The sequence below is a fragment of the Clytia hemisphaerica genome, unplaced genomic scaffold (assembly GCF_902728285.1).
Source record: "Clytia hemisphaerica strain Z4C2 unplaced genomic scaffold, Clytia hemisphaerica genome assembly, whole genome shotgun sequence".
Classification (NCBI taxonomy): domain Eukaryota; kingdom Metazoa; phylum Cnidaria; class Hydrozoa; order Leptothecata; family Clytiidae; genus Clytia; species Clytia hemisphaerica.
Window position 1 is genome coordinate 1,244,267 of NW_027104433.1, and position 132,743 is coordinate 1,377,009.

General features: G+C 35.1%; 7 protein-coding genes across 7 annotated transcripts; 5 read left to right on the forward strand and 2 right to left on the reverse strand.

Moving 5' to 3' along the window:
* Window positions 1–4,884: 4,884 nt before the first annotated feature.
* Window positions 4,885–6,774, forward strand: LOC136820668 (kelch domain-containing protein 2-like). The gene is made up of 2 exons (XM_067076866.1): window positions 4,885–5,160; window positions 5,735–6,774. Exons 1-2 carry the CDS (start codon window positions 4,956–4,958, stop codon window positions 6,757–6,759), a joined length of 1,230 nt encoding a protein of 409 aa, XP_066932967.1. The 5' UTR covers window positions 4,885–4,955; the 3' UTR covers window positions 6,760–6,774.
* Window positions 6,775–8,389: 1,615 nt separating this feature from the next.
* LOC136820612 (uncharacterized) lies at window positions 8,390–33,584 on the forward strand. The gene is made up of 24 exons (XM_067076804.1): window positions 8,390–8,555; window positions 10,299–10,380; window positions 10,912–11,122; window positions 11,509–11,572; window positions 11,970–12,155; window positions 14,232–14,393; window positions 16,526–16,702; window positions 17,411–17,482; window positions 18,132–18,191; window positions 18,986–19,054; window positions 24,508–24,558; window positions 24,948–24,989; window positions 25,694–25,864; window positions 26,157–26,223; window positions 26,683–26,740; window positions 27,015–27,150; window positions 27,903–27,983; window positions 28,469–28,619; window positions 29,178–29,219; window positions 29,505–29,598; window positions 30,385–30,531; window positions 32,350–32,534; window positions 32,964–33,025; window positions 33,368–33,584. The coding sequence occupies exons 1-24, from the start codon at window positions 8,457–8,459 to the stop codon at window positions 33,512–33,514; spliced, it is 2,616 nt and encodes an 871-aa protein (XP_066932905.1). The 5' UTR covers window positions 8,390–8,456; the 3' UTR covers window positions 33,515–33,584.
* A 3,599-nt stretch (window positions 33,585–37,183) lies between these two features.
* Window positions 37,184–57,029, forward strand: LOC136820728 (glutamine--tRNA ligase-like). The gene is made up of 19 exons (XM_067076951.1): window positions 37,184–37,428; window positions 43,462–43,609; window positions 45,091–45,200; window positions 45,387–45,462; window positions 45,942–46,006; window positions 46,411–46,464; window positions 46,823–46,913; window positions 47,156–47,215; window positions 48,071–48,253; window positions 48,879–49,146; window positions 49,849–49,989; window positions 50,366–50,588; window positions 51,257–51,438; window positions 51,839–51,896; window positions 53,227–53,421; window positions 53,982–54,109; window positions 54,614–54,680; window positions 55,921–56,046; window positions 56,581–57,029. Exons 1-19 carry the CDS (start codon window positions 37,210–37,212, stop codon window positions 56,629–56,631), a joined length of 2,445 nt encoding a protein of 814 aa, XP_066933052.1. The 5' UTR covers window positions 37,184–37,209; the 3' UTR covers window positions 56,632–57,029.
* Window positions 57,030–61,730: 4,701 nt separating this feature from the next.
* On the reverse strand, window positions 61,731–62,636 carry LOC136820641 (uncharacterized). The gene has a single exon (XM_067076836.1). The coding sequence runs from the start codon at window positions 62,634–62,636 to the stop codon at window positions 61,731–61,733; it is 906 nt and encodes a 301-aa protein (XP_066932937.1).
* Window positions 62,637–64,888: 2,252 nt separating this feature from the next.
* Window positions 64,889–66,025, forward strand: LOC136820642 (ADP-ribosylhydrolase ARH3-like). The gene has a single exon (XM_067076837.1). The coding sequence runs from the start codon at window positions 64,889–64,891 to the stop codon at window positions 66,023–66,025; it is 1,137 nt and encodes a 378-aa protein (XP_066932938.1).
* A 612-nt stretch (window positions 66,026–66,637) lies between these two features.
* On the forward strand, window positions 66,638–95,419 carry LOC136820713 (endosome/lysosome-associated apoptosis and autophagy regulator family member 2-like). The gene is made up of 32 exons (XM_067076930.1): window positions 66,638–66,750; window positions 67,164–67,284; window positions 67,654–67,855; window positions 68,001–68,079; window positions 68,827–68,895; window positions 69,237–69,341; window positions 69,562–69,697; window positions 70,001–70,067; window positions 70,395–70,474; window positions 70,843–70,928; window positions 72,325–72,505; window positions 72,749–72,856; window positions 73,454–73,644; window positions 74,065–74,132; window positions 74,972–75,067; window positions 75,564–75,644; window positions 76,799–76,863; window positions 77,141–77,213; window positions 79,077–79,175; window positions 79,766–79,892; window positions 80,771–80,856; window positions 81,636–81,697; window positions 87,616–87,682; window positions 87,877–87,949; window positions 88,608–88,663; window positions 89,416–89,497; window positions 90,067–90,107; window positions 90,975–91,056; window positions 91,433–91,509; window positions 92,506–92,614; window positions 94,343–94,408; window positions 95,327–95,419. Exons 1-32 carry the CDS (start codon window positions 66,658–66,660, stop codon window positions 95,411–95,413), a joined length of 3,015 nt encoding a protein of 1,004 aa, XP_066933031.1. The 5' UTR covers window positions 66,638–66,657; the 3' UTR covers window positions 95,414–95,419.
* Window positions 95,420–108,462: 13,043 nt separating this feature from the next.
* Window positions 108,463–112,279, reverse strand: LOC136820662 (uncharacterized). The gene is made up of 4 exons (XM_067076858.1): window positions 111,790–112,279; window positions 111,081–111,106; window positions 110,651–110,792; window positions 108,463–109,975 (listed from the first exon to the last, which is right to left on the reverse strand). The coding sequence occupies exons 1-4, from the start codon at window positions 112,168–112,170 to the stop codon at window positions 109,859–109,861; spliced, it is 666 nt and encodes a 221-aa protein (XP_066932959.1). The 5' UTR covers window positions 112,171–112,279; the 3' UTR covers window positions 108,463–109,858.
* Window positions 112,280–132,743: the final 20,464 nt, after the last annotated feature.

Here is a 132,743-nt window from a genome sequence, read left to right on the forward strand (position 1 = left end):
AAATTACATTATTTGGCATCTTGACATTATAACCATTTTGTTAGATGTTTTGTTTCAAGAGTTTTTCTTGCAATAGTTTATCGTTCAACTTGGAGAGGGGATGTTTGTAAACATAGAAAATTTTTCATAACAGTTATTTGGGGGGGTTGGAATTAGGCAGGGCTGTCGGATTTAGGACCACTCACGGTATTATAACAGAGGCCAAAAAATCATCCAACATGGCTGGGTGACAGAGAAAATTTTCGAATTTTCACCCTTAGTTTTCCACCTTAAACGGTAAATTAAAAAAAAACTTTGCAAGGGTATGAAAAGAGATTTGGTTTTACATGATGAATTACCCCCCATTAAATTCAAAATTACTTTTCTTGGTCCCCTTAAACATGAATCCACCCTCATTTCTGAAATTGGCTTGGAAACGAGTGGAAACAAGAGGAAACGACAGGGAAACTAGGGGAAACTAGGGGAAACGGTTTGAATATAAGAGGTTGAAGAGTCTCTCGCTTGTCAGTTGTCCGATATTTCTGTACCTGTACCCCATTGACCATAGACAAGCAAAAAAAACAAGATTGATCGAGACAAGCTAGGGAAAGGAAATATCACGAACTGTGACCTTGCTTGCTTTATTCTATTCTTTCTTTCCGAATTGGGAAATGTGATTTCTCAAACTAGGGAAATAACATTTCCCAGATTGGGAAATTCAATTTCCCGAACTCTTTAATTTGAGTGTATCCTTTAAACAATTAATTAAATTAGAACATATTTTTCAAATCTTTAAATATGACAATTCAATTATTCAATCAAAAATTTTTAAACTGTCTGAGTTTGGGAAAATTATTTTCAGGTTAGGGAAAATTAATTTGATCAATGTGTAACACAACGCTAAAGGTGAGGCGTCCTGCCAGGGAGGCCTCATTCGTTCGCAATGGACTTGCGTCGCAAGGGCTCAGTGGTTTGGTGAGACGGGTTTGAGGTCATTAAGTTGGCTCTCTAGTGCAGCTCCACTGTTGTGACAAAAGTGCCGGGATACTCAAAGTAGTGCAAGTACGTCAGAACGAATGAGAGCTATCGAACCTATGCTCACAGAATGATCGAATACATTTAATTATTTTACTAGTTTTCTATAAATCAAAAGGAAGAATTTAATTCTTGAATATGGGTAACCCTATGTGGCTTTATTGGGGTTTGCTCTAGAAAAGTACTTTTCAATAATAGGGAAATTTAACATCCCTAGATAGTCAAAAGATCAGGAAATTTCATTTCCATAACAAGGGAGCTGATGCACCTTCCCTAGCTAGGGATTGGTTAGGGAAAAATACAGATTTCCAGATCTGGAAATATACATTTCCATAACCTAGGGAATCCAAAAATTTTTCCTGTGTATAGGACTTGATTTCCACTCGTTTCAATTTTCTTTTTGGACCTACCTCCGGGTACCCCGGTGGAGGTTCTATAAATTAACCCATGTCCGTTTGTCCGTCTGTTACCAGCTTTTCTCAGGATTGGCTCATTATTTTTTTCTGATTTTTTGCACAATGATGCAAAATGGCAATGCCCAGAACATGAAGGAGCCCGATTTTTGAGAAAAAATTTATTTGGGCAAATTTGGGCCGAAAACTGACTAAAAATAGGGTTTTTTGGACTTTGTGCAAAATCCTGTCATTACTTTTTTCTGATTAATTTTGTACAAAGATGGAGGGCAAGATTCTCTAAAGAATGGCTGAAGTGGTTTTTCCCGGAAAATACTTATTCGCCTTAAAAAACAGATTTTTGTATTTTGGGGAAATTCCCTTTAACCAAATAAGAAAATATAGCTTTTCTCAGTTGACTCATAATTTTTTTCTGATTTTTTGCACAATGATGCAAAATGGCAATGCCCTAAATGTGACGGAGCCAGATTTTTAAGGAAAATTTTTTTGGGCAAATTTGGGCCAAAAACAGCTTAAAAGTTTTTTTGGGCCTGAATGGTTTAAGTGATTTCAGGGGGGGGTCATGCAGTTATTATATAAACACTATGACAATTACTACCGTGGTGGTATATAAACCAAAATTTGGGAAAACAGTTACTCCACCAGTGGACTAACTGCAACATGGGTGGTGCCTAAGCCCAAAATTGTCAATTTGGTAGGATATGGTGTACTAAGTGAGCACATTTTTCAATTTTTCACCCAAAATTTTAGGTTTTTAAAAATTCCGGAAGCAAAAAAATTCAAAACTTTTTTTTCAAAAGTCAAAAAAAAATCACAAAATTTTTTCTTCAATCAAGGCATGAAAGATATTTTAACAAACTTGGAAAATGATTGAGATATTTAACTCTTGAACGGTCATTAATAAGACGTACCCAGTAAAATGGTATCAAAAATGAGGAATTCAGTGAAAAAATTGCCAAATTTGGCATTTTTGGGGGTGGTATACACCAATTTTGAGGGTAAAATCAGTTAGTACACTATGGAATAACTGCAAGGGTGGTGGTGTCTGTAGAAAATGTCCAAAATTGCAGTTACTCCACATAGTGTCAAGGAGTAACTGCAAGACCCCCCCCTGGTGATTTTCGTATTTGGGGAAATTCCTTTTTACCATTTTACATTATTCAACACACAAGCTTTATTTTTCCATTCTGAATTTTTGTACAATTATTGTCACTTTTTTCTTATTTTCATCTGATGTTAATCATTAGGTAGGTCCATTCAGCATGTTGCTTGTTTAAGTTTTTTTTTCTTCAATCTTTTTTTTTGCCACAAGCGATTATTCAAGGCTGAGATATAGAAGAACGGGTGTAGGCGTTTGCGCCTGCGTTTGCTGACTGACAGTTTCAGTTTCACTTTCACTACTGAGCGAGCGATTCTTTGTAAGAGAATCGCCAAATAACTTCTTTCAGAATCATTGAACTTCTCGTTTTATACTTTAAAGGCAGAATAATAATTGATTTCCGGGTCAAAGTGACACTTGATCCAATCGTTTGCTTATCTTTTTTGCGTGGTCGTTATTTGAATTTCAGTATTCAATGCTTATAAAATACGGTTGTTACAGGTTGTTAAACTCCTTAAGGGTATTAAACTCTTCACTAGGAGGGAACAGATCATAGATTTGAATTGAACGCGTAACTTCTAATAGCAATTAACATTACATAACGCGTCAATATTCTCAACTTCAGTTGAGCTATAATCTGAGAATGTCTGTATGTATGTATGTCTGTCTGTCTGTCTGTATGTATGTCTGTATGTCTGTATGTCCGTCCGAAAACTTTAGGGCAGGCTGGACACTTCAAAAAAGGTCGGATTTGGCTGAAATTTGGCACACTTGTTCCTTGGGTGAATATCTGGGGGTGTTTTTTTCATTTTTTGAAAATTTTGATTTTTGGGGCCTAGGGACGAGTTTTTCGCCAAAACGAGGCTAAAACTTTGGGGCAGCTTGGACACTTCAAAAAAGGTCGGATTTGGCTGAAATTTGGCACACTTGTGCCTTGGGTGAATATCTGGGGGTGTTTTTTTCATTTTTTGAAAATTTTGATTTTTGGGGCCTGGGGACGAGTTTTTCGCCAAAACGAGGCTAAAACTTTGGGGCAGCCTGGGACACTTCAAAAAAGGTCGGATTTGACTGAAATTTGGCACATTGTTCCTTGGGTGAATATCTGTGGGTTTTTTTTTTTTTTTTCATTTTTTGAAATTTTGATTTTGGGGCCTGGGGACGAGTTTTTCACCAAAACGAGGCTGGCAGCCTGGACACTTCAAAAAAGGTCGGATTTGGCTGAAATTTGGCACACTTGTTCCTTGGGTGAATATCTGGGGGTGTTTTTTTTTTCATTTTTTGAAAATTTTGATTTTTGGGGCCTGGGGACGAGTTTCAGCCAAAACGGACAAAGTATATTTGCTACCTAATACTAAATATTTGAAATGTTACAATTGGGCCTTCTAATAACGGGAAAATCTGAAGTTGAGCCCAGTGCGGTGCGCACGTTCGACTATCTCTTCACTCAAATGGAAATGTGATACAAAATTAAAGTAATGAGAGAATCACAAAAACAAAATCAAGAATTGAAAAATTGGACATCCATTGGAATTCAACTCTGAGCCCCATGCATATGAGACAGACGATTTAACCGCTTGAGCTAACCACGCTTTGGAAGTAGTGAGGGAAAGCGTGAACTGATAAGAAAGAACAAGTAAAGAAAGAAACAAGAAGAAAATTAATTCCCGCTTTGATGTTATTATCGAAACAAAAGGATCAGTCGTGCCGAAATTCCTTTCCACATGTCAGCAATCTAGTTGCTTTAAATATGAAAACTAGATTGTAAGGTATATTCTAAAAAAGAAAAGTTGGTTTTCTAAACAGGGACGTTGTAAGTACGCCAAAATTCAAGTCCCCCCTGAAACCATGAATGGAAAGATGGAATATAGGCTTTAATTAGTAATTCGAGAGACTCTGCAAGAAGTTTTTTGTGGATAAAGAGCCAGCTTGATTTTGTCATTTTCCAAAGTTTCTGTACCCCAGCACTCTCATAATTTTTTGTCATCTTGCCAGATTTGATTGTTTAGGGAACTTTTGGATTGTTATAGGAAGTATGATAGCCCATTCCCCTTTTGCCGTTTTTGATTTTAAAGGGCAAATCAGCATATTTCGCCCAAGACATACGATTGCATTTTACACTGGCTACCTATGGAAAATCTGTTGTAAATGCACATCCCATGCAATTGCAAGAATGTCCCAGGCTGGTTGTTATGCAGTCAGGTTTAACTTAGTATACTTAAACCACAGTATGCACTGCTCTATGCAATTCCAATCTTCTAATCAAATTATGTTAAAATCCAGCAGTTTTAGGAACTTCTTTTAAACATTTAACAATCTTTTTTCAATTGTACTTTTAACTTGAATTGTTATTTTATTTAGGTATCTTAATTTTGAAATGATGTAAACTGAGGAACTTATGATAAAAAGCTATTGCTTTTAGCAGTATAACTATGAGCATTAGCTTAGCCTTCATCAATGGCAATTCTGTCCCAGAGAAACGAAGTGGTCATGTTGCAGTCTTTCATAAAGGTCTATTGATAGTTTTCGGAGGTTATGGGGATAACCGTGATGATGCATCTGATGAATTCTTATACTTCAAATCAATATGGTGTTACAGCGTGGAAGCTTCACAATGGACAAGACATAACTCTAAAGGTAAACACAGGGTTCGAATTATTAATTTTGAGAGCTTTGCAATTTTTCCGAGCGAATTGAGGTAAAAAAAGTTAGCACCGCAGGCAAAATTCTTTTTACTGTTTGCGAAGCATTTTTAGTATTTTGCGATGTTGTTTGGAAGAAAATGCAAAAGTATATTCAATGCATTTCTCAAGAAAAGCGAAGTAAGAGATTGTAGACGAAGCAAACTTTAGTGAGTTGATAAAGCAGTAGATAAACGCATTTTTGTGCTAGGAAATCTTTTTGGGATTCAGAATTTTCATTGGGATTACAGCTATTAAAATTTTAAATCTTTTTTCACTAAACTATGAACGTTGGTTTGTATGTTTATATTTTATTCTTTTTGGAGCATCTTTTTTAATAATCATTCAACTGTCATTTATATTAACAAAATTTCAATTAACTTCCCATTGTAATTCTCACCTTGCTTTAAAAATGAACTTTCTTGACCATTTAATCTGATTTACTGTAATTAAAACTTTCCATTAAATATATCTTCTTATTTTTTATATTTTTTATGATATATAACCCGATTCCCATGAAATATTTTTAGGTACACTTCCGGAGAAGAATACTGGGGCTTGTGCTGCAGTGATTGGGAAAGAACTTTTTTTGTTTGGAGGATATCTACAAAGTAGAGGTCATTCGAACCAGCTAAGTTCTCTTGATTTAACAACATTCACTTGGAAAGACCTTAACGATAGGACAACAGGAGTAACTCCCTCTTCAAGAGATAAGTTTGGTTGTTGGATTGATGGTCAGAATATTATTTATTTTGGTGGGTTTGGGCACCCACCTGAAAATTGGAGTAAGGTGAAGGGTGATTTTTGTTTTGAAGAATTTCCACTTGCATGGTCACATGGCACTGGATGGAATAACCATTTGCATATTTTGGATACTTCGTTACTGATATGGTCTCAACCTAAAGGCTCTGGATCAGTACCATCACCAAGAGCTGCCTTTTCAACCACACAGATTGGAAGAAAATGTTTTTTATTTGGTGGAAGGTTTAAGGAGCACCGTCGCAATGATTTATATGTACTGGATTCTAAGTCATTTCATTGGACACAGTTAGAGCCAATTGGTGACTCACCATCAGGTCGCTCATGGCATGTTATGGAAAATGTGAGTCATAATCACTTGTTTATTTACGGTGGATTTGATAACGAAGGAAATGCACTTAAGGATACTTGGATTTACAATATTTCACAAAACACGTGGTCGGAATTGAAAACAGCATCAAAGAACTTGGATATCTTTGCACCTAGAATGTGGCACACTGCATGCAAAACAGATTCTCCTGGAGAGGTATTGATTTTTGGCGGCTGTATAAATTCAATAGTTGATGTGGTTGATCGAGCTAAGCATACTAATACAGTTTCTGTTTTTCGCTTCTCACCTTTAAGCTTGCGTAGACAATGCTTGGATTTCATTATGTCAAATATTGTGAAATACTCTGGATCTGTGATGGAGCTTCCTCAGTCTTTACGGAGAGATATCAGACATAGAAGCCTAGCTTTAGGTTTGCGATCACCAAATGGTCATGGAAAACTTATAAGTAATTGTCAAATGATGTGAAGTTTTGTAATTGGTTGGTAAAAATTGGTAAATTTGATGTAAATTTTGAGTTACTTAAAAAATTAAAAAATTTGTGTTTCGTTTTTTCATCTGTGCATAGAATTTCAAAAGAATTGATCTTGATTGTTTTTTTGATTGGTCGAGAATCAATGTGTTGTTATTATACACTTCTTTCAATGCGTCATAGTGAAAAGTCTATATACAATTCACAAGAAAACTTTTAAAATGCTGGAAGCAGAAAAAAACATAAAACAGAAGTATGAAGCCACTGTTTTATGAAGAAATGTTTTGCAATCTAAACAGGTGACTTCATCATAAGGCGTTGTTTACACTACTTTAATTTGTTTACAATTTATTTTTTAATCAGAACGCTTGGAAGTAAAAATCTTTCAACTCTTGACCAAAAAATTTTAAAAATTCACAATAAAAAGTATATTTTGTTATTAGTCTCTATTTTCTTTAAAACAGTCCTGTCACACCATATACGTAGATTCTTCAATCATGATAAAAATGTAGTGTAACCACGCCTAATGCTCAACAAAACAGATATCAATAATATACAAGTGGCAAGAATTCTCCAAAAACGTATACAAAAACTCTCCAAAAAATACAGTAAAAGTTACATTGGATACTGTATAGTTCTGTATAGAATTTTTATGAGATATTTATTCAATTTTTTAATTTTTAGTTCCTTTTTTTAAGTACACTCCTCATCAGTAATGTAAAATATGCAATTTATTGTTTATTCATACTCATATTGTAAATAGTCTGTATAAATTTCAAAAATGATAAAAATATGGATCTTCTAGTTCTTCCTTTATGAAATGGAGAAATTTCTTCACTTTAAGATGAATGAACACATTTTTGTAGTTGAAATTTTATGATGGGATTGATTTGAAATCGAAATTTTTGTTATAGTTGACTCTATATTCTAATTTCAATTTTTTTTGAATTAGAGTTTCTCTTAAGAAGACTGAGAACTTTAGATAGAACCGATTGAGCAGAAGTTCGAATTAGCGAGAGTCAACCGAGAATCCAATTCACTTACCGTAAATCACCGATTAAGCGCCCCGCTTGAATTAGCGCCCCCCATTTAGTTAAAATAATTTTATATAAGCGCCCCACTCGAATAAGCGCCCCCTTTGAATAAGCACCCCCCTCCAAGTTAAGTTTAAGCAGATTCCGAATTTGTTGATATACGAATTTCTGAAATAAAAAAATAAGCGCCCCGCTTGAATAAGTGCCCCGCTTGAATAAGCGCCCCTCTCAGAGCCTGAAAAATTAAATAAGCGCCCAGGCGCTTAATCGGTGATTTACGGTATATACCTTAAGGCAACAAATTTTTCGTGGAATTTAATTTCGTGGTTTTTTGACAAATCTGCGAAATTAAATCCCATGAAACAAGAATATTCTCATGATTTAAAAATCAGAATGGGTGTTTTTGGGGCAAAATAAGTCATATTTTAAACATAATTTCCTCTCAATCGCGAAATTAAATTCCTGCGAAAATTTCTTTCCGCAAAAATTTCTACCCTTAAGGTATAAAAAATACAGCATTCATGCCTTGATGTTTAGTTTTCCTTCTTATACTGATTTTTTTCTTATATTTATTTCATTCTCACTAGGAAGAAAAAAAAAAAAAATAAAAATAAAAAAAAAAAAGAAATTTTATACTTCATAAAAAAGAAAACCAACTAATGATGGATGAGAAAGAAAAAACATTATCACCAATGGACAATGGAGATGATCAGAACCAAGTTGTAAGGACGGATTCGTCTTGCCAAAAAGAATTTGAGGTATTGCTATTTAAACATATTGGCACCGGCTCCTATTCAGAAATCAAAAAAGTTGACCTCTTTGAATTTCATCAGAAGTTTGGCTTTAAAGAATTATATGGAGTTGATTCCCCAAATTTTGAAAAATTCTATATAGTTGGAAATCATCAATGTGCAGTATTAAAAGTTCTTCTGTATCAGACGGATTTCCGTCTCAGTGAAGTATATAAAGAGGCTTTCCCATCTCAACATTTTGCTTAATTCACCAACACTTCAAGATTGTATGTTAATTTACTGTGTAAAATCAATTTTCCGCCCCCGCGCGGGGGGGGGGGGTATTGGTACTTAGGCAAATGGAGGGTACGGTATGTGCCGCCCTTAAGGGTACCTTTTTTGGACTTCCAAAGTCCCGCTAAGGGTTGGAAAAATCAGGAAATCTAATTTCAGTCCCACTAAGGGTCGGAAAAATAGAAAAATTTTAACTTTTTACCCCCTGAAAGATCGAAATTTGGTCAAAATTGGTCAAATTTGTCCCGCTAAGGGTCGTGAAATTCCCAAAATTTTCCTTTGTTTTCTCCTTTTTAGTCCCGGTAAGGGTCCAAGGTTCGAAAGTCGGGCGGCACCCCCCGTCAGCTCGCAACCCTAGTACCCCCCCCCTCAGACGAATAACGTTGCTTTGACCACTGATGTTACAGTTTTGTTTAGACATGTCTGTAATCTGGATTTGCTAAAATTTAAGTTATGTGAAGAACTTGCGTAAATTATGACAGGTGTATAATACTTTGACATTATTTCCTTCCATTCCCAATCCTGGTTCTTATAATGACTTTAACAACAAGAGTGTTTTTAGTCCTTCAAATTATTCTTTAGGATTGAAATGTGTTTCGTTGGGCTAACAGCTTAATGACAAATAGAATAACCAGAAGCATTTTTGTTTTTTATTAAAAACTATATATATTCGACCTCACTCACAAGAGGTCATCATCAGAGTAAAAATCTAATACAGAATGAGGATTCTAAAATCAAAATTTACAGAAACAAGCTGATTAAAATGTCATAAAAAATTCATTTAAAAACAATGTGTAAAAATCTAAAATGATACCCATGGGACGCTTAACTGAGAAAACGATGAAACTGAATCGATGGCACAATAAAAAAGAGTAATTAACAAAGGAACTATATGTCTATGTCGTAAAAAGTTGCTAAGTTTTGAATAAATTTTGAACGTTCAATGAAGGTTTTTGCTCAGTGATTAACAAAAGTTCTGTTAATTCTCTAGTGTCATTACGTTTGAAACCTTTCGCAATTACTTTAACGTTGTCCATGGTGATCGGTTCGTGTCCGCTGAGTGCTGAATGTCTGAAAACGGTCGAATTTATGTCTCTGCCACTATGATCTAAGACCCTTTCATAAATTCGTCTTTCAGTTTCCCCAATGTAGGTTTCTCCACAATCCTCTTGGGGGCATAGTACTTTATACACTACATTGTTTTCGTGTAAAGCCGACCTTTTATCTTTAATATTAAACATTGACGATAACTTTGTACTTTTGTATGCAATTTGTGTTTTGACTTGTTGCGTACCGACAACGTTTTTTAAAGTCTTATTTAAGGATTTTACCAGAGTCTCACCTCGTTTTCCTTGGTAAGGCAGATAAAGTTTTTGACGATCATTGGATTCTGAAGCTTTCTCAGTGGAAGCTGTTTGTGGTTGTTGAAGTTTTTCTTCTGTATCGTATATCTTCTTCTGTATATGTATTCTTTAGGACATTCAAGGTCTTTTAGAAGGCTTATCAACTGACATCAAAACAAAGATTGATGAAAAGACTGCTACCATTTCAAGGAAAGGTATCCCCTTCTTTCTAGTGTTTTGCTCTCGTTAGACTGGAGTCGTTTATAATAATACAGTAATACAGTAATATAAGTGTTTATGATTGTATATAATTGTTACGGGATAATTATCAGTTTTTATTAACTATAAAGACTACAGTTTCTCCTTTCTATTATTTGCTTTTTTTCTACTATCATAGTCTAAAATGCTAGACTATACCCTTTTACGCGAAAATAACGAGACACTACTACGAAGTAGTAGTTCGAAAATGGGATGTTCGGTAGTCTTGTATTGCAACTTTAGTATCATTTTTTTCTCGCTTCAAATTTCTTTTCGTAAGATACTGTAGGTTAGCCCCTGCTCTAGCTGTTTCTTTCCAATAGATTTATAGCAACTCATATTAATTTCAAATTTTGATTATTTGGTGCAACAAAATCGTTACATTAACATCAAACTTCGCTTTAATATAAAAGATTATAAAATGATTTGCTCCTCAATAAATTAGTTTTAGTTTTACCTTTTTTAATTAGCTTTTTGTTTTCTTTCAGATGCTTTCAAGCCACCACCGTCAGACAGAAAATCTTCTCTTTTCACGACCAACGAAATAACGTCACTCCTAAGTTCCACTGAACTCCAATTTGATGATGAAACAAACCGAATGTCTGCCACTGATCTTGATTTAACACAGCGGACGATCGAGGCGGAGATACGCGTCCGTCAAATTTATTTGCAAAACCATGATGGGTTGGACGAGAAGGAGTATGTGTCTCATATTTTTATCCCTAATAGTATTAGTTGGTAGACCTCTGATTTCCTTTCACTTTTCTGATAGTACACTCTTTGAGATAAGAGGCAGGGTTTTTTTGTTGCACGGTTGTTCTTATTTTTTGGTAGTTTGAGCCTCGACATTTTTTATTTCTTTGACCGTCTGCCTTTTTTTTTGAATTGAGAATTATTACTTCAATGCTCAAGAATTGTCCTTTTAAAAAATTCTTCTTTTTTTTCGGCGTTTTTGGATTGCATTGCTCTAAAAAAAGAGTGATATTTCGGCTTTCTATTTTGTTCTTTTCCCTTGAATTTGAACGATATAAATGATTTTCTAGAAATAATAAATTGTTGTGATTTTTTTTTCGTTGAAAATTCAGAGTAGAAGAGGTGAAACAAAAACTAGCAATATTGCAACAGAGGATGTACCGATGTATGACCAAAGTAAGACTCTCACTCACTGACTTCTAATTAAACCACCTGCTCTGGACTATGCCATATCCTCCATATCATAGTTTTGAATGTCAAGTATTTGATCGGTTTAGCATCCGGCCAGGGGGGGCGACTGATGTAGGGATTAGGGCTAGTCCAAGTCTTTCAAACTAAATTCTCGGTCCTAATTAATTGCAGGAAGAAAATTATTTAAATATTATATTATATTATAGGCTGCGTAAAACAAATACCTTTGTTTAAAAACTTTTTCAGTGCAAGGAGTTGAGCAGCTTCGTAATATATTCACAACTTCACATGAGATATTTTTACTCAAATATATTTACTCGAATTCCTAGAGATCACCTAAAACCTGTTTCTAAAGCCATGAATTTATGATTCTATTTTCAAGAGAGGACAAGCGATCCAAGAAAGTAAAATACAACTGGAAACACTAGACATTGAACAAAATTCATCAGATGATGAAGGAGGCTATGCTGAAGATGAGCCAAATGTTCCTATGAAAACTGATGGACAAATGGGTAAAGGGAATTTAAGTCCAAAAGAAATAGAAGAAATGAATAACGAACAATTGCAGGTACCTCATATTTCACTCTTTCTCTCTTGATTGCCCCTTTTACTTAACCTTGATTCTTCACCTAATTATTGAACATCAAGCAGAGAGACGTATCGATTACAATTTTTTGTACTAATTCATGATATTCATGACGTAATGTTTTCTACGAAAAGACCCCGGTTTTTGTCAGTAGTGGCAAATTTTATGCAACTTTTGTCTAGTTTAAATTTGCCACTACTGGCTAAAACCAGAGTATTTCCGTAGGAAATATTACGTCATGAATATTATGAATTAAAAAGTCTTTAGTTTAACCTGGTCGCGGATTGAGCCCACGACCTTAAGCACCTTGGCCGAAAACTTTACCTCTGTATTACGGTCTCTGGACTGGCGGAACCATCCAACATCGTTTTGTTGGTATCCCTTTTTTAATGTAATCAAAATAATATCCCCTCCAATGTCTTTTCATTAGTGAAAGGTTTGAAATTTCAGGAGAAAGGGATTGTACAAGGTTTGCTTTATAGTTGGGAGGTTGATTTCCTCAAGAACAGTTGAGCTAGAAACTGAATGTCTGTGAGTGAGTCTTCCTGTCACACAAAAAATATTAGAGCAGCCCGGAGACTGAAAGAATGGTCGAATTTGGCTTGAATTTGACCAACTTGTCCTTGGGTGGATATTTAGGGTTGCTTTTTCATGTTTTGAAAATTTTTGATTTCTAGGCCAGGGAGTAAGTTTTTCGCCGGAACGAGCCTAAAACTTCCGGCGGGCAGCCTCGAAATTTTAAAAAAATGTTCCGGTTTAGCTAAAATTTGGTTCTTTGGGTAAAAATGTGGGGATTTTTTTTTTTTGAAAAGCTTAATTTTTTACGTTGGGACAAGTTTTTGGTCGAAACGAAGCTAAAACTTCTGGCCAGCCTTTCTAAAGGTTTACTAAAGCTCTTGCACTCTATCATTTGAGCATTTACGATCGGGCTTTTGAGTGAGTTGGAAAACTGATCCCAGCGCTTTGTCAACGTTCGACTATATTTTTATAGAGGTTTTTGGCTATAATTCTTTTTTGAAAACTCATCAAACTCGTTACCGTTCAAACAGAAAACTTTTCTCTTCAAACAAATATGATGAAAGTTAAGGAATTGACTTTTTCAATGATTTAGCTCCTTGAGATAAAAATATAAAAATAGAGGTATAGGGTAGGGAACTCCCTTTCGACAGCAGTTCTTCTATTGAAAAAAATATTTGTACATTTGTTTTTTGAAGTGTAATTCTAACTCTAATTTTTAACAAATCTTGAAAAATAATGTTTGAATATCTTTAAAAGTATATGTAATTTCGATTTTTTCGCCTTATTGCTTTTATTTTGTACTGGCTTAAAAATAAAAAGCCTATGATTGTCCAAACGTTATACGTAGAAAGTGCATCTCTACTCTGTATTGCTCAGTTTCTAGCCTGCTATGTTCTATCAAACAAACATCAACTGGATTTCATGAAAAACTGAAAATGACTTTTCGTTTTACTTCTCATGTTTTGCACATGATAGTTTGACAAACTTACTCTAAACCTATTAGTCATTTTTGGCCTCCAACACAAATTGTACAGTATGCAATAAAAGGTGTACAAAAGTTCTTATTATTTTGATGTTATGTTATGTTATGTCCTTATTTTTTTAGGCCTGACATTATGCTGACAACTAGTTTTTCCATTGTCAAATAACTGAACCTAGATTAGCAGGCTTTTTTCTAAAAATCCAGCAAGACTCTGCAAAGTTTGAAGAGTTTGGCTAATTCGTTGTGAAAATTTCAATTTCCTTTCACGCCAAAGATTGGGCCATTCCATTTTATATCCAGGGGTTGGACGAACATTTCCTGGGAGTAATTCGAAGAGAATTTCCAAGGGGTCTAAAAGAGTGTTTTTTTTTTCAGTTCCTCCACCATCACTTTAAGGTATGAAAAGAAAATTTCCAAGATTCTTTTTGCAATTTTTGTCATTTTCCAAAATATTTTCCAAAAATATTTTGTTAATTTTGTTACTTGAAAAGGTTCGTCCACCCCCCCCCCCCTATATGAAAATTTAATAATTTCTTTTCAAATACTTTATTTTATAGAATATCTTGCGCCACAACAGTGTTGATTATAACGAAGAAGAGAGCACACGAGAGAATCTATTGCAATTGGTCAGTGAGCGGTTACTTAGCAACACTTCAACAACGTCTTATCGGTCGTCATGGGAACCACCGGATCAAAGCACTTTGAAATGGAATGACGCTGTAAGCATGGTTTACATTTATATATTTTGTTGTTTACGTTTTTTATAAGAAATTAAATTTTCTTTTGTTTGTATCGATTGAATCAGCAAAGATTTTGTTTTTTCGTCACGAGGCTGCTATTGTATCATTTTTGCCGCTGCTGTTTTTTAACGACATTTGGTGTCTCGTGACGCATCAACCGAATAAAGATGGCGGACTTTCCTGCTTTTGTTAATTCAGTGTAGAAGAAGATCCAGGTTGAAGCAAGACTGGCAGGATAGAATAGAAAGAAGACACCGTGCTGACTAGACAGTCAACTAACCGTCGATTTCCGTCCATAATAGATGAAAGAAAGGTAAAATAAATAGTTGAGTAGGTTAACTCGAGTTTAGTGACGTATTAACATTATGTCAGTTTTTATATACATGAGACTTATGGTTGATTGAGCCCATTGAGTTTCAAGCCGAAGGGCTTGAGGCGAAACTTTAACCCTTCTCAGGCAAGAGAAATCGAAGCCACTTATTTCCCATCCAAAACGCACATAGAACGCGCCGTCATCACGACGACGGATTGTATCTAGCGGTTCCTTTGTTTTGGAGGAGTACATTTTTTGAAATCTAGCGATAGATTTTAGTTTCAATCCGGCGTTTGTGTAAAAACTACGCGCGGGCGTTCTGGATGGGAAATAAGTGGTTTCATTTCCCATCCAAGAGTCTCGCCTCTTCTAATCCTTCGGGCTTGAAACTCAATGATTGAGCCCCCATAAAATCCCAGTTTCTTTGCACTTGCCAGGTCTGTAGATTTAGAACGCTATGGAGTAAAGGCATCCGTTTGTGCTTACAAAAGACTTCAGAATCGAAATGAGGATGTTTGTCTAGATATCAAAGGTTTTTAATTCGACAAATTCTTTTACGAATCATGTGTGTACGTTTTTGTGGTTTTTGCTTAAGAGATGATAAATTTTTAAATTAATTTCTTTTTGGGCTAATTAAGACATTTTTTTGGAAGGAACGAATATGAATGATCTAGTAAGTGAGCAAGATTACAAAGATTTATCGAAGCTGTCTTTCATTTCAACTTTCGATTTAGTTATAAAAAGTATTGGTAACATCGTTATATGTAATTACGAAACCAGTGACTACTTTCACTTTGACACTGGTTATCAGCTTAAAAGTGTTTCCTTTTAAAGCTATACTCCGTTCTGGACTGGATCTGGATGTACAATGTTCTATTGTTAACAAATGTCCTGAAAATATCCTGGAATAACAGTAAATTTTGTCGTCCTAAATACCTAAATTAGAATGAGAGCCTGTCATGAATCTGTCTACGTTTTGAACCATAAAAATAAAAATGTCGAGCTTCAAATCTCTTAATGATTTAATTAAACGAATTCTATTTGTTCAAGAGATTTCTGTACAGTATGTAGCTTAAAAGAAAGATTCAGCTATAGTAATCCATCCAGCCAATATGATAAAAAAAATCATTGAATGTTGTTTAAGAAAAAAATTGAACTCGCTTCATAAGACGTTTCTTTAACTGTCGTTAGTTTCGTATCTGACTCGGGGGGGGGGGCTCTACCTAGGCAAAAATGGGTGCTGGGTGTGTGCGGACGGTTTTTTTCACCCTTCAAAGTCTCTGTAAGGGTCGCAAAAATCAGAAAAATTTAAATCAGTAAGGGTCTAAGGGTCGGTTTTTGGAGGTCCCATCTGCACATACCCCTCATCCGCCAACTCTAGTATTACTCAATATTACCTCTGGAACTATGACGGTATTCAAGAAGGCTACTTGCATCGTTTAGAGCTTTGCTATTTAGACTAAAGTTCAAACGCTTTAATTTTGCCACCCAATAAAGTAAAAGCCCGAAAGGCTAGAAGCGAATCTCTCCCAGGCAAGAAAAAGTAAAGCCATAAGATATACGCTATTTTTGACGGCGGATAGAAATTAGCGGCTTCAAATCCTACGTTCGAGATTTCACTTCATTGGTACCACCATACGGAAACAATTTTCAAGGGAATTAGTGTAATCACGCTGACACTGTTTCCGCAAAAAACAGTGTACATTTAAAGGGAAGGGCTTAGTATTCAGGTCATAGAGTAATTTCAAGTAAGCTCAAATCGTTATTTCTCATATCATTCTCCATTATCTTTCAACAGTCAAAGCTGAGTGAACTTCGTGAACAAGCGTTATCGGACACTTCGGACGAAAGCGAATTACGGACACCCGAACCGGACACTCCACTTGAATCCTATTTCTTGCTCAATCCCTCGGACATGGATAATTATCTACATTATAAAGCTGTCAATCACGAAAAACTCACTGATTGGGACCCAGTAAGTTATGCAATACCTGCCATAATTTTTGAGAAAAACGTACCAATCAGTCTATTCCTCTAAAGAATCTCAGACTCATAATATGACCTGGAAGCCTATAAACCCCACCCAAATTGAAATATTTGATTAAATCTAACAAATAGGCCAAAAGCCACTTTCTCGCCCGAACTTTAAAATGCTAAAAACGAGGAATTAACCAAAATTCTCAATATATTTTGACCGATATTGTATGTCAGCTTGCATAAACGCCATGGCAACGTCCATCTAATATCCATATAACAAGAGATAACGTGAACATTGGGCTGTTCCATTGAATTTCCAAACATGGGGATGGGGCAAACTAAAGTCGGTCTTTTACCCCCTGGAAATGTTCGTCCACCCCCTGTATGGATATAAAATGGAACGAGTCGGTACTAAAATCTCATTCATAAGTATTTACTAAAAAGATTTTCACACCCCACTTCCCATAAAATATTCTGAAATCCCCCATTTGCATTAGTCCCCCCATAAAGGTGAAAATATTCACTTCCCCCTCCAGGACAAAAGTTGATTCCCCCTCCCCATCTACCTGGGGGGAGGATCCCATGTAGATTATCAGAGAAGAAGACTGTTCAATCGGTTTAATTGCTTATACAATAATTCTTTCCTAGCTTTGTTAAACTTTCCCTCTGTATATGTATATCTTTTATATCTTTATCACCTATATAGACGACAGTATTGAAAGAATTATATGGTAAAATAACACAAGGGTCAAGGACTGTTACCAGACTACCTTCAAAGGTACGCAAGTTTTGTTTCCGAACCCTTTTTCCCCCTTTCATTCAAACTTCCTATCTTATAAATGGGGTTTTACTGGAAAAGTTAACTGTCCATAGTGTTGGTAATATTTAATTTTAGACGTAATGGTCCCCTTTGGTCCCGTCTTATTATAATAATCAAAGCCCTCTTTATCCTCCCTTTTTAAAGATGCTAGTCATACCTATCTTCTCGCTGTATATCTGCTCTTAAATGTGTTTATCCCCTGAATATGCCCTCTCTTGTAAATACACCACCCCCTTTGATGAAAAATCATACTCCAGTGATATCCAATACCAGGGCTTAATTATCCTGGAACATCTCCATCCAGAGGCACATAATAGCGAGTTTATGTGGGGCGGTATAAAGCAAAGTTGGCATGTCTCCAAAATCACCGTCCACTTTGCTCGACGGCTGTAAAAACACCAAAATACCGTTGTCTGTTAGGGTCAGCAAAGGCGATATAGAGTCGTACATCAACTATCGACTTTGTTTTGTATCATTTCTGTTACCGTCGTCCTCGATATCGTCCGATACATAAACCCCGCAATAAATTGTCCTGTATACTAACCTATCATCTTCTCTTTGTAGTATCATTGAGTGAGCTTAGCAATTAACAATTTTTTCTTTATAGAGCAAAAAAGTGACATGTATGCAAGGTTACTTGGACAAGCTACCTATGAACCAAACTAAAGTAAGATCAACACAACGTGGGATGTCTTAGCTTGCTCTTTATTATTTACCTGAAGCTGTACACCTATTAACCACTAGCTGAACATTTGGCTTGGGAGGGGACTTTAGTCTTTAAATATCCCTCAACCTCAGTCTTTAGATATCCCTCAACTTCAGTCTTTAAATATCCCTCAACATCAGTCTTTAGATATCCCTCAACTTCAGTCTTTAAATATCCCTCAACCTCAGTCTTTAGATATCCCTCAACCTCAGTCTTTAGATATCCCTCAACTTCAGTCTTTAAATATCCCTCAACCTCAGTCTTTAGATATCCCTCAACATCAGTCTTTAAATATCCCTCAACATCAGTCTTTAGATATCCCTCAACCTCAGTCTTTAGATATCCCTCAACATCAGTCTTTAGATATCCCTCAACCTCAGTCTTTAGATATCCATCAACATCAGTCTTTAAATATCCCTCGACTTTAGTATCCCCAATATTTCTGTATTCTGTGTCTCTAAATTTTGGGAAATTGACCTTTGACCCACAACTCAAATATATACTACAATTATCTTAAAATGAAACATAAAAACCAAGATTGTATGAACCAAAAAAATCAAAACATAAAAAATTTTCTTTCAAAGATATTTCGATCTTTACAGATCTTTACAGACCTTTATTATAAAAATTTCTACAATTACCTTAAATTTTAAGTTGATGAAAGTCATACAAGTTCGCAATCCTATCTAGGAAAGTTCCTTTTAATACTAAAAAAAGGCTCAACGTTTAAACCTTGCTTTTTCTTATGGTTTCAGGTCAGAACTTTTAAAGGATGGAAGCGAAGATTTTTTCAAATTGCGCGTGGAAAATTATATTATTATGAGGTTGGTTAAGTCAAATTAAATTATTTTGCTGTTTAGAACCTGCAGGGTAACTCAGTCGGTAGAGCATTCGCCCTACAATCCAAGGGTTGTGGGTTCGACCCCTGGTCACCGTTAAATGAGCAGTTTAGATTTTGTAATCTAGTCTGGGCGGTAAGTAACTGGAGGCTAGAAATAGATGTGAAAATAAAAAGGGATAGACTCCCTCACTTCCGACTCCCGGCTTCCAACTCTACTGACAGCCACCAGATGAATATACTTAAGCTGGGAGCAAACCAACAAACATTGTTCGTCAAACATCGTGAGGTTTCATGTTTGAAATTGATGTTTGACGGTTTGCGGAGTAAAAAATCGTATCTTTTCAACAAAAAAATCCAAAAATATGTTTGAAACAATGTTTGAACATCCCTAGAAGGAAGACATTGCATTGCTAATCGAACATTGAATATGACTTCGAACGCGTGATTTGAAAAGTAAACAAGACGACTCAGAGTCGAAAATTTCGCATATTGTTCGATTATTCATGGATGAAATAATCATATTAAACGACCGGGAAGTACTGCGGTTGCAGAATGTCAGATCGGAAAAGTGATTCTTAGATTCTTCTAGAGATTTTTTTGACTTTTTCAGAGACTTGGGAACGTCAAAAACAGAACCTTAGGTTCAGCCCATACTTAACACCTAGTTATGCCAGGTTACCACCCATCCTCGTTATAAATAGAGTGCAATAAATAGAACGGGGCTTTTTAGCTTTATTGTCACCTAAAAATGAACGGTCCCAGCGTGGATTAGTTGCGTATTATCTTTGATTGTTTAAAAAAATATTAAGATGTTAGCACCTGGTAGATAAAGCAAAAAAACAACAATACAATATCCAAAATTAAACGAAATCCGATAAAAGAGCTCGAGGTATATATGCTATTTAGATAAATTTGACTGTAAATTCTGTGCCAGGTATATATATTATAGTAAGTGTCACGTCATATCAAGCAAAAAGTCAAATTCCTCATTTTTTTAAATCTTCATTCATTTTTCTTCATAGTATATATCTCAAATTTCAAAAACCTTTTAATCATTTAGATTGTTCATCTCTAATATATCTTTCCAATGGTTTTTAACTATCTACCTTAGCATAACTTGGTGCTGAGAAATTGTTTGAAAAATAAAGTATCCACATACTTTTTTAGATGACAGACTTTAATGACATTAGATACAATACTAACCCAATCAAGCAAAATCAAACACAACCAACTTTGGCAGGCAATTAGTTTTGCTAAAGCCTTGGAAAATAAATATAACAAGAGTTCAGTTTTAGCCATTGTGGGGGTATTTTTGGCAAAATATTGATATTAGATAAGAAAAATACCTTAAAGGAAGAAATTTTGGCGGGAATTTAATTTGGCGGATGGCCGAAAAAGTTTTTTAGAGGGAATTTAATTTGGCGGATGGACGAAAAAACTAAATTTGGCAGGAATTTAATTTGGCGGATGGTGGAAAAAAGAATTTTTGGCGGGAACTTAATTTGGCGGATTCTGGCCAAAACTGCCAAATCCGCCAAATTTTCTTTCTGCCAAAAATTCTTTCTTTAAGGTAACTGTTTTTAAAGCTTGATAGAGCACAAATTTGCTAAATTTGGTGGAAATTAAGTAAATTTTAAGGCCAACTTCAGTATTGCATAAACTTTTTTCCTTAAAACTAAAACTTTGTAATTGCTGTTGTTTGCCTTGGTTCCATATCATTGAGACATGGAATTATACTGACATTATCATTTGAGCAGGTCGATCAACTTTGATTGACTTCCATTTCTCATAAAACAGAGAGACTCGCCCACTTGATACATTTTTTAATCAATGGCCAATCAATTGGTTTTAATGATTTACTCTTAGGTGCCAAATAAACGGGGGGGGGGGGGTTCGAATAAACGGGAGGGTTGGAAAATTTTTTCAAATCAAATAAACGGGGGGGACCTAATTACCGGGGGGGTTGGAAAATGGACTTTTAAAAACCCTAAAAAGGATCAAAATAGACTAAATTTAGGCTTTTTAGAGTAAAACAAGAAACTTTCCTTTTGGGAGCCGGGATTTTTTTCAAAAATTAATAAACGGGGGGGTTGGAAAAAAATCGAAAAATTAACAAGCGGGGGGGCCCGTTTATTTGGCACCTAAGAGTATATATCTTAATGTTAATGTTAATGTATATATTCTTAAAGTCGAAAAATGTGTACAAATCTGTAATAGCTTTAAAGCTAATATAGTTCAACTGCCTATTTTACAAGATGAATCATTCATCATCATCTGCTGATGCCCAATCTTAATTTCATTTGGCTTGTGAGAGGAAGTCCCAGAACAGATAACCTTCACTTGATAAAAACAAACAAAAACGTTGCCAACCAAAAGCTGTCAATATCTAGCCTCGGTAGCAGCGACAATGAGCTGCCAACAAAACATTAGTCTTTTTTAATTGTAAAGTAGCGTTGACTTTTATTAGCCTTCGTTGCTACCTTTTCGTCAACATGAAATAAACTATTACTTACTTACTTACTTAAGGGAAGAAATTTGTGCGTGAAGAAATATTCCCATCAGACATCTACAAACTTCAGCATTAAAATAATGTCAAGAAAATATTATAAATACACACTTTTCCTAACTAAATATTCATCAGTAAAAATAAATCTTCAATTCAGCTTGAATCAATTTTGCTTTTTGATTGGGTTAGACCATCTTGATTCAATGGATCTTTTGCTAGAGGCGCGATGTCATGTTGGATATATAATTAATACTCCAGCACAAATCAGAAAAACTTAACTCCACGTTTCAATGCTTGCGGCAAGGATGACTTTGGTTATTATTATGTGAAACCGTAAATCGAAATCTCAGTCACCTGTGTAGCATTGTGAGTATTCGATTAAGTTCAACAAAACATATCGCGTTCAACAAAGTTCGACTTAAGAAATGTTCGACAAATTTGAAAAAAGTTCGAAAACAAAAAAAGTTTGACAATTCGACAATAAATCTGTTCAACAAATTTGACGAAAATTCTGTTTGAAGAGTTTTTCTCAAATTACTGCTCGATTAAATTCAACAAAGTTTGATTAAGTTACATGTTTTTTTTTATAAGCATAACGCTTATAAGCATATGAAGGCTCAGATTTGCAGAATTCCTAAACATAACATAAGCATATACGTCAGCCTGAAATATTTTTCCAGTTGTCATTTTTATCAGTTTAAAAAGGTTTGGTAGAGGTCAAGTAAAAAAAAAAGACTTTCCACGGTTTCCTACATTCCACTGCTCCCAAAATCTGAACAAATTTTTGCAAAATTTCTGAAATTTCACTAAAAACTTGGCTCGAAGTGAATCATAAGCATGATTCATAAGCATATAATAAGCATAATCTATGCCTGGATGCTTTGAGAACTTAAGCATACACGAGCCTGACCAAGGGGCATACACTTGCTTATAAAAAAAAACATGTATTATTCTGATTAATGTAATCAAAATAATCCAACTATTAAGGTTTTTTTTTAAAAGTTCGATTAAGTTTGATGATTTCTTTAAATCAAATTTAATCTAATTTTTAAGTAGTCCGGTAAAGTTCAAGGACCCAATTTAGTTGAATACTATTCGGACAACTAAGTTTGACAAAGTTTGATTAAAAATAGGGTTCAATTAGTTGTGTTGGATTAATTACATCTAGTATACAATGAAATCGGGTAACTTGCATCAGTAGAGGGAAACTTACATAGCCATCAAATGACTGACCAATCAACAAAGCGGCAAAATTTCAAAACCAATGAACTACGCAGCTCTGCTCGCAGATCTACTCTATCTTTGTATTTTAATGACCAGACAGGTCATTCATTTGAGGGCTATTCATGTTTGCCTCCACACGTGCCTCCACTGACTGATGCAAGTTTATACCCAATATCTCACACGGTAGGACAGCTACAGTATATAACTTTTGTCACTTAGATTGACACCCTGCCAAAAATCCCTCTGTAAAATTCACTAAAATACTTAGTAACTGATAATCTGTCTTACAACTAAATCAACTATCAACACCTATTTCTACCTGTAAAAAAGAAGATCATACTGTACCTTGTGCCTTGTCATGTCTGTGTGGTTGTAGTTGGTGTTGATGTTGAAGGGCAACTCTTTAATTGTAATTCCCATTACTATATTGGTGCATTTACTAACTACACAAACATAAAATACTATGCTAAAAGAAATATTAATATCTTTAAATACTCAAAAAAAAAAGCAAAAACATGATAAAATTACAAACAACCAAATGCAGTTCTTACAGCTTCCTGCAAGCCGCCATTTCTAAAATCGAGTAATATTTACAAATCCTTGGTTACGCCTACCTAATACTTGCGGAGTGAAAAACGTTAGATTTAATCTTAGCGAGTGAGTCCATGCTTAGAATGTTCGAGAATGTTCTAGAAATATGAAAACCACTTTCGTTTTCTAAATTTTATTCCGCACCGCGAAAGACTATCGTAATACTTTCGCTATGCGAAATTAACAAAAGAAAGAAGCCGTTGTAATGCAACAAAATAAATGTTTGAGACAATGTTGGAAAATGCCGCGCAAACCATTCAACGGAAAGTTAAAATTTTTGAAGAACCATGTTTGATGGCTTGCTCCCAGCTTACTTACTAGAACTCTTTTTGGTACCCTTCTTCTTGGAAACTAATGGCAGCAGCTGATATTTAATATGCCATACTTTTAACCCCCGAAGATTTCATAGCACTTGAAACCATGACTAGCTGACAATTTGAAGTAAAACAATATAAAAGATAATCCGAAAATTTTCACCATCATTATCTTAATCAGAAAATAGACAACGAAAGTTTTGATGTTAAAAATTCAAATTTTTTAATTGAATTTTAAATGAATTTTCTGAACATCAAAACTGGTGAGATTTTTCGGATTATCTTTTATATTGTTTCATAGCACTTCTTCTGCGTTCTTACTTAATTAATTTCAAATGGTGTGCTTCAAATCACAAAACGGGCAAGCGCACGGACTTTTATGTACCCTGGGACCAAGCTTTTTATCCGCCATCTTTAATCGCGGAGTTTTTGGAAAAAGTGATACCCTAATGGTTACACTACTCGATGTAAGTAAGTAAGTAAGTAAGTCTGCGACCGCAGTCGGAGGCGAACCGAAGGCTCCTCTTTCGATAGCTATCTTACCCGAACGTAGGGGAGAGCGCCACTCTTTCTCCCTGGATTGCTCCACTTACCCTTGATCCTTGACTGGATATGGGTCAATTTATAATTCAATGAAATGAAATGAAATATTGAGTACCAACACTTTCAAAAACACCGAAGGATCGAGAAACAGTGTCCAGGATTTATTAAGCTCAGTGGGTGAGCCTACGATGGTGGGTATGTATTGATGATCTTAAACCCGAACTTTTAAGATGAATATAATATATATTTTTATTTCAGGATCATAAATCTGAAACTCCGCTTGGAAACATCGACATCCTTGGATCTGAGGTTTGGTGGATTCGTTTTATGTTACTTTTCGTGCATTTTGACCGTTTCATTTCCTTGAGAAAATTGACTGATTTCTGACTAAAAGATTCCCTGAATTTTCCATCAAGTTGTTTTTTCTAGACATTATTGTACCTAAATATTTTTGACAAGATCGGTTAAATATTTGTCAGGCATGATACTATTTACAAGATTTGCCAGAAAGAATAAATGTTTTGAGCTATGTTATTGGGCTATATTTTTAACGTCGCGTAACCTTTTTTAGCAGTTTGGTTCCTCCACCATAAACAGTTTTAAGACAATTCCTTTATGTCCATCTATCCTACCTCTAGCAAGACCTGTTTCTATGTGATCACCTCTTGAAGTGAATATTTTCTTATTTTTCTGTATAGGTGGTTGCTGGAGAAAACAATACTGTCAACATCTCAGCACGAGTAAGTGTTTTATTCGAATAGTTTTCTTAGATCATGTTCCGGTATGATTTTCGTTACGGATCGAGTGTGTTCATATTGTTTTTTGGAACGTTTCGGAGGAAGAAAACGGAGCAGTTCCGTTCCGATGAAAAAAGTGGAGCGAAACCGTTTGGATCTTTTTTTGCTGTACAACGTCTTCTTTTCGACGTTTCGAATTTTGACGTTCACACTTGTATCAAAACCGTTTCGTTTCGTTTCGTTTCGGAACGGAACCGTAACGTTTGAACGTCTTAAGCATGTGTATTGTTTTTATTTATCTTTGCTCTACAGAGAAGGAACAGTAGTTGATAAAATTTGAAGCAGGGTTTATACTGTATAACACAATACTTCGCAATGAGCAGCTTTAAAACTTCGCATCCTATTACTTTGCGTGAGCTTATCTCTAATAGCGAGTTTATGTATTCGAGATAAATCGAAGGAGACGGTATAAAACAAAGTTGACATGTCCCCAAAATTGCCATCCACTTTGCTCAACGACGGTAAAAACACCAAAATATTGTCCTCTGTTTGGGTGAGCAAAGCCGTACATCAACTGTCAACTTTGTTTTGCGTCGACTTCACTTACCGTCGCCCTCGATATCATCTGATACATAAACTCGCTAATGACGATAACATTGCCTACAGCTGTTGATTATCAGAAATGACGAATCTTCTTTTCTCACCAGATGAACGGTGATAAACTTGTAATACGTTGTGGCGGTGAATCGGAGAGAGATGATTGGCTAACCAATTTACAACGCATGTCAGTTATCGATACACCCATACCCGGCTCGTTAGTCAAAGAAGGTCCAACAGCTTTGTTGGCTAGAGAGGGAAGTCTCAAGAAGAAAAAGAATGTAAGATACTATTCAAATCAATACACACATTTTTTATAACCAGATTGCTAAAAGGCTCGATCTCTCAAATTAGTCAATTCTCTTCTCCCGTAGAGTAAAAGCTTTTTAAAATAATCTAACCATGGCAAATGGTAATAACCCTTGGCCCAATAATCATAAATATGTTATGATATCAGGGGTGGTCAAAACGAATTTTAAGAAAAACTAGAATGATACAGCAACCGAAGATTGGATTTGCTTTCCATAACGATGATAGATAGGCAACCGTTGAAGACTTATTCAATTTTTTTAGAACAAAGACGGTACAGTGATTATCGACCTTGGCGCAACAACAATTCGCGCTGGCCTTTCTTCAGATGGTAAGATACTTATAGGTCAATTTTTATACTGGTAAACTACTTTCTATTCATGTTGTTAAACTTTTTCTTTTTGAAAGGTAGTATTTGGCCTTCATTAACAGCTCTGTATCGCTTTCTTCATGTATTCATATCATGCTTTCTAAGCTGGATTTTCCATTACTCGATTGCTAGTCGAAATAAAGTAAAGTATGATAAAAACTCGTTACACGGATAAATGTAATGAAATTTTGTGAATTTCGTGAATTTTTATAGGAATAACGCCCTAATTTAATTTTCAATTAAATACGCCTTGTAAACTCTTACTAAATGCAAGCGGGCCTTAAACTTTAAAGACATCCTACAATCGGTTGTCTTATAACCGCCCTCTACCTGTTCGTAAATTTTTCGATTTTCAACAACCCCCCTCTTTTATTAGGCACCTGAAAGAGGGTTTTAAAAATATTTTATATTACGTTTAAGATGTACCAGTAGTCTCATTTCCAGCAGCGTTTGCTATCAAGAAAGCTGAACAACAAAGGTACGTTGTATTTCAAAGATTATAATATAAATTTATGTTTAGAAAATACTTCTCAAGTTATGAAGCTGTATAATGTTTCAAACAATACGAAATTTCAATCCGATTCAAAATCACTTTATCGCAAATTTTGGACAAAATATTCCCGAAAATAAGTCTTATTTTTCGAACCTAAGAACCCACGAAACCCCCTGGAAATAAAATTTTGGAATTCTGTGTAATTTATTGAAATATAGCTCTTGGTTCATATGGATTTTTTTCTTTTCAACGTGTACAGAACGGGTCGTCGCTTCACAGAATCCGGTTTGCCGGACCCTCATACCTGCAGATGCGGCTTCGAGGCTTTCTATCCAGAAATACGAAAAGATGCGAAAATTATATACCCACTCAAACCGTCCATGAAAATTGATAAGGTACAATTAAACGTTTTAATACTATACATTTGAGTCTCCATAATTCGAACACGCACGAAGAACACAAATTTGTTCGGTTTAAGAAAATTCGAGTTATGGAGTAAGGTTTATAAGGTATTGTTAACTGAAGGACGAGAAGACTTATTCGAGTTAAGGAGGCATTAGTGTTACTAGGCAAGTATTCAACGGCCTTGAAATTTGTACGATCTGAAATTAACACGAATTTTTTTGCTTTTTCAAGGAAACAGCGGCTGGTTTTGATTAAGGGGTTTTTACTAACACGAAATTTTTTCATGTGTAATAAGGTAACAGAGGTTTGACTCTACAGTAAAATCTTCTCGAAAGAGATTCGGGTGTCGCCTGTATCTCGAGAGCGATGTATACATCTACCAACTAAATGCTTAATGGACTAGGTACAAATAAACAAGGTTGGAATGACGGTAAATGTCTTAAATCATTGCACGTGCGTGATCACTGATACAAACTTTTTGACCTCGTTTGACTCTGGGAAACCCGAATCCAAGTTCTTTGCAGAGTTAGGGTTTTTAAAGTATGAGCCATTTCTGGTATTTTGTTTCCCCTGGAAATTCTAAACATATCAAAAAATTTTAAGTGATCTACAAGAGAACAAACGTAAATTCTATTTAGAGCACTTCTGTCCTAGAGTTAATTTTCTCATGGGATCATGGTCACTATTTTCATGATATCACTTATTATTCCCTTCTCTTGTGATTTTTTTACTTTCCTTTTAGTATTCAATCAAAGTGCGATACGTCCCAGGATTTCTGGAGAAAGTCTTTCGAGATTTGGAATTAGATTCTAAGGATAGAGTGGTAAGTATGATATTCCTATTCAAGACCTTCTATAGTGGAGTCTCCCATAACTTGAACCTGAAAATTTGTTCGAATTAAAGGTTTTGTTTTTACATAAGTGTTCCCATTTCATATCAGGACAGTGTCTGCCTATTATTCTGTTATGCTGATAGAAGCAAAAAATGTTTTTCTTCTCTTCTTTCTGACCAATCTTGCTCCACATCCGTGTCAATCCAATGTGAAAAAGCTTTTGAATTGAAATTGTTCGGTAAGCAAACGATATCACTCTTATTAAAAACAAAATCTTTAAGGAAATATTGATTTTCGAGTTAAAGTTTATAAGGCATTGTTAAGGATGAGAAGCTATTTTCGAGTTCAGGAGACATTTAAATTATAGAGGTTCCAGACTCTAATGTACTTATTTAATGACCTTCTATTATGAAATACATTATTCACAAGCCTTTTTCCGCATTTCTTCACTTATAATACTCTAACTTTTTTTACAGGTAGTCATTAGTCATTCTAGACATCTGAGTAACAGAGACAAAGAAATTTTACTCGATTACCTATTCGGACAAATGAACGTGCGCGCTGTGTACATGCAACAACAAGCTCTGTTATCGTTATACTCTTACAGCGTCACTAGCGGCCTCATAGGTGAGACATAAGTTCTGAAAGAAACTTTGAACAAATATTTTTTACTTAAAGATTTCTAGAAGGATTTTAAACTCGGCCATTTTACAGGGTTCCCGGGGAGAGGAGGGCAGGGGAGCTCAGATACCTATTAAAAGGGGGAGATTTTTCAAAAGAAACAAATCAACGACGGGGGTATTGCCAAGAGTTAATTTTATCCTTTTAAATACCAACAAAACACACTAGATATTGACAAAAATTAGAGATCCCTTTTGTTATTTCTGTGATTACGTTGAACTCTACCTAATTCGAACTTCTGTTAGCCGATAGAATTCCTAATCGAATTAGCGAGTGTTATCTGCAATATCTTTTCTCGTGCAATACTCAATATTTTACTCGTTCCGAGATTTTACCGATATTTTACTAAATATTACTGAAAAATCTCGGAACTCGTAAAATATTTCTCGTATTGCACTCGAAGTCATGCGGTAACTAGTACGTATCGCCAGGAAGCTTCTGATTTTCAAAATTAGTACCCACCAATTTGAACTAATACTGAAGCTATTGTTTTATTATTTTCAGTTGATATTGGGGACCATATTGATATTCTACCAGTTATAGACGGTAAGCTCAAAAAGTTATTTTCAAAGCTGACGCATATCGTTGTTCAGTGGACGTTGTCATGACGTTTGACGTTATATTATCGAGGTTAAGTTAATAGGTATAATCACGATGATGAAAGAAAAATGTAACAGGATAGTGAGCTTCAACCAATCAAATGTCGTATTTTGATGTCGTAATTATCTTGGTATACTTAACCTCAGTATTATCGCTTCGTCAAATCCTCGGATACAATGCATATCTAATAATTTTACTGATGATTTCTATTGATAATATTTATTTACGCAGGTTCAGTGATAGAGAAAGGCGTAATGTGTTTACCATACGGTGGTCAACAAGTGACAGAATATCTCGGGAAACTGTTAACCGAATCGGGTTATCGGTAAGATCAACCTACCTTAAAGATGCTTAAATATTTTACGTCAAAATCTCATTCTACCGGACAACTTTATATTGAAAATAAATACCAGACAATAGACATCAATCTTTTAAATGGCATTAGAACATTGAAATTTTCATCATTTTGATTTTGAAAATCAAATCTGATCATCTGATATTTGAAAATTGTTAGGGCTAAGTCCTACCTCTATTTTACATAATTTTTTCGTCGTTCCCTTTTACAATGTTAAGAGTTCTTCTGTCTCAGACGGATTTCCGTCTCAGTGACGTACCTTAGCGGCCCTTTTTACGCCGGCCCTTATTGGCGTTATTTTATTGGCTATTAGCGTAGTAAGGGCCGGTGTAAAAAGGGCCAAATTTTTGCAAATTTTACTTAAAAGTGGCGTTAATTTTTGACCATTTTTCTCTATTTAAAGTATTTTGGGTATATGATTCCAAGATAAAAATTATCCATTGTTTTACTCCATATCTAAAGCTTCGCAAAAATCAGTGGTTTTCAATGGAATTTTTCAACAGTTTACTACTGAAAAATAATATTTCAATATAAATTGAAGCATAAATAGCCATTCTAACAAATAAGGGCCGGCGCTAAGTTAGGGCCGGCGTAAAAAGGGCCGATATAAGGTATATAAGCAGGCTTTTCCGTCTCAACGTTCTTCATAATTCACAAAATTTTCAAGAATATGTGTACTGCTGTGTAAAATCCAATTTTCGTCTCAGACAATTTTTTGCTTTGATCACTGAATAACACCCTTCTATGTTTTTTTAGGTTGTTCACAGATATAGAGAGCTACGTTGTTCGTTACGTAAAAGAACAAGTGGCACAAGTTTCTTTGGATTTCCAAGAAGATATGGCTTCTTCACCTAAAGCTATCGAAGTAGATATCGAAAAATTCAAATTGCCAGACGATAGAAAGTAAGTGAAGGTGTTAAGGCCGGTCTCCACTTGCGCGTGCTTCAATCGCACTTTTTGGACCTACCCCGGTTGAGGTCCTATAAATTAACCTGTGTTTGTTCGTCCGTTCGTTCGTCCGTCCCTTCGTCTGTTACCAACTTTTCTCAGGATTGAATCATAGGAATCTTTTCATTTTTGGTACAAAGACGTGCAAAATGGTGGTGGCCAAGATGTGACGGAGCCCGATTTTCGAAAAAAAAAATTTTTGGGCAAATTTGGGCCAAAAAACGGCTAAAAAACGGGTTTTTTAAACTTCGTGAAAAATTGGATCATTAATTTTTTCTGATTTTTTGCATGAAAGTAGGGTACCATCATAGGTAAAAGATGGCTCAAGCAGATATTTGCAAAAAAAATTTTGTTGGCTCAAAAAACGCATGTTTATCTATAAGAATCACTATTAATAAGCATACATCAATGTTCTTAGTCAAATTACTCAATTTTTTGATGAGATAGATGATTTTTTTGCTCATTAGGGCTTACTTTTAAAGAATATGTGTGTTTAGACAGGAAATTTTGGTTGCTTGGCGTGTTTTTATAAAATAACTGGCCAAATTCGATATCTTTTTATAAGCACATTATCAATTACTTAGGTATTAGCTTTTCTCGAAATTGGCTCTTTCATTCTTTATGATTTTTTGCACAAAGATGCATAACTATTAACCCTCGAATGTGACGGAGCTCGATTTTTGGAAAACAATTCGGGGTAAATTTCAGCCAAAAAACAGCCAAAAAAAGGCTTTTTTGGACTTTGTGAAATACTGGATCATTGTTTTTCTGATTTTTTGCATGAAAGTAGGTAAAAGATGGCTCAAGCAGGTTTTTGTAAAAAAAGGATCATTCAGCTCAAAAAACGCATCTTTATCTATAATAACGACTATTAATAAGCATACATCAATGTTCTTAGCCAAATTACTCAATTTTTTGATGAGATAGATGTTTTTTTTTGGCTCATGAAGTCTTTAATATGAAAGAATATTTCAAGAACATGAAATTTTGGTTTCTAAAAATTTTTTTTGAGCGCGCGCTACACTTTTATGACGTAATCTTTTTTCCAAGCAAAAGGATTGAAGCCAAAAAGTGCGATCGCAGCGCGCGCAAGTGGAGACCGGCCTTTACAATGAAGTGAATACAGTCGCTCTCATGTTGTCTTCTGACCAGCCACCAGAACCGTTGGAAAACAAACGGATCCGGTGAGACTCGAACTCACAACCATGCCATTCGCGGGCATTTGCTCTACCATTGAGCTACGGGTCGATGTGGAACCCGAGGACTCAATTGCCACTCGCTAGAGCTGGGGACAGAGACAGTGAATTGGGAGAAATCCATCTCCACAGTGAAGTGTTCTTTATTTATTTTTTTTCCCTTTTACGGGTTTTTAGGCTTCTGAAAGAGTACTGTTGTAGTCTAAAATTTTAAAAAGAGAATTTTTAGAGAAATTACACCATAAGTGTAATGATGGATTTCACGCAAGCACTTTTCTTTTCTTTCTTGACTTTTTTAAATGCTTTGTTTTTTGTCGACACAAAACATCGTTTTTGAATCGATTCGATTAGTTGTTTCGTTAAGTTCCCAAGCTTCCAAGTTCTTTTTAGGATTATTCAATTTACAAATTCGCTTACTGTACTGCGCATTGAGTGCACTCTTTTTTATGATACCACGTAGAAACCATGACAGACTAACTAGAGTAATTCCCTTGAGAGTGGTTTCCACCATGGTAGGAAAACAGTACACACTTGAAGCGAATTGATTCCACTAAAAATACCTCTCCTTCTTTTTTAGAATGATAAAAGTTGGGAACATTAAATACCGCTGCACAGAGGGATTATTTAACACTGGGTTATACGGTAAAGACGACCTGCCTCTTCACGTAATGGTAGAAAGAGCCATTAAAGCATGTGAAATTGACCATCGAAGAATGTTTTGTAAAAATGTCTATTTAGCTGGTGGAACGTCGCTAATAAACGGTATTTATAATATTTAAATCGATATTGAGCAAGTCATATTTTTCATTTCAGCCATATTTGGAGGTACTTTCGTCAGGGGGTTTTGCCCGAAAAAACCCCTCTAAAATTCATCGAGCTTGTGTTATTCTGGGGGGTTTCAACAAGGAGAAAAACATCTTTTTCTGAAAAAAAAAACAATTTAGAGCAAACAACACAGAGGTGGAGTCATATTGTCATAGAACTATTTTGACATTTTAGGTTTTTGAACATAACTTTTGGACCAATGAAGCAAAATTAAAAAGTAATACACCAAATCTAAAGTTAGGCTTTCCTCTGAATGATTCCGAAACAATCTTTGATAAATCTTTCTGATACTGCCTACAATATCAAATCAAAGAGGGTAACTTATTTGTGGCACACCCGGTAGAACTTTTTGCTTTTGATTCACAGGGTTATCTTCGAGGTTAGAAGAAGAAATTAGAACAGCTTTTCCTGATACAGTCCAAGTAAAGGTTTGTTAAAATTATTTTTTTCAGTTTTCTTTGAGTGAAAAAAATATTTTGTTTGTCATCATTTATTCATTCAATTGTCAAAAAACGGATCAATTCTATCTATTGCACATGTTTGCATCAAGGTATTTTACATTTGAGCAATGCTTACTGCAGCGGTAAAGAAGTGATAAAGCTCTAGAATAACGTCTCGTTCTCTCATCAGATGAGTTACGATTCCCATGAAGGAATCTTAACTCCTCCAGAAAGAGTTATAGTCCAATCCATAAAAATAGAATCTTTCTTATACGTGTTACCGTCTTCTAAAACATTCTTAAATTTTTTTTAAACATTTATCTAAATCAGGTGACTGGAGGAGAAGACAGATTAAATGCAGCATACAAAGGAGCTATTGTTATGACGGGCCTTTCGAATTTCCAAGAACTGTTGATTAACAAAGAAGAATGGTCTAATGACCAATCAGAAGGATTATTCAAACGTTGGTCTACTTAACTAAAACAGTGGCTACATAACTTCAAAAATGAAAATTTCATTCTACAGTTATATTATTGGAAGACTAAAGTTGCCGAAAATTCTTAGCTTTGGTTTATTGTCATGGCAATTTGACAATTTACTTCAATGACCAATCGGAAGGATTATTCCGAAACGTTGGTCTACTTAACTTAAACAGTGGCTACATATATAACTTCAAAAATGAAAATTTCATTCTACAGTTATATTATTGGAAGACTAAAGTTGCCGAAAATTCTTAGCTTTGGTTTATTGTCATGGCAATTTGACAATTTACTTCAATGACCAATCGGAAGGATTATTCCGAAACGTTGGTCTACTTAACTTAAACAGTGGCTACATATATAACTTCAAAAATGAAAATTTCCCTCTACAGTTATATTATTGGAAGACTAAAGTTGCCGAAAATTCTTAGCTTTGGTTTATTGTCATGGCAATTTGACAATTTACTTCAATGACCAATCGGAAGGATTATTCCGAAACGTTGGTCTACTTAACTTAAACAGTGGCTACATATATAACTTCAAAAATGAAAATTTCCCTCTACAGTTATATTATTGGAAGACTAAAGTTGCCGAAAATTCTTAGCTTTGGTTTATTGTCATGGCAATTTGACAATTTACTTCAATGACCAATCGGAAGGATTATTCCGAAACGTTGGTCTACTTAACTTAAACAGTGGCTACATATATAACTTCAAAAATGAAAATTTCCCTCTACAGTTATATTATTGGAAGACTACTCTGTACCAGAGTGTATCTCACGTTTATCGCTACGTAGTACGTTCTACGGAAATAAATTTTGAAATTAGTCGTAGATATCGGGTCTGTGTACAGACAATTGGAAAAATAAAGTTGCCGAAAACTCTAAGCTTTGGTTTATTGTCATGACAATTTGATAATAATCACTTCAAACGACCATTTTTAATTATACCCTTCAAAGGGTGAAGCTACTTAATGATGATCACTTAAAACTTTTCTAGCACCCATTTCTGCTAAAAAATGCCGTTTTACCAGATATGTCGGTTTAAAATTCCACGAATTTTCTGTTTTACCAGGTTTTACAGGTTTTAAGTAAGTCTGCGACCGCAGTCGGAGGCGATCTTTCGATAACTATCCACCCGAAGGTAGGGGAGGGCGCCACTCTTTCTCCCTAGATTTCTCCACTACCCTTGATCCTTCTCTTAATTGCTGAGCATCAAGTAGAGAGGCATCAAGTACCATTTTGAGAATCTTTGGTATGACCCGGCTGGGTGTTAAACCCACAACCTTGCGAACCGTAACCGGATGCACTACCTACTGTTTTTTTTTTCATTTGTGAGGTCAGAGCTGGTTAAAACAAAGTGATTTCTTTAACAGTTATAAATAAAAAATGAGAGTGCTGTTTATAATATTTCAAACCAATATATTTTTAGAAATATTTTATATGCAATCGACTATCCTCCTGATTAATGCGAGTCGGTCAAATAATTTTTATCGAATGTACGTATCCCACCTTCCTTGGTATTTCAGTGGTTTGAATTTTGAAAATGCCTAAATCCTAGAAAATCACTTTAACCCGTCAAGTGCCATCACTCCGTATCTTCAAAAAATTTTAATGGTTTTTCATTTCAAATTCGCGCAACACCCCCAAGTAAAAAAATATGGAGTTTTTAATTTGGGCAGGGTAAAAAAACAGGGTTGCATGGGTCGCGGCCGCGCTTTTAGGTGGCACTTAATGGATTAGAGGGCTTTCCGCTCAAGTGATGGATAATTGTGCCACAAAATTGTTTTTCTATAGTACCCCTCTTCTATTTGGTTAAAATAATAAATATACGGCATTTTAAATTTGAATAGCGTGCTTTGAATTTCCCGACTTGTACGTGTATCAATTCAATAATCTTTGACAATATTATTTGGAATTATACTAATTAGTCTATTAATTAATTTTTGTATCAGTTTTTTTAATTCATCAAGGGGTTGTAGATATTTTAGAAATTTTAGAATTTTAATATTATTTTTTGACAACTGACAAACTATTCTTCTTTCCTGTTTTTATACTTTAATAAATCTTTATTTTTCTATATTATTTACATACGCGTACAAATGTAGTATTATTTTTCTAAACAATTTTTCGTAAAGATCTATTCTATTCTCAACATAATTGTGGCGTTTCATTCTGTGTTTTCTTTAGAGAATACAAGGAGGGCTCGTTGATTTTAAAGCCCGACGGCGTATCCAAAACCCGTGACCCGCGTGGTTTTCACACAAACGCCAGACTGAAAGCAAAATCGGCAGATATTAAAAATTTCGTGCGAAAATAAAGAAAGTGTTAGATTCAATCCGTCATTTTAAATGCGGCAAATCTTTTTTTTCTTTGCTCCTCTCTTCATTTGGTGTCTTCGTGATTTCTCTAATCCGTTCCGTTCTTGTGAAATCTTCCGTCACGCACTGATTTTTATCCCGTGTAGATTACTCATAACTTGTTTCTTATGTTTTTTTATCAAAGGAAGTAACTCTTAATGGTCGTTCTTGTCCCCGGGGCACTCAAGCGAAGTTGGAAACAGGGACGTGTCGCTGGTCAGGGTCCTTTTTTAGGCTGTGAAGATATCTGACAAGGTCTCAAATTTACTGACTTTCAACATTTGTACTTGACAGGCCAAGGCCGTCTTTTGGGCAATTTTCAGGGTGGAAATTAGAAAAATTTTTATTTCATCAAAAAGCGTCCCCTGGCATAAAACAGCAAATATTTCGTGAAAATGGCTCGCCGAATGTATTTAATTTAGCCAAATTTGGGCGAAAAATCGACCCTTACGCACGGTGCATTTTCTTGAATTTTTTTTGACTATTTTTTGTATTTTAAGTTTTAAGGCAAAATATGGTCAGATTTTCCAAATTTTATACCCTTAGATTGCACTTTTGGAAGCTTGGAAAAGGGACCCTTAAGGGCCACACATACGGTAGGTACCCGGGTAGGTAGCTTACCTCCGTTACCTTGAGTACCCCGCTTGAGTGTACATAGCCCGGGGTCCACTTAAAGCTTTTTGATAGACTGGATGGCGCGATTAAGTGGCCCGGTAGTATATGGTAATATGCTTTTGCTTAGGCGGACTGTAAAACAGTCCGCCAGATTTTAGTTGTTTTTGGAAGGTAAAAACAGTACGAAGCAATGTTTTTATTTGAGAATAAGGGATTGCAAATCTGTTATTGATGTTTGTTTCTCATTTTTGATTAGATCTTTCAACTTCAAGTAGTTTTTTTGTTATTTGAATTTTAAACATTCTTTTTCAAAATGGCGACCTCGCCAAACGCTCCTAGTCTACTTCACTGGACTCAGCGTCATCAAAAATTATCAAAAAGCAAAGTTCAGCCAGAAGTAGACTCTAGTCTAGAGTGTACACCAACTTGTACTTGTTTGTTCTTCGTTCTTCGCATGTTTGCCCGAATTTGTTATTTTTTTCCCGATATAATCCCGAATTTTCGAAAACGAAAGTAGTGACGAAACACACGAGAGCAGCGAAGAGGGCCGACAGTTGTGCACTATTCGAATGAGAGGCACTTGTGAATCAGGAGGCGTTTTATAAAACGTGCTTCGATCGAAGGACTTCATTCAGCTTTTTCCTCTTCGATCGACGGTCGTCTATTGATTTTTAGGCGCCCCTCGATTAAGCAATAGTGCCCAGCTGGTCGATTTGGCTGATGCAAAAACAGTGCAATCGTATGTTCAGTTACTCACAAATACTTTATCGTAGTTCTAATCAAATTTTACATAGAAGAAGCAGGAATATACTCCAACAAATAAGAAAAATGACAGGACAGTTAGAGCTTTTTCAAAACATTGGGTTGACCGAACAAAAGGCCAAAGAAACAGCCAAAAATAAAGGACTTGCTGAAAGACTGGAAAAATTAATCAAACAGGTGATTACATATATCTCATTCAGTCAGGAGTAATACCTTAAACAAGGCGTGTACCTTGTTTAGGATGTACCTTAAACAAAGTACATGTATATACCTTGTTTAAGGTAGGGGTACCTTGTTCAAGGTATTTTTTAAGATTTCCTCAAAAAACATCAATTTTAAATGTGTTAAGGAAAAAGGGCATGTTGAATTTTAGCACAAAGGAAAGAGGAGTCCTTGATTGACCAAGTAGTGAAAAAATTATCAAAATCTACGGACGGAATCTTTTTTCTTTTCATCTTTGTTTTATCTTTGGAACTAGGTTTGGAACCATAAATTCAGGGGAAGAAGACGGGAAGCAAAGAAGAATAGTTAATAATACCTTAAGGGAAGAAATTTTCGCGGGAATTTAATTTCGCGGTTGGTCAAATTATTTTTTTCGCGGGAATTTGATTTCGCGGTTCATCGATTTTCGAAAAATTCGCGGGAATTTAATTTCGCGGTTGCAGGATATTTTTGGCCAAAAGCGTTATTAAATAAACAAAAAACAGGACCCTGCCGACGCACCGGACTTAACGAACACCGGACAGGCGAAAGTTCGGTGTGAAATGAGAATTTTTTTTACCACCGGACAATTTCTACACCGGACTTAAGGAAGTCGGAAGTCCGGTGTCGGAGAAGGATATTTTTTCCTACCGGACAATCAAAACACCAGACATGACCAGTCCGGTGCGCCCGGTGTTTCTAAATTTTTTGTTTCATAAATGTCCGGCGTCCAGAATTCCCTGTATGCAACACCGGACTGGCACCAGACTTATTGCGTCCGGTGTAGCGAAAGGATACTTTTTGCCACCGGACAAATACACCGGACAGTCCGGTGCGTCGACAGGGTCCTCAAAAAACCTGTTTTCAGGCTTGAAATAGTACGAATTTGGGGGAATGCGTGAAAAAAATTAAATTTCGCGGATTGACGATTTTGTAAAATTTCGCGGGAACTTAATTTCGCGGTTTTAGGCAAAATCCGCGAAAACCGCGAAATTTTGTTCCCGCGAAAATTTCTTCCCTTAAGGTACCTTAAACAAGGTGTACACCTTGTTTAGGATGTACCTAAACATGCATATACCTTGTTTCAGGTAGGGGACGACCCTCGACATGGCCCGAGAATTCTCTGGCCTCTTCGGGCCATGTTCGGGCCGAGAGACCCTATCAATTCTTTTGGGCCGAACATGACCCGAGTCATTCGGACCATCAGTGCGTCACAAACAGCCATATAAACAAAACTCAACATTCTCACAATAAGTTGTCTTTTTGATTTCCCAAACATTCGTCTTAAGCGTTCCCTTCCACAATAATTTATGTAATTGCAATTGCGGTCAGTCCACAGTCGGCTTCAACATATACACGTGTTTTTATTTACGTGACCGAAGTGCCTACTAAAACAATCCGGGGGTAAATAGCGAAGCAACACAGCAGATTATTTTCGTAAGTATCTTTTGGCATTGACAATCAAATACAATATATTATACTATATTTCCTTAATTCAAAAATCAAAAATTCATTTTTCATTCGCGAAAAATAAAAATAAAAGAATGATGAATTAATATTACATACTAAGACGCCCCCGTCTTTTACTCTCATTTAATTTCCAATCTCGGAACGTGCAAAACGCCCGTCCGCCCAATATCCACCCAATCAGCTTAAATTCACTTTAATTGTCCTTTGACATTCAAAAAATAGTATTTAAAAATTATGAATTTATAATAATTACAAAAAACAAAAAGTTTGATACTTCATTAGTGAAATATTTAATAAATGCCTGGTTTCAATTTTCCGTGGGCGTTCTTCTAGGGCTTCGTTTATCGCGCAATTTTTGCGTCACACAAACTTTCTCCGCCGCTCATAATAATTATACATTGCCAAATTTGGTTCGACATTTAACCCTTTCAGTCCCACGCGACCGCACTGCGGTCCCTTTGGACCCGTCGTTTTTTCCCAGAGGACTGCATAGCAGTCCCTGATTGATTTTTTAAATTGTGATGTTTTGGCGGGAAATAAAGAGATATCTTTAAACAGCTTTCAAAGAAGATAAGATAGCGTGTCGTGTGCAAAAGACCGCGTAAAAATAGCTTCTTCGAGTAAAAAGTTTTGTTTACAAAAGTATTTACAAAAATTTTTGCAAGCAAAATCTGTAAGGCCGAAATTTGGATTTTTTACAACTTCTATCAATCATTATGATTTTTCTATGAGGGCTAATCAAACAATTCTTTTTTCAGTTAGTAGATACTGTTGTGCTAAACATTTATCAGAAGAATGAATGGATTTAAATCATTTTTTCATAAAAAATATTACCATTGAATGGCAAAATAATGCTGTTTTCGAATTCTTTTTTGCCTTTCTCTGGTCATGTGACACGCTGATGACGTCATTTTGCAAATTTTTTTCTATCGAAATTATCCTCATACTATGAGTGAAAAAGGGTGAAAACTTGAGAGGACTAGGTTTAGTGATTCCAGAGATATTGAAGCATGAGTAAATGCATTCAAAAACTCGTTTTACGGCTCTGGGAAAGTAGCTGTGAAAACTCTGGGACTGAAAGGGTTAATATTTATATGAATTTACAACATTCATATATTTAATATAATTAAGAGAAACCAAGTTTTTCTCAAAGAAAATGTTAAAAAAAATTCAGTCCTGAAATTACACGCCTGTTTAAATCATGTTTTAAAAAATTGGCCCGTGCGTGGCCTGCGTGTGGCCCGAAAACGGCCCGAATTCTCGGGCCAGCTCGGGCTTTACGCGAATTCCATTAAAAGTTTTGGCCCGAGAATTCTCGGGCCATGTCGAGGGTCGTGGTAGGGGTGCCTTGTTCAAGGTATTTTTAAAGATTTCTTGAAAAAATGTTGGGTACCATTTTAAATTGTTTTGTATTTTTTGTGTAAAGCTCTTTCTACACCCTTTAAAAAGCCAATTTCGTTTCATGTAGACTAGACTTTAAGGTTGTTTTAAAATTGAAGATTGTGATCAATTCCGGCTGTGGAATTTTCTAAAAATCACCATGGGAATTCAGTTTCTCGTGCTTTTTCCAATGGTATAGACGAGAGAGTGCCCTTTTTCCTAGTTTGGAAAATATTCCCACTACTTCCTAAATAGGAAGATCAAACAATAGAAATTTGTAATTCTTACTTGAACAAGGTATACGTCTTGTTTAAAAGGTATTACTCCTGACTGCTCTATAAACCTTTTCATGACTTTCACTTAAAAGTTTTTTTTCATTACTCAAGATTACTGCAATTTCTGCAATTTCTGCGGGTATTCAAAAAATATATTCATCTTGGGACAGTCAACCAAAACACTTCCTTTTTTATTAGGCAAACGTGATGTGACAGTATGTATTGTATGAAACTTATAACTTCAACTTAAATTATGATACCCTCATACTTCAGTAGATGCAAGTAAAAGAGCGGGAAATTACCATCATTTTGCACTAAGATTCCTTTGCCACTTTTCTAGCAAAAAAAGACCAGGACTAAGGGTATATAATTATAAAAATATTAGTGCCTTAATGTTTCATCTTTATTTTATTTAGTATTTTCAACACTTTCTCTCCTTGAGGTCAGATCTCTGATCTTCACCATATATAGTTGAAAAATAAGCTTTGGAAAGTTAGGAAGCTTTATGAGTATACACAAGATTTTCCTTACCTTTAACAAACCCTTTACAATCTCATGCCAGTTATCCTGGGAATGTGTTCTAAATAGCGCAAAAAGATTCCGGAAAAGTGGCAAGGAATCTTAGTGCAGAAATGGGGGAATCTTTATACAAAACAATGGTAGATAATATTACCTATAGTATAAATAAGTTTTGCATAGTTGGCAAATTTTGAGATTTTGAATGTGGATGAGGTAGGCAGTAATGGCTTAAACTCATACAGTTAGTGGAAGTATTTCGATTTGTGAAGCGTCTTTACTACGTCACACAGAACAAAAGAAAATAGCAGAAGAACAAAGGAATTACCCATAGCTACCATTTCACAACCATGGGGGAATCGTGATTTTATTGAAATGGGAATCCTCATATCGAATAAAGCATCTTCTGAAAATTTCATTCTTCCCCATAAATGCGAAAATGAAAAACGAAGAAACTTTCGTTTTTTAATTGTCTTTTTAATCTGCCATTAACAGGGATTTTTTCAAGCACTTTGAGCTACTACTGTTTGTGTATAATTAGATCGTTGCGAACGGTTAACCCGTTCGTCACGAATGGAAAAGTGTTTGTGTGTCCGAATCGAACAGTTTCTGACCCAGTAGTGTTGTCTTTACTCTTTATATACTGATTAAAAACAAACAATTGGCGTTTCTGAGAAAATTGCCTTGAAACTTTTTTCTTGTAAAATCTTTTTTATATTTCGGATTGAGTTTCATAACTCAATCTTGGATTGAGTTTCATAACTCAATCTTGGATTGAGTATTTTGCCGGTATACGGTAGTAAAAAAGTGCTTAGAAAAATCCCTGCATTAAGTGTATAAAATTCCTTATTGAATGACACGTTCTTCTACTGAGAGGTTTAAAAAATGACGTAGAAACAAGAAACTGAAAATCAATTACAAAACCTACCTCACAACCATGGAGTGCTGACTTTTAGTTTTAATGACTTGTTCTCACTTGTTTGGTTTCCGTGATAAAAAGAAAGTCGTTATTGTGAACTTTGAACATGCTTTAAATGAAGGTATTTCCACTAACTGTCATATATTACAGGTTTTGGAGTGCAGGCTGATTTTACTTTTGTTTTCAGTGGTTTCACTGTACCGCTGATTTAGGCAAAAAGGGCAATTTTAGGCTGGTCGTAGAATACACAATACCTGCAGTTCTAGTTCTATTGATTAATCACATGTTGGACGGTGAAAAAGAATGCCGCTATTATATTTTGATTTTTGATTATTTATTGATTAATCACATAATATGCTAATATACATTATCATGATATTAGCAGGTGGCCAAAAATAGTTGTTTGGGAGAACAGGTCAACTAAAGTTGTTTTGGCGAACGTGATGGTCTTTTTATTGGCATTTAAAAAAATCAGCAATTTGTCAATGGGACAATCATTTCAAAATCTTTTTTTTTCAAAACAAAAAAAGTACTTGTAGGGTTAGTAGCCAAGTAGCTAAAGGCTTGATAACAAGATAACATAGATAACAAGCATTTAGCTACTTGGCTTTAAAAGCTCTACAGATCAAAGAAAAATTATTATGAAAACTTTTCTCATTGTTAAGTGTGTAAATGAAACTACTCATGAACAAAAATTGGCCAAGTATGCTGCTGACTTGATGCATTTTTTATACCAACAACCTAAACTCATACTGTCATTTTATTTCATACATTACAACCAATGAAGTTTGGAGTACATAAGCAATATTTTACAAATCTAAAATAAAAAACACACAGGCAAAACAGAAGTAAAGTAAAGTAAACCTTTTAGCGCCACAGGCAGAATTTCTTTTCATTGAGATAAAAATTTCAATTTTTACCCATTCATATTTGAGGGGAACCCACCCCCCTTAAGAAGAAATACCCCCCCCCCCCTAACTGGCAACCCATCCTTAGAAAATTCAAACTTTCAACACCCCCTTGCTTGGGTTTCATCAAAATCTGAGACCCCCCTAAATGTAGGGAGGGTTAGAAATTACAGGAGATTATGATAAAATTAGATTTTTGTATCCATCAGATTTTATCTTTGGCATACTCACATGTTATGACCTACTAGGAGAACCTAATCTCCTCAGCTCTTGTAAGCTAACAACTTGTGATGTATGCACTTCAGCAATGGTTCTTTTATAAATCAATTTATGTTTTTTTAGTTTATTTTGAATGCCCCATTAAAATCAGTCAGGGATTTCTCTCCATTGTACCTACACCAGTGGTAGTCTTGATTTCTGTTTAGCATATAACAGATGCATAAGCTGGTTAGAAAAGAAGATCTTAAAAACAGTTTCTGATCTATTGCAAAAAGAACTTAATATCTGTGTATTAAAATAAACTATATTTTCATATTTACAGACATCTGGCTCAGATGGTTCAAGTGTTGACAAGTCAGTTGGAACCCTTTTGTACACTTTGGCGTCAGGTTCTATTGAGCTGGAACGACTCAAATTTGTAGTGGACTATGTGCAAAAAGGAAAAATTGCCTCAGTTCAACAATTAAATGGTACACACAGATTTTTTGATAATATAAATACCAACAAATACTGTTTTGAAAAAGAATTATCTGTACAGCACCTGTGACCCCGAGAATGTAGTACACCCCGAGAATGTAGGTTTCTCATTTTTTAGCATTGTAGCCTTAACGATAGTTCAACTTCATGAAAAGTTGTTTCAGAGCATACTGTTACATACTACTTATTATTTCTAGACATAAAATTCTAACTGGGATTTATTTTTTCCAGCGAAAATCTGAATCGAAGTTGATTGGATACTACCCGAATTGAGACATTCTTTAAATAAATCCTCTCTAAATCGAAATCTATTGGAATTGAGTTATGATGATAGGATATTTTCTTATTCCTAATGAACTAAAGAAATTGGGAAAATAGTCCATTTCAATATTTATTGTTCTAAGTTAGATATTTTGACGAAAATGTTTGACCTACCTTTTGGGGTTATTTGACCTACAATTTGGGGGCCTTCATAACCCGACATAAAAAATCTCTCAAATTATATAAAACTTGCTTGTTGTACTTTCATAACATGAAAGTATTACCTGAGAGATGATTAATGTTGACATTTTGAGCTTTTACGACGTGCCCCAGATTCGCTGGGACCCCAGGTCAATCAGAAAATTTTGCCTAAGTTTGGAACAATAGAATTTCCATCTCCATTGGGAATTTTTGGATCCGATGTGGGAAAAAGTTCCACCGGGGCTGTGAGGCAGGGGTGTTGTTACATTATTCACATATTTTACCACAGAATTTTCAACCTACAAAATAAATACAACTTTCTTGTCTCTTCTTTTCATCCTTTCATTTACTTTTCATCATTTGCAGCACGATGAAATTAATATCTTTGTTAATTTTTTGTCAGAGTATATTTCTAAAGTATGAATTTCACTTAGAGAACAATAATTTCCGATGAATACTAAAATTCCGCTCTCAACAACCGAATCTTTTCACCTACATTCTCGGGGTTAAAAAGCGAAAAAATCCAATTTTCAGAATAACAAAATGCTCTTTAGAATATTGTTTGGTATAAAATATTTCTAAAATTTGCTGTTATAACTAATCAGATTGAAAAAATATCAACATTATACTATTACTAGATTTAAAGCCATAAAACCAAACCTACATTCTCGGGGTTATAACGAAAATGGGAGTCAACTTCAAGGACCAAAAAAAATAGCCTATCTATCAAAAGTAATAAAACTAACCCCTGGGAAAGGATTTTGGGAGTTCAAAATTTCGTTGAAAACATTCAATATCTTTTTAAATGCAAATCTACATCTTTCAGGTCCGATTCAAATTTCACCTACATTCTTGGGGTTAGGTGCTGTAGGCTTTGTAAAATAAAGCTAGCTAAACAAAATAATCATTTTCAATTTCGGTAAAAACTGAAAAAGTTATTTGAAACTTTAAAGTTTATGCAGCTCAATTGTGCTGACATTTTTAGACATTTTTTATTATTTCACTTATTTAGCTGCAACAACTTACCTCAAGAGTAACCCAACAACAAATGGAAATGACCAAGCTTTCAAATCAGCTTGTGGTATTGATGTTTCTTACACTCCTGACCAAATTGAAGATTGTGTAAGTTTATAAAACATGTTTGATAATTTCACTCATTTCAAAGTGGCATGTTTTTACGTCTTAAGGAATATTTTTTTTGAAATTTTAAAAACATATTTCTGGCCACAGTTAGACAACAATTGAAGAGGTATAGGCCTTTTGAAACAATTGTTCTTAATTTGTATCATTAACTTTATTGTTTAAAAGGTGGAAGAAATTCTTAAAAAACACAAAGCTAAAGTTATTGAACAAAGATACCAATTCAATACTGGCATGTTACTTGGTAAGTGTATCATGAAGTAGATTAAAATATCATTACAATTTTGGCTTTTACAATTTGAACTTTCACTCTGTTAAACAAAGGTTACCTGAAACTATTCTCATAACTCTTCATCCATTCTGCACATACCACGCTCTGCTCTAAAAAAATGAGGGAATGTAAAGATCTGACCTGGTTGTTCAGCCAAAAAAATTAAAACCGCGTTACTTTTTGCTTGAAAACGAAAGCGAAAGTGATTGGCTCTAATGTTTATGTTTATGATTGAATCTTAGTTTAGTTGCGAATGTTTTGCTTAAGCCAATCACTGCGCTCAAAAGCTCATTTAATATGTATTTTGAATCTGGATGAAATTTGCTGTTTTTGACATTGAGCAAACTGAGCATTTTCCCCAAAGCATGTTTTGCTCTTGATTGCTCAACTTAAGTTCAACTGTAAGCTTTTTAACACTCATTGATCACTTCTCTTTTGCTTTGATATTTCAGGTGAAGTCTCAAAGAACTTGAAATTTGTTGATATGAAGAAAGTAAAATCAGAAATCGATATGCAGGTAATATTGAAATATATACCATCTATATCTATTTATTAAGGAGTGGTGACCGAGTGGTCAAGGCGTCAGCACCTGAAGCTTGGGGTTCCCGGTTCGAATCCTTGCTTCTTCCATTGTTCTGATCAGTTCAAAGATCAGCTACCTTGAGGAAAAGTTAAAACAATCGAAAGACTGCCTGAAAAGTCTTAGGTTACTGGGCTATCTACGTAGAATACTCTACCTATCTATATAAGAAGGGGTTTATCAAAAGAATCCTGAACGACAAATTACGCATGCGTGTTACAATGCAGGATTCTTTAGAGGAACAGACTGTAAAATATCAACTCTGCCTATGTACACAGTTCTTCTTCCCCTTTTTTCCTTTACTCATAAAATTTCCATTTTCTGATATTTCTTTCTTTTAGCTGTTAGACTTGTTGGGACCAAAAACGGAAGCTGACAAAAACCCTCCCAAAAAGGTTTGTATTGTCTGCCTCCAAAAATGACTTGATAAACATGACTGAACCAAATTAACCGTGAATAATTTTTTATCTAACAAATAAGATTACTTGCATTTCAAATCTGTATGACTAAATTCAACCAAATTATAATACCTTATTACACGAAAATAAGTAGACATGTAGTTAACACGAATCAAAAATTTTTGTGTTAATTAAAACCCCTTTGATTAAAACCAGCCGTGGTGTCCTTGAAAAAACAAATAAAATTCATGTTTATTTTTTGCGTGTTAATTTCAAGGCCGTTGAATACTTGCCTACTAATGTTCGTGTAATAAGGTTATATTTATATTGGGTAAAACTTGTATTGGGGAAACAGGGTAAACAAAACAAAGAAGAAGGTGGGAAGAAAAAGGAAGTCAAGAAAGAAAAAGAAGCACCAAAAGTCCTTGATCGGAAAACAATTCAAAGTAAGTCCTGTCCTAAATTATCCGCTTAAGATTATCTTTTCAACAAGGTGTTACTTTTAATTATAACATTGCTCCTTCCTGCTCCTTCAAGGGCAATGTGTTAAAATGTACGAACTGCGAATTTTTTGGAATAGACTTTAATAAGTAATTAAATTCATGGAAGATTTTGAATTGTGTTTCATTGTATAAATTTCCACAGTAGATGATTCACTTAATTGTTTGTTTTGTTGTTTCATTTTCAGATATGATCGATCCAAAAACCATTTACTTGACTGGTGAAGCAGCTAAATTCCACAAACCTGGTACGGACTTTATTTTGTTTCATAAAAAATATTTGCTCACTCGTTGTTCAAAAGTGGATTAGTGACCGGTTAACTTAATATTTTATTAAATTTCGATTAGCGCCGATTAGCACAGAACCGTTGGTTGTTCGAAAATCCCGATTAAAAAGACAAAATTTTAATCCTGCTCTGACCCAGGATTAGCGAGGATTAAGAAGCTTTTTCCTACGAAAAAACTGAATTCGCTGAATTGAAGTGAGCACAACCTGGCCACAAACCTGGTATGGACTTTATCTTGTTCAAAACTTGTTAATGATTTCATTTGATCTAATGAACTAACGATACAAGTAATGACTTCTAGCCCATGACACTGCATGTCATATAAAATCAACTTTTAAAAATCATGCAGGCTCGTGAAATTTCGTATATGGTGAAGATTAAAGGTCTGACCTTAAGAAAAGTGCTATAATTATGTGTTTTTGAATAAACAAACCTTCACTTAGTTAAACCATAGAGTTTGTTTCCCCCGCGAAATATTTTCACCTTGTGTATTGAAAAGTGTATGACATCCCTTAACAAAAGAATCTGGAAGAATGTTTTCTTTAAAGGTTTTATTTTTACATAAGTGTTCCCGTTTCATATCAGAGAGGACAGTGTCTGCCTATTGTGCTGTTATATTGTGCTGATATAAGCAAAAAAATGATTTTCCTTTCTTCTCTCTGACCAATCTTGTTCCACATCCGTGTCAATTCAATGTGAAAAAGCCAGTGGAATTAAAAGTGATGAGTAAACAAACGACATCACTCCTATTCAAAAACTAAACCTTTAAAACCTTTGCTAACGCTAACGATCTTATATTCCTTTAAAAATCTTCAGGTGAGAATTACACCACAGAAAATTACATTATGACACCCACAACAATGAATCATATGAAAGAACATTTGGACACTTACGGAAAACAAATTCGTACACGATTCCCTCCTGAACCAAATGGTATCTTACATATTGGACACGCTAAAGCTATCAACTTCAATTTTGGATATGCTAAAGCTAACAATGGTATGTATCTGATGATGGTTCTAGAAATGAGAAAAACTCACTGTATTCCTTATCTGGAGTTAGAATAATCTTACCTAAATTACACAAATTACTTTCGGTATCGAAGCTTCGTATCTCATGTCTCAGTTTTGTTAATATTAAGTATCAAAAATCAACATAACGAAAAAAAAGAAGAAAAAAAACTCTTCAATCTCTCCTGACGTTTTTGGTTGCATCATTTGAAAATTCCAGGCGTGTGGTCAATCACACTCCTAAAACCTTTAAATGTTAGTAATTTAGATGTGTGATAAGGAGTGCTATGCACAACTTTCAGTTGTGAAACTAACTTTATGGGGTATGATTGATTGCACTCCTCAGACATTTTAGCTATGTGCGTAGGTGTCTGTAAACACGACTAAAGTCCATTCATTCCCTTTAAGTGTCCACTTATGGGCCTTCGTGGAAACAATTCCTCAGCTGTCTAAAAGCTGTTGAATTTTTCGAAGTATTTCACGTAAAATAATAAGCAGTTATTGGACAAAGTCGAATCCAATATGCAAAAATATTGGGCGTGCGAGAAAAGATATTGGACGAGGCTTCGCCGAGTTCTCAACCATTGTCTCACGGCTTCATTTCCTTTTCCAAGGTATCACTTACTTGCGTTATGACGACACCAACCCTGAGAAAGAAGAGGAGCGTTTCTTCCGTGGTATCCTAGAGATGGTCGAATGGTTAGGCTTCAAACCCTACCAGATCACTCACGCCTCTGATAACTTTGACAAGCTCTACGAGTATGCTGTACGTTTGATCAAGAACGACTTGGCGTACATCTGCCATCAACAATATAAAGAAATTCAAGGCCATAATCCACCACCAAGTCCTTGGCGTGAACGACCAATTAGTGAATCCTTAAGGTATGGATTTCGAAACTTCTATCTTTTTTACCTGGTACGTTTCTAGTGCTACCTTAGCGACCGTAGTGCAATGGTAGAGTATCCTCCTACGGTGCGCAAAGCCGTGTTGTCAATCCCGGCTGGATGATACCAAAACCTTCGTACAAAAATGGTACTTGATGCTTGATGCTAGCAATTAAGAGATGGATCAAGGGTAGGTGGAGCAATTCAGGGAGAAAAAGTGGCGCCCTCCACCGACTGTGGTCGCAGACTTTCATACTTTCGGGCTTCAGGACTTCCACCTTTTTATTTGGTATGTTTCTAGTACTACCTTGTGACCCTTTCCAAAGATACAGCGGAGTCTGCATAACTCAAACAAGTACAGGGAACACAAATTTGTTCGAGTTGAGGAAATTTCAAGATATAGTACTCTTATATCTTGAAATTTGCTTAACTCGAACAAATTTGTGGTTTATAAGGCATATTTATCTGAAAGGACTAGAAAACAGGGAAAGAAGCCAGTTGTTTCCTCGTATAAGATTTTAACATTCAAATAAATGACAAGTCTGTTCCATGATCGATGTGATCCTAAACAATTATTGTAGCATTGAGTATTTCTAATTTCGAGATTGTCTTTTTCGATTTTATTCTATTTGATGCGGAAACAAGTTCATTTTTTATCAAAAAATATTTACCTTGATCTTTTTTTTTCATTTCCAACAGATTATTTGAAGACATGAAGAACGGTAAACTTGACGAAGGTGAAGCAACGCTCCGTATGAAACACGTGATGGAAGATGGGAAAGTTGATCCTGTAGCTTATCGTATCAAATTTACACCTCATCACAGATCTGGCGATAAATGGTACCTTATTGAAATTTTCGAGCACTTCTGTTAACTACTTTAGATGGAATATGATAACTTATATTTCCCTAGCGTTCGTTCTCAGCATTGAGAGAAATTTTCGGCTAGAGTACGTAAACGAAGTTTGAGATATTCTTTGCTTAGGTTTGATCATCTAATCTTAACCCAGTGGTGCAAGTTTTCACCGCTCTAGTATAGAAGTTTTTCATGTTTTGTTGAGTTACGTAATTTTCGCTATTATGGAAGCAAACGTTCGAATCTGTAGAGACAATCCCTTACACTAATGGAACGTTTGCTTCCACAACGGCGGAATAACAACTTATCTTAAGAAAAACATGATAAACCTGAACTTTTCTATTTTTTAATCTTTGCACAGGTGTATCTACCCAACATATGATTTCACCCATTGTCTGTGTGATTCCATCGAACATATCACACACTCTCTGTGCACCAAAGAGTTCCAAGCTAGACGATCTTCTTACTACTGGCTCTGTAACGCCATTGACGTCTACTGTCCGGTCCAGTGGGAGTATAGTCGAATGAATCTTCACTACGCGGTCGTATCCAAGAGGAAGATCGCAAAATTGATTGATAACAAGGTTTGTTCTAAGAGATTTATTTTAACCTTTCCAGCGCGCAACATTTTCTGAAAAATGTGAAGAAAAATTTCAAACTGGTATAAAAGCTTGTGATTTGAGATTTAGACAATGGTTTTGGTGCCAATAGAAAGCTATTTTCATACTTTTTCTCAAAACATTCTGTTTATGCCCTTTTAAATCAAGTGGTCAGAAGTTATATATATTGGCAAATTTAAAACGTGCATACACGTCACCCGGGTTTGAAGGGTTATGAGTGAAAGTGTATGTTTTCTCGCAAACTCTCAGTCAGTCCTTCGAAGGATTATTGAGGTTGTTGAAGAATTCGTTTTTTTTCAAACATCTGCCAAAAAGAACAAGTTTTGTTTAAAACTATTCGATACTCTGAAGTTGCAATTTATAAACGCGTCCAGTCTGACAGTAAGTCAAAAGTCGAGGTATAGTTTATAGCTACTACTGGAAGTTTCTTGTCATTTTTTATGCGACAATCGTCCGCGAATAAGACCTATATAAATTACATAGACTAGGATTGATAAAGCCTGATAACTACACAACAGTTTTCGTTTAAAAGGGAAGCCCGTCCGTGTTAAATCGATAGTAATTTTTCATCTGAAAAAGATAAACAAGTTGGTTTTTGTTTATACTTCATCATTGGTCATTTTGAATTCCAGGTTGTAGCAGATTGGGACGATCCACGTCTGTTCACATTGACTGCTCTCAAGCGTCGCGGTATCCCACCTGAAGCTATCAACTTGTTCTGTGCAAAAGTAGGTGTGACCATGTCGCAAACTGTTCTCGACCCTTCCATGTTAGACGCATGCGTACGTGATGTACTGAATGTCACTGCACACAGGTGAATAAACCATTTGATGTTATTTTTACTTTTACTAAGTTTTTTTTCTCATTTATAAAAGGTTTAGAGGAGGTTTTTGCAACCTGGAAATTCAGCAACATCTAATCGCCAGTTACCGTGGTCGTCACGCCTTTTTCGTTTACGAAAACTGGTAATCAAGAATAAGGATAAGATAACCAAGCAAATCAGACATTATGCATTTGTTTTGAAGCATCAAATATGTTTGTTCTACGTTTGTATACGAAAGCTAAAGTGACAACGTAGAGATAAAACATGAGTCTTCGATTGTTCATCAGATAGGGCCTAAGTTGTTCTTGAAGAGCAGAATATCCAAACCGAAATCCCGAATGCAGTGACTTATGTAAGTTGACTGTCTTTATATTTTGATTTTACTTTTTAGAGCGATGGCTGTGTTAGACCCTATTCGAGTTGAAATTCTCAACGTTGATAAAAATAGCGTAAGTATTTTATCATACGCAATTTCCGATGTCCACCGTTTGCAACCTTTGAAAGCCAAATCCTTTGGAGCGTCATGTCCACAGGTTTCTGGCCTAGATGTCGTGCTTTAAGCCCTTCCAAGCAAAAAAAAAGTGAATATCGCAAAAAATATAGCTGCTATTGTTTTCGAAAACCCACGAAGCTTCTTATTGGTCAAGTGCTGAAATTCTATTGTAATGTCACGTGACCTAGGTAGGATTTCATACCTAATCACGGCACACTTTTCAGCCAAAGCACGACATCTAGCCGTTCTGGCTTATAAATCTATGGTCATGCCAACCTTAGATGGATGAAAACCTCTCAAGTCATATTGTAGTCGATTGAAAATTATGAATATGGTTCAATACACCTATAAACTCTTTTGCGAGATGTTGCCTAAAAGGAGATTAAGCATGGTTCAACCATGGTCAACTGATGTGAAATTTATAAAGTCATTGATTCGACGCGTTGATAGATGCAAATACCTGATAATCTCGAGCTAAAAGGGTCTGTACGTGTATGCATATCGTGCATATCGGTCCAACTTTTCAAGAAAGGCTTTAATAGGGGAATTATACTTTAAGGAGGGGGGAGGTCAAAATATGTATCATGTCTCAAATTTTTAAAGAATTTGGTTTTTGTAAACAAAAGGGCAATGAAAATATCAATATTTAACCCTATTCGGCCTTGGGGGGGGCTCTTTCTGTTCGGAGGTCAAACTATTGGTAATAGCTCCTGAAATAATAGAGCTTTTGCCTTGAAATTTTCTGTAAATTCCTAACTTTTATTTAGTTTCAAAATAATAAAAAATTTGACACCTAAAAATTTCCACACCTTGAGTATGATGACATTTCTGACAGTAAGGTGTCACAAAAATTGACACTTTTCCAATACATTTATTTTTAATGTCAAATATATCGTTTAAACCGTAATTTATTGAATATTTAGGATAAAATAAGGCTTTTAAACTCAGACAACTTTTTTCTAAAGCTTTTGTTAGAATACAATAGCTATTTATAAGAACAAAGGAAATTTTTGGTTTTTGCTCACTTTGGGCATGATTAGTGACGTCATCAAAATTTTTTTTTGTCAAAAGTTACCTTACGTGACAAAGATCTTGTGTGCCAAATTTCATCCAAAAAGACCCACTAGATCAAAAGTTAAGGGGTGGTACAGGAAAAGCCCCCCTAGTTCTGAACCGCCCCTAAAAGCCTAGGTTGAATAGGGTATTAAGGACTGATAGGTGTTTGTGGTTGGTACGTAATCTGATGAGAACATACTAGATTAACGATTCTTATTTTCTATGTACAGGTTAACGTTGAAGTTCCAAACATACCGAACGACGCAGAACTAGGTGTCCACACTGTCCCCTTCAATAACGTCATATACATAGAACGTGAAGACTTCCGTGAAACGGCCACCAAAGACTACAAACGACTGGCGAGAGACCAAACAGTTGGTTTACGACACGCCGGTAAAGTTATCACAGTTGTCGATGTTATCAAGGTACGTTAGCTCTTACTGTCACTGACCTTCGCAAACCATGGACCATGCTATATCCGCCATCTTTGATCGGAGTTTTTTTGGAAAGGGTTACCTGCTGCAAAGATACCATTGTAGTGTTAAAATCTTGCCTAACGGCAAACGGCGCTACATCACTATTGTTCAAGCAAAGTAGATCTAGTGCTCTCGATGCAGGTATAACTTTCGAAAATTCAGACTCTATCCATGATATGCACCATTGCAATGTCTTCTGACATTACATCACGGACCCAATAGCTGATTGGTTGCAAGTAACGCAAAATCAGTCAATGTGTCACTTTCAACCAATCAGCTGTTGAGTCCGTGGAAGACATTGCAATGATGCATATCATGAATTCAAAATATTTGTTTGGCCGGGATTAAGAAACTGGCTCCAGGGTCTCGTTTTTAGGTTTTTAGGCTAAAGACTGGGTAAAAAAACTGACAATAATTTCGATTTTTAAATTCAAAAGGAGACTACATCCAAAATCTAGCATTGTGGCGCTTTCTTCGCACTGAAGACTTTAAATTCTTTAAACCTTTAGGATAGCACTGGAGAAGTGATCGAACTGAAGGTGACAGCGGAAGATAGTAAGGATGTGAAGAAACCAAAAGCATTCATTCATTGGGTCAGCAACCCTCTAAAATGTGAAGTTAGACTGTATAACAAATTGTAAGTGTATATTTAAACCTTGGGACTAACATTTTTTAAGGTTTAAGGGTGTTAAGAATTCTTTATCGTCATTTTTCTTTCATTTTGCCTTGTCGAAGCTACCAAGTGTCTTTCAAACTCTTTCTAAGTTATTTTTCTGACGAAATATGCTTTTCTGTGGATTTTGAAAATAAAAAATTCATTTTTTCAGGATGCATTATAATTGTAAACACTCTTTGAATCCTGACTTAATTTATGACATTTAAGCGCTACTTATTAGACTACACAATATATTGGTAAGCAATATTCGACAATATAGTTTTCGGACCGTAATGTACGGAGTAAACAACAGGTGCTCTATTATAAAAAGGAATTTCCTTCCTGTAAACCACCCCCCTATATTGTTGGAATATTGCAAATTGAGCTGACAATTTTGCGGTTACCTTTGCAAATATATTGCCGGCATTCAGCAATATATCATGAAGTGTATGTAACACTTAACACAATTCATTCGTAACTTTATAGATTCAAACATCCAAACCCTGAAGATCCGAAAGAAGTACCTGGAGGTTATTTGACGGACATCAGCGAGGTTAGTTGTCTTCTCTCCTTTCTCAACAGATCTCTTCATGATATGCACCACTGCAATGACTTCACGAAATTATGCAACTTTTCTGTTTTTGTTTCACCCAATACGTCACTTTTTCTATTGTTTGAGTGACGTATTGGGTGGAAAATTTTAAAAGTTCTCGGAAGACTCTCCAGTGGTGCATATCATGACTTTGTTTTGAAATGCGCAGTTGTTGATCGGTAAGGGATCGTCCACATAGTACGTACGCACTAAGGGGGGGGGGTCTTCTCAAAAGCGTATGCTTGAGGAAGGGCAAAGGTCAAAGTTTTTTGTTTTTTTTTTGTTTTTTGTCGACTTTTACGCTTGTTATACGCATTAAGGAAAAGAAAAAGTTTCTTGATAAACATTGAGTTTCATGTATGAAATAAAGGTCCGAACCAAACGATTTGAATTCGAAGTTTTCTTCAACCGAGGGGGGGGGGGTGAATGAAAAAGTACGTACTTACCAGAGGGGGGGAATAGCCATTTGCGTACGCTTGCGTACAGGGGGGAGGGGTTACTCGATTTTCGACATTTTAGTGCGCACGTACTATGTGGACGGCCCCTAACTTAAGAGGAAATCCATCAGTAGACTGCAGTCGTTTAAAATAATCCGCGTAATACAGTTGTGCGTGTTAAAATATTGTCTAAGTATAAATACTTCAATTATAGACCATTTAAAGACTAAAAGATATAAAGACCACAAATTGTCCCCTCCATTAGTTTATGTTTGTTTTCTACTGCGTTTGAATCAGTCATCTAGCATGCTAGATTAATCCATCATGAATTTTTAAGAACCCCTCAATCTTGTTGAGTAAAACATCAAAGTCAAATATATTTTGCTGTTGTTCCAGATAGAATGAGTGTTGGCCATATATTTTATTCCATCCCACTCATAAAGATATCTTATATTAAACACTAGATAGAGCTACTCTATATTTCCCAAGCAACGGCAGGTGAAGCAAAATAATCCGCCGATCGTTGCTGAAAGTAGGTCACAGTTCGGAACCGGCAATTTGTTCAACAAAGCAAAAAAAAAACCGAATGGCGCGAAGCGACAGATAGGCTACTACTTATCAAAGATGGCGGATTATTTTGATTCAAATAGGGACGGAGTAGCTCTATCTAGTGTTTTATATGAGATATTTATGATCCCACCCAGTCTCATTGTTTTATGTTTTGAGCAGTTTTATATTAATCTCTTCATGTGATTCTCTCACAGGACTCGTTGACAGTCGTGAAGAACGCATTAGTGGATCGTTCAGTTGAGAATGCACCAGAGTTGAGTCGTTTCCAATTTGAAAGAGTTGGCTTTTTCGCTGTCGATCGGGACTCCACCAAAGAAAAGGTAAGATATGATAATACACCTTTTTCCGGTTAGCCGCTTCGTATAAAAAGTCACCAAAATTTCGAGTAAACAAACCATCTCATTGGCTAAAAGCTAAAACATAAACAAAAAAATGTGCAGAGTTTGAGAAAAATGTGCTTTCTGTGCTCTTACTCTGGACATTTTTTGTTTATGTTTTTGCTTTTAGCCTTTTAGCTTTTTGTTTACTCGAAATTTTGGTGACTTTTTATACGAAGCAGCTAACCGTAAAAAGGTGTGTTTCTCATAGAGCAAGAGTTATAGAAATACTTTCATGTGTTCCCGTACCCACTAAACGGTACACAGAGGGGACAGAATGAAAATAAATTTTAAGTATCGCAGAAAAGAAAAACATAAGACGTTGCGTGCCCATAGGGGAAGATACGTTTCCCATGATCGAGTAATGAGGAGACCTGTTATAGTTTGATCTTCGAAGGTCAAGCAGAATCTAAGATGATCGTATAAATTAGAAAATACTTCTAAACCCTAAATCGTTCATTTGTTGTTTTTTTACAGATGGTATTCAACCGAACAGTCGCTTTGAAAGAAGATGCAGCTAAGAATTGAACAAATGCGGATCATGATCTCTTTTAGCACTGCCATTTTAGAAAATTGATATTTTTTGTACCTAAAATTTAGACACATTTTATTATTTATCTTTACGTAAAATTACTTTTAAAGTAGCATTTTGGATGGAGGAGGAAGGACGTTATAACATCTTGAAGACCAATTAATTATTTCCCAAAATAAATTAATCTTCTGAGATTGAAACATCGAGAACAAAACGCATTTCAGAGACAGACTATTTATCTTTTAGATTTTAAATGATGCTCAGATTATTTTATACTCTACACCATCCCTATGTTTTGCTTTTGCGGTAATAATTTGTAAAACCTCATTTTTTTTCTGGCTGGAATGTGAGTAGAATAGATTAACATCGATCTCTGGTATTGATGCCAAACCAATATATTGTACAAAATCTGTTGTTGTTCTTTCATCCAATCTTTTAGTTTTAAATACTTTAATGGGATAAACTTTCACGGGGATTAAATTTCGCGGTTGGGCCTATCCGCGAAATTCAAAGATTTCGCGGCGAAATTTAATCCCCGCGAAAGTTTATCCCATTAAAATACTGCACAGCAATATTCAAAAAAACAACTGGGATGAAGGACTGATCTGAAGATTTTCATTCTTATTTTCGACCTTATTTTGACTTCCCACGTTTTTTTAAGAGCATAAACTTTTTAAAAAACATAAGGTTTGGATGCCCATAACATTAAGATCAAGTTAACATAGGCTTTCTCTCATCATATTGTATGCATATTTGACGTGTCACCCACTAACTAATTTGTTATAGTATTAACTATATAATTATTGAATAAAAGAATCGCAAGTTAATTGGGATTGATCTTGAACTAATTAAAAATTGAGGAAGTTACGCGTGTGCTTTCTTTCTTGAACCGCAAGGGTTTTGAATCAAAGGCGCCATATACTCAAATTCTTATCGTACCTCATACCTCGCGATTATCGGCAATGAATTTTGAAATTAGCTGTAGATATCAGGTTTGTGTACAGACTAGTGTACCTGCACCTACAGCGGAGTCCTCATCAATTGGAAATCAAACAAGTTTTCTGGTCCTGTTCAGTTAAATGCCTTTATAATCTTCATAACTCGAATTTACTACCGTGAGTATCACAGCCTCTACATTTCCTTGAATTCGAACAAATTATTGTTCCCCGCACGTGTACTACTCATCGAGTCTTATAAACAGACTCACGGTAGGCCAGGAAAGAGGAAAATACAGAAAGTTTTCACCCGCCTTTACGACCCTTTTTTCTGCTGGATGGATCTGGTTGAAAACAGGGCGTTTAGAGTTTGGCATTTGTGCGGGTTCTAACCGCCCGACCTCTCTGATAAAAATGTAAACTTTGCTTTGATGATCGATTTATTGAAGAATAAGACAAAATGGCGGCCAAGCGACTTTCAATTTGCGGCACATTTTTTGTTAGATTTTGGATTTTGAGAATGATATTTTAACAATATGGGTAAAGTTTTTCATTTTGATGTTGATTGGTATATATATAAAAAGCATTAAACATGAGTGTTCATTATCAATACATATAAAAGCATTTAAAAATAAAGGTTAAAAGGCAGTAAACTAAACTAAAAAGCTCATAATTTTAGAAAAAACAAAAAAATATTATTTTTAACCTTTATTTTTAAATGCTTTTTTATATGTAATAATAGGAACGTTAGAATCACTGATTGAAAAAGGATTTTTCCTCCCTGACCACTAAGTAAGGTGGCAATCACAAATATCTTCGTTTTGCGTCGCCGGACCGACTCTTCGACTTTTTGAGAGCTCTCTCGAAAAGTTAGAATTGAGTCGGTGAGTCGGTCAATTTGTCGGACTTTTTCTGTCAATGAACTTTCCTTCGTTCAAAAATTTTATTATTGCCGATTTTTTGCGAGTGATTTCTAGCGCATTCACAGCATTTTGACTTTCACTTAGTGAAGCTGGAACTTCGATTTTTGAGGATTACGATTTTACCAGTGCAGTTTTTTAGCGATTTTTGCCTCGCTAGCCCAAATCTTGCAACCTCTTTACCTTAAGGAAGATCGAAATTAGAGTTTTTCAGCGTTCCGAAAAAAACGCATAGCAGAAATTTTTTCATCTTCACAGGATCGATTCTCAACAAAAAAATACATCTTTTGCTTTGGTCTTTGGGTTTGTTTCTGACGTTTTTTCTTCAAAGAATATCGATCACTTTCCTTTTCCCCTTGAGCGCGCGAGAAAATAATGACTAGCTCGTTTTCGTGCGGGAGAATAAAGATGAGGCAGCAATCTTGCACTGAGGGTGCTACTTAGTTTCCCCCCTATTTTGGGCCCACGATAGAATGGTTCAAACACGGGGATAGTCTAAATGATAAACTATGTCGTTCTGTAAGTGTTTATTTTCTGAGAGATACAAATAGTATATTTGAATATTATTAACTTATTTATTAAAGTATTTTTGAGCGCAAATTTAAATATACGGTTAAATAAAAAACAAATGATAACAGTTCTGTTTATTCCTCAAACCCCCGGGAAAAGTTTTTTTGCTGACTTAGCTATTTTACAAATCTTGGAAAAGAACTCCCATAGGAATTCCGATACCTAACCCGATTGGTTAATTTCGGAACGGCTTCAAGAGAGTCATAATGGCAGATAATTTTAAAAGTTTTTGAGGGAATGTGTGTAGTTTATCGATGTTGATGGCTTGTTCATTCTTTAAAGAAAAAAGATAACAGGTATAGCTTTTTCTAATCCTGGAATATCGAGGTTCCAGCTACACTGACTTTGTTTATCATTATATACATGCGCCATTTTGGGGTCGGAGGTCACAGTGTTCAAAGTTACAAAAAATTACATGTGGTTGTTTTGGCTGCTGCTTTTAGTTTTAAGCAACTGTTAAGCGTCCAACAATAGGAGCACTCGCACATAATACATTTGTTTTTTAATACAACTTGCTCCTATTGTTGGACGCTTAACAGTTGCTTAAATCGTTTTATAAAAATGTATTGTGCTTAGGATGGAACTAAAAGGCTTGAAATCAAATGAAAGAAAGTAAACTTTTTTCTTTTCTCCTTTTTAATTCATTTTTACTTTTCTTTCAGTCTAAAATTTCGAAATGTAGTAAGGAAACAACGGAAACAAATGTTGTTGCTATTAAAAGAATTGAATATAGAAAATTTAATGAAATTAAATGAAACAACTAGAAATTCGCACTCGCACATAAGAAGGCTTGCGACACTCACACGCAGACTATTGTTTTCTTTTTGCACTACATAATAGCTCGCAAATTATAATAGGCTTTTGACCTGTTTTAAATAGCTTGAGTTTCCCTATTAATTCGAGGCTACGAGTCGCCAATAAATAGGTTTTCAATAGTGAAAGAAGCCGCTTGCGAGTCTCTGACACGCAAGGTTCGCGTACGTGTAAAGACATGCGAAAGCCCCACTGTACGACATTGTGTAGTGGTATGCTTGGAGTCTGAGTAGCCATCTCTGAATACGTGGTGTTGGACATTTTGCCTTGGATGTTAGTAGTGACAATAGCGGTTTGTGATCGGTTTCTACGGTAAGCCCACATTACGGCAAGGGCTTCTCTTTCCGTTTGGCTGTATCTGGATTCAACGTCTGACAGTGATCTGGAACCGTAGGATACTGGTTAGAAATCTCCGTTCGGTTGCTTTTGAAGAAGGACGGCTCCTAGTCCGAATGGACTGGCATCAGTGACGACTTTGGTTTCAGCTAGCGGGTTGTAGAATGCTAAGGTTGGTGACTCTATAAGTTTTTGTTTTAAGAGTTTAAATGCTTCTGACTGTTCTGGACCCCATTCAAACTTTGCATTTTTCTTGGTGAGACGTCTGATTGGTTCTGTGAGTGTAGAGTAACTGGGGATAAATTTTAAACAATAGTTCGTAAGTCCCATAAGCGATCTTACTTCTGAAACGTTTTTGGGTTGTTTAATAGCATCAATAGCATCTTTCTTGGTTGGATCAAGTCTTATACCATCTGCTGAGATGATATGTCCATCGAAGTCGATAGATGGCACATCGAAAATGCACTTCTCTGGGTTTACTCGGAGTCCGTTCTTGAGAAGGCAGTCTAGTAAAGCATATAACCGTTCGTCATGTTCCTCTTGTGTTCTACCCCAAATTACTATGTCGTCGGAGATGTTCTTTACTCCCTCCAATCCAGATAATACAATTTCAATCTGTTTCTGGAAAGCTTCAAATCCAAAATTAACACCGTAAAAGAGTCTCTTGTATCGGAACAGTCCTTTGTGGGTAGCGAACGTAGTGATGTTCCTTGATGATTCGTCTAATTCGATTTGGTGGTAACCGTCTATGAGGTCGATCTTGGAGAAGTGAGTTGCGTCATGAAGTTCTGCGGTGATGTCTTCTAGTTTTGGTATGACGTGACGCTCCCTGATAATTGCTTCATTGGCTTTTCTCATGTCCACGCAAAGTCTGATTTTACCGTTTTTTCGACTACCAGCAACGACTGGGTTAAGCCATGTGGTAGGACCATCGACAGGTTTAATGATGTCTAATTTAATAAGTCTCTCAAGTTCATTTTCAATTTTCTCTCTTGAGTGAGACGGTATGCGTCTGATTGGCTGCTGCACTGGTGTGACGTTTGGATCAATGTGAAGTTGTAGTTTAAAGTTTTGAAGTTTACCAACTCCTTCGAACAGTTTTGAATGGTTTTTCATAATGTTTTCTTTGTACTCTTTGCTTGATAATGATCTTACGAGCTCTGGTTCTGATGGTCTGCCAATTCGAAGGATGTCTAAACTAATGGCGGTTGATCTGCCAAGGATTGAGCCAGAGTTACCTTGAACTACGATGAACTCTGCATGCTGATCTTGTCCGTCTGCTCTGATAACGGTTGAGAAGGTTCCTAGCGTTGGAATTTGGTGTGTTGACTGGTACGGGAAGGTACGCGAAGATGAATTGGTGAGTTGCAGTTTTGAATCGAGCGAATTATATGTAGTTTCATCTATGATGATGAGCCTGAGTTGATAAGTACAGATACTTTGGTGTTCAGAATGTCTATGGAGTACAGTGGTAGTTCATGTCCGCCGATTTTTAAAATAATTTTATCTTCAAACCTGTTTTCAAGATCCTCGTCGGTTATCTTCTGGTGGTTGTTCCTCTAGTTGATTTATGTCTCGTCTATTGATCGGTTGTTGACGGTTGGACAGACACATGCGTTGAAAGTGTCCAGTTTTGCCGCATTTGTTGCATTTCGAATTTTTGGATCTACGACATTCCTCACCTTTGTGGCCCATTGCTCTACACCTTCCGCACATGATACGATGGCTGTTGGTTCCTCTGGTTGATGGGTGTGGTGCCTGTGATCGATTTCTAGGTCCACTTCCTCCTCTTGGGAAACTGATGTTCCATCTTCCTCTTCCACGGAAATTTCGGTTGTTCTGCTGGTCTAAAGTGTTGACGTGGTCAGGTGGATCTTTGTTGTTTGATTGTTCAATCCTTTTCGACTGGGATTTGGCTGCTTCCATGGATTGACCGATTTCGATAACTTTTTCAAGGGTTAAGTTTTTTTCGGCAAGCAATTTTTCTCTGTACTTGCTGCCCTTGCAGCCAGATACTACTCTGTCTCGGATGTGGTCATTTAAAGAATTTCCATAATCGCAATTTTGAGCAAGTTTGCAAAGTCTTGATACGTACTGTTCAGTTGTCTCATGGGTTTGTTGGTTTGCATTGTTGAAAACTGATCTCTCGAATGTAACGTTTTTCTGCGGTATGAAGTATGTCGTAAGTGCTTCGACTGCTTCATCGTATGTTTGTCCAGTATCTGGTAGAGTTTCAAAAAGTTCTTGTGTTTCAGTGCCCATTGTATGTAGTAAGAGGGCCTTCTTTCTGGCATCGTTTCCTATACCAGATGCAGTGATAAAATATGTAAATGATTTCTGCCATCTTTCCCATCTTTGGCTGAGTGTTTGTGGATCTCCTCGTGGGTCGAAGTTTTGGACCATAGAAATCTGGAGTTGTGCTGCCATTTGAGTCTTGATTCACTCAAATATTGTTGAAATAGTGTTCTATGATCTGTTGACTATCTTCGTCGCCAGTTGTTGTGTCTCTTTGTGGACGGATTGTAACAGAATAAGTGGATTTAAACCAGGTAGGTTGAGAAGTAAATTGAGTCAGCTAGACGCCATCTTGGCTTCATGGTAGTCTTGCTAGAAGTAAATATGATTCGTGTAAATACGCACGAAATCTCAAATGCTAAACAAAGATGGTAGCCGTAGCTGTGGATATAAACATAACATTAGGGATGTGCACCAGGGTGGCTGCGCCACCTGGTGCAAATCCCTAACCCTATGCTACGCGCGTCCCGCGTGGCCGGATGCATCTGAAGCATTAGCCGAATCTAGTTTATCATTACATGCGCCATTTTGGGGGTGGGTCACAGTGTTCAAAGGTCATAATTTTAAACCACCCATTATACGCGGTTGCTTTTGGCTGCTGGCTGGCTGGCAGTTTCCTCCAAGAATGCACTCCAAAAATGGATGGAAAAATGGAAACCCAAAAATTTTTACGACCAACCGACCCACTTTTTAGACCCTACGAGGATGCGAAATTAAAATATTTGTGATTGCCGCCTAAACTAAAATAGCTTTGACCTTTCTATAAATTTCAGCTGATAAAAAAAGTGTTGGAAATAGAGGAGGGATGTCGACATTAGACCAAGTTATTACGCTGAATGACTTTGGAGGTTTGGTGAAATGGTGTCCCATGTTTTGTCAGATAGTCCCAAGTTATAGCAGCTGACCGTATGCTACATGCAAGCACTTAATCCTAATGTCCCGGCAAAGCGGGTCAAAAATCATTTTTTTAAGTTTGTAAAAAGACGCCACATATATACAGTAGAAGATCTTTCAAATTCAGTACAGTGTATGTGAATAGAGCAGTAAAAAATACAACTTTGGTTTTTTTTCTCTGTTATTGTAAAAGTTCATAAATGAAAATAAAGGGATAATGATAATTGAATACTATCCACTCATGATCCTGCGGTATTATCGTAAAGCTAGAATCCCTTCACGTCTCTTCGCTTGAGAAAATGATTGACAGATTAAAGTTTTTCACCCACACGGGAGCTCTCAGAAGTTCTGCGTGCATTCTGTGAGTGTTTTTGGCTGATTCCTTGGACCGCGCTAAAATGGTAGACCTTGCTCTGACAGCTATCATTTCGATCATTTCTCAGGCTCATTTTCAGATGGCTTCAGCAAAAAAAAGATTTGAAACCAAACTACAGTGTAGGTTAACGTGTGGCAAAGTTATTTCCAGCTTTTCTTATCTTTGTTTCTAAAAATTTGATTTAAAGCCATCTATTCATGAGTCTGTTTGCTTATTCTGCAAAAACATTCCACAGCTCGATTAAAAAACGCAGACAATTCATTCCAATTCTTATTTGACACTTTGCAGTCAAAAAATTGTATATTTAAACTTTCTGGTCATTAAAATGTTAAAGTGAAGACATTACAGTGTTTAATTGAACAATTAAGTTTTGTCACGCGCTATCTTTTGTTTTGATGATTGGTTGAATAACTGCAATCTTTATACAAGTTTAGTGTTTTTGAAGCAGCGATTCAGACTTCAGAAAACATAATGTCAATCTGGCTTTAAGTTTCTATTTGCAATAGTGACAACAGAAGCTTCAAATTTATTTTATTTTATGTTTAATTTATGACTTGATATTGATTTTATTCTTGTAAATCCAGTCACTATGAAAGGAATTTACAGATGCTATAAACCATTCCAGGCTCATACAATGGTTAGAAATTTGTATTTTTTTATTCCCGTGGTTGAAACAATACTTGTGATGATTTTTAAAAACTTTAAATTTTTTTCTTGTGTAGCAAGGACCTTGTTTTTGTTGTCAGCCTAGAAAAATTGAAATAAAAAGAAAACTTTTGGCTTCATTTTTATCAAGCCTGCTCCTAGATCTCATGGGTATTATTTTTGTTCCTAAAGCTAGGCAATTTTCTGTACAAAAACAGTTGACAGTTTTTTCCAAAATTGGTCCCAATTGCTTGAATAATTGATGCAAATATTGCACTTTTTGAGTTTTTTAGCACCTTCTTCAAATTTTCAAAATTTTATATTTTTGTCAGTGAGTATTTTTCAAAAATAAAATCCCCCAAATTTTAGGGCTCTGATTTTTTCATTATTTCCCTTCCACCAGACATCCAAAACTTATGGCGAATAAAATTTCTCACAAACACAATTACTTTAGAAGTTCTAAGTAATTATGGCTAAAAGTAATTACAAACCATGTGTTGACCAATTCAAGGGTTGTTTAGTTGGCGCTCTAATCGGTGATTGTCTTGGTGCACCATTTGAAAGCAATTCCTTTACAGGAGGAATATCCATGCAAAGAATTACAAATTTGATTAATCCTCTGAAACTTGAAAGTAAGAGAGAAGGGAGTAAGCGATTCACTGATGATACAGCTATGTCTAAATCAGTCAGCTATTCATTAATACATTGTGGTAAGTTTGACCCTGTTGATATGGCAGATAGATTCACAAAGTCCTTTTTTGATGAACGAAGAGGTTGTGCTGGGGGTGTTCGTGATGGCTATGGTGGAGCTGTTAGAGAAATCTTCTCTTTGTGGGCAAGAAATGGAATCAATATTGAGAATGTTTATAAACCATCTATCAATCAGTTCGAAGGCAAAGGATCTTATGGAAATGGTGGTGCAATGAGAGTTGCGTCTGTAGCTTTGTTTTCAAAATCTATTGAAGAGTGTGTTGAGAATGCTAGAGGCTCAGCTACCCTCACACATGCTCACAGAAATGGATACAATGGAGCTATTCTACAATGTTTAGCTGTATATAAAGCTTTGAATACAGAGTTAATTTGTTGGAGAAAGTTTGTTCATGAATTGATTGAAGAAATGAGAAAAATTGAGGATATTGAAAATAATGATAAACTGAAATTGACAAAAGAAGAATTTTTGGCTGAAGATGATTATGAGGATTTCAGTGAAGAAGAAATTTTAAGTGAATGGACCAGATCTGAATCATTTTCTTTCACTAAACAACTAAGAGTTATTGAGGAATTGCTTACAGAGCATTATGAAAATGGTAAAATAGATGACATAGAACATGTTATAAAGCTCATAGGTAGAGACATCACTGCAGCACAAGCTGTAACTGCGGCAGTTTATTGTTTCTTACGCACCTTAAATGAGCCAATAGAGAACACTTTGTATTACACTATTTCTCTTGGTGGCGATACTGATACTATTGGAACAATGTGTATGGCTATGGTAGGGGCTTATCGGGGGAGTGATCAATTTCCAAAAAGTTGGATAAGGGTATGCGAGAGCCATCAAGAGATAAGAACACTTGGAGAAAAACTTTATGAGCAAAAGAATAGATGAACTTGATGAATAGTAATTCCAAAATTACATGAGAACATTTTCATTATTCATCCCCTAAATTAAATGTTTACTTCAAATAAATATCTAGGCTCAAACATCTTTTGTAATTGAAAACAGTAATTATGTCATGCTCGAAAAAAGCTAAAAGATTCTATTATTCTTAAATAGCCCAGAATAGAAAACTTTTATGTTTGAACATAATCATTGAGCCTGGGTATGATAATGAAATGTTGGGCATAAAAGAAAAAGACAAAGACGGAGGCATGCTTAATTTCATAGAGGGTTTGCATTTTTGTACCATTTTCTTATATTTAATGTTAGTGTTTTGTACTCTTGCATTGTTGTATATACATTTTTAATTATTAAGCAAATATTTGACGAGAAAAATAAGATATCAAAAATATTTAGCACTCTCAGAATTTTTCTTGATATCCAATTTTTTAGCATTGAGTATATCTTTTAGATATTAGCATTACCCTCTTTCATTTTCTTAGTTTTTTTTTCTTTTAAAAGAAACTTGTCATTTGTGCATGTTCAACAATCTCGTTCAAATTAGCAACCTCAGAATAGCTTGGTTTACTTCTAAATAATAATAATTGTTTTTCATAGATTGAAACTAAAAGAACAAAAAAATGAACTTTTCAATCTTATCTTGCTGTCTGATCTTTTTATTGTCAACATTCACTCATGGACAACAGAATGGGTCAACAACAATATGTAGAATGGTAAATGTTTCCTTACATTTTGTTGGACTTAATATTAAGAGAAATTTTGAATTTCCATTATCAATGTAAAGGCATATAATCATCAATATCTATCATTACTATATAAGTGGGGGGCGTACGGAATTTCGGAAATCGGGCAAAATTCCTTCGGTATTTTGGAATTCTGAAATTGTTTCGGTCTCGGAAATCCATGAAATTTTGCTTCAAAGTTTCGGTAATATAAAGTTTTTATCCCCCTTTTTTGAATTCGTACATGAAAAATCAAATTTGATGAAAATATTTTTTACAGAATTTCAGAAATTTTGGCAAAATTATTTGATATTTCGGAAATCGCAAACCCCGTACACCTCCCACTACTAAGTCATGGAAAAATGTTAATCTAATCTATTTTGTTGCTTTTCATAAAACTTTAGGACCAGATGCAATATGTCTACACACCATGTGATAAGAATGATAACGTATGGAGAGTTCAAATCCCTTCCACTGAATGTCTAATAGATCAACCAGCAAAACCTGTTAAAGGTGTCAAATGCTGTAAGTCTATGTTACTGGCAATAGTGTGTTTCTAAATTTTTAAGCAATTGAAATATATATTAAGTCCATGTTATTACTGTAGAGTTTTAGATTCTAATTTGAAAAGACTGAAGAAAGTAGGATTTTTCATGACAATGAAAATGAAAATTTCAGAAGACTTAAAAATCTTTATAAATTTTTCTTCTGATTTTTGACAATTTTTGTCTACACAGGTCGGCAGATAAAGCTTAGGGAAAAAGAAAATGAGATAACTGTTTTTTAGTATTATTAATAAATCTTTTCTCGTCACCACTTGCCTATTCATTGTATTAGATAATTCAACCATTTTTTTTTATCATTGGAATTACTTATTCTTTATTGAATATTTAGCAACAACTTGTCAAGCTGGTGAGTTCTTGGACATCAATACTCAAAAGTGTGAACAATGCCAAGATGGATATTTCTCTGTTGGTGATGGTAAACGATTCTCAAGTTGGGATGAACTTCCGCAAGGGTTCAAATCTCGAGGTTTCTCAGATATCAATTCATTTGAAAAAACTCATAAATCTGGCAAAGAGGACCCATGTTACTAGTAAGTCACGTAAATCCGTAAATCTTTTAACTTGTAAGCGTCCATACGTTTTATGTATCGTTATGTTTTGCTACTGTGAGACATTTTCTAGAATTCAGGCTTTGATAAAACTCTCCCTTCACTTTCCTTGCTGTTCACTTTCTAGTTCTGGATGGAATTTAAAAGGAGACTACTTGATGTCAAATGGATCATCTTGTCGATCAGTCTTAAAATTCGAAACTGAGGTAGGGAGGATTTGTTATGAATTGATTCAGCCCTATTTCCAGTGATTTTGTATTAAAGCAGATTAAAGCCAAGTAAATGGAACTGGAACTGGAATTTGACCCAAAAACAATTTGACCGTTTGGATGTTGTGTATCGAAAACTCCTCCGTCGAATGATTCGTGGTGGATTCAGATTCATTTGTGAATCCGGATGCTAATGACTATCGATATGCAATTAACAACAATCAACTTCATAATATATGTGGAACATCTGATGTTAGCTTCTTTATAAAATCTCAGCAACATCATTACGTTAGTCATATCATTCGTATGCCAGTAACACGAACTGTCAAATTACTAACTTTCAATAACGATCACTACACTAAAAGAGGTCGGCCAACGAAATCGTTACTTGACCAAGCTATGGAGTTTAAAAATGTTTCATTAAACCAATATTTTACTCTTGCCTTAAGCAAGAAAAAATAATTTTGAAGTTTTTTTCTTTTCTTTTTTGATAGCTCGACATAGAGTCGTAACTCTCTGAAGTGAATAGGCCTCATGGGCGAGAGTCATGACTCTATGTCCAACCTTACCCAGTATGGGTGGTTGTAAATAAATTATTATTAAATGTTTTGTCAGTTTTCGCCACATTCAAAATATCTTTTTTATCTTTTTTGATATTGTTACTTATTTTAAACAATTTGTTTCAGATTCAGAATGTTGTTTGAGATTATTTTCCTTACAATGATTTTCTTTTTACCATTTTAGTTGTTAAAAAAAGGGAACATTTCATTTACCGTGAAGAGTTCAAGTGATAACACTTTATTTCATGTCTGGGTAAGTAGGGATAATATTGATTCTTCTTCTTAATGTTGACACTATTTATTGTGAAAAATATAATACCTTCAAGCTGAGCCCTTCAAAATTGATGTCTTTGAAATTTAAAAGTTAGCTTCTGGTCTTGTATTCTTGCTTTTACATTTAGATTTGTTTGTGATTGATGCTGCAGAGTGCTCAATGAAATCAGAGCCAATTTAAATTTTAAAAGTTATCTTTCATCATAAACAAAGTAAATAGTACACTACTCCGAGTTTCTCGGAGTAGTGTACTATTTGCTTTGTTTATGATGGAAGATAACTTTTAAAATTGCTTTTACATTTACTTGTTTATTTATTCAGTCAGAGGCTGGTGGTTGTGCAAACCCGTACAGCAATGAAGAAATAACACCAGAAGATTCATCAGAAAGCTACTATACACCCACAGAGAAATGGACAAGGCATACTGTAAGTTTTTTTTATGGTAACTACAGATTTTGAGTTTCTGTAAGTGATTTGGAGCGCATTCAATACCTGTAAAAACTGGTCAAAAAGTTCCACTTCCAAATTCAAGAAAAGTCATGTCTAATGTGCAGCCAGGACCTTTCTATAATTAATGAGGATTATACTTTTTACTTACAATATATGAGATTGATTGTTGACCTTTGTTTACTCTTCACATTTGCAGCTCACGTTGAAGAAGGGACAAAACACCCTATACTTTGTGGCATCGCATTTCAAGTCTTACATTGAAACTAAAAGTGGGGAAGATTACGATAGTCAGTCAGATAATGCAGTTTTGATGAAAGATATTGTGGTCAGAGGTAATGAAAGAGATTTTATTGTGACTTCACTGTTCTTATTTATTTTGGCTCTTTGAACCTCATTGTTGTTTTAATGTTCTTATTTTTAGGACAAAATTGAGTTGTTTTTGACTTAATTTAGTTAAAAATTGGGTTTTCCGGTGCTCATTTTTTTAGGTTTTGAATTGATTTTGTTTTGGCCTCTTTGAGTCTCATTGTTTTCATTTAACTGTTCTTTTGAAAAAATTGCATCAGATCTCATTATCTGATTCTTTTGATAGAGGTTTTACTCTAAGTGAAAAACAATTTTTCACATAAATTTAGGGTATGCATATTCTCAGCAATGTGATAAATGTGATGCAGGCACGAGGAGCACAAAAGGGGCATCTGTGTAAGTTTTATTTAAATCTTTCCAAAGGAAAATATTTTCAACTTAGTCATAATCACAATTAAACTATTGTTTAAAAGTGACTGTAGTGCAAAGTTAGAGCATTTGACTAAAGTAGGCAAGGTCAATTCCTGGCCAGGTTTGTACCAAAGATTCCAAAATGGTACTTATGCCTCTCTCTTTCTTACTTAATTAAAATGGCTTTGTGCTTAAAAAACTATTAGAAATGCCAATCCATGGAGCTCATAATGTTTGGTTGATTCTGAGATTGACCTTCTTTCAGTTTACTTTCTCCATTTTCCTTTGCAATTATTGTTTTGTTTTCTTTAGCTGTGAGACATGCCCAGCAAACACATTCTCAACTGCAGGATCATCAGTATGTCAATTATGTCCTAAAAGTCAATATTCTCGTAAGTATTTGTTTTGATACAAACAAACTCAATATTGTTCTGAAATTATTATGTGATTGATTTTTTAGTCTTTTCAACTCGTCTTAATTAGCATGATCTTATTATATAGTAGAGAGTAGATGTACCACGAATCTATGCAATAGTAAAGATACACAGCAGAAGATGAGGGCTTTTAAATTTCTTTTAAATTTCTTTTAATCAGTGTTAAAAGTTCTTCCGTCTTAGACGGATTTCCGCCTCATTGAAGTATATTAGGATGTCCAAGTTCACCAAAATTTCGAGAATATACTTTTCCGTGTAAAATCCATTTTCCATCCAAGACGAAAAACCCTGTTTTGATCACTGTTTAATATAATTGATTTCTTCAGCACCTGGTTCTGATAAATGTATTGAGCGTAAACCATGTACTAAGGGTGACTACCATCAATTCTGGGATAATTGTAAAAGTGATAAGGTAAGCAATGAATCGTTTGTCTTTGGAGGGGGTTAATCCATCTAAAGAATCCTACATTTACTAAAAATAGATAAAAAGAATGACAAATTTCACAAAGAAAAACTAATTTTGCCGTCTACAGCCCCAACCCGGTTAGTTGAGACAAGCTGGAGTTTTTACAAGTTCTTTGATAACTCTGTTGGTCATTAAATGTTGAGACAAACGATTTTATTACTTTTTCTAAAGAACGCGTCATCCCTATTGTTTAAAAATAACCAATCAGTTAAGGGCTCTGACCATAGTGAATTTTTCATAATTGCCGTGTTTAAAATGTGTTTTCTGACTGATGTAACCAACAAAACTATGGCATGCTATACATTTTCTGTTAGACAAACTATTCCTGAATCTGAAAATTCAAAAATTGCATTGAAAAATTTTGATGAAGAAGAAAATGAAGACTTTTGCGAGGAAGAGTATTTCTGCTTTGAAGAGCTTAGTTTCTGCGAAGAAAAAACATTTTGAAAAAATTTTCGCAGTAAATGGTGTATCTTTTACCGAACAATAAAAACTTTTGCAGAAAATTTTTGTAAATGCTTCTTTGTCTCGAAATCTTCAAAATAGTGGTTTTTCATCAATTTTTCATCTGGATTTCGCTTGAAAAAAAAGTTATAACTTTTGACACATCTTTTTAGAAAAATTTTCCGCAAAATTTAAAATAGTTCAATTCTTTGCGGGCAGTTTGAAAAAAGTTCGAAACAAAAAGGTTAATTACCCATTAAAACTTAGCACTTTTTATAAAAGAAGGTGATGCAACATATTATTAACGTCTTTTTAAAGTTCATAACGTCATTTTTGCAATTAAGTTCTTAATTACTCTTAAGGGGTTTGACTAAAAAGCAATTTATAAAGACAATTCTTTGTTAAAAGTGTTAAAGAATCTAAAACATAACTTTTATGTTCAGATACTAAAATCAATTTTCTGACTATGGTCAGAGCCCTTAAGCATCTTGTAAAAACTCCAGCTCATCTCGGTTAGTTTGTCCACCCCCACGAATTCATTCCTCTTTGATTATCACAAAGATTAACTACATATGATTGAAAAAAGAGAACGACATTACGCATGTGTGCTATAATACAGGATTCTTTCAAGGAACAGACTGTTGGGCAAAAACTGTGCATTATACCTACCCTTAGGCTAACGACCACGTCAGTGTTGTTACGACAGCATGACTGACTTTAAACTATTCCTCCTCATGAAGATTTTTGTTAAAATATGACTTGATTGTGTACTTGTATCGATTAGGTATTGCGGTTGTCTATTTGTGTTTCTTTTTGGGAAGACTGTTTTTTTTCTCAAATATTTTAAGCACACCAGGAATTACTGTTAGTTTTTACATAATTCTCTTTTTTTCATCAGACAAGGAAAAAGTATGAATGGAATGACCCCAAAACATGTGATGAAACATTAAAAGGAGCTGTAAAATTGCCCGCAGATGGACCTCTCATCCGATGTCCTGGTTGTAATCCTGGTTTCGAAAACAATGGCACTGATTGTTTGTTGTGCAAAAAAAATTATTACAATGAAGATGGGCGTGGAGGTTTGTTTATAGCATGATTTTCTTTGATTTTCTTTAACTTTCATAACTAAAAAGAATGTAGGATTTTAGCGAAATCAACAGCTTAACCTTTTCCCTTTTCATAAAAATTGCCAAAAATTTCAAGTAAACAAGCCAGGGGCTTAACCATATGAACCTATATGAACCTCAGTATAAAACTTTTTAATTATCAATAAAATGTAATATGCTTGAATTTTTATTGGACTTAATTTTTTTTTGTTTCAGCTTGTAAGAAGTGTCCACCACAAACACGAGGTGCACCGAAATTCCATTTCAAATACTGGAAGAAATTACCTGGCAAAATGATGCACCTCTATTGCCTTGCACGACCTGGTATGGTCTTTTTAGATGTATTCATGATATGCACCATTGCAATGTCTTCTGAGATTACATCACGGACCCAATAGCTGATTGGTTGTAAGTGCCGTAAAATCAGTCAGTACGTCACTTACAGCCAATCAGCTGTTGGGTCCATGGAAGACATTGGAATGTTGCATATCATGAATACCAATTTTATTATTCTACACATCTGCCTGCTTTACTAAGTTTCTTTTCAGAGGATTATTGTTATTCGAGACTTGCTAAGTCATATATAGGTCATTTCGAAAATTTCTCAATTAATAGCTTTATATTAATGTTTTGAATCACACTGAATTGCCTTTTCTTCCATTTCATCGACCTTTCTCAACTTCAATTGAGCGTAGAGCAAGAAACTTAGAAAGTCAGTGTCTTTGTGTCCCAAATAATTTAGGGCATCCAAAAATTGACAAAAAAATGGCAATCCACTTCTGGATATGCCTTTTTACTTCTTAGAAAAATGTTGGTCTTCTGACGAGTTTCTCACTATTGCTACAAATTGGGTCTCTTAATAGTTGGAAAAATACTAAAGTTGATATACACGTATGGCATTTCTTATATAAATCTTTATAGAAACTGGGTGTAAAACATCACAAGGCTGGACACTTCATGATGATCACATTTCTAGTGGGTTAGGCCATGCTGATGATGCTGAATTACTAATGTACATCTTGGTCCCTGGTTTCACTAGCCAAAAATCAACCTTCAAAATGACCTACCAAGTCGTTTGTCCATCAGGAAATTGCAGACTGCGTATTCAAACGGTTCGTTTTGATGAGTAAACTTTTAGTTACTGTTTTACTGATACAACACTGTATTTCACCTTTTTGAACTTTGTATTAGACGTTATTCATACATTCGAAAGTTTATGGATTCTAGCTACAAGTTATTTTATAAGAACATCCAAAATTTCTGAAGCCTTCGGATGTTCTTAACTTTTTGACCCTTTTCCTTAGAAATAGGGTGTTTTTGAGTCCACAAAGCCTTCAAATTTTTTAACTTGCTCTTAACATTTTGACAAGGGAAGCTTTATGTCCTTATATTGTTTGTTCTTATAAAAAAAAACCGTGTACCAGAACTCCTCTTATTTTATACTAGTCCACTTAATAAGATGTGTCGAATTTTGTTGTTTTCAATACTATAAAACCGTTCTCAAAATTGTTTTTTGAAATGTTTCTCTTAAGGTGGAAGCAGCCAACTTGATCGAAGACATACGCAAAGTTGATGGCAATGCTGAACGATCCACGATTACGTAAGCTCTTGGGTGTTTTTCCACCTTATTTATTTTGATAAGCGCCCATAGGCCGTTTTAGACCATGTCGAACTTTCAGAGGAAAAGATTTGTAATTATAATTTTATTGTCTTTTAACGAGCGTTGCACTCTTTCGCATGTTTCTGACGTACTTGCTCTATTCATGATATGCACCATTGCAATGTCTTCTACGGACCCAACAGCTTATTGGTTGAAAGTGACGTATTGACTGATTTTACGTCACTTACAACCAATCAGCTATCGGGTCTTTGATGTAATGTCAGAAGACATTGCAATGGTGCATATCATGCATTAGCGAGTTTATGTATTCGAGATAAATCGAAGGAGACGGTATAAAGCAAAGTTGACATGCTATGTCTCCGAAATCACCGTCCACTTTGCTCGAAAACGGTAAAAACACCAAAATACCGTCGTCTGTTTAGGTGAGCAAAGGCGATTTAGAGCCGTACATTGGACTATACAAAGACTATCGACTTTGTTTTGTACCGATTTCACTTACCGTCGCCCTCGATATCCTCCGATAAATAAACTCGGTATTGTCTTAAATCTGACAGTGAGCGCTAAGCAGATATTATATTAGATTTTTGAGTTTCAGTCCATTTCTACGCTACATTTCATTGGAATCAAATTTGTCTAGATTTGTAAAATTCTTTTCGAAGCAGTACTGTACAGTACATTACATTAAGACAAATCTTGAGAAAGAAAGAACAACACAATAGTTCCCTAGTGTTTCATGCAGACATAATTTGTGGTATTTGTAATAAAATCATGAAATTTGATTTTTATGTAATTTTGACTTTCTGATTGTTTTGCTTCAGACACACACGATTATCGTCAGCTAAGACACGTTACAGAATCACCTTTGAGAAGAAGTACAATCCAAACATGCAAACTTACAAATATGCTGACTCAACGTATGTAGTTTCTTTTCTTTTGACATACATTTTGCATAAGTGTAACTCTAGGTTAAAGGTTTTTTACGGGAATAAAAGGAGCTTATTTTCGGCAGTGTTTTCATGCTGAGTCAGATAAATCAAAGCTACTTTTTATCTTGCAAACAAGTGAAAGATCGAAAGTTGTTTGGAGATGTGACCTCACATTCTATTGCTTTTGTAAACAAAAAAATAGCAAAGTTGATTTCGAGCAAATTTACAATTAAATGTTTTGATTATAAGATAACGTTCTATTTATTATAAACATAAAAACATTCGAAAGAGTATCAGTAAAAGTCCCTTTGTTTGAGGAATGTTTTTTTATTCAATGTATTTTCATTTTTTCAAAACCTTTTTCTAATCTTGTCGCACTTGTTTTTACTACATCAGTATCATCAGACCTTTCATTCAAAACAAAACCTTTAAATTAAAAATATAAAAATAAAAACTTAATTTGGGTTGATTGATTCTTTTTTAGGTTGAATATTTTCGAGATTGAAGTAACGAACGTTGTTGGTGGAGGTGCGGAAAAGTGCGAATCTTGTAAAGACAACCAGCAGTAAGAACAATAAATTAATAAAACATTCATTCTCTCATAGCGACCGTAGTGTAGACTAGTAAACTAGTCGTTGAAAACAGACCCATATACAAAAAATCAAGCTCCAAATAAAAAGAATCGATGGGGTGAAGTTGCGTCTCTTTTCTGAATTTCAACGACTAGAAGCCACTTCCCTCAAAAAACGTTGTTTAATTTTACAACTTTTTTTAGGTTTTTGAGAATCCATCCAACTTTTTAGACTAAATGATATTTCATAGTAACATTGAACATGGGAACATATAAATAAATGAGCATTTCTAAAAACGCAATAAACAGAAAGAAAAATAAATGCAATCCCGCACGGGTCAGACATACAGAAATCTGTATGTCTCTCCTTACGATTTTAGGTGAAGAAAAAAAGTCGTTGGAAGTAGCTTCTAGTCGGTTATTTTCCTTTTTTCTCATGCGCGCTGAATATTTAATTAGTGTTTACATTATTTGATTGACAGTTTTATTATAAGATTATAAGTAATAACCGACTAGTTTACTAGTCTAACCGTAGTGCAATGGTAGAGCATCCAGCTACGGTTCGCAAGGTTGTGGGTTCAACCCCCAGTCGGGTCATACCAAAGATTCCTAATATGGTACTTGATGCCTCTCTGCTTGATGCTCAGCATATAAGAAAAGGATCAAGGGTAAGTGGAGCAATCCAGGGAGAGAGTGGCACCCTCTCCTACCTTCGGGTAGATAGCTATCGAAAGAGGAGCCTTCGGATGCCTCCAATTGTGGTCGCAGTCTTACTTTAACAAATTAAGAATTCACTGATATTTAAAAGTTTTGTTTTTAAATAAGAGTGATATCGTTTGCTTACTCATATATTTTAATCCATAAGCTTTTTCACATTGGATTGACACGGATGTGGAGCAAGATTGGCCAGAAAGAGGAAAAGAGAAACATTTTTTGCTTATATCAGCATAAAATAAAATGAAACAAAAAGACTTATGTATAAATTAAACCTTTAATTAATTTAGTTTAATTAATCCACCAAGTATTAATCAACGTTGGTAAGTCATAAAGTATATTATACAACACACACACACACACACACACACAAAGCCTCTTATTGTCTGCTAGTGCAAGAATTTAATTCCTTTTTATTTTTCTCCTGCTTTTAGAAATTGCATCAAGTGCGAACCAGGCACCTATATCGATGGGTGGAAGTGCGTCAAATGTCCAAAGGGTAACGCATATTTAACGACCTCCTATTTCAGTGCTCGAACACTTATCAATTGACCTCATCTCAGTTCATTGACTTTCTAATGTACCCAAAATAAGTTTGAAAACGAAAATTACGGTAATCATAAAGTTTAGAAGTTCAGCTTTCCACGTAAATTGTATAATCTTTCTCGAAGTGTTTGAGAATCATGTTTTTTGGTTCTTAGTTATTCTGTTTCTTTACCATGTGTTTACTCTATATCTGCAGAGATTCTATTCGTATTATTACCCTTTTCTTTCAGATACTTATAGTAGCGGCTTGGATAGTATCGTTGGTGTTCAATCCTGTAAGAAATGCCCCGTTAATACCATCAGGTGAGTAAAAGCTTTAGCTATCTTGGAAAAAGGACATTTTTTGAAATTAAAGGGATGATTATATTGTTTGAAATATCTTACTTGTAGATTCCTTCAATTGTCCTGAGCAAAACCTCCAAATCTTTTTGCTAAACTCTTTTCCAAAGTTGAAAGTTTTTGACTTTTAGTAAGAACACAATGGAGTTTCAATGCAAGAACCATGTAAGAACTTATTTTTAAAGATGTCAAATTGTTCCTGAAAAAGACAAAAAAGATTTTAAGGTTTTGCTCAGAACCAGGCTTGTCAGGCTTCTACAGGTAAAAAATGTCAAACCATCTGATTATCCCTTTAACAAAGTGTAAAATCAGACATTATTTTTGATAATTTTGAAAGCAGTCGCACAACCTATGCTGATACAGCAGAATTATAAAGTTGTGCTCGTGTGGTGTCGGAGGCGGTGAAAATCGTTCTTTCTTTTGTTCGAATATGCTGTGTAAGCAAGTGGTAGAAGATAAAGTACTACTTTAAAATGGTTTATAGTAGGGGGCTAAGTCTTTGGTCCCGTGGCAACTTTTTTATCTTGATATTTGATGATATCGGTCTTAACGTCAATTTTTCATGGCCCCTTAAAAAGGTTATACCCCTATTTTTGGCCATAAATTTTCCCGGGCCTTAACAATTTGACTCTTCTCAAAAAAAGTCTAATTCTCAACTTCAGTTGAGCTAGAATCTGAGAATGTCTGTGTGTGTGTCTGTGTTTCTGTGTGTCACAAAAACTTTGGGGTAGGCTGGAGACTTCAAAAATTGTCCGATTTGGCTGAAATTTTGCACACTTGATCCTTGGGCAAATCCCTGGTGGCGTTATTTTTAATTTTTTGAAAATTTTCATTTTTAAGGGCGTGGTCACGAGTCTTTGCCAAAACGAGGCTAAAACTTTGGGGCAGGCTGGAGACTTCAAAAATGATCAGATTTAGTTGAAAGTTTGCACACTTGTTCCTTGGGTTAATATCTGGGGTTTTTTTTTATTTTTTGAAAATTTTCATTTTTAAGGGCGTGGTCACGAGTTTTCGCCAAAACGAGGCTAAAACTTTGGGGCAGGCTGGAGACTTAAAAAATGGTCGGATTTGGTTGAAAATTTGCACACTTGTTCCTTGGGTTAATAGCTGGGGGTGTTTTTTTTTCATTTTTTGAAAATTTTCATTTTTAAGGGCGTGGTCACGAGTCTTTGCCAAAACGAGGCTAAAACTTTGGGGCAGGCTGGAGACTTCAAAAATGATCAGATTTAGTTGAAAGTTTGCACACTTGTTCCTTGGGTTAATATCTGGGGTTTTTTTTTATTTTTTGAAAATTTTCATTTTTAAGGGCGTGGTCACGAGTTTTCGCCAAAACGAGGCTAAAACTTTGGGGCAGGCTGGAGACTTAAAAAATGGTCGGATTTGGTTGAAAATTTGCACACTTGTTCCTTGGGTTAATATCTGGGGGTGTTTTTTTTTCATTTTTTGAAAATTTCCATTTTCAAGGACGTGGTCACGAGTTTTCGCCAAAACGAGGCTAAAACTTTTAGGCAGGCTGGAGACTTCAAGGGCGAATCCCTGTGGATGGTTTTCATTATTTTATAATTTCCATTTTAAGGGGGTGGTCATGAGTTTTTAGTTGAAATTGGTTACAATTTACAATTGGGCCTACCTGGGCCTACGAATGATTTAAAAAGACTGAAGTTGAGCCCAGTGCGGTTAGCACGTTCGACAGTTAAATACTAAAATGGAACATGTTTCGTTTTGTCCTATAAAAGTTGCCACGGGACCTGGGAGACTTGACCCCCAACTATTAATGGTTGTGTCGTTACTTTACTTAATTCTTTCCAAATTAAATCTTTTATTCAGTGAACCTGGTTCGACAGAATGTCATTCACACTGTCTGATATCCATCAATTCTGGAGATGCTGCGCTCTCTCAAACCTTCAACTTGACAGCTCTTGCAGGGTAATATTTTTTCACGGGTTTTACAATTCTACCACACCCATTACCTTATCGGCCAAAACTTAGTCGTTTAGTCGGCCCTAATTTTAGTCACCTCATCTAAATAACTCAGTTTTGGCCATTTCTAAATTTTTATTCGGCCCAAATTTTAGTCACCAAGCCAAAATTTTAGTCACCAAGCCAAAATTTTAGTCACCAAGCCAAAATTAAACGTTTTCAGTTTTAATTTTTAGCGAAATAGTCAATTGCGTAAATTTCACCAAGTGACTGGCTGATACAACTTTTCAGGTGTAGGAAACTGAGCTTAGGAACTTAACAAAAAGTTTTGCAAAAGTCTAAGATAACAAACTTTTTATTCGCAGAATTATGGAGTTGAGGCTTGGAACTGAATATAAAGTATTACCGAAAAATCTAAAATAACAAATTTTTTACTCACAGAATTATGGAGGCTAGGAACTGAGTATAAAGTACAGTATTACCGAGAAGTCTAAATTATCAAACTTTTTACTCACAGAGTTATGGAGTTGAGTTTGGGAACTTAAAGCTATAAAGTATTACCGAAAAATCTAAAATATCAAATTTTTTATTCGCAGAATGCACACAGTAAATGCAGATGACCGGTTCACCACCAAAGGATACAGTTACCACCACGCATACGCCCTTTCCATCTGTGGTCACCCTTACAAACCAAGTGTGTGTGTCAACAATGCCACAACCAAGGTATAAATAATTGATTCGAATTTATGACTTTCAGTAATTTTAGACCATGTTCAGACGTTACGGTTCCGTATCGTTCCGAAACGAAACGATTCCGAAACAAGTGTGAACGTCAAAAATTTGAAACATCAAAAAAGAAGACGTTACAAAGCAAAACAGATTGAAACGATTTCGCTCCACTATTTTCATTGGAACGGAACTGCTCCGTTTTTTTACTCCGGGCGTTCCGAAACCAATAATGAACACTCTCGATCCGTAACGGAAACTATACTGGGGCGATACGAAACCGTAGTGTCTGAACATGGTCTTACTTTATTCTCAGATTTGATCATTTGGAAACGTGAAAAGTTACTTAAATGATATCAATCTAAAGGAGAGACTTTTCTTTATTTTTTACGTGCTTATTTTTTGCGCTCTTTTAATCCTTGGCCTTAAGGGCTACTAAGTTTACATAATATATTTACGAACATATTCGACAATATGGTTTGTGGACCCTAAATATGAGATGGAAACAACTGGTACTTTATTATAAAAAGAAATCTCCTTTCTGTAAACAATCGAACTGACAATATATTGCGAACATATTTTCAATATATTGCCTGACAATATATTACGTAGTTTATATAGCCCTTTAAGATTTGTGTTGATTAGGCTGAAACATTGTTTTGACATGGTATACAATTTTCACATTCAAAAACAACAAAAATTCGGTTTTTTCCCGATATAAAAAACCAACAAATTGAGACAAGGGATTATTATATACGAAAGCAAGTTTTGCCGGGATTTTGGAAAGTTTTAAAAGTTTTTTTTCCATCATTTCCCAGACCTCAAAATGTATTATTGTATTCATTCATTTTCACTGTCTATTTATTTCTTTGTAGGAGAAAGCATCTGAGCTGACGGCAGCCATCTGTAGAAACACCATGATTCCTGACAATGATAAATTACTTTCCGCTCAACCAATCAGGTACGCACGAATCCTTCTCGCTGACTATAATTGGCCATTACAGATAATAATTTACCCCCCCCCCCTCCCCACCAATGTCGTGGAGGTCTTTTTTACGTCCAGGGGTACGTTAATAAGGGGACAATAAAGTTTCGTGAAAAATCGACATGATGGAAGGGATATCATTCATTTCTACGATAGCCCATTCAAACCAATTTTTTGTAGCGAATCTCAAAATAATTAAATTGGTGGATTAGATCAAGCATAGAAGGTTCGCAGGAATGAGATTCTACTCTCGGGTCCCTAATAGCCAAGGAGGTTGGAATAAGCGGGGGGGGTGTTGGAAAAAATCTCAAAACTTAAGGGGGGTTGGAATAAAAATGTCCTGGGTGCATCAGTCATCAACTATGAGAAAATGGTCATCGACTATCACAAAATATTTCGGTTTTGTTAATGTGGCACAGTATTGGGTAGCTTATACACATTGAAACTGACCTTTATATATCCCTGGACCAAGTTTCTCAATCCAGGCCAACCAAAATCTTTGATCGGAGTTTTTTAAAGTGCTACCCTAATGGCGGCACTACTCAATAGCAGTGTAAATGCATCGAGAGCGCTAGATCTAGGCTCCCTCGAATACTTTTTACGATATAGCACAGCTAGACGTTAATTTTTAACATTGCAATGGCTTCTTCTCGGGTACCAATTCCAAAAAAACTCAAATCAAAGATGGCAGATTTAGCTTGGTCCAGGGATATACAAAGGTCAGTGACATTAGACATATTCTCTTTTTTGTACAGCATTGGTGAATACGTGGAATCCATTGAAGTCATCAACAATACATTCACTGCAAACTCTACAGGTTGGTTTAACTCTCCTTTGTGCTTTAAATGTCCTTTGTGCTTTAAATGATCTGACCTTTTTTGGGAAAATCATCCTAAAATATTCTTACATCATTCTTAAGTTAGGATCCTTATTCAGGCTAGATTTAACATTTAGTACATACGTCTCAAGCATAAAATGACATTTTTGTGATAGGAGTGAGCCTTACTTGGGGGTAATCAGGGGGGGGTCATGCAGTTATTATATAAACACTATGACAATTACTACCGTGGTGGTATATAAACCAAAATTTGGGAAAACAGTTACTCCACCAGTGGACTAACTGCAACATGGGTGGTGCCTAAGCCCAAAATTGTCGATTTTGGTAGGATATGGTGTACTAAGTGAGCACATTTTTCAATTTTTCACTTAAAATTTTAGGTTTTTAAAAATTCCGGAAGCAAAAAAATTCAAAACATTTTTTCAAAAGTAAAAAAAAAATCACAAAATTTTTTCTTCAATCAAGGCATGAAAGATATTTTAACAAACTTGGAAAATGATTGAGATATTTAACTCTTGAACAGTCGTTAACAAGACGTACCCAGTAAAATGGTATCAAAAATGAGGAATTCAGTGAAAAAATTGCCAAATTTGGCATTTTTGGGGGTGGTATACACCAATTTTGAGGGTAAAATCAGTTAGTACACTATGGAATAACTGCAAGGGTGGTGGTGTCTGTAGAAAATGTCCAAAATTGCAGTTACTCCACATAGTGTCAAGGAGTAACTGCAAGACCCCCCCCTGGGGTAATTGACAATTTGTAATTGAAAATGCTCTAAAAAATGGCATTCTTAGCTTGAGTAGCAAAATTCCATGATGGTGATATTCTTAGCATTATTCTTATTTTTTTGGCCATTTTCATCATGGACATTCTTATAAAGTGTATTCTTATATATAAAATTTATTTTATTATTATTTATTTTTGATTGTATTTCAGGCACTTCCATATATCTCAATGGTTATTCGTCCTATTTATGATAAGTAAACTAAATAAATAAATAAGTAAATTATCATGTAAAAAAAATATTATATAATTTTCAATTTGCAAAAATATACGTACGACCAAAAAGTTTATTCGCTCGATTGAGATCAAAATCATAGATTGAAGCTTGGATAAAATTGTACAACTGCCCTATCTGGGCAAGTTGAAATACAGAGCTATATATCTCTTCAGTGAGGCCTTTTCACTTCTGAAAGATATAACTCTGCAGGCAAGGCTTAAAACTCGGAGAAATTCTAAATAGACAGCATTCAAAAATTCAAAACTTAAAAATTCAAAAATTCAAAACTTATTTATTCGCCTGCATATCATTAAAAATTTACATATTTAAGTTTGTATAAATTAGGGGAGGGGATGCAGGCCAGGAGTCCATCCAATAGACGTTTCCGTCTAATCATATGGAATGGCTACCTGGACGCAGATTATTTTTTCTGTGGGGTTGATATAACTATTAGAGTAACAATATTTCAATATTCCAAATAACAAAGTAAAAAAAAACTCAACGTAACTATCGACAAAAAAAATATAGTTATATAAGTAATCTTTTGTTTTAATAAATCAAATTAGAGTATTTTTATATCTATATGGACTTTCATTTTTCTGGTATGCAAGAGGTCAATTTTGAAGGAACTCGCTTATCTTTTTTTTGATCATATATCCAGATAATGGTTGTAGATCGATTTTAGTATGTAATATTAGCTGGTTCCAGTTTAAAAGAGATTGGTACTTAATCGATTTCAATCCATAGTTTAATGTTTTGGCTTTTGGGCGCTCCAAAAGTTTCAGTTCGTTATTTCTAGTAAGATAATTATGAGACAGAGTTTTGAAGTTTAAAATGTTCGTAACAGCTTCAGGAGAAAGATTAGTGAGAGTTTGATGTACGAGTCGGATATTGCACTTTGTTACAGTATGTGGCAAAGTTGGAATATCCAGGTTAATGAAAAGAGGAGCAGATTCTGCATTAAAATCTGAAAAAGTCAAGATGCGCACGCATCTTTTTTGAAGTTTGCCTATTCTAGAGTTTTGAGTGAGACTTTGCCCCCATACGATTATTGCGTATGACAAATGAGAGTGAAAAATAGCATAGTATAAAGTTTTAAGAATGGTCTGTGGAACAAAGTGACGCAGTTTGGATAAAATGCCATTTGACCTTCTAAGTTTTGCGGATAAATGATCAAAATGGAAATTCCACGCTAGACATTCATCGAGAAAAAGACCAAGATATTTGACACATTTCGAAAATTTCAAGACATGCCCATCAAGATTGAGATTCATTGTATATGGTACAGGTTTATTTTTACTTCTAAACAGGATAACCTCAGTTTTTGTAGTATTAAGAGAGATTTTGTTGGCACGAAGCCAAGAGGAGAGTCTGATTAAGTCAGAATTCACTTTCGTCTCAAGTGAATTTAGATTCGAATCGGAAGAGAGAAGACAGGTGTCGTCAGCAAAAAGGTTTGTTTCGCTATTCAGAATGGCTTCAGGAATGTCATTTATATATATTAGAAAAAGTAGAGGCCCTAGGACAGAGCCCTGGGGGACTCCGTGTCTGATAGATCGTTTTGAGGAATCATGCCCAGAAATTGAAACATATTGCTTCCTCTCAGTCAGGTAAGATCGAAACCAGAGGTTCGCAACGCCACGTATGCCATAGTGATGAAGTTTTGATAGAAGAATTTCATGATCTACTGTATCGAAAGCTTTTTGAAGATCAATGAATACCCCGCAAGAATACAACCCTTTGTCAATATTTGACCGAATTTTTTCTGTTAGATTTATTAATGCGTGAGAAGTAGAGTGTTTATTACGGAATCCAAATTGGTTTTTGAAAATGCTGTTGTTAATGTTAAGAAAATTTACAACTCTGAATTTAATTAATTTTTCAAAGATTTTATCAATATTAGAGAGGAGCGAAATTGGTCTAAAGTTGTTAGGATCGTATGGGGAACCTTTATTTTTATACACGGGTATTACTTTTGCTACTTTAAGAGTTGTTATGAACTTGCCTGTCTGTATTGATAAATTGAAAATTTTAGCAAGGAGTTGAGCTACCTCACCAAGAACCGATTTTAAGATTTTTGGTGGAATGCTGAATGGTCCATTTGCCTTAGGTTTAAGAGCATTGATAATTTTTACGATTTCCTCAGCTTGTATCTCCTCGAAAAACATAGAATTTATTGGTGAATTTACAAGAGTTTGAAGAAAGTTCGCTTCCTCATTATTAACATTTATAGTTTGACGTATTTTATCGGCTATTGAAGTAAAATATTTATTCAATTCCTCGCTTGTTACTTTAGGATCAGATGTTACTTGTCCGTCAATATTTAGAGATATTGTTGTGCTACTACGGCATTTTTTACTTTCGATCAATTCGTATACGCCTTTCCAGATATTTTTACTGTTCTTTATATTTGTTTGAAAGTACTTTTTATAATGGTTATTCTTACTTCTTCTACAGAGCTTAACAATTTGATTTCTGTAGAATTTATATCTGATGTGGAGTTGGTGTTTAATAGTGTTGTCCTTCTCTCGCGTGTAAGCCTTTAAGAGTTGATCTCGTTTAGCAATAGAGGTTTTAATGCCTTTAGTTATCCAAGATTTAGCTCCCTTTTTAATTTGCTTATTGGTGAGTTTTTGCAGAGGTGCGTGTATATCTATTAGGGTATTCATTCGATCAAAAAAGCTGTTAAAAAGAAGATCTGGATTATCCGAGTCAGAATGCAAGATGTCATTCCAATCTACTCTGTAAAAGGATTCTTTGAATTTATTGTTATCAAAATTTTTCCATCTCCTGTAATATTTTGTTTCCTTGCAGGAGTTAAAATGAAAATTCTCAAATATCAGAAATTGAGGCAAGTGGTCAGAAATACCTGAAAGAAGATTTCCTGTTAAAGGTTTGTATTTAGAAGGAGTGAAGAAAATGTTATCAATGAGTGTCCTAGACCTATCAGTGATTCTGGTAGGTAGAGAAATACTAGGTAAAAGAAAAAAGGATTCAAGAGAGTCTACGAAGTTATTTACATGTGGAGAGGTACCACATTCTAGCAAGTTGATATTAAAATCACCCATAAGCACAAGGCGCTTATTTTCCTTGTTAGCTTTTTGTAAGAAGGGAATGAAGAAGTCGTTTGTAAAAGTTTCGATTTTCATCGTTGGATGTTTATAGATACATCCAACAATTACATTTTCTTGCTTCTCAAACAAGAGTTCGCAAAAAGTAGATTCAAGCTCCTTTTCTGAGTTGAGAAGATTAGAAAGGTCTTTTCTAGGTTTGGATTTTAGCTTGTCAGAAATGAAGAGGGCAGTGCCGCCGGCACTCGCCTTTGTATTAGTAAAGAATGATTTATAGCCATCTATCTCAAGCTTGTGTGGGATAGACGAATCTGTAAGCCTAGATTCCGAAATTCCTAAGACTTTGAATTCGTGATTTAATGTTTCTAAGAGGTTATTATACTCATCAAAATGTTTCGGTAAAGAGCAGATATTTAAGTGAAGAAAAGAGAGGTGTGAAGATGTATTAGAAAAAGCAAAGTTAAAGTCGTCACAATCTAGATACCTACAATCAATAGTGTTTGAATTGTACTCTGAATTAGTTTCTCGAATTTCGTCTATAGTTGTTAGATCAGAAAAAGATTCATCAGAATTGGATTGAGAAATATGAAATAAATTAAAAATCAATATAATAAATTGATCTTTTTAAATAATATTTGTCGGAACAAAGAGAAGAGCAAAAGTAGTGTTGTTGAATCTGGGATTGATGCCTGAAAATAAGCTTGTGAAAAAAGTGAGATCTTCATTGGCTAAGGTATTCAAAGGTTCAAAATGAAAAAAACTTGATTGCTTGAAAAATGGCTAAACATGAAGTAATAGAGATATAATAATTTAAATTTGAAATGTAGAAGTCTGAAGTAACTTGCAGTCCAAACATCAAGTTTAACTTTGCACGGCTCATATTCTTTCAGCAGGTTTATAGTAAAACAAAAAGAATTTGTATAAAAAAGCGTGTAATCCAGACATAACAGAAATTAAGTAAAATCAATGGAGGGAACAAATTATACAAACTGATATCACCCCGTTACACTTATTGTATTAAACGGATTATGAACGACTCCAGCTTTTGTCTTTGCTCTATGTAAGAGATGGCAGAAAGCCGACGAAAACTTGGCAGTATGAAACCTTTGCTTGAACAATATTCAGTGAAGGCATTACAGTGGTGTCAACCGAAGATATTGCATTGCATTGACTTAAGAAAGTCTGCTTAATGCTTACTTGCTTCAAAAATTAGGGAAGGGCAGGAAAAATGTGGCAGTCTTTACTGGCGAGTTTATGTATGAGTATTTTTCAGCGACGGAGAAGCTTTCGATTTGTCTAAAAATATGTGACTCGCTTTCCTTCAAAAAAAAATGAGGAAAGGTAAGGCCAGATCTTAGGTGCAATTCATATCTGCTGTATTTAGAGAATTAAAGAATTCAAAGAGAGGCCGGTAAACCGTTTCGAAAATATGTACCTATTTACAGCGGTGGCATGAGCTATATGTAATAGCTTAGGTGTAAGTTTACTAGAGGATCCAATTATATTCTTTAAATTTGTTTTTCTTTCATATTCACAATACCCGATCCCTTCCCTCTTATGACAAAGTATTGTGTGCAAGATTCGAAATAGGTCATGGGTTGTGTTTCCAGTCTTGTGTTCTTAAAAAAATCAAACAATTTAAAAATAATGAATCTGTGTACAGTTCACAATTTTAAAACTGCAGTTATTATTACATTGGAAAGGTGTTTTGTTTGAGCTTGCCTGTTGAGAGTTATTAATAAAACAAATCGAGCGACAAAATTAGTGGTGGCAAAAAGCATGATATATTTTAAGTCTTAAGTCATGTTTTTTATCTTTCTATTCAGGGCAAGAAGTGAAAGAAACAGCGATCGATGCAAATGGAAATATCGTCTTCTTATTCTTTTCAAGAAGGTAGATATAAAATGATCCATTTTAAAAATTACATACAACCTCCTTACTTATTTCCTCCATACCAAAAAAAATCTTTTTTTCAAATGTGCTATTGTGGACTTTCTCGGAAACAATTTATTCCACGAACTTTTATCTTTTAACCTACCCCGCCATTAAACTCGTGGAATTCATATTTTTGCACTTCCTTAATACAGGTATACTGATGTTTGCTTGAAGGGCACTTCTGCATCTGTGACGTTGATCTGTGATAAAACGAAGACCGGACAGGTATACATTTCTTATGGTGAATTTTACGCCCACTTCTTTACCACACCGCCATTTGACAGAAATTGTACATGGTTCATTTTCCTATTTGTAAATTAAACTGTAATATATACTCTTCTTGTCTCCCGAATAGACGGGGGGGGGTCTGAATAAGCAGGGGGTAGGAAAATTTTCTAAATTCTAATAAGCGGGGTTGATGGAATAAGAACTGATATCAATTTCAACAACAAAAAAGAGGGGTGGATGGATTTTTTTCTCTTAACAATTAGCGGGGGGACGTCTATTCGGGAGACAAGAGTATCTTGCATTTTGTTAAATTTTTGTCCCAGTGTTCCCCAAATTTTCGATATTAGAGAAGAGTGTAGTATGCAAATGCAATATCCCTAAAAAAGATTTACTTGCACACAATATAGTCTGTACCCCAATGTTGAGGAGGTGTGACGTCAAGGGTGTCCTTGAAAATAAAAATATAGGTGTTCGGGTTTTTCGAGTGTAAAAATCCAGCGTGGTCAGTAAAACGAGGTCGAAAAATCCGTAGGGTTCCTGAAAAAAGACCTCATCTAGATAAGGGGGTTATTTTTTTTTCTGGAATAGCCTAATTCTTGTTAATCATGTCATCGACTAGCCTTATAATTTATTATTCACTTTTTCTTTTCATCAGGGCAAATTGGAGATTGGTGACGAAACTTGTAAAACTGAAACTTGTAATGGATGCATGTAAGATGGCTTGTCACCGATTTCATAAACCCCAACTTCTTTCTGGAATTATCCCCTTAATACTCCTAAACCTTGAAAAAATGTGAAAATTTCTCCTGCTATGAATTATAAAGGTAGAGAAAACTCTTGTTATCCTGCAACTTCGTGGAAAAATTTTCTTGTGTTCACACGATGAGTGACCATAGAATGCACCCCCCCCCTGAGCTTAGGCCCCCCTAAAGCTAAAGCATTTTTGCTTGATTGGAGGCTGTATTTTTCAAAACATACTGGGGCTAGCTTGCTAGGGGGAGGGCTGAGCGTTGTGTAATAAAACTGGGGGCAGAGCGAGGCTGATAGGTTGAAGATATTTTTTTGCTTTGTGAAAGTGGGGACTATGTTTCTAGAATCTATTTTCCTTAGCCCCCCCCCCCTGAAAAATGGATGGGTTGGTTGACTATATATCTCTGATTGGCTGAAATTCACATATATAAGCATTTTTGTTTCAAATGAGGTAATTCTGGCTAGTCACTAAATATGTCCCCATCACTAAATATCTCCCCAGTCAATCTGAGTATCTGAGCAGTGTCGTGAGGTAACAGCTAACAAGTGGTTCAATCCGACTAACATTCTATTTGTCCTCGATAAGGGTTCACTACCAGTCTTCATAGTTTGTCTACTCGATTCTTTTATACTAGTAAATTGTTCAGGTACAGCTTAAGATCGAGCTTTTTTTACGAAATTCTGAATGGGTTCTTTGCTTTGATTTTGTTCAGGTATCATTTCACGTGGCGCACTGTTCACGCATGTGCAAGATGTACTTTTAATGATTACAAGACCATTCAAAGCGGTTGTACGGTAGGACTTGCAATTTCTTACATAAACTGGGTATTGTATGTGTGGTTTTTTGACTATATATGATAAATCGACAAATTCAAAACTTCAACAACTAACCGGGCAAAGACAAGATATCCCAGAAGGAGATTTAAATAAAGTTAGCTAGTTCAGTAAGAGACTTTAAATGTTTATGATATTTGAAGTATTCTTCTTCGTTTACTGTAACGTTTGCAATATTTTTCAACCACACAGTTTACTTTCTCTAATTCGATCCTTTAGGGATCAGAGCTTTCCTTTGAATTAGAGAAATATTCGAATTACAGAGATTATTTTATACTACTTCCTTACTAAGGGGAATAATATTTTAGTTCGAATTACAGAGAGATTCGAATAATAGAGGTTCGAATTAGAGAGAGTTCACTGTAGTATCAAAAAAAATTTCAAGTAAAGCTGGGAGCAAACCGTCAAACATTGTTCTTCTAACATCGTGACGTTTCATGTTTGAAATTGATGTTTGATGGTTTGCTCCCAGCTTAAGAATCTTTCGTACTCTTTAAATTGAATGTTTAAATGTGTTTTCTGTTTCATAGAAAGGGAAAAAGACGCTCCATTACGTGTGGAAAGAGAACAGGTTTGTTGAAGTACTTCATAACTACTTGTGCCCCAAAATAGTGGACAAATTTTTATATAAAGTAAAATCCTTATAATTTATGCCAATTTTTATGACTTGTATACTTTCAATCTCAAAAACCTGTTCAATCATTTTGGGAATGGAATAATTATTGGTTGAACAGAGAATTGTAATCTTATTTCAATTATTCTAAGACCAGTTTAGATTACGAGTTTTGGGGATTTTAATATCTATAAAAATTTGTCCGCTTTTTTGGGGCACACTGTTTATTGGAGGGGGGTCATTAGATGGTTTAAGATATCCTGCCGATTGAAAAAAAATCATACTATTATCTTGAGCAAAACCCTCAAATCTTTTCCCCTAACTTAACTTTCAAAGTCGAGATAATTCAATTTAAACGTTTTTGACTTTTACAAAGTATCAATGAAATTTTATTTTAAAACTGTGTTATGCTGAATTAAGATATTAGGCTAGTTAAAGGCCTGGGGGTACTAGGGCTGCGAGCTGAAGGGGTGCCGCCCGATTTTCCGGGACTAAAAAGGAGAAAACAAAGGAAAATTTTTACGACCCTTATTGGAACAAATTTGACCAAATTTCGATTTTTCCGGGGGTAAAAAATTGAAATTTTCCTATTTCTCTGATCCTTAGTGGGACTTAAATTTGATTTTCTGTATTTTCCGACCCTCAGCGGGACTTTGGAAAACCAAAAAAGTACCACCGTACCATCCATTTGCCAAGTACCCTCCCCTCCGGGGGTAAAAGGACAGTTAGGTAAAAGGAATTTTGCTCATCAGGACCACAGAAGGAATCTACTACCGTATGATTACCTTTTAATAGCGGATTCATGATATCTTACTCACTTTGTAGGAAATGTATGGGCGGTGTGGAAAAACCAGAAGATCGAACGGAAGAATGCAGTATCTTCGAAAAGAGCATCTTAGATTTCAAGGTAAAAAAATATTTCGTTCATTAACTTGAGACCCACGGAAAAGTATTTGATGGCGAACTGTCTGTAATGATGTGAATTTTTTGGTGAATTATTATTTTTTGGTTACTGGAAAAGTTAAGCAAAGTAAGTGAGTTTGTCACCGCAGTTAAGGGTAAAGTTACGGAAGCCACTGTGCCACTCTTTTCGCATGATGCTTTGATTTTGGCATGACCCGCCCAGGGATTGAACCCACAACCTTACGCACCACAGCCGAATACTGTGATCAAATATGATAACTAAATTTTCTAGTTCTGACATTATGATTCGAGCTTTCAAAGCCACTTTTTTATGGATGACAGCTTGACCAGTTATTTATCTTCATTAATATTGTTTTTAGTTGGTGATTCTGGGCTTCTTGGTATTTGGTTTGGCGTTGGCCATCATTGTCCTTGTCTTGTGTTACCGAAACAAACGGTAAGAATGTCTTTTTATATCAATTGAAACGGTTTTTAGCCTGTACCGAACTCTTTTTTATAGGAAAAGAATCGTGAACTTTGGTTTGTTACGGCAAATAAAAATAAGAGTAAAATACTATTCTCCTATTCATACCTTTTTTTACCGTTCCGTGTCTGAGACATTTCCTTGCAAGTCTCTCGCTATGCCTTGTTGCCTCAATGCAATGGCACCTGTCGTTTTTCAAAAAAACGCAGCTGTTTTCACAGCTGGGCAGAAACTTTTGCAGGCAGAAATTTTCGCGTTTTTCGCGATTTTGATCCTTTTTCGCGAAAGTTTCTGCCAGGTGAGAAATTAAACCTGAAAAACGCGGAAGTTTTTTTTCGCGAAAAATAAACTTTCGTATACTCAGTTTTGCACTATTTGCTAAATTTTTGCATGTTTTATGAGTTTTTGTTACCAAAAAAGGTAAATTTTATATGAATTCGCGAAAGTTCTATCTGTGAAATTTCGCCTAAAACCATAATTCGCGAAACTTAAATTTCGCGACTTTTTGACTTCACGAAACGTTCTGCCCGCGAAACTTTCTGCCCTTAGAGAGAAAATTGGTGCTAGCGAGACACAGAATCTCTCTTATTGAAACAGATCGATATACGGCAATACCTTTTTAAAAAACAAAAATCGCCCTTGAGAGGGGCGGACAGGTTACGCTTTATGTTCTAAACACAGATTTATCCTATGGTGGTCTGGTTTTCCGTAACATCAGCCTCTCTTTCTAAAGTCATTTCAAACGAGTACATTGTACATTTGTTCACTTTCAAATTATTTTACATTTGCCTCTATATGTTATTGAATTCAAAGCAAGCAGATTATTATATTGTGTTCATGTCTTTCTTTGTCCATGAGTTGGTCCAAAATCTAATCAGATATATTATATTATGGTCGATTTAGGCTATGACCGTGTTCAATTCAATAGTTATCGTCACCTTTTTCGACTTTTTGTTTTATTATTTTCAGTTTGAGTTACAAGTACAGCCGTTTGATTGACGCATCGCAAAGCAAAGATGGAGAATTACCTGCAGCAGATACTTGCGCGTACGAAGAAGGTGAAGAAGAGGAGGACGAGGTAATGCTCTCAGGTTCAATTTCTTATAGTTTTATTGTTATGAAAGTAAAAGTGGTAATCGTAACATATTCTACAACAATTCGATTTTCTTTTTGGACTTAGCTCCGGGTACCCGGGTACCGGGTGGACGTCCTATGAATTAACCGTTGTCTGTTCGTCCGTCCGTCCGTCCGTCCGTTCGTCCGAATATTGGGCTCCGTCACATTTCGGCCATTGCCATTTTGCATCTTTGTGCCGAAAATCAGAAAAAACTAATGAGCCAATCTCGAGAAAAGCTGGTAACATGCTGAAAAAACAGTTTTTTTGGCATTTTCTCGAGATTTTATTATTAGTTTTTTTTTATTTTTTGCTCAAAGATGCGTATTAACAATGCCCAAAACATGGCAGAGTCCGATTTTTGAGAAAAAAAATTTTCCGGCCGACAATGCCGGAAACATTCCGGAAATCGCCGTTTTTCTGGATTTTCATTGGACTTTTTCCTTAAAATTGGTTGTTTTTCATTCAAAAACATTATTAATAGCAATGCCCACCATCAAGCATAATTCAATTTTCAATAAAATTGATTTTTGAAGCCGGAACTATTTAAAAAATCGCCGGAACAACCTATTTTCGCCGGAAGGACAGTATTTCTTGAATTTCTCGAGCTGTACTTTATATTTTTCATGAAATTTTGCACACTGATGCAAAATGACAATACCTAAAATGTGACGGAGCCCGATTTTCAAAAAAAAAAAATTTCGGCCGAAAATGCCAGAAATATGCCGGAAAAACCGGTTTTTTGACATTTTCTCGAATTTTCATCCTTAGATTTTTCTGATTTTTTGCAGAAAGATGCGTATTCGCAACGCTCAAAACTTGGTCGAGTTCGATTTTTGAGAAAACATTTTTTCCGGTTGAAAATGCCGGAAATCGCCGTGTTTGCAGATTTTCATTGGATTTTTCCTTATATTTCTATGTTTTTTACACAAAAACATTATTGACAACAATGCTCACCATCAAGCATGATTCAATTGTCAATAAAACTGATTTTTGCGACCAGAATTTTCTATTTATTTTTTCTACAACCCTTCCCTCTCCCCCATCAACAATCATTGATGAATTTATTGCGTTATGCATTTTCGCTAAACGCTGTATTTTCTGACTGATTTTTTTCATTTTTCTCCTCGCATTGCTATCTAACTTTCATCATCAGGTAGGTCCATTCAGCATCTAGCTTGTCTTCTTTGTTTTTCACTTTTTCACTTCATCTCCATTTTCCAACTTTTCTATTTGATAACATTCCACTTTTGAGTATATTTTCAAGGAGCACAAAACCACAATGTAAATCTATCTTCTATGAAACGAAAGTAATGTTATTTTTTGTTTCGGCCGCAGAATAAAGCAGACACTTTTGATGCTCGATCATTCGCTAGTTTCAATATCCGTGTGTGATATTTGTGTTTAATCCTTCGTTTTAATCCTTCGTTGCTAAGGGATAATCAGTTGGTAATTAATCGGTCTCACTTGGCACCGCTTTTCTGTGGTTAGAACCTACTGCATAATGGGAAGGGATTGCTCAAGGTACCAGCAAAGTTCGATCGCAATTTGTGGAAGTCAATTTGTCTTACAAGGAAGACCAAGCCAAAAACCCTTCTAACAATTTAGCGTAGATAATAGAAAGTTGATCGGGTTTTCAAAAAAGATTTAGCTCACTTTTTTAGTATATTTTTGTACTGTTTTCTTTTATAGGTCATTTTGACTCGCTCCAAGGGACGAAAACCGAAAATTTTGGACCGTCTGAAGGGAATGCGAAAGGTTTGTATAGTTCCAATGATATAATTTACCACTCTCGTGTTATCTTCACTAAATTTAAAGGTGGCGCGCCCGATATAATTCTTTTACTATTTTCAATTTATATCCCTTTTTGGGTAAAGAAAAATTTGCCCTAGAATACGAACACCTATAATATAATGAAAATTACTTCCAATGGATTTGTTGGTATTTTGCTCCCTCGAAAAAATGTTTTTGTATGTATGTCCGCCCTTTTAAACATTAACATATCGGAACTAAGAGCTATTTAACGTCTTATTTACAATAACAGCATCCCTGTCTCGGTAAATTGAGAATCTTCCAGGTATTTTCTCATAATGGGCGTTTTTTGGCCTATTTTTCCAGTTGTGTCTGTCACACTGTTGTTATAAACCAATTATTATATAGTTCGGTAGTTGATCACGCTGAACGACTAACTCTAAGACAAAGTAGGATACCGTTAGGAAAACTGAAGGAGATGAGTATAATACGAAGTAACATTATCTCGTATCATTTCTCGCACTTTATCAGGCAATTCGCAATGTTTTTGCTCGCGAAAAATTCTCAAAAAAAATTGGAAATCTATAAAACCTTGAAATCTTAATAAATATCAAATTTTCGACATATTTTTATCCTTTAATGCCTTTTTAAGACAAAGAGCAGTCGTCTTTTTCAGACTTAAGGAATCTTTTCACTTTTAAGACAATTTTCGAAAATTCTCATTATTATTAAACGATTCCCGAAAGTTTATGCTCGCGAAAAATATTTTTTCATCGAATTTGCAAAAATAAATGTCGTAAATTTCGCGATTTTTTGACGTAAGTTTGTACGCATAAAGTATCACCAGATAATTCCTATATTACTGTCCAACACATTTTTATGAACGACTCCGGTCTTATTATTCTGCTTTATTCACTATTTTAGCAGAAAGACGATTTTTCGGAATTCGAGACAATCAACTTGGATTCTATCAAGGGTTTGAGTGACGATGAAGACGAAGAAGAAATATAAAGAAAATGAAGAAATAAAGAAAGAAAAATCACATGGAATCGACTTCTGAATGGGAATAAATACATAAACGAGGGTATAGTCAAAAATTTAAAATGTGGATTTGAATCCTTCTCACTCGACTCAAGAGAGGGTCGATTCATGCAGATCCGTGCACATGTTGAGTTGTAGAACATAGTATGGAATATCGAAAGTGAAAGTAAATCGGTCAACCTTTTTGAAGTTTTTGATTTACGTTTTATAATGCATGTAAATCAAGGAAAAAGATAGCCTGTAACTACCCCGCCCACGGGCGTTTTTTATATTTTAAAAAAACTTGCCGTGTGTCGGTCCGTTTTGGTTAGCGAGATTATGTGTCTCAGTTTGTCCCAGTTTTCTCGGACAAAATCCGAGACAACAAAAGAGTGCTCTTTTTAAAGATAAAAGATAACATTGCATTGACGCGTTAAATGTAACATCACTTTAGTTGGGCTAAACTGAACGCTAAAAATAGCTACGCATCACCGCAGTGATATTCAGACGAGATTTGCGTAAAAATGTCTGAGACACGGAATGTTGCCTACTTTGTAGCCACTTTTTCTCTAGGTCTTCTAAGGGGGCGGATTTTATTTCTTTTCTATTTTTATGATATTCATATATTTTTATTTTGATAAACTTTTTACCTTTTTTTCAGTTACGGTTACTATATTTTTTTCCTAATTTTATTTTTTTATTTCTAAACAGTGGAATCTTGTTCGATTCTAAATTACCAGGATATAATTTTTTGTGCTTGAATTTATTTTTTTTCTCTATTTTTTGTGTGTATTTAGAATTTAATGACAGATATCAGAGCTCCCACCAAACTTTGTTCCAAAGTTGAATGAAGCAAATTCATAGAATGCATATTTCAAGATTAAGTTGTTTTTTCTATCAGAAGCACCCGAAAAACGGATTTTACCACTATTTGGCCCAGCATAATTAGCATGTCGCTTTCCGTGGTGCGGTATGCCCGTTTCTTTAAAACAGTGCTTTGTCAATATAAGTTCGTTGCGTTATATTCGTGATATAAATTAAGTTAGGTTTCTACGGGAACAACCAGATATTTACCAGTAGTGGCAAATTTCAAACAATTTTGCTAGCCTAAATTTCCCCCTACTAGCAAAACCAGAGATTTCTCGTAAAAACATTTCGTTATGGATATCATTTACTCTCCAAATTAAACCAAGGGCATTTCTTTTCGCAACTTCTTCTCTAAGTATGCAGGAGGCACATTTCTTCTCACAAAGTAGCTGTACGGATTTTTCTGGGAATAAAAACATAGTTAATGCTCAAACAGAAAAAGATTTTAACCAAAGATTGTGGGACTGGATCTCTGTTATTTGTCGACTTATATTTTGCGATAACAATTTTTGAATCCATTTTTTATTTAAACGTAGCCTGGGAATCCAAGCGTTAAACTTTTTTCACAGTCTAGTTTATGATATTTTTGCTGCTGGTTTAACGCTTGGTGCAGGTAACTCGCCTGCAGGGACATTTTTCCCTGCAATGCAGGTTCGGCCTGATTGGCCAGCTTTCAGCGTATTACTTAGCAGTACTTTCGCGCGCATTTTGATAATTTCGATGCGCGCGCATAATTTATGGAAAAAGCTGACTTTGCAGATAAAAAGAAAACAAACGAAAATGAAAACATAGATTCATTTAGAAACAAAATGGCTGTTGACTGGAAGTCTAAATACATGTGGCTGATGTTTTGATGTGGTTTTTAGTAGTTTTGAAAGTCTTTAGAGCTTGTGAAAGAGTTTTTATGGTAAGTTGATTATGTGTGTTTGCCTGGGTTTCCAAAGTTCAGAAAGTCTGTCAACAAGGGTTCACACACCGACTGTTTATAACATTCTGTGTCAGACTAATCTACCTGCACCAAGCTCTATAATTTTAGAACTTTGTGAGGTGAGGTATTTTTTGTTTTTTTCTAAAATTATGAGCTTGGATTCCCAGGCTAATTTAAACGATATCATGAATAATAATTTTTGTAGTTGTTTACATTACTTTTGTGTATAATGTTTTTGTTGTTTTTGTGTCATTTATTATAATGGTGTTATTTTAAGTATAGGAATTGAATTTGTATCCTTGCTGTTGCAATTTATTTATTTATTAACAGTGATCATTTTTTGACATTTGAGGATAAAATTTTTTCGAAACATTTGATTTTTAAAGCTTTCATCTCTATGCTCTGTTAATGAGTTTCAACACGGAAATTTGATCTGTTTATATTTCCTACACTATTTTTTATAAGAACTATAAACTATTTCTTCAGCTTAAGCTGTTCTTGGATTTCCGGCACTTTGAACCTCAATTTGTTTTTATCCAGAGATATCTCGGAATTTTATCCAATTTTTACTCCTTTGATCCTCAGGTCACTTACTTAGGCAAATGGAGGGTACGGTATGTGCCACCCTTAAGGGTACCTTTTTTGGATTTCCAAAAGTCCCGCTAAGGGTCGGAAAAATCAGAAAATCAAATTTCAGTCCCACTAATGGTCGGAAAAATAGGAAAATTTTAACTTTTTACCCCTTGAAAGATAGAATTTTGGTCAAAATTGGTCAAATTTGTCCCGCCAAGGGTCGTAAAATTCCCAAAATTGTCCTTTGTTTTAAAGGTAGAAAGTCGGGCGGCACCCCCCCCCGGGTTTCAGCCTCAGCTTTGTTTTTGAATTGTTCTTTTAAAATTGTTCTTATAAAAAGAGAGTGTATTATAAATATGGGAAATCACTTTTGGGAATACGACAAACTTCGTAACATATGATAACACACGAGTTTTAATCATCAAAGATCAGCAAGTATTATCTGTAAGTTTCTTATCCGTGAATCACTATTCGTTTGGTTTATTTGAAGCTTTAACAAAATTTTGATTTCATTTTTAGACAGGGAGAATTTTTGATATAATATTGTACGATGTAATAATAATAATACCAATATTATTTGAGGATATTTGATTTAGTAATATATCCTAAAAAACATTTTCCATGGAAAATTTTGAGGAAATTTATATCACGAGCAGATGTTCTCTGGAAATTCTTGCTTACAAGTTCAAAGTAAAGCGGGCCCGGGGGGGGGGTGCATTCGGTATGAAAATAACCTTACCTGATGACAATAACCTTATCCTTAAAGGCAATCCTCGGGAACTGTATTTGAATGTTTTCTATTTGAACGAAGGATAAGAAGGGAGGAAGCATTTTTCTCTGGAACATCTGAATCTTTGGCATATTATTTGAAAACTTTCGACTTTTAAAAAATTAAAAAATATGTTACAGTATGTGGCCCCCAAAACGGCGATCAAATTGGAAATTTCTCTCAAATCTAGAGGAAAAGAGATTTTACAAAAGTTTTTGCTGCATGTGGAAGTTCTTTTTCAAAAATTTCAATTTCAACAATATTTTTCAATCGCTTAAAGATAGGTAGCTTTTTCTAATGGCCCCCAAAACGGAGGTTAGCGATTTCTCGAGATAGCTTTAAGATATGAATACAAAATTTTGACCATAGTTTTGAAATTTGATTTAGAGGGTTTTGGGCATAAATTTGTTTGATAAATTTTTTACAGTATACCCCTTGGTTGTCAAAACGGAGGTTTGGGGCCCCCAAAACGTAGGTGTAGTTAAAATCACATTATTAAGCCCGGTGGTAATAGTGGAAGAAACTATGAACATATTTGTGTTTTCCCTTGAATTTACGACCCGATTGATGTAAAATTTATGATTTTTATTAAATATTTCAAGATTTTCGATGATGCAAAGTCCAAACTGAAAATTTAGAAATTTTCAAAATGACAATTTTGATTTTACAACGTCTTAATCAAGTTACTGAAAACCAATCTCTTTTGAAAATAGTTCCATTCATGTATGGAATATGCTGTGAAAATTTTAGAAAAACAGCTTAACTGAAACTGCAAATATTAAGCTTTAAGGTATTTTTCTCCTACATTTGTACTAGTAATAAAATGGTTTAGAGCCTTTAGAGGGTAATTTGGGATTAATAACCCCGACCGAGGTTCATTGAAAAAAGGGGTTATTAATCCAAAATCACCCGAGAATACCATGTTATTTCGCGTTAATTATACGGCAGGTCCAAAATGCATAAAACATAATGCATATTGCATAATGCATAATGCATAATATTTGAAAAATGTCAATTTTAGAGGCTATAATAAAGAGAATTTGAAAGATAATACTTTCAACAAAACAAATATACCATTTTCTACCAGAAAATAAAGGGTAGAAAGCGGTAAATTTAAGTTTTGGATGATGAAGAAAATCCATGATCCACTGAAGGTGCTTGTCGCCATTTTAATTTTCATAGTTGTATTTTACAGAACGTAGTATAGTGTAGAAAAGACACAAAAATATCTCCTCCGTATATTACTTTTTTAACTCGAAAACGTAAATTTTATAGCAAGATCTTTATTCTGGGTTTTCTCAGAGATCTTTTCGAACAATTGCTAATCAATTTCAACGGGTTTTCCCTCTTACAAAGCATTAACTATGTGAATGCTTCAGTCAATTCAGTTCTGTTAGATAAGCCAATATCCATGGTCCAGCCAATATAAATTAAAGAGCTTCACGTGAAAGCTTGATCAAAGAAAATAGACTTCGAATCTTTTTACATTCGAATGTTTATGTACTGTTTACCTATTTTTGAGAAAGAAGAAGGGGGAAACCTTTCTGATCTGTTGCATCTTCTTATTATTTATGCTGACAGAGGAAAACCCTTTGTTATTATGATTCGAATGTTTTCTTTCGTTCGTATTCGAAAAGTAAATATCATATGTCTGGGGAAATCCCTCTGATTGGAATGTCTACTTAAGAAACTTTTCTGAAGAGATTTTTGCAGTTTTAGCCTCTACAAAGGAGAGTTTTAGAAAATATAAAATCGTTGTGTAAATTACACAATACTATTATGCATTATGCAATATGCATTATGCTTTATGCATTTTGTACCTGCCGGTTAATTATATGGTCAAAAAAAGAATTGAAGAACACTCAATCGCTATTCTTTTCGAAACTTATAAAAACATTCGAAACTATAAAAAACATTCGACTGACACTCTTATTTTGATTGGCTTAAAAATTTCGTACGATATTTGTTTACATCAGGGCGATTACAAAAAAGCGGGGCTATTACGGATTTATCGCCCCGCTCGTCCTTTACAAATCTAAGCTAAATGTAATCAACCATATAATTATGCAAAAAAATGAAAGAATTTGCCTTTTTTGCTGATTCAGCGAAAAATTTTATATGTAATATTAATTTTTTGTTATAAACTATTAACTCATACAAGCTGATCGGAATGGAATTCCAAGATTGTTTGCTGTTTCTCATATTTAGAATTTCCGGTTTTATCAATGCTGATTCTAGGGCTCCAAAATACTGGTTGACCTTCAAGATACCCAGTCTCTAAAGTCACAGATCTATCTGCATTTTCTGAACGGCATTAGGTGTAGAAAGTTTCCTATACCCCATTTTCATAACTTATTTTCAATATCCAAGGAGCTAGAGTGAGTTATATGCACTTTTTATCTAATTTTGGTGTTGAAATGTGTCCTTCAGATGCAAATATGTTCTTTTGAAGCTGTCCCAAACCATCAAAAACATGCTCATTTTTAAGTATGAACATCATTTTTTCAAAATAAAAAAAATCGTTTAATTCTGATAAATCTATAGGTCAAAATCCTCATTTTAATGACGACCTCCGTTTTGGGGGCTGTCTCTGTTTTGGGGGCAATTCAAGTCATTGTTGCAATTTTTTCATTCGAGAAGATGAACGAAAGTCAAACAATCATGATCTTGATTATTTCCCTGCTCTACCTTATTACACGAATATTTCTAGTCATTTTATTACATAACACGAATTGAAAAATTTCGTGTTAATAATAACCTAATAACCCACTTAATTAAAACCAGCCGTGGTGTCCTTGCAAAAGCAATAACATTCGTGTTTAATTTCAAGGCCGTTGATACTTGCCTAGTAATATTCGTTCGTGTAATAAGGTATTCAAAGTCTGTTACTTTAGGAGAAAAACTTGAAAGTGAACATTATTTTTCTAAAATGAAGTCTTCTGGGTTAATATTTGGGGGTGCTCCTTTTAATCGATCTTCTAGATCTGGGCACTAATCTTTTAGTTTGTTTTGCCACGATCGAGCCTATGGAACGATTATAGATATCATCACTCGTCACTGCGTCAAATTTTTACATTAGACTTTTTTATTCGGACGGGTCAATTAACTTGTTCTTAATATTTTAGCTATCGAAGCCTTATGTTCTTTTACAGTGGAGTATCCATAACTCGAACCCGCACGAAGACCACAAATCTGTTCGAGTTATGGAGCCGGGGGGGAGGGGTACTAGGGTTGCCGAATGAGGGGTAGGTGCGGACGGGACCTCCGAAAATCGACCCTTAGAGAGACTTTTTGAAATTATTTTTTCGATTTTTGAAAAAAGTCATACCCTTTATTCGTCCGTTCGTTCGTCCGTTCGTCCGTTCGTCTGTTACCAAATTTTCTCAGGATTGAATCATAGGAATCTTTTGATTTTTGGTATAAAAGTGCAAAATGGTGGTGGCCAAAATGTGACGGAGCCCAATTTTCGAAAAAAAAATTTTTGGGCAAATTTGGGCCAAAAAACGGCTTTTTTGTACTTTGTGAAAAATTGGATCATTAACTTTTTCTGATTTTTTGCATGAAAGTAGGGAACCATCATAGGTAAAAGATGGTTCAAGTAGATTTTTGCAAAAAAATTTTGTTGGCTCAAAAAACGCATGTTTATCTATAAGAATTAATAAACATACATCTTCTTAGTCAAATTACTCAATTTTTTTATGAGATAGATGTTTTTTTTTTTTTTTTTTTTTTTTTTTTTTTATCTATATATAGGTAACACGAACAAATAGTACAAAACTAAAGGTTCCTAACCTCCCGCAAAAGGACCACCAGATCATACCGCCAGGAGGTAGGAACCCTACTAAGCTAACAATAAACTATTAAATTAACTAATAAATGGAAAAAAGAAAACAAACTACAGAGGATAAATACTAACAGAAATAAAAAACAAAAACTAAAAGAAGCTAGGAGAGCAGTTGGAGTAGACTAAAATAACGGTCCCCCAAAACGGCTTGTATCACAGATAAATTTTATCGTTATACTCAATATATCATGATTTTGGATAATGCTAAAATCGGGGTCGCCATAAAGAAGTATTCTACACAATGTTTTGGGATTAAATGGAAACAAGGTTATGTCAAGTTGAAGAAGGCTGTCGAACATAACAAGTCTGTTATTGGAGTAATCAGAGCAATGCATCAGGAAATGTTGTGTCGTTTCAACAGAATTACTTCGACAGTTGCAGAATGGGTCGATTGTGTCTGCAAAGTTATGTCTAAATTTGTGGTCCCGAAGATGACTGAACCAACCCTTAATCGGTTAAGTAGAACCACGCCATCGTTGTCACTAGCCCTGAAAACTGAGTTAGCGCAAGGTCTGAGAAATTTAAGAATCGCTTGTTTGAATAATGAAATAGAAGGAAGATTTCGTATATTTTCGCCCAGGTTATTCCATTCATTGATGCAAAAGGGGAAAAATGAGGCACGGTAACGTTCAGTCCTACAAAATGGTGCCTCAAATGGTGGTTGTATCCTCCGCCCTGCCCTACGTTCCTCCTCCCCTCTTTGGGGAGGAAGAACATTTGAGAGATAAGCAGGTGCAAAGCCATTGATTATTTTATAAAAGTAAATTAGTCTTCGACTTAGTCGCCTGTCCGACAGGCTTTCAAGACCTAACTCAAGATAAATTTTTTCTCTGGAAGTTCCTCTGAAACATCCAGTTATTGCAAGACAAGCATCATATTGAACTGATTCTAGTTTTTCAGAAAAAGTGGAATTACCTGGACGATCATACACGACATCTCCATAATCTAAATGTGGTCTAATATGGGTTTTAAATATCGTGACTAGTGAATCCCTAGGTAGGAATGCACGAAGCCGACGAATAAGACCAATACCTTGATTGGCTTTTTTGATTTTTTCATCAAGATGACGGTCAAAAGCCAGCTCATGATCAAGAATGAGACCAAGATGTTTTTGATGATCTTGTCGAGCAATGGCTGCGTTGTTAAAATAAATTTCTGGAAGATCAGGTAGATTTATCCTCCGAGTGAAGTACACTTCAACAGCCTGTTTAGAAGGATCAGGGTTGAAGGTCATTTTCCATTGATGAGCCCACTCACTAACCTTCTGCATGTCACTGTTCAATTCGTTTGAACAGCGAATATGATCAAGGATAAGGGAGAATATTGACGAGTCATCAGCAAAAATTTTGATCATGGAAATAATTCCTTCAGGGAGGTCGTTAATATATATCAGAAAGAAGAGCGGTCCTAGAATAGAGCCTTGAGGTACACCGGCCAAGACCTCCGTCCAATTGGAAGCTTGGCCATCAAGAACCACCCGCTGCAACCTACCTGAGAGAAAATTTTGAAGTAATGAGAGAAGGGGCCCGGACACACCATACGACTTAAGTTTGAAAATCAGCCCATCATGCCAAACTCTGTCAAAAGCTTTGGAAATATCAAGAAATACTCCGCGAGTATCTAGAGGTGGATTTGAATCGAAACCTACCAGGATGTCGTGCGTTATGGACAAAAGCTGGGACACACAAGAGTCACCCTTGCGGAAACCAGACTGGGAATTAGTAAAGAGATTGTTGTTTTCAAAATAGGTGTAAACAGAGTCAAAGATGCATTTTTCAAAGATTTACCAAAAATAGGTAGAAGAGATACTGGCCTGTAGTTTTTTAACACACTCTTGTCCCCTTTGTTTTTATAAACAGGGACAACATTTGCTTTTTTCCAATTCGATGGAAAAACACAAGAATCTAGGGAAAATTGATAAACTTTCATAAGAGGTTTAACCAAGGATTCATCACAGATCTTAATCATCTGTATGGAGATGTCATCCCAACCATGCGCTTTGTTAGATGTAAGTGCGCGTATAAGGGCTAAAATTTTTGCTTCATCAAGAGCAATATTGTTTATTTCAAGATTTGTAGCAAAGCTTTGTTGTGGCAAAACACTATCAGTGTCTATGAGAGAGCACTGATTAGCAAAAAATTTGTTAAACATATTTGTTTTTGTTGGAACATCAGCAATGAGATTATTGCTGGAGTCTCGAACAGGGGGAATCCTTGGCGTCTTCCTCTTATGAAGAAATTGATTTAAAATGGACCAGTATTTTTTCGTTCCCAGATTTGGATCACTAAAATTAGTTGCTAAACGAGAAAAATAATAATTTTTTGCATCTCTGACTACCCTTCTACACCTAGACTGATGTTCATGGAGGGTTTCAAGATCTTCTACCCTCCTCCCATTTTTGACATACCGCTTATAGACTTTAGATTTTTCAAGTAGGGCTCTCTTTATCCCAGCCGTCATCCATACTGCATCATTGTTCCTGACGGTTATGACCTTATTTGGCACGAAATTTGACATGATATTGATTATAGTTTCAGTCATAAGAGAAACCTTCCCGTCGACATCAAGACCCTCAAAACATACATCCCAGTCTACCATGTCTAATGCCCTCCGAATAGGAATGGGGTTTGCTCTGGAAAAGTCCCAAATTTTACGTTCATAAGATGGAGCTAAAGGGATTTTAAAATTTAATTTGCAAAAGGTTATCTGGTGATGGCATTTAGGGTGCAAAGAGGGAAGGATACCAGAATCCAAGACCAAATGATCTGCTGATGAGAAAATTAGATCGATGCAAGAAGAAGAATTTTGAAGGAGGTGAGTAGGTCCATCAATTAATTGACGCAGACCATGCTGGGTAGCTAGATTTTGAATATCTCTACCAACAGGATCAGTGACGTCACCGCCCCACCAGTCAGAATTCTTGACATTAAAATCCCCAAGAAAAATTGTAGCAGTCGGAGAAAAATTATTAATGTTTATAATTGTCTCCTCCCATTTACGAGAGAAAACCTCAAACTCATCAGAAGTCTGACTGGGGGAGCGATAACAAAGAGAAAGAAAAAACCGGTTCCCACCGGTTTTCATCTCAGCTACAAGACATTCGTCCAATGTAGTGAGTTGTGGTTTCACATCGAGATCTAGATGATCTCGGTAATAGATACAAACACCACCTCTCTTATTATTAGAGGGATGGTCGCATCTTTTGATCTCATAATTATCAATAGCCAGCCTAGGATCGTCATCTTTTATCTCAGAATTCAAAAAAGTTTCACCCAAACAAACGATGTCAAATTTGTAAATGTTCAAAAATGCAGAAAGTTGCTTGATCTTAATAAAATCTCCCACAGAATCTTCAACCCAAACACTATTCAGATTCCAGTGACAAATACTTAGCGTGGTCTCCTTTTCCGGCCCAGGGTTAACTTCAACGTCACCGGATAAAGTAAGGCAAAGAAATATGAATATAAAAAGTAGGTTTTGTAGGGTACATAAGCCAGAAGAATAACTAAGCTTACCATGGTATTTCAAACGTAAGTTATTGAAACATCCAATGCATGCTCTGTACTGTCTAAGACTTACACCCATAACATCCTGCTGTGTTCAACAACCCTCAAACAACATAACACAAAAAATTTGCTCCCACTGCTCGCTAAACCAAAAAAAAGTAACATAATAAAAAAAATAACTAAATACATTTAAACTGAAAGAAATGGTCATTAAAGGAACCGGCAGGTACAAAATGCATAAAACATAATGCATATTGCATAATGCATAATAGTATTGTGTAATTTACAGAACGATTTTATATTTAGAGGCTAAAACCGCGAAAACCTCTTTAGAAGAGTTTCTTTAAGTAAACATTTCAATTCTAGAGGGATTCCGGAGGGATTTCCCCAGACATGATATTTACTTTTCGAATTCAAACGAAAGAGAAAACACTCGAATCATAACAACAAAGGGTTTTCCGTCAGCATAAATAATAAGAAGATGCAACAGATCAGAAAGGTTTCCCCTTTCTTCTTTCTCAAAAAAGGTAAACACATAAACATTCGATTGTAAAAAGATTCGAAGTCTATTTTCTTTGATCTAGCTTTCACATGAAGCTCTTTAATTTATATTGGCTGGATATTGGCTTTTATAACAAAAAGCATTCATTCACATGGGTGATGCTTTGTAAGAAGGAAAACCCATTGAAATTTATTAGCAATTGTTCGAAAAGATCTCTGAGAAAACCCAGAATAAAGATCTTGCTATAAAATTTACGTTTTCGAATTAGAAAAGTAATATACGGAGAAGATATTTTCGTGTTTTTTCTACACTATGCTACGTTCCGTAAAATGCAACTATGAAAATCAAAATGGCGACAAGCATTTTCTGTGGATCATGGATTTTCTTCATCATCCAAAATTCAAATTTACAGCTTTCTACCCTTTATTTTCTGGTAGAAAATGGTATATTTGTTTTGTTGAAAGTATTATCTTTCAAATTCTCTATATTATAGCCTCTGAAATTGACATTTTTTTCAAATATTATGCATTATGCATTATGTAATATGCATTATGTTTTATGCATTTTGGACCTGCCGTTAAAGGAACCTTTAATATCATGTCATTCATGATACAAAAAGTCATATATAAACACAATAGATGCGCGTAAGTTGTTTATGACAAACCTACCTTAGTGAAAGGGCCATTATTAATCGAAAAAATATATATCTCAAAATGTGAACATAAAAAAGATTTCCTACAAAGCGAACTGTGTGTGAAATTTTGTATTTAAGACTTGAGAGGAGTTTAATCGAAAAAAAAAACAAAAAAACAATTTGTGTGTTGCCGTGAAAGTCAAAAATCAGATTTAGAAGGGAAACTTAAAGTTAGGAAACATATCCTGAATGTCATGTTCATGCTCAATGTTTATATAACCATTGCCTCCAACCTTTTTGACTCTCACCATTCCATTTCGTGTTGCTACGTTGGCAAGCTGACCTTCTTTTTTGAGCAAACCACACCTCCCACGAATAAGTTTGTTTTTCGGACAAAGAGTTTCATTGACAAATATTTCTTTAGGCAACTCAGATTTCAAGGATAGAATCTTATGAACATGTTTACGGTTTGTAAACTTAATAATGACAGTTTTTTTCTTGCCATATCTGTGACAAGCTTGTACATCCTTGTCCTTGTCCAGAGCCACACCGATGTTCGAAAAAAGAGTACATACATTTGTTTCAAGGTCTTCGTCACTGTCATCTCCCAAACCAGTAATGTCGAGACATTCACGCCTGCTATATTGTTCAGATTTGAGTAATGCTTTTTCTAGCTCTTTGACTTTACAAAAAAGTAAATTAGAAGCATTCTCCCTGACCAAACTGATACTTTGTATTTCATCGATTTTCTTCTCCAGAGATCCAAGTTTAATGTTCAAATCATTTAATTCGCTTCGAGTCTTTTGCTGTTCAAGTATTATGTCAATAAGTTGATCCTTCTTTAAGCTTGTCAAATCATTTTTAGTGTAAACCATTTTACAAAAAGAAAAACTTCACTTTAAAAATCCACCCTTTTCACAAAATGCTTTCTAAGAGGACATCCGCACGCCTCGGAGGTCAAAAAATTAAAAGATGTTTTTTTTGCTCATGAGGGCTTACTTTTGAAGAATATGTGTGTTTAGCTGGCCAAATTCAATATTTTTTTTATAAGCACATTATCAATTACTTAGGTATTAGCTTTTCTCGAGATTGGCTCTTTCATTCTTTATGATTTTTTGCACAAAGATGCAGACGGAGCCCGATTTTTGAAAAAAAATGTTTTGGGCAAATTTGGGCCAAAAAAAGGCTAAAAAAGGGTTTTTTGGACATTGTGAAATATTGGATCATTGATTTTTTACATGAAAGTAGGTAAAAGATGGCTCAAGCAGATTTTTGTAAAAAAGAATTTTTTAGCTCATAAAATGCATGTTTCAGCATGTTTATCTATAAAGGGCTACTTAGACTACAAAATATATTGACGAACAATATTCGACAATATGGTTTGCGGACCGAAATGTACGAAGTAAACAACTGGTACTCTATCATAAAAAGGAATTTTCTTTCTGTAAACAATCCCCCTTTATTGTTGGAATATTGCAAATCGAGCTGACAATATATTGCGGACACCTTTTCAATATATTGCCGACACTCAGCAATATATCATCAATATATTGCCTGACAATATATTGTGTAGTGTACGTAGCCCTTAAGAATGTTTTCCTTCCCTTTTAAGATTCAAATATTTTAAATACAATTCTAAAAATCAAAGTAAATACAAACTACAATATTACAACAAAACAAGAGAATATAAAAATTTTTACAAAAACAAAAACGGACCCCTATTTTCTATTCACAAAAAAAAATCATTTTCAGAAACAAAAAAAGCTATACTATACTACAGTGTGTTCCGCAAAAAAGACTGAAAAAGTATAAGGTAATTATGTGAAAAAATGACAAATACAAAATCAAAATTTTTAGTAGAGCTGAAAGCATATCTACTCAGGTTTTCTGCGCTTAAAAATTTACTTCAGTAGGTTTTTTAACTCCAGAGATATCTTGTCTTAAGTACATAAGGGTGCAACTTTTCAACATTGAAGATGAAGTAAGTTATTCTAAAATAAGCTAACTTGTAACTGGAAAATTTCATCAAAATGACATAAAACGCTGTCAATCAAAATTTAAGTAGCTTTTTTAAATCTTCAACTTGGTGTGCTTGAAGCTTCATATCTCTAAAACGAAAACCTTTTTCGTAATGAAAGTTTCACCCTAGAACGCTGAATAAATATATAAAATTTAGTTGGTTTATTTTGCTTTTTTTGCGGAACACGCTGCATACCTCAAAAGCAATACTGTACTCGGGCTTCCAAAAAAAACCAAAAAAACAATGATTTTCCAATTTGCCAAAAATCGAGACAATAACCGACTACCACGGAAATAAAACATTGTGCTTTTTTTGCTACCACGCAGTATATGCTGGTTGTTTAAAAATTGTTATTTGATATTTTTGGAGCTTGTTCAAAAAGATTTTGGAAGGTTTTTTAAATCCTAAAAATAGGCCTATTGTTTAGAACAATAGAAAAATAAGAATAATGCTCACCCTCACCCAAGTACACTATTCTTATTAAAAACGTGTATTTTGATGTTCCACCCTTTTAATCACAGAGCAGACTATCTTACATCTGGTAAGCCCTTCTACAAGTATTATTAAGTCGAAATCGAAATTCAAAATAATAAATAAAATTAGAATATAGAATATCTTAGTGCAAAATCATCCAAAGCTTTTTCTGCTGGCAAAATCTCAAAAGCTTGCAAGCGGGTTGATAATGAAAAAAATGTTCGTTTGCGAGATGAATCCATTGCAAGTTTTGAGAGTCATCAATATTCACCATTTTTCAAACAACGCATGGTTTTGAGAGTCAATTATTCAGTATTTTTCAAACAGCCACACTATCACAACGCATGGTATCACTGGCAAAGTCATCCATTTCTTGAGTGGGCGAGAGGAGGTGTGTTTCGTCAGTATCTTCGTCCATAGTAACATCTCCTCCATGCTAAGAAAAATATAACGTGAATAAGAAATTATTATCTTTAAAGCTCACCATTGATAAACAATTCTGGGACGTAAAAAGGCCAATGCCGTAAAATTAGAGGAATCGCTTATACCCTCCTCCGTCTATGTGTCAATCAGAATTATCAATAGCGTAAAGGGGTCAAATAAGCACTGGGATGGAGGGCTGTTAGAACTCAAATGTCAGTGTAGGGTTATACAAATGTACTTTCCCATTCGAAGGCAGGTTTTTAAATATATCTGACCCGTGATTACGGGTGTGAGACGCGTATTAAAAGTAATTTTCACAAAAATCGACCTCAGACATTTAACTTGAAATGATCTTTAGAGTCGTTCCCTTTAAAAATCCTTTGAAATTTGAAAAAGTCTTTAAGAGAGAATTCTTTGCGAATAAAATGATTGTTGGGGGTAGCTTTGGGCAAAACGTTGCTCTATTTAGGGATGGAAAGCTTGAAGATGGTTCATGTCGAAGTGAATGTAATAACTTGCATTCATTAGAAAAAGTTTTAATTCATGATATGCATCACTGGAGAGTCTTCTGAGTATTTTTTAAAATTTTCAGAAAACTCTCCAACACAGTTTTAATTTAAGATTTTGAAACAATTTCAATTTCTTTAAAACATTTCTTTAAAATGTAACCTACTAAGAATCTACTTACTCTCAAAGCAGGTGGGCTGACATCAACATGTAACAAATCCACACTATTGGTTCCACTCGGATAAAGAACGCCATCCACAATCTCATTTTCACTTTGATCATAGGTATAACAGGGTGTAAATTCTTCTTGAATAAGCTTTTTCCTGTAAAAATACACACTTTTTCCTGTAAAAATACCCACTCTTTCCTGTAAAAAATACACACTTTTTTCAAAGAGTTGTGTACTCGGCTTCTCCTTATTGAATATTACATTACCTTTAAATGAGCAATTTTTCTCTATGGAATATCTGCCTATTGTATAAATTTGCTAAACAGATTACCAGGCTTAAAATCAAGCTTAAATTCATTCTATAATTTTTAGCAAACTTTAAGTTTAACTTGAAATATCTAGCTAAAGGAACTTAAAAACTAAAATTTGAAGAGAGACATACCTTTTATACCACTTGTAAATCTTTATCTGGAAAGAGATAAAAAAATAATTTTGTTATTTTTAATTTCTTGTTCCCATTAATTAGCAAAGGAAAATTGGGACGAATACATTGACTTTTCGCCACCCATCCCCTAGAACTGGCTAAATAATGCTCACTTGATTGCCAAAGGGCACGATGCGCATTAGGATCACTTACAAACTAAAAATTTTAAAATTGATATCAAGCTGTAATATCAAGATGCCAAAACCATGCTGTTAAATTTTATAACCCTTATTCCAACGCATCTAGGGTAAATCATAGGGTGTAAAACATAGTTTGCCCCCCCCCCTCCTTTCTTAAGGGGGGATGACACCTTCCGAAAAGTTGAAAATGGGGGGGGGGGTCAGAAATTTTCATGAAAAAAAGGGGAGGTAGCAAGGAAGGGGGGCTTACATATATATATTGTAGATTATTTTCAAGCACAGGCTATGAAATTAGGTCTTCACGAAAGGAAGTTTTCTGTTAGAGTAGTCTGAGTCAAACAGAAGAAAGAAGTTTATTATTTCGTTTTCTCTCTAAGATATTTCACCCTATATATGTGTTAGCTATTTTTGTCCAAAATCCTTGGGGATAGGCATTTTTAAAAGGTTAGGGTGGATGCCAAGAAGGGGGGGTCAGACCCCTTTCAATTCCGCACTATGTGTGACATGAAATAAAATCAATATCTTACCGAAATCATGATCAGTATAAACAATCCAATGACACCAATAGGTATACCCACATAATAAACCAGTAAAGATTTTTTTGATTTCGGTATTATGGGTGCAGCTGTAGTAGTAGTAGTTGTTGTTGTTGTTGAAACATTATAAAGAGAACTTGATGCTGCAATAGCCTGAGTTGAGGAGGTTGGTGTTATTTTACTGCTTTTCAAAGGTATTGGTTGAACATCTGAGCTTACCAAAAGGTGCGGTGTATTTGGTGGTAAAAAGACAGTAGAATTGTTTAAAAATCTGGAAGTTGTTTCATTGATGAAAGCAGAAGAGCTAAATGTAGTTGGATGTATAGGTGTGATGTATGGTGTTGTAGATGGGTTGATAGGAGATGTAGCCATATAAAAATGGTGTTATCAATATCCCTACCAATGACAACTTTTATGTTTATCCATCAGTTTATCCTTGTCTTAAATTTTTATGCTAAAAGTAGAAATAATACAGTTTAGCTCTAAACCTCCAAATAATCATCTAGTAAAATGAAAACCAGGTATGGGTCTTCAACAGGAATCAAAATAAAGTGCAATCACAAATCCATTTGTCAGATGGAACAAAATCAATAACGCCACTGTCATCATTTGACAGTCAAACAAACGATTTTCAGTCAAGAATCATGCAAACATTCAAACAACTTCCAAGGAAATGATATGCTGTAGCTAAGGGCTACCATTTTAAAAATTTAAAAAAGAAACGTGTGGGGTCCAGGATGGGACTGTGTTAAAAAGTTGTCTCCGCAGAATGCCTCAAAACGCCTGACACAAGTGGATAAATTCAATTCTGCCAATTACTTTTCCAAAGCCAACAGTATGTGGAGCGTATTCAATTATCATTATCCCTTTATTTTCATTTCTAGAACATTTTGAGAAAAATTGGAGAAATAGAAAAGTTGTACTTCTGCTTGATTGATCCAAATACTAAATTTGAAAAGTATTTTAAATATGTTGCAAAGTTTGCAAAGCAAACTTTATACTGGTTATTTATTTAGCATTAGGTGAAATGGTAAAATGCTATGCAAAAAGAAATCTTGGTATGGGATTCATGATCATCATATCTGTGTTTTCTATAATTCAATAAGTTTTTTTTCATAATTTAGATGGAATTTGATTTAAACATTTTGTGTATGAGTAAAATGCTTTAATTTGTTCCAGCCTTTTATGCGCTGATTATTCCTCCTTATTGCAAAGGTTTTGTGACCTTCCCTATGATATATAAATGAAGACTCCCCAGATTGGTGAACATGAATGCAGAGAAGAAATACTAAAAATCCATTAAAATAACATAACAGAGATAATTTCCAACCCTTTCCTATAGGTTTGCTGTAAAAAGGACAAAAAATTCTTTCCTTTCTGATTGCTAAGCAGCAGGAGATAGTTTCCATCAGTGATTCAGACCTTCATTATTATTTCTATCTCTATTCCTATCTCTAAAGAAGGGTGTCGAAATTAAAAGGGATGTCAAGATTAGACCTACTTACTAAGGTATAGGAGAATCAAAGCAATGAGTTAAATAAAGAACCTTCAAAGAGAGTTGATAATGTGACAAGAAAAAAGATTTGATTTTTCTGAATATATTTAGAATCGATCTGAGGACAAAAACCAAAATAGCAAATCATAGTCGTTTGGGAGAATGCCACAACCTATTGACTCAGTTCCGCATATTGAATTACTTATCATTCGGGCTGGAAATTATCTGCTTTGTATTAGGCAAGGGGAATTAATAAACTGGTTTACCGTCGCACTGGAAAATATATTTGATGCAGAGAAATTTCATTATTCATTATTTTTTAATACGCAAGAAAAAGTTCATTGAATCCCTTACTCAAAATTCAAGATGGTGGCGCATGAGGGAACATGACTTTGCGAAAGTTTACTCCAGGGGAATAAGGCGGGTTCGTGGAGGTCAAAATTCTTGCAACGTTACAAATCATTTTCAGAAGCTCGTTTTGGGCTCAAACGAAGCGTATAACTAATTAGAATAAGATTCAGTCTAGGCAGATGTATTTTCATTTTGAAATTTTGCGTAATTCGCAAAAATACTAAATTTTGCGCTATTTTGATGACGTCATAAAATTGAAATTCAAATAACTTTTGATAGAATCATCAAAATAATTTCAAACTTTCACCAAAGATGCATTTCAATGCAAATTTTCAAAAATTTTCAAAAAATTTTCAAAATCTTGATGACGTCAGCATTTTTTAAGGATTTTAGTTTTTTGCCTGAAAAGTGACGACGTCATCAAATTTCATTAAAATTTTTTTTTAATTCTGAAAACATTAATAATATGCATCTTTGGTTAAAATTTGAAATTATTTTGATAATTGTATCAAAAGTTATTGGGATTTCAATTTTATGACGTCATCAAAATAGCGCAAAATTGAGGATTTTTGCGAATTACGCAAAATTTCAAAATGAAAAAACATCTGCCTAGGACTGAATCCTGTTCTACTTAGTCATACGCTTCGTTTGAGCCCAAAATGAGCCTCTGAAAATGATTTGTAACGTTGCAAGCATTTTGACCCCGCCTTAATCCCCTGGAGTAAACACAAAGGAAATATATGATTAGATTTAAAGTTTAAAACTCTGTATTTTTCTCTTAGTTTGATAATCAAAATATTCTAAAATGTTTTGGGGGTCTAAATATCCAAAGGTTTTTTGTTTTCAATGGGAAAAAGTGGCAAAAGGCAACTTACTTTACACTGAAGGTTCGGGCTGATGTGTATTGAAAAATAATGAATAATGAATAATGAACTTTTGTCGCATCAAATATTCTTTCCAATGAGACGGTAAAACCTTTCATTAATTCCCCTCGCCTTAATTGAAATAGGGGATTTGGAAAATTTTCTATATTTAGTTTTTTGCACAAACCCCTGCAACTATGGGCGAGCACCCCATTGCTAAGATGTTGGCATGAAATCGAAAATGAAACCACTCAAAACGAAACTAAAATCGACCCGTACTCGAAATCCCGTAATCTTGATATACAAGTTTAAAGTCTATACTGTATAGGATGAACCATATTCATGTGTACACTCCATCACAGAGCCTATTTGAGATATTTTACTAACTAGCCCAGAGAAAAATTTTAAACCTTTATTATTTGAATGCATGCCTTTTTAATACTCAAATATAAAAAAATTAAAATTTTTTAGCTTGGTCATTAGTCAAAAAAGTCATTAAAATTGAGCCAGTCTGGAAAGAAGGGAAATGTTACGCCGGAGCTGCGCCAACTTAACTGGAAAAAGTTGAAGGCAGCAGATCTCTTCAAATCTCAAATCTACGCCGGAGATATCCGGCGCACAAGCCGCAATTTCCAGACTGGAAATAGACCTTTTTTTAAAGAGGCAGCCATGTTGAATAATTACAGTGAGTGGTCCTAAATCCGACAGCCCTGCCTAAATCCGACCCCCAAATAACTGCTATGAAGAAAAATTCTATGTTTACAAACATTCCCTCTCCAAGTTGAACAATAAACTATATTGCAAGAACTCTCGAAACAAAACATCTAACAAGATGACTAAAATGTCAAGATGTCAATTAATGTGATAAAAAAAGTGTGAGTTGTAAAAATAATTACCTCTATTATTCAGAATCCCTTGCTCGTGTTTTAAAACGTTAACAATTTTGTAATAAAGAATTATGTTTTGTTTAAGAAGCAACTAATGTTTTGTTTCAATTGGTTCAGTGTATCAAATCACTCAGTTTAGTTGACACTTAGGTATCTTCATTGCTTCACAGCAAAAAGTTTGTTTTTATTTTAGTTTGTATCTTTGAAATACCCCATCGGATTTTAGGCAGGGCTGTTGGATTTAGGACCACTCTTGGTATGTAGTCCAGCAGAAAAACAATGATAACAATATGCATGATACAGTAATTATGCATGGCTCTATCCATTGTTTTTATATAATTATTCAACAGGACGTCCTCTTTGAAAAAAGGTCTAGATTAGCCTCTGCGATGGAGTGCATAAGGCTGAAAGCCACATGAATATGGTTCATCCTATAAAGGGAAGTTCATTCTATGGTGGTCTATCTTGAAGTGAAGGTGGTTGAACAAAATGTTTTTGGCATATTGATGGAACTGACCACAGATATCTGTAAAGCCCGAAGGGCTAGATAGGCAACTTTAAGCTTTCTCCAGCAAAAAAAAGTGAAGCAAAAATTCGGTTAGTGTAAAACGCAGGTCACAGGTCACGGGTCACAGGTCACAGGTCATAAAAATTACAGACCGGAAAACTGTAACGCACTCGTAACATACAACTCATAACATAAGCTCCTGAAAATATTATATGTTAATGTAAATGTAATATCAAAATATGTTATTTAGAAGACTTAAATGACTAATCATAAACCCCAATTATTGACAACAAATGACACTTAAATTATGTAAATAATGATGTTATCTCAAGGTATGAGGTTTTGTACACCAATTAACAATAAAATATTCTTCATGAATCATAGGATGCTGACGCTGCAAGTGGATATAGATTGACAGGTTTCGAAAACAAGAAATACTCCAAGAGAGCTGTTTTAGAGAGATGAAAATAGGGACGTCATTTTATCAAAAATACAAAGCAGGGGGATAAAAATGTTGAAACATTTATAAAATATAATCTCATTGACACTATTTTCATCAATTCTTGTTATCATACCCAATGTGATGCAGGAGATAAAACGAGATATGACATAGATAGTGATTGTGAAATAGCTATTATCTGATAGGAGGCTGTTTAAAGCAAAGGTGAGATTGATATTCGAATATTTCTTTATTCTTTGTATATAACATACGTAACATGCGCATAAAAACTTTTACACACCAACTCCAAATCCAAGAAAGACAAGATAAAAGATGAACTTTTACAAATTGAGAAAAAACTTCAAAAATCTTTTAATGAGTCAAAGCGTCACGTGGAAAGCAAAGTGATTGACTCAATTAAAAAGAATTCAAAATATTTCTTTACCTATGCAAAAAAGAAATCGAAAATTCGGTCTAATATCGGACCGCTATTGAATTACAATGAAGAACTTACACAAAGAAGCAAAGAAATGGCTGATCTCTTAGCCGACCAATATGCTAAAGTGTTCAGTAAACCAAAGCAACCACAACCACAACCTAACCAAGACAAAACAAACGTCAAGATTGATGAGATTAACATAACAGAAGACTCCATCGTTAAAGCAATAAATGAGCTGTCTCCATCATCTTCTGCAGGACCTGATGGATTTCCAGCTGTGTTTCTCAAAAAATGCAAAGATGAGTTATCCGTTCCACTGTGTTTACTCTGGAAGAAAAGCCTAGAAATAGGTCTTGTTCCAACTGAACTGAAAAAATGCACCATAACACCAATTCACAAAGGAGGAAGCAGATCTCTGGCTGCCAACTACAGACCTGTTGCACTCACCTCGCATGTGATAAAAATTTTCGAGAAAATATTGAGAAATCATATTGTAAATCACATGAACAACAATGACCTTTTCAATCCAAACCAACATGGTTTCAGAAGTGGGAGATCCTGCCTTAGTCAGCTTCTCAAGCAACACGACCTCATTCTTGACATATTAGATGAGGGTTTGAATGCAGATGTTGTTTACCTTGATTTCTCAAAGGCTTTCGACAAAGTCGATCATGCAGTTGTACTTGGGAAATTAAAGCAATTGGGTATATCCGGACCAATCCACAGATGGATTGAATCATTCCTTACTGAAAGATATCAAACAGTAATAGTAAATGGTGTCAAGTCCAAAGCCCAGAAAGTAATTTCAGGAGTCCCTCAAGGCAGTGTATTGGGACCTCTTATATTTCTAATATTGATTGGTGACATTGATGAAAAAGTACTGTACTGTATATTGAAATCATTTGCTGATGATACACGTGCCACCAAATCAATCAAAAACACAAAGGATGTTGAAATTCTTCAAAAAGAACTAGAAAAAGTCTATGACTGGACTGAAGAAAACAACATGAAACTAAATGACACAAAGTTTGAACTTCTACGCTATGGTCCAGATGAACAGTGCGTCGCAAACAGCCATATAAACAAAACTCAACATTCTCACAATAAGTTGTCTTTTTGATTTCCCAAACATTCGTCTCAAGCGTTCCCTTCCACAATAATTTATGTAATTGCAATTGCGTTCAGTCCACAGTCGGCTTCAACATATACACATGTTTTTATTTACGTGACCGAAGTGCCTACTAAAACAATCCGGGGTAAATAGTGAAGCAACACAGCAGATTATTCGTAAGTATCTATTGGCATTGACAATCAAATACAATATATCATACTATATTTCCTTAATTCAAAAATCAATAATTCATTTTTCATTCGCGAAAAATAAAAATAAAAGAATAATGAATTAATATTACATACTAAGACGCCCCCATCTTTTACTCTCATTTAGTTTCCAATCTCGGAACGTGCAAAACGCCCGTCCGCCCAATATCCACCCAATCAGCTTAAATTAACTTTAATTGTCCTTTGACATTCAAAAAATAGTATTTAAAAATTATGAATTTATAATAATTACAAAAAACAAAAAGTTTGATACTTCATTAGTGAAATATTCAATAAATTCCTGGTTTCAATTTTCAGTGGGCGTTCTTCTAGGGCTTCGTTTATCGCACAATTTTTGCGTCACACAAACTTTCTCGGCCGCTCATAATAATTATACATTGCCAAATTTGGTTCTCCATTGTCGAGTCAGGATCGATGGTGACGTCACCTAAGCATAAAAAAGAAAGGATTTCGTCAGTTTTATGCATATATTAATTTGCGAGATATTCTATTCGCCGCGCAAGCTCACTTTTCTTTTACTCGCGGAGTTGATGGTAACTTTTCATCTTCGTTATTTTTAAAATGAAGCACAACCGAAAAAAAACGAAACTTCAGAAAGTTGCGTATTTCCAGTGAGTAAAGGACTCTGACAATTAGCAAAATTGATGATGATGATTTTTTTTCGGTCAGGCCAATGTCTCGTATTGGGGGTTCTAGTCTTGAGCCCAAAGCCTACGCAGGATTGCAGCGTTTGGGTAAACGAGACAAAACTCTAAAAAAGGTGGTGTTTTGACGCGCTTCCGTGCTCTCGAAATATCGTGGTTTGAGACGCACTGATGAAGAAATAAAAAACCAAACTCACTACAAATCCCCTTCAGGAGAAAATATCGAAAGGAAGAAATTTGTGAAGGACCTGGGAGTACTAATGTCAGATGATGCTGTCTTTACACATCAAATAAATTCAGTCATTGAGAAAGCAAAAAACTTGATTTCCTGGATTCTGCGGACTTTCTCTTCGCGTTTACCCCAACTAATGATTACTCTTTACAAATCATTGGTTATTCCAGTCATTGAATATTGCTCAGTCCTATGGAGTCCAAGTGCTGTCAGTTCTACCCAAAGATTAGAAGAAATCCAAAAATCATTTCTCAAAAGAATAACTGGCACTCCAAAAAACTATTGGGATTGTCTGAAAAAGCTAAAACTTTACTCAACTCACTTCAAAGAAGAAGGGAGAGATATCGGATCCTGTATACATGGAAAATAGCTGAAAATCTGGTTCCAAACATCAACAATAAATTTCAATTCAAGGAACTCCCAAGATTGGGAAGGATGTGTGTTCGCACCCATAGTTCAAAACTACATGATAGCACGCTTGTTGTGCAAGGCGCTAAGTTATTCAATTCAATGCCCAAGAGTATTAGAGATATGAAGAATGTTACAGTCGAAAAGTTCAAAAACTCTCTAGACAGACACCTCAGTTCGATCCCAGACGAGCCACAGATTCATGGTTACACAGGGTGCAGGAGAGCCGACTCTAACTCCATTCTTGACATGAAAACTGTTTAGCTGCCGACATGCTTCCTTTATTCAGGTTTGATGGATGCAGCATTGTGGTGTGAAGCAGAAAGTTTCTTGCCAGAGCATGAAGCTCGAAGACAACCAAAAGTAACCAAAAGTAAGTAACCATAACATTGAAAAGATATTTTGTTTACATGTGTGATATAGATGTAATATATAATACAAGTATTACAGGTCCGTGTTATACACGGCATAAAAGGCGAAATCACGTGGTAAGCACTTGGGTAGATTTTTAGCTTTAAAATAGTTCTAGATCAATAAAATACCTTTGGAATTATATTTTTGACATTAACAACTGTTTTTCAAACATTTTCTTTGTGTTTTACAGTAATTGAAGCTGACCTGTCAACACTGACCTGTGACCTGTGACCTGTGTTTTACACTAACCGGCAAAAATTTGACTTTTTAAATTTCGTGCCGATGGATAGGATCTAGCATTTTAATTGTTTTCGGAGCGCGAGATAAAAAAAAGTAGGCGGCAAACGCTATTTCACATCTCTCAAACCGGTGAAATTGCATATTTTAGTCACGTGACTCTGGTAGGAAATCCTTCCAAAGTTGAGCTTCACTTTTTGACCAAGGCCGCAAATCTAGCCCTTCCTGCTTTACCGTAGGATCGTCTAATCTTGACATACGTCTTGCAATCTCGACATAGCTGTAGGCTGGTCTTCGAAATAAAAAATCAAACAAAAACAAATACATACCAAAGTTATCAATCAATCACTAAATTGTTCTCTCTCTCTATCCACGTCACAGATTGTTAATATAATATGAGAAATGTGAACTGTTATTACTTATATTTGAAAAGAACACTTTAACGATGTAGTAATCACTAAAAAACTAATTAGCATGCTTTCAACGAAGATGCCCAAATCACAACAACATTTTGCACGCGAGGAATTTTTTAGTAGACCTTTTTACCGTGAACCGAAAATAATTAAAAGAACCCGGTTTCCTTATGAATTTGAAAAGGGACCGGGTGTGCTAGGTGCGGCGCCTAGAAGTTTAACGCGGCATCCTAGCGCCTAGAGCGTGTGCTTGCAATAAATAATAAGGAAATGGAAACCAGGTCGACTAAGCGCGCGAATTATTTTTATCACGTGACTTGAAGCGTAATAAAGTTGTAAAATTTTAATGATGGACACGAGAAACTTACGAGGAAGTTTGCATGCGTTTCGTGTGTTGTGTAAAACTGCTTATAATTTGGCTGTTTTTTTAATTGCAAGGATTGCAATGTTCACTGAACTTTCTAGTTTGATGGATGAACTTGTTCGATAAGAATGATACCAAGAATTTCATTCAAGGTTTGTTTTGATTATTTTACAGATCCGGTGTCGAGATTGCAAGACGTATGTCAAGATTAGACGATCCTACGGTACAGATCTGTGGAACTGACTGGCAGTGAGGCTGGAACATCGATTTTTGAGGATTACGATTTTACCAGCTTTTTAGCGATTTTTGCCTCGCTAACCCAAATCTCGCAACCTCTTTATCTTAAAGGATGATCGAAATCAGAGTTTTTCAGCGTTCCGAAAAAAAAGCAAAGCAGAAATTTTTTCATCTTCACAGGATCGATTGTCAACAACAAAATACATCTTTTGGTCTTTGGGTTTGTTTCTGACGTTTTTCCTTCAAAGAATATCGATCACTTTCCTTTTCCCCTTGAGCGCGCGAGAAAAAAATGATTAGCACGACCCTGCCTATGCCCCGGACAGTCCGGGGTTTTTTTGATGCGTGCCCGGGGTCCGTATTATTTGTTTTTGAGAGACTACCCCGGAAGAATCGCTGACCGCGCGGGTTTTTTTCTAATTCATTGAAATATTCTTCCGTGGACAAACGCCGTCTTCCAAAAGATCTTGTAATGTCCTGATTTTGGCGTTTCGTGTGTGAGGCCTGTATTTGAACCTTAAATCTCAAGCGTGGTTTGTTCAGCAATCAAATTCTAAAATCTAACCGAAAGCTGAAAAATGGATCCTGATCAGACAGAGAAAGGTAATTAAAGTTAGTTTTTTTATTTTTAATTAATTATAAAATGTCCGGGCTGGTCCGGGGGTTTAAAGTGTGCTCAGCGATATACGTCCGGGGTAAATTTATGGCGCAAAAATTGGAGCCCCGGACGTAGGTCCGGGGAAAAAGTTATTTTTTCAGACCCCAGACATCATTTGCCCCGGACTGTCCGGGGCATAGGCAGGGTCGTGATTAGCTCGCATTCTCGCGCGGGCGAATAAAGATGAGGCGGCAATCTTGCACTGAGGGTGCTACTTAGTTTCCGCCCTATTTTGCGCCCACCATAGAATGGTCCAAATACGGGGGTATTCCAAATGATAAACGATGTCGTTCTGTAAGTGTTTTATTTTCTGATAGATACAAATAGTATATTGAATACTATTAACTTATTTATTTAAATATTTTTAAGCCCAAATTTAAATATCTGGTTAAATAAATAACAAATGACAGCAGTTCTGTTTTTCCCTCAAACCCCCGGGAAAAGTTTTTTTGCCGACTTAGCTATTTTACAAATTTCGGAAAAGAACTCCCATAGGAATTCCGATTCATAACCCGATTGGTTCATTTCAGAAAGTCATAATGGCAGATAATTTCAAAAGTTTCTCTGAGTAAATGTGTGTAATTCATTGATGTTGATGGCTTGTTGATTCTTTAAAGAAAAAAGATAACAGGTATAGCTTTTTCTAATCCTGGAATATCGAGGTTCCAGACTGACTGGGGCTGGCATGTTGCCTGTTTTTGAACTTTCGAACTTTATAGTTTTGTTGATTCTCGCGCAAGAACAAGGGACAAAAATAAACAGACATACATACAGTAAAGGCATAGGCAAACAATATAAACACAACAAATCCACTATCAGCACAGTAAAACTCAAGGAAAAGGAGCCCATTACTCTGATACTACTCCTATTGACATCACTTGTTTTGATTTTTTTCGGACCTGATTGGAAGCCCTTCTTTTTTTTTAAGAAAAAAGCAATTTACAGACCACATATTTTTATTTATTAAAATTTTTGAAATAATGAAATCATCAAAAATTTTACTATTTTGAATTTTAATATTATTAAACATAAGTTTTACTTAAGTGTTGAAAAACTAAAGAAGTTTAGAGGTTTAACATTATTACTAGTTAGGTAACTTTATGGTCTTTAATTTATTAACCTTTTCGAAATGGTAGATTAGTTACGGTGTGATTTGTCAGGAAAACGTAAGATACAAACCTCCGAAATGTGATCCTTATCTCTGATCCCGTCTTTCTCTTTTCTGACTGTCTGAGTTTCTGAGTTTCCCATTTCTGACTGAGTTTTCATACCTGTCAATCATTTGACCATCAATTTCGACCAGCCTAATTTTCGCACCGAGTGGGATTCGAACCACCACCAAAGAAAGACCTTCAGATTCGGAAGCCAGCGCTCTATCCCTTGAGCCATCGCCGCACAGCCAAATCACTCAATTCATAACATTTTATACCTAACTGGCAAAATACGGGTAAATATGGGTAAAAGTACCCCTTTTTTAAACCTGACTGAAATTCGAGCCGTTACTAGCAACCCTGCGGGGCCCAAGGCGCCGAGTATGCACCCGGCACAGTGACAAGCCGTTACAAGCAACCCTGACCTAAACAATCCCAAACAGCAAAACCCCCGGAAAATTTAAAATGTCGGAATGAGCAATAGCCGATCACATTTTGGAGGTTTGTCTTTTATGTTTTCCGATTTGTCAGGCGAAAACGAAAGTGATTTTGACAGAAATTTCCTAGTTTTTGGCAGTGTGTCGCAGTGTTTTAAGTGGTGAAAAGTGGTGACCAGTGACCACTGTTTAGTGTTTTCAATTGTCTTTAGTATAGATTAGAAACATCAAGATGCTTCACCAAAGAGGTACCCTATTGGTTTAACTATTGTTGCCAGTTAATACACCGTTTAGTTTTCTTAAAAAGAATGTCTAAACAGCATTGTGGGCTATTCCATTTTTAAACCACACAGGGGTATCCAGACGATCTCAATCGAACGGAATAAACGATCGAACCAAATCGAACGCAATCGACCGATTGAAATTCGATTGTCGAACGCAATCGAATCTCAATCGAATATTACCGCAATTTTATTCGATTGATATTCGATTGCGTTAGATTGATGTTCGATTGCGTTCGATTGCGTTCGATTGCGTTCGATCGTCGATTCATTGACCCCCGGATTGTTCATCGCATAATTTCTACGGGAAATCGAAAGCAATTTCATTCGGCTTGTGATGTTGTTTGAGAGCTTGGATGTTGGGAAGCTGCAAGAATAAAGCCAGACGATCTCAATCAAACGGAATCGATGATCGAACCAGTCGAACAACAATCGAACCAATCGAATATTACCCAGAATTTTGACGTTCGATTGAGATTCGATTGCGTTCGACAATCGAATTTCAATCGGTCGATTGCGTTCGATCGATTTGGTTCGACTGGTTCGATCGTCGATTCCATTCGATTGAAATCGTCTGGGGGTATTGACGAAGTTTTCCAGGGGGGTCTGAACCTTCATCGCTCCCCCCCCCCACTTATTTGGGGGGGTGTAAATCTCAAATTGGCTTAAAAGTGGGTGGGAGCTGTCTCATTTTTTAAACTCAGGGGGGACCTAAAAAAGTGGGGGGAGCTGAAGGGCTACACTAAAGTTCTGGGGGGCTAATTAGGAAACTCTAAAATACCCCCTCACTATTGTTTTGGTTAATAAGTTAAGGATTTTTCTATTGAATTTATTATCTCTTACATTCTATCAAAATGTCGACTAAAATGGCAGATTTTCTACCCTTAAAATTCCAAAATTTTCTCGTTGCCCAACCATGGTCAGTGAGGCTGGAACTACAATTTTTGAGGATTACAATTTACCAGCTTTTTAGCAATTTTTGCCTTGCTAACCCAAATCTCGCAACCTCTTTACCTTAAAGGAAGATCGAAATTAGAGTTTTTCAGCGTTCCGAAAAAAACGCAAAGTAAAAATTTTTTCATCTTCACAGGATCGATTCTCAACAACAAAATACATCTTTTGGTCTTTGGGTTTGTTTCTGGCGTTTTTCCTTCAAAGAATATTGATTCCTTTCCTTTTCCTCTCGAGCGCGCGAGAAAAAAATTATTAGCTCGCATTCTCGCACGGGCAATTAAAGATGAGGCGGCAATCTTGCACTGAGGGTGCTACATAGTTTCCGCCCTATTTTTCACCCACAATAGAATGGTCCAAATACGGGGGTATTCCAAATGATAAACAATGTCGTTCTGTAAGTGTTTATTTTCTAAGAGATACAAATAGTATATTGAATATTATTAACTTATTTATTCAAGTATTTATGAGCCCAAATTTAATAGCTGGTTGAATAAAAAACAAATGATATCAGTTCTGTTTTTCCTCAAACCCCCGGGAAAAGTTTTTTGGCCGACTTAGCTATTTTACAAATTTCGGAAAAGAACTCCCATAGGAATTCCGATACATAACCCGATTGGTTCATTTCGGATAGGCTTCAAGAAAGTCATAATGGCAGATGACTTTAAAAGTTTCTGCTGAGGAAATGTGTGGAATTTATCGATGTTGATGGCTTGTTGATTCTTTAAAGAAAAAAGATAACAGGTATAGCTTTTTCTAATCCTGGAATATTGAGGTCCCAGCTACACTGATGGTAGGCAACATTTATTTAAATTTTCAATTTGGATACCCCCAATTTTTTTTAACCCCGCATTTTTATGATGTACATGAATTCTTTCTTCTCTTCCTCAGTTGGTTGACGTCCCATGTTGATACGTAAAAAAAACTAGTAATTATATATACTACCAGAAATGACAGTAGCTTTTTTTGCTGGGACCTGAACCTTGAAAGCAATTTTTGCAGGGACCTGAACCTTTATATTTCAACTGGGACCTGAACCTTACTGAAAAGTGGGGGTACCTAAATCTTAGGGGGGACCTAAATTTGTTGGGGGGACCTAGAACCCCATTCGGAGCCATGACCTTGATTTTCCAAGGGGTTTTTGGTCATTTTCAGATTTTCCAAGGGGGTTTAAAGGTTTCCAGGGGTTTCTCTCCTCATAAAATGACATCAATAGAAAGTGCCCTTTTTCACAAAATTTCACTTTCCAGGGGTGTCGACTCCTAATTTCCAGGGGATAGTTTGTTATCCAAAATTTCCAGGGGGTTAGTGAAAAAAGTTCGTCAATACCCGGCTGTACAATTTTTTTTTGGAATTAGCCCATTGAAGACAATCAAGGAAACTTTTGTCATTTCAAGGGGTGACCATTCTCAGCAGCAGTCTGGGAAATCCTTTATATCTTATTGGAACTATTTTTTGCGGGTTTTAATTTTAGCTTTTTTCGCGGTTTTTCATCAAAATCGCGAAAATTTGATCCCGCGAAAAATTTTGAGGGTTGAAAACCGCGAAAATTAATTTCCGCAAAATACAATTTTTTCCAATTTTATCGAATAATTTGAAAAATCCCTAGGAAAATGAAAGAAATTTGTCCAAAAAAGGGCAAAACCGCAAAAATTAAAACCCGCAAAAATTCCAGAATGGAAAAAACCGCAAAAATTAAAACCCGCAAAATGCAATTTTTCGGATATTTTTTTTTGACCGCGAAAATTAGTTCCCGCGAAAAGGTTATGTTTCTACAAAGGCTAAAGTTGTCTCCACTGGTTGTTCGGCATCACACAATCCTAGATTTTGAAGGTTCATGGTCTGTTGGTTGAAAAAAAATATTTCTAATTTTCATTTTAAATTTATAATTAAACATTAAACATTATATAAACTAACATTAAAATTTATAAGAAGATAAATGTTTTTTTTTCTCCAAATCTTAAAAAATCTCTGATCAAAGTGTTTCAAAGGGGAAAGCACTAAAGAAAAGTTTATAGTGTATTGACAACCCCCTTCTATGGCTCACCCAACCATCTAGCTACAGAGAAACAATCGAAAATTTCCCAAACTTCCTGCACAGACTTTTTGTGAAGCACTTCCGAGTACCATGGAAAAAAAAGATGAACTTTAAAACGGATATCTAAAAACTACTGAAGGTTGAAAGATGAGTGACCCCTCATTTTTTTGTCTACAGATAAGGGTTAATAGTAGGAGGCAAATCCTAATGACCTGTTGCATCGGCAAAAACGGGTTTGTTTACCTCCAGAGCCCAAACGAGCATCAAAATAATGCATGCGTTAGTTTTACAAATTACGGGAAAGGTGTGTTCATAATTCTTAAGCTCAAGATAGGACAAGACGAAAATGATAGAGGTTTTGATTTGATGAAAAATAAATTCATTAAAGTGGCAGTAACACTTTTTAGGTTGACAGGTTTTGAGGTAGGGTTGGTTGTGTAACGGGCAAACCAACCATTTTTTAAGTCCAGCATCAGTTACTTTTGATATTCTTGCAGAAGTCCTTCAGGGTAAAATTTTGATTTTGCTCACAATCTTGAAGATCTTCTTCATTCTCTAAATAAGTCAGCTAGCCAAATCAGCACGATGGTAAAACTTAATTCATCAGTTCTTCCAAAAACGACCGCCCCTTCACAGTGTCAACATAAAGTCAGTAAAAGACTTCAAATACATAGGAAAGCGACACTGAAAGCGTTAGCGTAAAGTGATTTTTCACTGTTAAGTCACAGCAATTACGCATGCACTTAGAAGGATTTCCAAGACAGACTTTCATCAAGTAGACAGTTGAAAAATTATTGGATGTCTATCTAGACCGAGGGGGCACTGACATTGACAGCCGACGGGGACGTGCCGCTAGAGTTTGAAAAATGGACCCTACCAGATATGAATATCTGGTAAATTTGGGACCCAGTCAAAGTTTTCCCATTTTCACCCTAAATAGTGGCCAAAATGACTAACAGTTGACATGGTTTCAACCCCCCTTAAAATAAGGGGTGATTTAAAATTTAGAGAAAAACACAAGGGGCAAAAATGTTAAAAACTGAGAAATAAGGGGGGGGCTTGGTCTCAAGGGTCAAATGGAAGCCCTGCTACTTGAGGGGGGAGTAATCTAGTTCCTTTCTGTTCCAACAGCTGATATTTCTTCGTCACTTTTTTCATTTTTACCTCATTCTAAAATAATTTTGTTCCTGCTGTGTCCCAATCTTGCAAAGCATCTAAGGCTCCAATCACATTTCAGCCATGGAAATTTTCTATTTCGATTCGAATGTTACATTTGAAAATATTTTTGTTTCCCCTTGATGTGTCATCATCCTACACTACATCTAAGGCTCCAATCACATTTCAGTAATGGAATGTCCGGTGATTCGAATGTTTATATTTTTTAAAGACATTCAATTTGGAATATTTTTCTGTTCTGCTTCTATATGGAATAGTTTCGTTCAAATGCTATCAGTTTGAGGAGAAAACGATTTTAGAAAAGTGTATTGTAGGGATTTTTATACCAGGTATATTATGCAGTTTATCATTCTCTACTAATATTTTAAATTTGCTGGTTTAGAAAATTAGGGAGAAAAGACTTCTAAAGCATACATTCCTTTCTTTAAATTACTCAAAGTTTAATAAATAAATCACTTTTTTTCCTTTCATCCTAATTAGGATATAGATTTTATCCTAGTTAGGATAATTTTATCCTATTTAGGTAAATACTCGCATTTATCCTGATTTGTAATAGTTCCTGACTGATTAGGAAGAAGGAGCTGGACCCAATGTTGGTATTTCAATGAATCAAAATAAATCTTTACTACTTTTTTTTGCCTTTAACCAAAAACCTTGACGTAGTTCTCTATAATTATTTTTTTCATTTTTGTTTTTTAAATACTTTTGTGAATGTGGAACAAATTTAATTAGAGATTTTAGATGGGGTGATTATTTGAGGGGGGTGGCGTTTAAAAGAAGCAGGTTTTTATTCGAAATAATTTGAAGTAGTTGGAGGTAGGCTGATTCAGCTTGGTTTATTACTAGATAGTGTACAATGTTTAAGAGTTCTTAGGCTATTATGGTTTTATATATAGGTTAAATATATAAATGGTCAGATGTTTTGAAACCAACAAATGACTTCTCTTACTAAACGCTTTGGTCCTTATCGTTATTTACCAGCTTTTTTTGTTCTTGGTGGATTACTTGAACTGTTTATGATTAAAGTCCGAATAGGAAAGGAAACATTTTGTAAGTATATTTTTTCTATTCCATTCTCTTTAGTCTTCCATTTTTCAATAGATCTTATCCGAGTTTTCGATTTTTCTAAAAAACCGATGCATTGTTGGATTGTTTTGAGAGAATTACAATAGAAATCTCTTAGGAATTCCTTGAGGGAATTCTATTGTAATACTCCCGAAACAATCCCGCAATGCATCGGATAAGGTTTATTACACAACGATTGTATTTCTTTTTACTTTAGACAATAACAAAATATCTTTGAAAAAAAGTTATATTTTTAAAAACCGAACTTATTTTGTTGATATGTGTGATTTCAAGATATTTCTCATATTTTATCCTTAGACGATACTGCTTTGAGGAAAGCTGCAGAAAGAAAAATTGCAGAAGCAGACCAGACTGATAGTGAAAATTGAAAGAAAATATATTAATTATAGGTATCAAACATACTCTTTTATCATAATAAACTTTGTTTGATTAACACTAATTACTATTTATCTAGATGTTTTGCATGTATTTTGCTGAGGTCTTTAGGCAAATACTTTTTTATTTATTGGTTTACGGATCCGCAGACGTTATTTTTGCCAAAAAACAAAATATATAAATTTCAAAAACTTTTATTTACTTTTTCTCCTCCGACCTTCAAAAAAGAAGAAATAAATAAAAAACGGGTTGGTGTAATTTAAGATGCACGATCTAACGATTTACGATTCACGATGCGCGATCCATGCATAAAGTATGCTGATTATTCCGAATAATTATCATGAAACTTAAATTATATAACATAATTCTAAAACAAAGGCATAATATTTTCTCGCTTTTGTTTACCACGGTAAATTCATGCAACGAAAAAGAAATAAGCAAGCAATGGAACTATGAATAATTACGACCGTAAAATTATGAAAAAAACTAACTTGCATAATGTCGATAATGGAAGCTACCTAAGCTAACATCTTACAATAGACAGAGAGTGAAAGTAAACAATGCACAAGAAATATTTTTGCTCTCCTCAATTTTGACAATCATAATCGAATATAGGAATTTCTTTCTTAAAAAGTAAATAAAAGAATATATTGGCTAACAAAATGTTTTGCGTACCGTAATGTACGAAGCAAAAAAAGGAAGGTGATAGAAATTGACCGTCAATCGAACATCACTCTTCTGTTTTTCTACTCCCTATCTCTCTATCTTCTTTTCTATTTTCTGACTTTCTGAGACTTGTGTTCTGCATTTCTACTAACTTTTGTATGAATTTGATCTTTCAAACTTTCTCCAAATATCGACCCGACCGGGATTCGAACCCACCAAATGATTTGATCAGAAACCCAGCGCACTATCCGTTGAGCCACACTCGCACAATCAAACACACAATTTGTAAATACTTATAGAATGACTAAAAAGAAGGGGGTAATGTTATTATAATATGGGTAAAATTGCCCCTTTTTTAACCTGACTGAAATTCGAGCCGTTACTAGCAACCCTGCGGGGCCCAAGGCGCCGAGTATGCACCCGGCACAGTGACAAGCCGTTACTAGCAACCCTGACCCTACCTAACTGTTAGTTAATCAATTCGAAACAACGAAACCCCCGGAAACACAAAATTGTAGATAGGAAAAAAAACCATGTTCGACTGACGGTCAATTTTTATCATCTTCCGCAAAAAAACGGGTGCTCCATTATGAGAATAAGAATTTTTTTTCGGTAAACAATTCCCCTATATTGATTCAAGTTATGAAAAAGAAAGAGTACAGAAGGTGAATGCACGTGGCCTTCACTTTCTTTTGATCTATATCTGAATTTAAATTGAAGAGAAAATAATTTGTATAATCTTACATAATTGATGTTTTTAAAATTAATTGAGTTTCAGCGAATGAAAGTTTGTAAATTGCTAAAATATTTTATCATGATTAGCATAATTACGCATGAATTAACATATTTTATGCACAGATCGCGAATCGTGCATCGTAAATCGTTAGATCGTGCATCTTAAATTACACCAACCCATAAAAAACCTTTACTTAAACAGGAAAACAAAAGAAAAGAAGAGAAAGAGAGAGGGGGTTAAATTATCTAACACAGCTGTGCCCTATTCTGCCAATGTAAAGATACTTTGATCCTTTCCTTAATGTCAGGGAACTTCCCCATGGAATTTCCCTATCCACAAAAAACAACTTCAAGAGTAAATTTTTTCTGCACATGTGCTAAGAAGAAGATTGTTGAAGAGAGACTTATTTAAAAAATCGATACTTTTTCAAAGTTTTATAAAATTTTATTTTATTATTTCCTCCTATTTCCAATTTTAAAAAAGAAAATAAAAAAAATTTAAAACATCAATTTTATTTTTATTTTTTTTCCATCCTCATGTCCAAAACTTTTCCTCATAATGTCTGTAAACCAGAAAACAAAAAAGTAATTGCCTTAGGGTGTTTTAAAATTTGCATTTTTTATACTTTCTTTGGATATTTTTTGGGTGTATATGCCTGGCTTTTACATACAATAATTTTCTTTGATGTTTTCAGTTTTACTGCCTGGATCTAGGCTATTGGATTGCCCTAATCAGAAGTTTGAGCTTGATTTTTATTAAACATATTTTAATGACATGCATGTGGCATTTTCAGGTTATTTCATTTTTAATTGTTACACACCGACGTATCATCCATTCAATTCTATCATCTTTTAGTCAAGTTAGCTAAAGAAACAGACACAAATGCCAGCTGGAGTATCTTGGTCAAGATATTTGAAATTCACTGCTGCCTCCTTTGCATCTATGTTTGCAGGAAGTTCAGTTGTACATTGGATTTACAAGCCTGATTTAGTAAGATTTCATCTTTTATTCTTTCTAATTCCCTTCATCTAGTTGTGATACTTACTTTGTCACACACGGTCAGTGAATAAAAATAGTTGGATGTCACAAAAACGCTTCAATCAATGTCAATCAGTGTCATTTTTGAAGGCATTCCACATATATTCTCAGGTGCCTAATACATGGGGATGGGTAGGTTAAAGTAAGAAAAGGGTAAATAAAGGTAAATAAGTTATATATAGACTAACATTTTAATATTTAGACCAAAATAATATATTTTCAAGAATTTGAAATTTCCCAGGTGGTATTGGCAGAAAAAATCAAATAATTAACTAACCATTTATTACAATATTAGCCAATGAGTATATAAAATATTAAAGTATATAAGTATTAAAAATACCAAAAAAATCGTAAATATACATAATTAACAAAAATATTCTTCACTGTTTTCGTTTTTATCAGTTTAAGTTATTTATATATTATATTGCATATCTTCACTATATACTGTCAATATTTTTAAGAGCTTTTTTCAACAAACAAAATTACAGACAGTTTCTTCTTATTTTAGACCATTCCAGAAATACCAAGAGATCTTTCCAAGGTGAAATCAGAATCCTCTTTTATCTCATTCAAATCTGCCAGTGAAGTCCAAGGAAAGCAAAGTGAATCCTAAATGTGTTATGTACAATTTGTAAATAGTTTTTTGTATAAGAATTATTAGAAATTTTACAATGGAGAAAATATAATGATGATGAGTGTTCTATTTTCCTTAATTCCATTAATTTTTGCGCACCTTTTATTTTCACGCAGAATACGTGCGCGGAAGTAAAAGTCGCGCGAAATAAGCGTATTTTCGCACACTTGGTTGTGTGAAAATTGAAGGGTGCGCGAATTTGTAATTATTATTGAACGTGTGGAAATCCCAACTTAGGGCTCTTTTAATAAAATAGGACCTCGATTCATGTTAAATATGCCTCTGGGATGTAAAATCTAGCTTAGATACAAGCAAAACTCCTAATATCACATGTTTTTTGCCGTCTTCAGCCACAATCATCGTCAAAAACACTAAGAAAATGCACCAGAAATTGCAAGATGCGCGAAAATTATAGGGTGCGCGAATATGCTAATCTACGAGTTGCG

What these genes read in the sequence shown, in the direction of transcription:
- LOC136820668 (XM_067076866.1), top strand. Translation starts at nt 4,956, where the DNA reads ATGAGCATTAGCTTAGCCTTCATCAATGGCAATTCTGTCCCAGAGAAA. An exon ending in GACAAGACATAACTCTAAAG is followed by an intron (nt 5,161 to 5,734) that starts GTAAACACAGGG and finishes AAATATTTTTAG; the next exon opens with GTACACTTCCGGAGAAGAAT.
- LOC136820612 (XM_067076804.1), top strand. Translation starts at nt 8,457, where the DNA reads ATGATGGATGAGAAAGAAAAAACATTATCACCAATGGACAATGGAGAT. An exon ending in TGTACCGATGTATGACCAAA is followed by an intron (nt 11,573 to 11,969) that starts GTAAGACTCTCA and finishes TCTATTTTCAAG; the next exon opens with AGAGGACAAGCGATCCAAGA. An exon ending in TGGAACGTCGCTAATAAACG is followed by an intron (nt 32,535 to 32,963) that starts GTATTTATAATA and finishes TTTGATTCACAG; the next exon opens with GGTTATCTTCGAGGTTAGAA.
- LOC136820728 (XM_067076951.1), top strand. Translation starts at nt 37,210, where the DNA reads ATGCAAAAACAGTGCAATCGTATGTTCAGTTACTCACAAATACTTTAT. An exon ending in AATCAGAAATCGATATGCAG is followed by an intron (nt 46,007 to 46,410) that starts GTAATATTGAAA and finishes TCTTTCTTTTAG; the next exon opens with CTGTTAGACTTGTTGGGACC. An exon ending in CCAATTAGTGAATCCTTAAG is followed by an intron (nt 49,147 to 49,848) that starts GTATGGATTTCG and finishes CATTTCCAACAG; the next exon opens with ATTATTTGAAGACATGAAGA.
- LOC136820641 (XM_067076836.1), bottom strand. Translation starts at nt 62,636, where the DNA reads ATGGCAGCACAACTCCAGATTTCTATGGTCCAAAACTTCGACCCACGA.
- LOC136820642 (XM_067076837.1), top strand. Translation starts at nt 64,889, where the DNA reads ATGGCTAAAAGTAATTACAAACCATGTGTTGACCAATTCAAGGGTTGT.
- LOC136820713 (XM_067076930.1), top strand. Translation starts at nt 66,658, where the DNA reads ATGAACTTTTCAATCTTATCTTGCTGTCTGATCTTTTTATTGTCAACA. An exon ending in AAAGAGGACCCATGTTACTA is followed by an intron (nt 67,856 to 68,000) that starts GTAAGTCACGTA and finishes TTCACTTTCTAG; the next exon opens with TTCTGGATGGAATTTAAAAG. An exon ending in TGCCCCGTTAATACCATCAG is followed by an intron (nt 77,214 to 79,076) that starts GTGAGTAAAAGC and finishes TCTTTTATTCAG; the next exon opens with TGAACCTGGTTCGACAGAAT.
- LOC136820662 (XM_067076858.1), bottom strand. Translation starts at nt 112,170, where the DNA reads ATGGCTACATCTCCTATCAACCCATCTACAACACCATACATCACACCT. An exon ending in TTATACTGATCATGATTTCG is followed by an intron (nt 111,107 to 111,789) that starts GTAAGATATTGA and finishes ATCTCTTTCCAG; the next exon opens with ATAAAGATTTACAAGTGGTA. An exon ending in ATTTACAAGTGGTATAAAAG is followed by an intron (nt 110,793 to 111,080) that starts GTATGTCTCTCT and finishes GTATTTTTACAG; the next exon opens with GAAAAAGCTTATTCAAGAAG.